This window comes from Elgaria multicarinata, chromosome 3 (assembly GCF_023053635.1).
Source record: "Elgaria multicarinata webbii isolate HBS135686 ecotype San Diego chromosome 3, rElgMul1.1.pri, whole genome shotgun sequence".
In the NCBI taxonomy this organism is placed as follows: Eukaryota; Metazoa; Chordata; class Lepidosauria; order Squamata; family Anguidae; genus Elgaria; species Elgaria multicarinata.
Genome location: NC_086173.1, coordinates 153,544,419 through 153,649,548, shown reverse-complemented (window position 1 = coordinate 153,649,548; position 105,130 = coordinate 153,544,419). Strand labels below are relative to the sequence as shown.

The 105,130-nt window shown below is 47.1% G+C and overlaps 3 protein-coding genes and 1 pseudogene across 3 annotated transcripts; all 4 read right to left on the bottom strand.

The window, feature by feature from the left end:
- Positions 1–6,690: 6,690 nt before the first annotated feature.
- LOC134396079 (zinc finger protein RFP-like) lies at positions 6,691–18,440 on the bottom strand. The gene is made up of 7 exons (XM_063122431.1): positions 18,000–18,440; positions 17,295–17,390; positions 15,246–15,476; positions 13,026–13,048; positions 12,538–12,653; positions 10,622–10,654; positions 6,691–7,854 (listed from the first exon to the last, which is right to left on the bottom strand). The coding sequence occupies exons 1-7, from the start codon at positions 18,423–18,425 to the stop codon at positions 7,337–7,339; spliced, it is 1,443 nt and encodes a 480-aa protein (XP_062978501.1). The 5' UTR covers positions 18,426–18,440; the 3' UTR covers positions 6,691–7,336.
- Positions 18,441–26,588: 8,148 nt separating this feature from the next.
- LOC134396066 (zinc finger protein RFP-like) lies at positions 26,589–38,820 on the bottom strand. The gene is made up of 7 exons (XM_063122417.1): positions 38,395–38,820; positions 37,812–37,907; positions 34,732–34,962; positions 32,373–32,395; positions 31,734–31,849; positions 29,366–29,398; positions 26,589–27,914 (listed from the first exon to the last, which is right to left on the bottom strand). The coding sequence occupies exons 1-7, from the start codon at positions 38,818–38,820 to the stop codon at positions 27,397–27,399; spliced, it is 1,443 nt and encodes a 480-aa protein (XP_062978487.1). The 3' UTR covers positions 26,589–27,396.
- A 9,566-nt stretch (positions 38,821–48,386) lies between these two features.
- Positions 48,387–82,038, bottom strand: LOC134395571 (zinc finger protein RFP-like). Its single transcript, XM_063121732.1, has 6 exons — positions 81,613–82,038; positions 80,920–81,015; positions 76,995–77,225; positions 55,488–55,510; positions 54,849–54,964; positions 48,387–48,451 (listed from the first exon to the last, which is right to left on the bottom strand). The coding sequence occupies exons 1-6, from the start codon at positions 82,036–82,038 to the stop codon at positions 48,387–48,389; spliced, it is 957 nt and encodes a 318-aa protein (XP_062977802.1).
- A 7,097-nt stretch (positions 82,039–89,135) lies between these two features.
- LOC134396075 (zinc finger protein RFP-like) lies at positions 89,136–102,859 on the bottom strand (annotated as a pseudogene).
- Positions 102,860–105,130: the final 2,271 nt, after the last annotated feature.

Sequence of the window (105,130 nt, the reverse complement as noted above, 5' to 3'; positions counted from 1 at the left end):
AAAGTGCCACTCATTCTGATATTGACAGTGATGTAAAAGTCCTCAGTCCATTGCATTATGGGAAGGGGGAAGTGTTTATCCTTCCACTGTTGTAATATCAGTCTTTTAGCTGTCAAAAGGGTGCAGAGAATCCATTCACGGTGAGCATTTATTAATTTCGATGAAGCAGGTAAATAATTAAAAAGAGCGTGGACATCAATGAATATACAGACTGTTCCAGTACAAAATTTAACTGTGTGATGACCTCCTTCCCAATAGAAGCAACTTCTGGACATTGCCAAAACATATGAACTCCATCATGAGTGCAGGAATGGAATGGAGTGGGGCTTCTGCTGCCCTGATTTCAAACACGTTGATTTGGCAATACAGGTTCAGATCATTTTGTTTCCAGAAAAGGACTTTATTCCCCCTAGAAAGTGTTTCTAATAACATGGATGCTGCAGGAAGCAGTATCAAACCTGGTGGGCCTGGCTTGCCTCTGCCAGCCACGGTGCTGAGGCTGAGCTTGTCTGCCTCTGCCCCGTCACCTGCCACTCTCTGGGTGGTCTCTTAGTGCCCCCCCACTAGGCTGCAGGGCCTTGGACTTTAGGCCCCTATGTCCAGGCTTAGGTGCCCCACTGACTCTCCTGAAGATGGGGGAGGAGCTGAATAGTTGTGTTGGGGTTGAAGTTTTGGTGGGGGATTCTTGCTATTAGGGGAGGTAGGCAGAAGGTCTCCCTTTTTGTGTGTGTGTGAAATAATATTAAATCTAGTACAGCTTCCCTTCCACATATTCTAAACCTGCATCTTGGGAACAACAGAATATGAAGACATACCATCATTCCCATGGTTGTCATTTATTTTATTTTATTTTAAGAAAATAAAAAAGGTGGAGCTCTCAGCTCTTTATCATAGCATTCCCCCTGGACTTGCTGACTCCAAGCCCACCCACAGGCCATTCCCAATGGAAATCACATGGGAGATGCATTTGTGTCTTGTGAAATAGGAGAATGAGAATCCTCTTTGAATACAGGGATTTTGGCAAGAATGTCACATCAGGGGCTGTCTAAATGCCTTCTTTGCCCTGTGGTGTCTGACGCACAGCCACCGCAGGGCTACTCCCGGAAGCTCCACCATAAAAGTGTCAGGGACTCACCCTGACTTTTCCCTTTGAAGCGAGGTCACCATGGTCCATCCGCCATGCTGAGCTCGCTCTGGTGCGAGCCGGGGGTGGTCCAGGGATAATGGTGACCACTGATTAGTTGCCGGGAGCTGGGAAGAGGACAGGGGGGTTGAGCTCCAGTACCCGGATGACCACCGGGAAACCACGTGCTCCCTCCAGATGTGGAGATTTCCTGCCCCCATCCTGCAACTGTGACTCCAGGGGGAAGCAGCAGGGAAGCAGCGCCATGAAGACAGGCCCTGGATCTCTGACAAGCAGCAGGAGTGAGAGAGACTATAAGCCCCATCACATTTAGGTCGAACCGCACAGCTCCTGTCCCTTCGCTGTCGTCGTCGCTCCGATGTCGCTCCCTGAAAACAGGAAGTAATTAGGCCCATTCCGTCCAGCAGGAGAGCGCAGCAACCAGACGTTTTCTGGGGGGTTTTGTGGCGCAACGAAGGCCAGAAGGGGTGGAAGATGCGTGAGAGGCAGACAGCGTCATGTGAGCAATCCGTGAGTGCCCAGGAATGAGGGTGCAGTAAACCGCTAGTTGGATGGAGCTTTATTTTGGGGGTGGAGTTTCCGTCTTAGCAGTTAATGGAAATCTTGTGAGGAGGGGGAGAAGGTAAATAGAAAGTGAAACAAGGACTGAAGGTCAGGGAAGCCATTCATTTTACTAAAAAAAAATAGATCTGGGGACTGTGTTCATGGTGCCGCTTTAGCGCCACTTTCCCCTCAAACCCTGGAGCGAGATCAGAGGGAGGAAAAGCCGTACTGACCTCGCTCCCACCGAAAAAGTCAGGATAAGTCCCTGATTTTTTCGAAGCACAGTTTTGTGGGAAAGCCTTGCGGTGGCTGTGAATCACACAACTGAGCTGCATCCGATAACTGAGGCAGCAGAGATGCGCAGCCACCACGGGGCTTTAGCCACGTATGGACACCGCCTGGATTATTCATGTGCTTCTGTCTCTTTAAGAAGTTAGAGATGAGGGACGTCTGGGGAAAGGGAGGGAGGAAATCAGGCACCATTTTAGTCCATGGAGTTCTGGTGTCTGTGACTGGAGGCCTCTCAGGGGGCCTTTGCAGAAGGGGAAAAGGGGCCCTTGACAAAGGGAGGTTTGATGCTTAGAGACTAACCAGTCTGGTGTGGAGAGGCGGGAGAGTGAGGAAGGCTCTGATCTGCCTTAAGTAGGGTGACCATATTTGGGAAACCAAAAAAGAGGACACCTAGTGTGTGTGTGGGGAAGCAGCTTTCTGAGTCCTGCAGAAAGTACGTTATTCCCCAGCCACCTTAAAGAACCCGATTGGAGTGGAGGAGGGGAAAGGATTTCCTTCTACACCACCACCATCCACTCCAATTGGGGCCTTTTCTATAATGTCCACGAATGACCCACTTTCCCCTTTAAGACCTCAATTGGAGCTCGGGGTGGGGGAATGATGTGCCTCAAGAAAGCATGTCATTCCTTCCTGCCATGCTAATGGCAGCCTTAAAGGGGAAGGTGTGTCATTCCAGGACATTATTGAAAATTATAGAAAATCCCCCCTGACACCATGGAAAGAACAAAAACCAGGACAAATCCGGGGAAATCCTCACAGTTGGTCACCCTACCTTAAGGGGAGATGCTAAGGTGGCCTTTTCCCCATACATGAAAGAAGGGCATGATTGTCTCTCCTGCAAAGGAGGCTCTAGAGAAGGTGTAGAGGAGGGTCCCCCTGTCAGCATCGTAAAAGGACACCTGCCCCTCACTGCAGTTCAGAAACACTCGGATCCTCTTCAGCTTCCCACTCAGGGACAGATGAGGGGAAAGAGGGGGGTTGAAAGCCCTATATACACCTCCAACATACTCCATAAACCACATCCCTTCCTCAGGACCAAGTCCAATCTGCCCTTTTCTCCTCACAGACTCTCTGGCGACCCCCACAGCCCAGTCTCCCTCACTTCCCACACTGACTTCCCAGAAATGTCTGCCTGCTGTGAATCCCTCACGTCCCAGGACAAAAGCAAGGTGCTCAAATCTCTCAGGATTGTTGGGCAGATCTTGCCGTTTCTCTCCCCTTCTCACGCTTTTATGACCATCGGACAGGATGAGGCTGGGATGAGCTGTGTCTGGATCCAGAGTGACATTTGCTGCTGGGGGTGGAGAGAGAGGAGGACAGCAGAATCCTCTGGGACAACGGCGGAGGTCTTAAGTGTTAACACCCCACAGGGGATTTCCTATAAAATCAGGGAATGTGAAAACAACTCAGTATGATAACAGGAACATGAATACCTCAAATTCTCATAGCAGAACCAACATGAAAGCTCCCCCAAACCTCTCCTCCCTTTCCCTCCCTCTGTCCTTCCAGCCCACCCTGAGTGGCCAAACTCCCCCCCCCCCTGTTGTTGTTTATTCGTTCAGTCATTTCGAACTCTTCGTGACTTCATGGACCAGCCCACGCCAGAGCTTTCTGTCGGCTGTCGCCACCCCTAGCTCCCCCAAGGTCAAGTCTGTCACCTCCAGAATATCATCCATCCATCTTGACCTTGGTCGGCCCCACTTCCTTTTGCCTTCCACTTTCCCTAGCATCAGCCTCTTCTCCAGGGTATCCTGTCTTCTCATTATGTGGCCAAAGTACTTCAGTTTTGCCTTTAATACCATTCCCTCAAGTGAGCAGTCTGGCTTTATTTCCTGGAGTATGGACTGGTTTGATCTTCTTGCAGTCCAAGGCACTCTCAGAATTTTCCTCCAACACCACAGTTCAAAAGCATCTTTCTTCCTTCGCTCAGCTTTCCTTATGGTCCAGCTCTCGCAGCCATAGGTTACTACGGGGAATACCATTGCTTTAACTATGCGGACCTTTGTTGTCAGTTTGGTGTCTCTGCTCTTAACTATTTTATCAAGATTTGTCATTGCTCTCCTCCCAAGAAGTAAACGTCTTCTGATTTCCTGGCTGCAGTCAGCGTCTGCAGTAATCTTTGCGCCCAGAAATACAAAGTCGGTCACTGCCTCCACATTTTCTCCCTCTATTTGCCTGTTATCAATCAAGCTAGTTGCCATAATCTTGGTTTTTTTGAGATTTAACTGCAACCCGGCTTTTGCACTTTCTTCTTTCACCTTTGTCATAAGGCTCCTCAGCTCCTCCTCGCTTTCAGCCATCAAAGTGGTGTCATCTGCATGTCTGAGATTGTTAATGTTTCTTCCTGTGATTTTAACTCCAGCCTTGGATTCGTCAAGCCCAGCACGTCGCATGATGTGTTCTGCATACAAGTTGAATTGGTAAGGTGAGAGTATACAACCCTGCCGTACTCCTTTCCCAATCTTAAAACAGTCCGTTGTTCCGTGGTCTGTTCTTACCGTTGCTACTTGTTCGTTATACAGATTCCCGGCAAAGCCGATTAGAGCCTCAAAAGAAACTCGCCGCCTCCATGGCCGCCAAGCTCCGCCCTCCCACACACATCCGGTTTAACTCTGCTCCCCGTGAGCCGATGCCTAACTGGCCCATTGGGCCCTTCCCAAATAGAAACCTTTTCTTTATGTATTTTGCCACGGTCAGCCCAGGAAGAAACAGAGGGCGGCCTTTGATCAGGTGTTTAAGAAACAACAGAGGAAAGGGAATTGGCGTAGCTGGCGGGCGGCTCGATTGGTTCCAGCCATGGCCTACGGTCAGCCAAAACAAATGTAAACACCACATAACTAACCCTGATTTTAAAAAGAAAATCCTGATCATGTGAATTCTAAATCAGAGCTTCCGTCATGACCAGAGGAATGGAACGGAGTGGGCTTCTGCTGCCCGGAGGCCAAACACTTTGACTTGGCAATACAGGATCATATCATTTGGTTTCTAGGAAAGGACATTCTTAAACGTAAACAGAAGAAAATGAGCTTCTGTAATCAGGTAAATGCCCTCCTTGTTGCCCCCGGACTCTAAAGTGCTTTTAACAACTGCTGCAGGGAGCAGCGTCAACCCTGGTGGGCCTGGCTTGCCTCTGCCAGCCCTGGTTCTGAGGCTGAGTTCGTCTGCCTCTGCCCCCATCACCTGCGTCTCTCAAGGTGATCTCTTGGTGCCCCCCCACTAGGCTGCAGGGCCTTGGACTTCAGCCCCCATGTCCAGCCTTAGGTGCCCCATTGTTGTGCTGGGGGTGAAGTTTCGGTGGGGGATTCTCGCTATTAGGGGAAGAGGCCAGGAGGTCTGTCTTTTTAATTTAATTTTTGAAAAAAATATATTAAATCCACATGTAATAATGCCTTTCCAGATATTTCAAACTGTATCCTGGGAACAAGAGAACTAGGATGACCCTATGAAGAGGAGGACAGGGCTCCTGCATCTTTAACAGTTGCCTAGAAAAGGGAAAGTACAGCAAGTGTCATTTGTAAACATGCAGCACCTGGGGAAATTCCCTCTTCATCACAACAGTGAAAGCGGCAGGAGTCCTGCCCTCCTTTTCATAGGGTCATCCTAAACCTAACATGATTTGGGGGACCAAATGCCCAGATTCGCCCAGACACGTCCGGAAATCCCACCCCAAAGCAGCATCTGGGGGGAGATTTCAAAATCCCCCCAAATGTCTGGGAAAATCGCAGTCCTGCCACTCCCTCCCATGGCCCAGGCCTGCGTCGCTGGGGGGGAGGAACTGGGAGACTCGTCCTCTGAGAACGTCTCTCCTTGCCCCCACTGATGCTCTACCCTTCTCCTGGGTGCTCAGGAGAAGGCCTGCGTCCCAGGAGGTAAGGGGTGTGGGGGGTCTGTTTTTGCTCCCCTTACCTCTGAGCTGCTGTGGGAGGGCTGCGTTTTTCACTCCCCATCCTGGGAGCGAACACAGACCCCCGCCCCTTACCTCTCGTTATCAAAAAGAAAAAGAAAAAAGAGATTCTACGTTTGTTGGGTAAACAAATTCGGATGACGATACAGCTCCTGAGGAAGGACCTAAGGGCCCAACCCGTCGAGCTAGTGCACGCGTCAATCTGTCTTATTTGAATTCACGTATAGTTTTTGATTGAAGAAACCATTATTAAATATTTTAAACCTTAGTTAGCACCAGAGCACACACCTCCTTTTTTCTTGCTTGTTCATTGTGCCAGATTTTTCTGCACTTGTCAACTGCTTCATTTGTTCAGCGGTAGCGGTTTGATGAAACAATGAATATGGAAATAAGAAAGGTGATGGGGAAGGAGTGTTAAATGTTAGGAAAGGTTAGACTGTGGTCATCCAGTGAAGGATTTGCAGTCAGAAAAGATATTTGAGGGAAGGGGAGACTGTATCACACGGAATATAGCAAAAGATTCAAAGTGCAGCAAAAGCTACAAAAGTAGGAATGACTGAAGTTCATTTCAGATACCTTGAATGTCTCACTTGTTCTTTATTCCAGTGATTTTAACATTAAGATGTTATGTAGAACAGGTTTGTCTTAATTGTGTGCTGTGAAGTCAGACGTGTGACCAAGCGCATGTTTGGGTGGGAACTCCCCCTTGGGGGCTCGGCACGTTTGTGGGCACGCCCCATAGAGCGGCCATGTTGTCTTCCTTTTCGGTTCCTGAAATATGGTCACCCTAAGCATGATGAGAGAACCCTTGTTCCCAAGGCTGTAACTTATTTTATTTAATGAAAATAACTAAGGGGGACATATTAGCTCACTATAATAGCAATTTCCCTGGACTTGCTGAATCCAAGCCCACCGACAGGCCATTCTCAGTGGAAATCACATGGAAGATGCATTTGTCTTCGTGAAACAGCAGAATGAGAGGCCTTTTGGGATATGGAGACTTTGGCAAGAATGTCACATCAGGATCTCTGACAAGGTACAATGCACCCGTGTGTGTGTGTGTGTGTGTGTGTTTGTGCAAAAAGAGAGAGAGAGAGAGAATTTTGTGGTGGGTTTTCCATCTAAGGATATAATGAAAATATTGTGGAGAGGGAAACAAGGAAAAAGAAACATAGACTGAAGATCATGGAAGCAGTGTAGTTAAAAAAATGTTGGTCTGGATTATTCATGTGCTTCTGTCTCTTTAAGAAGTAAGAGATGAGAGAAGTCTGGGAAAAGGGAGGGAGGAAATCAGGCACCATTTTAGCCCATGGAGTTCTGGTGTCTGTGACTGGAGGCCTCTCAGGGAGTCTTTGCAGAAGTTGAAAAGGGGCCCTTGACAAAGGAAGGTTTGGTGCTTAGACTAACCAGTCTAGTGTGGAGAGGAGGGAGAGTGAGGAAGGCTCTGAGCTGCCTTAAGGAGAGATGCTGAGGTGGGATTTCAGCACTACACAAAAGAAGGGCAGAAGAGTCTCTCCTGCAAAAGAGGCTCCAGAGAAGGCGTAGAGGAGGGTTCCCCTGTCAGCATCGTAAAAGGACACCTGCCCCTCATTGCAGTTCAGAGACACTCGGATATTCTTCAACTTCCCACTCAGGGACAGAGGAGTGGAAAAAGTGGGTATGGAAGCCCTATATACTCCTCCATAACACCCCAAGACCCAGATTCCTTCCTTAGGACTAAAATCAATCTGCCCTTTTCTCCTCACAGACTTTCTGGCGACCCCCACACCCCATATTCCCTCACTTCCCACACTGACTTCCCAGAAATGTCTGCCTGCCGTGAATCCCTCACGTCCCAGGACAAAAGCACGTTGGTCAAATCTCTCAGGATTGTTGGGCAGATCTTGCTGCTTGTCTCCCAATCTCACGCTTTTATGGTCCTCAGACAGGATGAGGATGGGATGAGCTGTGTCTGGATCCAGAGTGACGTTTGCTGTTGGGGATGGAGACAGAGGAGGAAAAGAGAAGGTCAGCAGAATCCTCTGGGACAATGGCGGAGGTCTTAAGTGTTAACACCCCACAGGGATCATCGATTTCCTCTAAAATCAGGGAATGTGAAAACAACTCAGTATGATAACAGGAACATGAATACCTCCAATGCTCAGAGCATTACCAACATGAAAGCTCCCCCAAACCACTTTCCCCAGACCTCTCCTCCCTTCCCCTCCCTCTGTCCTTCCGGCCCACCCTGAGTGGCCAAACTCCCCCTCCCCTGTATTCCCCTCCATTTCCCTGGGAAGCCCCCACAGCCCCTCCCATTCCATGCCCAATTTGCCCCTCCCAGCTAAGGGCTCCTCCCACATTTTACAAGTAAGAAAAAAACCCCACTCTCAAAACACTCAACTCTGCTGCTTCCAGATCAGGGCTTTAGTGCAGCCTGGCCCTGCCTCATTCCAGGAATGTCATGTTGTCTTCCCCTCCTCTCCCTCCTGAGCTTCTTCTCTTAAGAAGGAACAGATGGAAAAGCTCCAGGATGCCTTCTCATTGGCAGTGCTCTGTGTGTGTGTGTGTGTGTGTGAGTGTGTGTGTGTGTGTGTGTGTGTGTGTGTGTGCTGGGTGAGGAGGGTGGAGGGAGGCAGGAGAGCAGAAAATTCACCACCACCCCTTGATGCTGCCTCTGAATGGGCCAACTGAGACTTCCAGGGGGAAGGAGGAGTCTCCATTCTTCTGAGCAGAGAGCAGCCAGCCGGTTCTGCCCTCCCTCTTGGCAACAGATAACTGGGTTGTCAATAGAACTATGAAAATCTAGTATCTCGTTCGCTTTTGCAGCAGTTGGAGGCTCCACCTTGGGTGCAAGATACAAACATGCAAAGGAGCCCTTTCTCTTGCCAGTGTTTTGGGTGGCCCATTTTGTTTTATACAATGCTAATATGAGACTTTTGTGGCATAATGACTGCACTTGCGCTAATTCTTGGGAATTAGGGGAGACAGACCTGATTCCGAAATGAAACCTTAGAGGTACAGCTGGGTGTCATCCCTATATTGGAGGACGGGTGCATCTTATAGAGACCCCATAACACCGGTCTGAAAGGAACTCAACAAGCCCAAGCCACCGGGGCTTATTAGCCGCCCTGGAGTCATGCAAACTGGTCCAGTAAGTCCCATCATGTTCAGTGCATCTTAACCTCAACGAAGCATATCTAGCACTAAAACCGAAATAATAAAAAAGCAAAACTTAAGAAAATCCTCTGTAGAACATAGAAAATGAGAAGCAGAAGGCAGAACTAGGATAGAGGGCTAGACGTGGCTCCATCTGCTGCCCTCAGGGACCCAAGCGGATGTTTGCGCCATCCCTAATGAGGGCCAACAAAAAAGACTCAATCCAGACAAGATGGAGATACTGTTACTGGGTGGTTCATCTGCATTGGGCTTTTCACCCGGAAACTGTGCTTTTTTGAATGTGTCCATTTACTGCGACTTCTCCCTTTGCCCCAAGATCACAACGTTGTGTCTTTGTGTGTCAGTGACAGGCAGAGCTCTGGGCGGATCGGGAATGCAAGACCCAGGCTCGGCTTGACAAACAGAATGGCCGCCGGCGTTGTGGTTTTTCTGGCCAGATAACCTGCGCACCCTTCTGCTGTCTGAATTGATTGTTTTCCTCACGCAGCAGTGACACTGCGGATTTTTGAGGGAATCAAACACCAAAGTGGCGTCATGTAGACCCACACACACAAACACCCAGCCCTAGTAATGGGTTTCCTTGTCTCACCGATATTTCAAATTTGTATGTTTTTCTTGAAAGCATCAAGCCGTTATGTGCATATTTGCAGTTCAGATGCAGGTTGAAGTCTTTCACAGAGATATGATTTTGACGGTGCCAGAGGCTCTTCTCTCAGGGGAAAGTCAACTGTGACGGGCACCTGTGGGCTCGTGCTAATAACTTCATCCGCGTATTTTCTTCTCCAATACCCCCTTCACAGTTTTTCAACTCTTCCAAAATGTTTTGTCACTTTTTGCTTTGGTTAATTAAGGATAAAGCTATATAGTATAATGCTGAACATCTGTCAGACAGGTTCGTCCTGGAATCCCTCTTTTATAAGCATATCATTTGCTACAGCCTTTGACTTATTAATAACTGCAGTGATATGTTGACATGAAAAGTAAAAATTTGGAGGGGTCTGGAGGAGTCTCTCCAGTGATCTGTGAACTTCAGAACTGTCTACTGGAGCATCTAAGCTGTGCCTCTGCCTATGTTCAGCCTGTATGTTTATCAATAAATTCTGGCGTTTTAAAATACCAATGACCAGGCCCAATGCTGGTCAGACCATCCCGTCTCTTTGAATGGTCCTCAGTGAGATACCTCTGCCTGCTCTAGTGTGCATGGATGGCCAGAGCTCCACACGACTGGGAGCTTTGCTTTCTCACATGTCCTGATTGTATGGAGCCCTCCCTAGGCGCAGTCACCTCTATTATACATGGACACGTTTTGCAAAAGTGCACTTGAATGCATGGGGGAAGTATGGAGGGGAGGAGCCCATAGTTATACCCCCCTGTCTGTGCCTGCTTTGTTGATATGGAGAACCCAACATCACTACAGAGTTGCTGATTACTCATAATTAACCTGTTTATAGTTCTGAAGGTTGCAGGACAGAACGGTTGAAGCACAGTGAAATGAAGCCAGTGAAATGTCTGACCAGTCCAGACAGCTTCCGCTATTGGATGGTACAGAAATGTAATAAATAAATAAACTGGAAAGGTACCTTTCATCAGAGGTAGTCCAGGTAGCAGCACATCTGGGGAAGGAAATGATAGAAACTTTAAGAGGCCCATTATGAATCAAGTAGAAACCAATCCGGTAAAAGGGAGATCCTCTTCGTAACTTTAAACTGATTCCAAGTAACAGTACAATTCTATGCGTGTTTCTCAGTGTTTCGTTTCATCCGAAGCCAGTGGGGGAGGCTCATGGGGAAGGTTAGCAAGTCAACCCACAACCGCACCACAGGCCATGGGTCTGGAGTGGCTTCTTAACCACCTCAACAAGCCACCCTCCCTAGATTCAGACAACACGAGAAGCCTTTGCCCAGCCAGAACAACTATGCAAACCAGGCCAGCACTCAACAAGCCCAAGCCACCGGGGCTTAGTAGCCACCCTGGAGTCATGCAAACTGGCCCAGTAAGTACAGCCCATGTTCAGTACAGCTTAACCTCAACGAAGCATATCTAGGACTGCAACCAAAATAATAAAAAAACAAAACTGAAGAAAATCCTCTGTAGAACATAGAAAATGAGAAGCAGAAGGCAGAACTAGGATAGAGGTTGTATTTCATTCCCCTTCCTATGGGTAGAACATCCTTCTTGGGCTACAATTTAGCCTTGTAAATCTTATATACCTGAAGATCCAAAAAGATGTTTTTAAAATTCCTTCCCCTGTTCCTGTGTTTGCTTCGTTGTCATTCAATACTCATGAATTCGTAGCCATTTAAACCAGGGGTCTAGTCCTAATCCAACCTATGGGGCACCACAATCCGGCCTGCACAGCCTCTTGGTCTTCTCCCAGGGGAATGAGTTTAGTCTCCAAGCCCCCCCTCTGGAGGAATCCCCTTGGAGGGCCCCCCCACAGCTGTCTCTGATCAGGGATAGTGGTGGGCATGTGGGCAGCCTGAGCAAGGGCACTCACCTGGGCTAGATTGAGTGACCACATTAGGGGGGACCACATTACACCAGTTTTAAAATCTCTTCACTGGCTGCCAATTAGTTTCTGGGCGAAGTATAAAGTGTTGGTTATCAACTTTAAAGCCCTACATGGTTTGGGTCCAGGCTACCTGCGGGATCGCCTTCTCCCATACAATCCGCCCCGCACACTCAGGTCCTATGGGAAGAATTTACTCCAGACAACAAAAACAAGGCTGACAACTAGTACCCAGCGGACCTTTTCCTCTGCCGCTCCCAGCTAATGGAATGACCTGCCAGGAGAGATTCGTCAACTTCAGTCTTCCAGATTTTAAGAAAGCTATAAAGACTGATCTCTTCCGGCAGGCCTACGCAGTTGAATTTTAAGATGCCTTTCAATAATGTGCTGCTTTTAATGATGTATTAGTTTTGAATGTTTTAATTATATGTATTTTATGGCGTTTACATTTGTGTTGTACCCCGCCTCGATCCAAAGGGAGAGGCGGGTAACAAATAAATAAAATTATTATTATTATTATTATTATTATTATTATTATTATTATTATTATTATTTCCATCACAAGGAGCAGTCCCAATGCGCACCCCCTCTCATCCCCATGGCTATCTCCAATCTCAGAACAGAGACAGGAGCATGGATGAGAGGTGGCCTGGAAGTGGGAAAGGGAACTCATTCCTTATCCCTTTCCTGCAGTTTAGATTCATGAGTGGGGGATATGGAGTCAAGAGTAAACAGGGAGGTTGACACACTACATTATTCTGGATGGTGAAAACCCAAAGCAGAATTGGTGAACTTTCAAGAAACCTTCTCCCGTCTGAGCGGATGGGCAACAAAATGCACTCTGGGTATTCCTGGAGGAAAAGGAAATGGTGACCAGGCTGCCAAAATGGAAGCCTGCTGTTTACTGCTGTTGCCACCGTTTGTAGCACCAACAAAATAAAATAAATTAATGCCCAGCACTGCATCCCTGCAGCCGTGCTTCCTTACCTTTGAATTGCTTCATGACTCTCTCCAGAAAGGGATTTATTTCACGGAAGTCCCAGATCCTCCACTTCAGCTCTGGAGGGAAAGCTGCTGGATTCTCAAATGTCTCCTTCTCACTCCTGGAGGCGAGGGAAAAAAGGTAACCCACATCCATTCAATCCAAATGGAAATTGCAGAAAGCTCAGAACAGAGAATGGGCAACTTTGGTTGGGGGAGGGAGCATCAGCCACACTGGCCCATACAGAACCCTTTGGGAGCCACACCAGCGAGCATGGCTGGGGGCGGGGGCGGTGAGCGGGGCAGATGGGATGCTTGTGTTTGTGTCTAGTTAGGGTTAGTGGTTAGATGTTGGAGTCCATGAGGGTTAGATGTTGGAGTCCATGAGATGTTGGAGACCAATGTCCTCTGCCCAGGAGCATGGAGGGAGCCATGTGCTTCCCATGTGATCCAGACCCTTCCCACCATCATGCAAATGAGTGGGATCCACTAACCTTTGCAAGGTGTTTCTCACGTCCTGCAAAGAAAGGAGAGACAGAAGAGGGAACTCAGTGCCTGCCAGTCACCCATCTATGGTAGCCTGGTCCTTCTAATGCTCAAGTGCTGATGCTTCCACATAGCACCCGCACACACACACTCAAGGACTATGAGGAATAGATAAAATATCCTACAATGGGGGTTCAAGAGTCAAACTCTCAGGCTTTCACAAGAGACAGACAGTGATCTGTATTTTAAGGCAGTGGTCTTCCACAGGTCCAGATCCAAGAACCACGATGGACTCTGATTTGCAGTGACCCATCTGGACTGATCCTGTGACCCACTTTTGGGTCACAGCCAACCCTGTTGGCCTATTTCCCTGTGCAGAGTCAGTGACAATTTAGAGTCTCTCTTTTAGGACAAGAAAGTACTCCAAGATGGGAGCATTTACCTTGACAAAAAAGAGGAATGCCAGCAGCAACAGTGCTTCAAGCTCTGGTTTCTTCAAATAATGGGAATTTCCACAAACCCACAAGAATCTCAGGGATACACTCATTTATTGGAGAAATGCGATGCTAGGGCATTCTTCATAAGCGTGCAAAATCAAAACAATCTGTTATGCAAATAGTACTTAACAGTGCTGGGGGTGGGAAGGAGATTAGAGTGAACTTTCCCGATTGGGGGGGAGAGAAAGGTTCCACGGGTGGGGGTTTCTCTTAGAACAGGGCAGTGAGACATGGGGCTTCTCTAAATAAGTGACTTATAGCATGCTCCTGACTGGCCTCTCACGGAAGTTTGGGGTCTTTCTGACGATGTCTCCTGCACCTTCCCCCATTTATTCCGTTAAAAGAAAACCCCTGGATATCCCGATTCTTCAACTACATCTCAAGACTTCCCACCATGTGCAGCCAAAGTTGCACTTCAAAACCTCCACTAGAGGGCGCTGTCCCCTTCATTCTTACTATGAGCACCGGGAGGAGGGAGAAGTTTCCAATTCCAGGCCACCTGGTCGTCCCTCTCCTGCCATGTAATGCAAAGGCCCTGGTCACAATACACACACAGAATAGAAAGAGGGTGCAGGCAAGGAGGCCACTATTGGTCCAAGAACCTCCTGAAACAGGGTGGAATTTCAGGGGGGCCTCTGGGACCCATTCCTGAAGCTGAATTTGGGGGGCATTGATACTCCTGAGTCTCAGCAGGGGAAGGAAAAATGTCTCTGTTTAAAAGGGAGGTTGCAACGGATCTCCGCTTGTGGCAAGGTGAGAACCTGAGCAGCCAGACTGGCATTGGGAGGGAGAAAGCTTCTACACCTGAGCCAGGCAGGCTCTTCATTTCAGTTAAACTATTACTCTTATTGGCTGGCTGGGCTTCCGGTGCAGGGGGTGCTCCTCCTCCTCCTCCTCTTCCTCCTCCAACTCCTCCTTCTCCGCCTGCTCCTCCTCCTGCAAGCCTCCTGTCCTCTCTGAGGATGATGGGCAAGCTGTGTGCTGCTGTTGTGACATTCATGCATTTCTATTTACTCATTTATTATTGCTCTAAGCGCTTTTCTCCTGCTGCTTTGTTTCCCTCTCTCTCGGCATACAGATCAAGGCATGAGAGTTGCCTGAGAGGACATTTGAGTTCAGCTTTTAAAAAAATCACTATAAATCACTGCATGCATGGATCTGATCCAAACTTTGCCTGCCTAAAGTCCTCTTTAAAAGCTGCCACAGTGCCAATTTTCATGTGTTTATCTTTACAACTGAGTGAGGTGTAAGCATGTCTGTTAATTCCCATGTAGCAGTCACCCGACAACGGAGCGATTTTTCACCAAACCCTCTTGTGGTGCAGAGAGAGGGACCCACTCTGGAAATTGGGGTGGAGAACCGCCTCAACATAGCTCCGTCCTAAATTCTGGGGCAGAGAACACCCACTCTGCACGCCCCTAATGCACACAGGTCTATTTTGAGCGCCTGGCCTGGCCTTTCCAATGGCAGACTTCTCCCTGTGCTTTCCCAGGCAGGAATGAAGTCTTCCTTTCCATATCAAAAGCAGGAGGTGATCGGGGTTATAATTTTCCTAACTTTGCTTTGGCAAGAATTCTCTTAGAGGTATCACCTTACGGTTGCCAAGTGTCTAAAGGGTCTGCAGTGCCTGCCTTGGGCCTTTTCCTTCTGCAGGTGATGGAGGCAGGAAGGTCTTGAAGTCAGCTTTACCCTTGGGAGGAAGTTCCTGGGCTGTTCCTGCCACCGTCTTACCTGCAGGAGTTCACTCGCTGGCTGCTGACACTTCTGCTCCAACTCCTGGATGAGGCTTTCAAGAGAGGAGAGTTCTTCAGAGAGTTTGGCCTGGTGCTCGTCCCTTCTCCTGGCAATCTGCTCCTCTAAGCCTTCTATCTGGGTCAGCAGAAGCTTCTCTTGTTCCTCCAGAAGCTGCCGTAGTTGTCTGAACTGAGCCACTGCCTTTTCCCTCTCTGCTTTGGTTTCCTTCTGCAAGAAGTGGATGGAAAGGGGAGAAAGGGGAGCCAGAGTCAGAAATAGGACCAAGCTTCACAGCATCAAGAGGCTTAAAGGAATTTTATAGGAAAGTTATTTTAAGTTTTCAGAGATCTTAAATCCATGTTCAGTACAGAAAAAGATTCCTATAAGATCATAGAGTCATGGAATAGCAGAGTTGGAAGGGGCCTACAAGGCCATTGAGTCCAACCCCCTGCTCAATGCAGGAATCCACCCTAAAGCATCCCTGACAGATGGTTGTCCACCAACTCCCTAGGTCACTGATTCCATTGTCGTACTGCTCTAACAGTCAGGAAGTTTTTCCTGATGTCCAGCTGTAATCTGGCTTCCTTTAACTTGAGCCCGTTATTCCGTGTCCTGCACTCTGGGAGGATCGAGAAGAGGTACCAGGGCCCACTCTCAGCCTGGCCTTTCATTAGCCACCGTTCTGGGAGGTTTGGCCATTCCAGGCAAGAGCTGTTCTGCAGAGCCAGGCTGCCTGGGGGCTTTGGATTCCTCTGCATTTTACGTCACATTTTGACTCATATTGGCTGAAGCCCTTGTTCCCTTCCTAGGGGCTGCCTTGATAGCACCTCATTGAGGCCGCATTCCCCCCAAACCCTGTGGTTTCCTTCCTGTGGGTTTGGACTTGCTAATCTCCAGGCCAAGGAGGGAGCAGGGGGTTTCCAGCAATCATCCAGGTACTGGAGCCGCCCCCTTCTGCCCTCTTCCTGGCTTCCGGTGACCAATTGCCAGTCGCCATCTGCCAGGACCGCACCCCGGATCAGCCACGGAGCAAGGTCAGAGAGCAGAAGACCTCGCTCAGGGAGAAACAGTCAGGGTAAGTCCCTGTATGTTCAGCTGCGCATCTCCGCCTATTTGCCCCGAATCAGCCACTGCGTCATCTAACCAACACAGCTGAGATTTGGAGCCACCCTGGGGCAAAGACAAAGTGCTTGAGTGTGTGGTAGTTGGACAGCTTCAGGCGTTCTTGGGGGAAATGGATCATCCAGACCCATTTCAGTCTGGTTTCAGGCCAGGGCACAGCACTGAAACAGCCTTGGCTGCTCTGACCTACTCCGGGTGAAAGACAGGGGGAGTGCTGCCCTGTTGATCTAACTGGACGCCTCAGCAGTTTTTGATACCATTGATCATGGAATCCTACTGGGCCAATTGCAGAAAGTGGTATTGGGGGATTCCTGTTCTACCCCATGGATATGAAGCCACAGGGCTCTATTCTATCCCCCATGCTGTTCAACATCTATATGAAGCCACTGGGGGAGGTCATTAGGGGTTTGGTGCTATCTGTATGCTGGTGATACTCAGCTCTACTTCTCCTTGTCATCGGAGACAGCTGGGGCTGTGAAGGCTCCACTACCAAAAAGGTTGGGGTAAAAGCCCTACTTTTGGGAATCGGATTTTCCAGGGTTTGCCTCTGGATGGCTTCGTATTTGTGGCTGCGTCATCTGTGCGAAAATGGAAAGATGTAAACAGCTGTATGGAAAAGCCCCAGGTTAAAACATGGCTTTTTATCAAACTCTTTGAAGGCTATATTCTCCATGGTTGCACATAGTTTTAATTGTTTTCAATTGTTTCTAGTGCTTGTTAAAAATTTCTGCTCACCTTAATTTGTAGGTGATTTAATATGTTTCTCGTTGTTTATATTCTGTACTGTCTACATTGTTCTGTTTTATCTGTATGCTGCCCTGAGATCTCAGTGATATAGGGCAAGATACCAATCATTTAATAAAGAAATAAACAAAGAAATAAACGATATCATATAGACAGACCCCAAGTAAAACTGACACTTACAAGAAGTTCTTTATTCTCCTTTTCTGTTTCTGCCTTATATGCCAGAATTCTTTCTCTCTCTTCCCTGAGAATCTCCAGGCGACGACGGATCAGATCCTGAAGGAAAAACAAAAGTTCATGTTTGGTTTAGTGAGACAAAAAGAGGAAGTGAACAATATTCCTGTTCTCTGACATCCATCTTTGTACTGGGGAGCGGGGAGGTTCTCAGCGGACTTTTTCATACCATTAAAGCCTAAAGAACAAGTCCCTCCATCCACTGGGAGTCTGAGTTTCACATGCACTGAGATGGGGATTGGGGCTGGGGGTCACACCACCACCACCACCACCACCACCTTTGGCCGACACAGTAAACACTGCGGGACACACAAACCCACCCAGTTTGCTGCTGGAGCAAAGAGAGAGAGAGAGAGAGAGAGAGAAGGAAAGGTTTGAGAGGAGCACCTGCAGCATCTTGCCCCTGCTCCCCTACTGCTGCCACTGCGGAGAGAGCCCCCACCCTCCACCCTCCCGAATCTTTTCAGGCTTCCCGTGGCTGCTATTTGTAGAACAAAGAACGTGCATGTTCACTGCATCCAGGCTATAGCAATGTAATAAAGAAATAGTTTAGTCCCAATATCTTCTTATTGCAGGGACTTTACAGAGAACTTCCCAAGAAGAACCCAGAGTTCTTCCCCCTCCCCACCAAGGTCTACAATGTTCTCCTACCTTGTACTCCTGGGAAGCCTCCTCCAGAGGAAGCACCTCATGTTCTTTGTGCTCCTTGGATCTGTCACACACCACACAGAGGGGGGTTTCATGGTCTTTGCAGAAGAGCTTCAGGGGCTCCTGGTGTTTTTCACAGAACTGGCCCTTCTCTTCTGCCCGCTTTACCCCCTCATCTCTGCATTTCTTAACAATTTCAGTCATCTTAGCTAGCGGCTTATTTGGTCTGAGGTTCCCCTTCTGGAAGGTTCCTCTACACTCGGGGCAGGAGGCCTCTGTGTCCTTCTCCCCACAGCACTGGTTCAGGCAGGCTTGGCAGAAATTGTGTCCACACTCTGTAACCATCACTGGATCCCTGAAATACTCCAGGCAGATGGGACAAGTGGCTTCTTCACAGAGATCCTGGACGGCACTCCCAGCAGCAGCCATGGCTTTCGTACACAGCAGACAGAATAAGTTTCATTTTCCTCCCTTTCAGGAAGTGGTCGTTTGCTTGCTTGTAAATGACTCACTATCATCAGCATGTAAGAAACAAAGAGACCGACATAAAAGCTGAAACAGAACAGGCCAAAACAACCGCTTTATATTAAGAAATAGCACCTCGCCAGAAATAATGGCATGAGGTAGCAATACTCCAAAACAATATTTAGGACTAAAACCATTACAATATTATATTAGTATTAATCCCATAACTTCCAGAATGACACCTGGAACAGAATGGGATGGCCCGAAACGGCCACTTCGAAACAAGGGATATCAACCAAACTCACCAGTCACACATCGCTCCGAGGCAGGGATGCCATAAGCCACGAAACATCTGAAGAAACTGCATTCTGATACCCGTTCCAGGCCATTGTCTGTATTGTGTAAAATGGTTTCATGATCTTTGCAGAAGAGCTTCAAGGGCTCCTGGTGTTTCTCACAGACTCCCCCCTTCTCCTCTGCCCCCTTGGCCCCCTGATCCCTGAATTTCTTGGCAATTTCAGCAATCTTAGCCAGCGGCCTATTTGGCCTGAGGTTCCCCTTCTGGAAGGTTCCTCTACACTCCGGGCAGGAGGCCTCTGTGTCCTTCTCCCCCAGATACTTGCTCAGGCAGGCTCGGCAGAAATTGTGGCCACACTCTGCAACGGTCACTGGATCCCTGAAATGATCCAGGCAGATGGGACAACTGACTTCTTCACAGAGATCCTGGACGGCACTCCCAGCAGCAGAGGATCAGTCTTTTGATAAAGATAAAATAATTTTAAAAGAATGGGCATGATTTTGAGCGGGGGACATTACATTTGTATATTTTGACCTGGTTTGCCCATCACAGTGGTAAATTATGGCTTATTTGAACTACCTCTGATCACCCCAAGATGCCTACAGATTGAGCACTTTATTACCTGCTCTAGAATCTCCTTAAGTATTGAGGTCAAACTGTCTGGTCTGTAATTCCCCAGATTTCCTTTTTTTTTTGGTAATAGGAATCCCATTCGCCGTTCTCCAGTCCTCCAGTAGTTCACCTGTTCTCCAGCATTTCTCAAAATTTAGGAATTGAAGTTCTTGGAGCCCATCTGGTAGCTCCTTCTATACTGTGAGGTGCAGTTCACCTGGACCTGGGAACTTGAACTCATTTAAGGTGCTGAGAGATACTCAGAACTAGGGCTGTGCACAGACCCCCCCAAGCCGCTTCGTGGCCCGATCCGGAACATCTGGATCAGGCCCGAACTGGTTCGGGCTGATCCGCCTGTCCCTGCTCCCCTCCCCCTTACCTGTGTCCGTTCTGAGCTTTAGCCTTCCTGACACTGGGGGTCTCTAGACGCCTTATTTACCACATCATGGCTGTGCAGTGGCGCTGCAGTGTTTATGTGATGCAGCCACCCACTTGCAGCCGCTTGAGGCTTTCCCCCCGAAACTGCGCTTATATGTGGTGTTGTTTTACTGAGACTTTTTTAGTTGCTTCAAGGTCACCACATTGCTTCACCGTCTGTCACTGGTGGCCTCAGGGGTTGCTGTTGTCGTATATAACGTACTGTCTGCAGTGAGCGCGGGTGGCAAGAGGGAAGTGTCTGTCAGCTGTTTCTAAGGTTCTGCAGGTCATTTGGGCACAAAGTACAAAAGTGATCTTCCTTCAGGGAGCTTTAAAGGATGCTTCTTTTTCAGTTTCCACTTTGATGTTAGCTGCGCTTGGCTAAAATCAGTGGAACACAGCTTGACTCTGAGGCAACATTACTGAGCTCTTTGCACTTCAAATACTGTAGCACTATAGGCACTAGATGGATATTATTAATAAAATAAATCTGTAAGCTGTTAAAAGGTAGCTGGATACATTTTTGAGGTATATGTAACTTTTCTTTATTTTTATAAAGATAAAAAATGGATAATCTAAAATATGCAACGCTTACCAAAAGACAGGAACTGTTAAAAGAAAAAACCCTTAGAAAGTAAAACGCTGTGATAATTCTGCTGTGTTGCAGCAATGAAAGAAGGCTGAAGGAGAAGCTGCAGCCTGGGAGACGGCAGAACAGGGGGTCCCAAATGTTGGTGGCTCTGGGCTCCGTGGCCCCGTAGGCATCTCCAATGGAGCCCATGAAGTCGTCCCCAAGGTGGCCCCTGCAGGCACCCACAGAAGAGCTTTTTTAAAAAATTAAAAAATTGTTTCCATTTCTTTAATATATGTCAGATATTTATTATCCAAAGTAATTAATACATATTATATACATACAACTTTCTAGCAATAATACATAGGCTTCAACAAAAGTAGATTAAATATTCACATAAGTATCCATTTGAAAGTGCCACTCATCCAAATATTGAAAGCGATGTAAGGTCCTCAATTCATAGCATGAGAGGGGGGAGTTTTTCTCCTTCCAATGTTGTAATATCAATCTTTTAGTGGTCAAAAGGGCTCAGAGAATCCACCTACACTGACCATTTATTCATTTCAATGAGACAGGCAAATAATTTTAAAGAGCATATACATCAGTGAACATACAGACTGTCCCAGTATAAAGTGTACCTGTGTAATAAACTCCTCCCCGAAAGAATCAGCTTGTGGACCGTACAAAACGTATGTCTAAGGCCGCAACTCTTTGGAGACCATCAGCAGCCTCCGAACTCGGAGGCCTCCGAGTATTCTAATGCAGGGCAGCCAGGGCAGGGAGGCCATTCTTGCACCTGAGCTCCAGCTGCCCTGCATTTTGGCTAGATGGGTGTTTTCTCCTGTCTAGCCAAGGCACTTAAGAGCGGGAGGGAAGGAGACCAGGGCACACATCCCACAGCTTTCCCAGTCTCTTCCCCTCCCCTCCCCTGGGACTGCAGGGTTCTCCCCATCTCCAGACAACATTTCTGAGTGCTGAGAACTGAGCTGTCTCTGAGCTGGAGGGAGAGCGCATTGGGAGCATGGTTTCTACATCCCAAGGTCACGAACAATGTTTCTGACCTCAAAGCCTAGAAACCTAACATGCCTATCACACACACGCGTACGCTGTCTAGGGGACAGAGGATCGCTCTCGAACAGAGAGCATTAGGTGTATTACACTGTAATCAATTAGTTGAGTTAGACAGTCCAGTATTAAAGAAATTTTGCAGTGTCCAATAGAAATGAAGTGGGGAAAAATACTGAATAAGACTTAGAGCTCCATCACACCTACTTTTTATTCCTGGTATGCACCTGCGATTTTAACCTCTGTTTCTTTAGCGCGTCAAGTGCTGGTCCCTTTCTTGATCATCGCCATACCGATGAACTCTCTTTTCACTTGTTTGCTCTCCCACTATTGTGGCCGCGCCCCGCCCCTCCTCCTCCCTTCTGGGTGGTGTCATTGGTCCTTGTCGCAAGGGAGCCAGGTGAGAATTTGGCTCATTCTCCTTGCATGCCTTGCCGGGCGCTGAGTTTTCAGAGTCCCTTTCTCCTGCAGCAGGTCACAGGAAAGGCGGCACCTTGGGAAAGGGGCGCTGCACCTTATGGAACTTCCCTTGAATGCTTCTAGTGTCAAACTCTGAATTACATATACACACACACACACACACACACACACCCCTCCGGTTTAACTCTGCTCCACGTGAGCTATTATTATTATTATTATTATTATTTATTTATATAGCACCATCAATGTACATGGTGCTGTACAGAGTAAAACAGTAAATAGCAAGACCCTGCCGCATAGGCTTACAATCTAATAAAATCATAGTAAAACAATAAGGAGGGGAAGAGAATGCCAACAGGTACAGGGAAGGGTAAGCAGGCACAGGGTAGGGAAAAACTAACAGTAGAAAGTAACAGTAGAAGTCTGCACAACATCAAGTTTTAAAAGCTTTAGGAAAAAGAAAAGTTTTTAGTTGAGCTTTAAAAGCTGTGGTTGAACTTGTAGTTCTCAAATGTTCTGGAAGAGCGTTCCAGGCGTAAGGGGCAGCAGACGAAAATGGACGAAGCCGAGCAAGGGAAGTAGAGGCCCTTGGGCAGGCGAGAAACATGGCATCAGAGGAGCGAAGAGCACGAGCGGGGCAATAGTGTGAGATGAGAGAGGAGAGATAGGAAGGAGCTAGACCGTGAAAAGCTTTGAAGGTTAACAGGAGAAGTTTATATTGGATTCTGAAGTGAATTGGAAGCCAATGAAGAGATTTCAGAAGCAGAGTAACATGGTCGGAGCGGCGTGCTAAGAAGATGATCTTTGCGGCAGAGTGGTGAACAGAAACCAACGGGCTGATGTGAGAAGAAGGAAGGCCAGAGAGAAGAAGGTTGCAGTAGTCCAACCGTTAAAGCGTCTTGGCAGAAGAGACAGACAAAAATGATCGAATCCTGGCAATATTATACAGGAAAAATCGACAAGATTTAGCTACTGCCTCAATATGAGGAATAAAGGAGAGCGAGGAGTCGAAGATAAAGCCAAGGCTACGAGCTTCCTTGACCGGAGTAAGTGTAACATCATTGACAGTAAGAGAGAATGAGAGATGAGGAGAAGGTTTAGGAGGAAAAACAAGCAATTCAGTCTTTGCCATGTTAAGCTTCAAGCGACGATGAAGCAGCCAAGCTAATGCCAATTAGCTAATGCTAATTAGCTAATGCTAATTAGCTAATGCTAATTAGCCAAGCTAATGCCTAACTGGGCCACTCCCAAATAGAAACCTTTTCTTTATGTATTTTGCCACGGTCAGCCCAGGAGGAAACAGAGGGCGGCCTTTGATCAGGTGTTTAAGAAACAACAGAGGAAAGGGAATTGGCGTAGCTGGCGGGCGGCTCGATTGGTTCCAGCCATGGCCTACAGTCAGCCAAAACAAATGTGAACACCACATAACTAACCCTGATTTTAAAAAGAAAATCCTGCTCATGTGAATTCTAAATCAGAGCTTCCGTCATGACCAGAGGAATGGAACGGAGTGGGCTTCTGCTGCCCGGAGGCCAAACACTTTGACTTGGCAATACAGGATCATATCATTTGGTTTCTAGGAAAGGACATTCTTAAAAGTAAACAGAAGAAAATGGGCTTCTGTAACCATGTAAATGCCCTCCTTGCTGCCCCCGGACTCTAAAGTGCTTTTAACAACTGCTGCAGGGAGCCGCGTCAACCCTGGTGGGCCTGGCTTGCCTCTGCCAGCCCCGGTTCTGAGGCTGAGTTCGTCTGCCTCTGCCCCCATCACCTGCGTCTCCCTGGGTGGTCTCTTGGTGCCCCCCCCCACTAGGCTGCAGGGCCTTGGACTTCAGCCCCCATGTCCAGCCTTAGGTGCCCCACCGTTGTGCTGGGGGTGAAGTTTCGGTGGGGGATTCTTGCTATTAGGGGAATTGGCCAGGAGGTCTGTCTTTTTAATTTTATTTTTGAAAAAAAAAATTAAATCCACATGTGATAATGCCTTTCCAGATATTTCAAACTGTATCCTGGGAACAAGAGAACTAGGATGACCCTATGAAGAGGAGGACAGGGCTCCTGCATCTTTAACAGTTGCCTAGAAAAGGGAAAGTACAGCAAGTGTCATTTGTAAACGTGCAGCACCTGGGGAAATTCCCTCTTCATCACAACAGTGAAAGCGGCAGGAGTCCTGCCCTCCTTTTCATAGGGTCATCCTAAACCTAATATGATTTGGGTGACCATATGCCCAGATTTGCCCAGACACGTCTGGAAATCCCACCACGAAACAGCATCCGGGGGGAGATTTCAAAATCCCCCCAAATGTCTGGGGAAATCGCAGTCCTGCCACTCCCTCCCATGACCCAGGCCTGCGTCGCTGGGGGGGAGGAACTGGGAGACTCGTCCTCTGAGAACGTCTCTCCCAGCCCCCACTGAGGCTCTACCCTTCTCCTCTGTGCAGGCGTAATCGCGCCAGCACACAGAAGAAGGCCTGCGTCCCAGGAGGTAAGGGGTGGGGGGTCTGTTTTTGCTCCCCTTACCTCTGAGCTGCTGTGGGAGGGCTGCGTTTTTCACTCCCCATCCTGGGAGCGAACACGGACCCCCGCCCCTTACCTCTCGTTACCAAAAAGAAAAAGAAAAAAGAGATTCTACGTTTGTTGGATAAACAAATTCGGATGACGATACAGCTCCTGGCCCGAAACGTTGAGCTAGTGTATTTATTTATTTATTTATTTATATTTATTTATTACATTTTTATACCGCCCAATAGCCGAAGCTCTCTGGGCGGTTCACAAAAATTAAAATCATCATAAAACAACCAACAAGTTAAAAATACAAATACAAAATACAATATAAAAAGCACAACCAGGATAAAACCACGCAGCAAAATTGATATAAGGTTAAAATACAGAGTTAAAACAGTATAATTTAAATTTAAGTTAAAATTAAGTGTTAAAATACTGAGAGAATAAAAAGGTCTTCAGCTGGCGACGAAAGGAGTACAGTGTAGGCGCCAGGCGGACCTCTCTGGGGAGCTCATTCCACAACCGGGGTGCCACAGCGGAGAAAGCCCTCCTCCTAGTAGCCACCTGCCTCACTTCCTTTGGCAGGGGCTCACGGAGAAGGGCCCCTGTAGATGATCTTAAGGTCCGGGTAGGTACATATGGGAGGAGGCGTTCCTTCAAATAACCTGGCCCCAAACCGTTTAGGGCTTTAAATGTCAATACCAGCACTTTGAATCGGGCCCGGACCTGGACTGGCAGCCAATGAAGTTGTAAAAGGACTGGCGTAATGTGATCTCGCCAGCCAGTCCCTGTTAGTAAACGGGCTGCCCTGTTTTGTACCAGCTGAAGCTTCCGGACCGTTTTCAAAGGCAGCCCCACGTATAACGCATTGCAGTAATCCAAACGAGAGGTTATCAGAGCATGGATAACTGTAGCTAGGCTATCACTGTCCAGATAAGGGCGCAGTTGGTATATCAGCCTAAGCTGATAAAAGGTGCTCTTTGCCACTGAGTTCACCTGTGCCTCAAGTGACAGTTCTGGATCGAAGAGCACCCCCAAACTACGGACCCGATCCTTTAGGGAGAGTGCAACCCCGTCCAGGACAGGGCAAACATCACCTCGCCGGACAAATGAACCACCCGCTAACAGTACCTCCGTCTTGTCTGGATTGAGTCTCAGTTTGTTAGCCCTCATCCAGTCCATTACCGTGCCCAGGCACTGGTTCAGAACAGTCACTGCCTCACCTGGGTTTGATGAAAAGGAAAGGTAGAGCTGGGTGTCATCCGCATATTGATGACACCTCAGTCCACATCTCCGGATAACCTCCCCCAGCGGCTTCATGTATATGTTAAACAGCATAGGGGATAAAATAGAGCCCTGCGGAACCCCATGGCTTAGGAGCCACGGCACAGAGCAATAATCCCCCAGCACCACCTTCTGGAATCGGCCATCCAAGTAGGAGCGGAACCACTGCAACGCAGTACCTCCAACTCCCAGTTCAGACAACCTATCCAGAAGGATACCATGGTCGATGGTATCGAAGGCCGCTGAGAGGTCCAGGAGAACCAACAGGGTCGCACTCCCCCTGTCTCTCTCCCGACAGAGGTCATCCCACAGGGCGACCAGGGCAGTTTCTGTTCCAAAACCAGGCCTGAAACCCGATTGAAATGGATCTAGATAATCCGTTTCATTCAAGAGTGCCTGGAGTTGTCCTGCAACCACCCGCTCAAGCACCTTGCCCAGGAAAGGGATATTAGCCACCGGCCTGTAGTTGTTTACATCTTCCGGGTCCAGATTAGGCTTCTTCAGGAGTGGTCTAATTACCGCCTCTTTTAAAGAGTCCGGCACCACTCCCTCTCTCAAGGAGGCATTTAGTGTACGCGTCAATCTGTCTTATTTGCATTCACGTATTGTTTTTTTATTGAAGAAATCATTATTAAATATTTTAAACCTTAGTTAGCACCAGAGTACACACCTCCTTTTTTCTTGCTTGTTCGTTGTGCCAGATTTTTCTGCACTTGTCAACTGCTTCATTTGTTCAGCGGTAGCGGTTTGGTGAAACGATGAATATGGAAATAAGAAAGGTGATGGGGAAAGAGTGTTAAATGTTAGGAAAGGTTAGACTGTGGTCATCCATTGAAGGATTTGCAGTCAGAAAAGATATTTGAGGGAAGGGGAGACTGCATCACACAGAATATAGCAAAAGATTCAAATTGCAGCAAAAGCTACAAAAGTAGGAATGACTGAAGTTAATTTCAGATACCTTGAATGTCTCACCTGTTCTTTATTCCAGTGATTTTAACATTAAGATGTTATGTAGAACAGGTTTGTCTTAATTGTGTCCTGTGAAGTCAGACATGTGACCAAGGGCACGTTTGGGTGGGAACTCCCCCTTGGGGGCTGGGCACGTTTGTGGGCACGCCCCATAGAGCGGCCATGTTGTCTTCCTTTTCGGTTTCCGAAATATGGTCACCCTAAGCATGATGAGATAACCCTTGTTCCCAAGGCTGTAACTTATTTTATTTAATGAAAATAAAGAAGGTGGACATATTAGACTCTCTATAATAGCAATTTCCCTGGACTTGCTGAATCCAAGCCCACCCACAGGCCATTCTCAGTGGAAATCACATGGAAGATGCATTTGTCTTCGTGAAACAGCAGAATGAGAGGCCTTTTGGGATATGGAGACTTTGGCAAGAATGTCACATCAGGATCAATGACAAGCTACAATGCACCCGTGTGTGCGTGTGTGTTTGTGCAGAGAGAGAGAGAGAGAGAGAGAGAGAATTTTTGTGGCCATGGAAGCAATGCAGTTAAAAAAAATGTTGGTCTGGATTATTCATGGGCTTCTGTCTCTTTAAGAAGTAAGAGATGAGAGAAGTCTGGGAAAGGCAGGAAGGAAATCAGGCACCATTTTAGCCCATGGAGTTCTGGTGTCTGCGACTGGAGGCCTCTCAGGGGGCCTTTGCAGAAGGGGAAAAGGGGCCCTTGACAAAGGGAGGTTTGATGCTTAGAGTAGACCAACCAGTCTGGTCTGCAGAGGAGGGTGAGCGAGGAAGGCTCTGAGCTGCCTTAAGGAGAGATGCTGAGGTGGGCTTTTTCCCATACATAAAAGAGGGGCATAATTGTCTCTCCTGCAAAGGAGGCTCCAGAGAAGGTGTAGAGGAGGGTCCCTCTGTCAGCATCGTAAAAGGACACCCGCCCCTCATCACAGTTCAGAGACACCCGGATCTTCTTGAGCTCCCCACTCAGGGACAGACGAGGGTAATGAGGGGGGTTGCAAGCCTTATATACACCTCCACAATACCACACAACCCAGATCCCATCCTCAGGACTAAAATCAATCCAGCCTTTTCTCCTCACAGACTCTCTGGCGACCCCCATAGCCCATATTCCCTCACTTCCCACACTGACTTCCCAGAAATGTCTGCCTGCCGTGAATCCCTCACGTCCCAGGACAAAAGCATGTTGGTCAAATCTCTCAGGATTGTTGGGCACATATTGCCATTTATCTCCCCTTCTCACGCTTTTATGGTCCTCAGACAGGATGAGGCTGGGATAAGCTGTGTCTGGATCCAGAGTGACATTTGCTGTTGGGGATGGAGAGAGAGGAGGAAAAGAGAAGGTCAGCAGAATCCTATGGGACAATGGCGGAGGCCTGAAGTGTTATAACACCCCACAGGGATCATCGATTTCCTCTAAAATCAGGGAATGTGAAAACAACTCAGTATGATAACAGGACCATGAATACCTCCAATGCTCACAGCAGAACCAACATGAAAGCTCCCCCAAACCACTTTCCCCAGACCTTTCCTCCCTTTCCCTCCCTCTGTCCTTCCGGCCCACCCTGAGTGGCCAAACTCCCCCTCCCCTGTATTCCCCTCCATTTCCCTGGGAAGCCCCCACAGCCCCTCCCATTCCATGCCCAATTTGCCCCTCCCAGCTAAGGGCTCCTCCCACATTTTACAAGTAAGGAAAAAAAAACACTCTCAAAGCACTCAGCTCTTTGCTGCTTCCAGATCAGGGCTTTATTGCAGCCTGGCCCTGCCTCATTCCAGGAATGTCATGTTGTCTTCCCCTCCTGTCCCTCCTGAGCTTCTTCTCTTAAGAAGAAACAGATGGAAAAGCTCCAGGATGCCTTCTCATTGGCAGTGCTCTGTGTGTGTGTGTGTGTGTGTGAGTGAGTGTGTGTGTGTGTGTGTGTGTGTGTGTGCTGGGTGAGGAGGGTGGAGGGAGGCAGGAGAGCAGAGAATTCACCACCACCCCTTGATGCTGCCTCTGTGAATGGGACAACTGAGACTTCCAGGGGGAAGGAGGAGTCTCCATTCTTCTGAGCAGAGAGCAGCCAGCCGGTTCTGCCCTCCCTCTTGGCAACAGATAACTGGGTTGTCAATAGAACTATGAAAATTTAGTATCTCGTTCGCTTTTGCAGCAGTTGGAGGCTCCACCTTGGGTGCAAGATACAAACATGCAAAGGAGCCCTTTCTCTTGCCAGTGTTTTGGGTGGCCCATTTCGTTTTATAAAATGCTAATATGAGACTTTTGTGTCTCATATTATGTCTCTTTTATGTCTCTTTGAATGTTCCTCAGTGAGATGCCTCTGCCTGCTCAAGTGTGCATGGATGGCCAGAGCTCCACACGACTGGGAGCTTTGCTTTCTCACATGTCCTGATTGTATGGAGCCCTCCCTAGGCACAGTCACCTCTATACATGGACACGTCTTGCAAAAGTGCACTTGAATGCATGGGGGAAGTATGGAGGGGAGGAGCCCATAGTTATACCCCCCTGTCTGTGCCTGCTTTGTTGATATGGAGAACCCAACATCACTACAGAGTTGCTGATGACTCATAATTAACCTATTTATAGTTCCGAAGGGCGCAGGACAGAACGGTTTAAGCACAGTGAAATGAAGCCAGTGAAATGTCTGACCAGTCCATATCTCTCCTGTGCATTTGGTTCACATTGGTTTTGTAAACCGCCCAGGGAGCTTCCGCTATTGGATGGTACAGAAATGTAATAAATAAATAAACTGGAAATGTACCTTTCATCACAGGTAGTCCAGTTAGCAGCGCATCTGGGGAAGGAAATGATAGAAACTTTAAGAGGCCCATTATGAATCAAGTAGAAACCAATCTGGTAAAAGGGAGATGCTCTTCGTAACTTTAAACTGATTCCAAATAACAGTACAATTCTATGCGTGTTTCTCAGTGTTTCGTTCCATCTGAAGCCAGTGGGGGAGGCTCGTGGGGAAGGTTACCAAGTCAACCCACAACCGCACCACAGGCCATGGGTCTGGAGTGGCTTCTTAACCACCCCAACAAGCCACCCTCACTAGATTCAGACGACACGAGAAGCCTTTGCCCAGCCAGAACAACTATGCAAACCAGGCCAGCACTCAACAAGCCCAAGCCACCGGGGCTTAGTAGCCACCCTGGAGTCATGCAAACTGGCCCAGTAAGTCCCATCATGTTCAGTGCAGCTTAACCTCAACGAAGCATATCTAGGACTGCAACCGAAATAATAAAAAAACAAAACTCTCTGTAGAACATAGAAAATGAGAAGCAGAAGGCAGAACTAGGATAGAGGTTGTATTTCATTCCCCTTCCTATGGCTAGAACAGCCCTCATGGGCTACAATTTAGCCTTGTAAATCTTATATACCTGAAGCTCCAAAAAGATTTTTTAAAATTCCTTCCCCTGTTCCTGTGTTTGCTTTGTTGTCATTCAATACTCATGAATTTGTAGCCATTTAAACCATGGGTCTAGTCCTAATCCAACCTATGGGGCACCACAATCTGGCCTGCACAGCCTCTTGGTCTTCCTCCAGGGGAATGAGCTTAGTCTCCAAGCCCCACCCTCTGGAGGAATCCCCTTGGAGGGCCCCCCCCCCCAGCTATCTCTGATCAGGGATAGTGGTGGGCTTGTGCAGCAGCCTGAGCAAGGGCACTCACCTGGGCTAGATTGAGTGACCACATTACACCAGTTTTAAAATCTCTTCACTGGCTGCCAATTAGTTTCTGGGTGAAGTATAAAGTGTTGGTTATCACCTTTAAAGCCCTACATAGTTTGGGTCCAGGCTACCTGCGGGATCGCCTTCTCCCATACAATCCGCCCCGCACACTCAGGTCCTCTGGGAAGAATTTTCTCCAGACAACAAAAACAAGGCTGACCACTAGTACCCAGAGGACCTTTTCCTCTGCCGCTCGCAGCTAATGGAATGACCTGCCAGGAGAGATTCGTCAACTTCAGTTTTCCGGATTTTAAGAAAGCTATAAAGACTGATCTCTTCCGGCAGGCCTACGCAGTTGAATTTTAAGATGCTTTTAAATAATGTGCTGCTTTTAATGATGTATTAGTTTAGAATGTTTCGATCTAAAGGGAGAGGCGGGTAACAAATAAATAAAATTATTATTATTATTATTATTATTATTATTATTATTATTATTATTTCTCACAGATGGAGCAGTCCCAATGCGCACCCCTCTCATCCCCATGGCTATCTCCAATCTTGGAACAGAGACAGGAGCATGGATGAGAGGTGGTTCGGAAGTGTGGCCGCTACCCACAGTGGGGGTGAGTCCCAATGCCTCCCAACCATCACCCCTACAGCTATCTCTGATCTGAGAGCAGAGATAATGGGGGCGATGGGAATGAGTGGCAGGACTGACCTTCCCTGTGCAGGGGATTCCCAGCACCCAGGCCGCATCACATCAGATCAGAGGGATGGATGCGGAGGGGGCTGGACCTCTTTCACTGTCAGGGGAGGAGGCACCGTTGCAGACCTCCTTCCAGCATCAGTGGGGGGAAAGGAATGGTGTCCCATCACCTGCCCCGTAGTGTGTGAGGTGGAGGGCAATCTGGACCCCACCCCAAAATAGCTCTGCAGCCTTGATTTAAAAAAAGGAAAGGGAGGGATAAATGGACAGTTCTCACAGTGGAGATCAGTGATGGGGACCCCGAAGGGTGAAGGAAGACCACGGCTATTGAATCCGTGAATAAAGAAGATGGTGTCAGGGGTAAGCAGCATGGAAGGAGAGGAATCAGTGGACAAAACTCCCAATCGAGAGAAGCAGTGGGGCCCCCAAAGGGAACTCATTCCTTATCTCTTTCCTGCAGTTTAGATTCATGAGTGAGGGATATGGAGTCAAGAGTAAACAGGGAGGTTGACACACTAAATTATTCTGGATGGTGAAAACCCAAAGCAGAATTGGAGAACCTTCAAGAAACTTTCGCCAGTGTGAGCGGATGGGCAACAAAATGCACTCTGGGTATTCCTGGAGGAAAAGGAAATGGTGGCCAGGCTGCCAAAACGGAAGCCTGCTGTTTACTGCTGTTGCCACTATTTGTAGCACCAACAAAATAAAATAAATTAATGCCCAGCACTGCATCCCAGCAGCCCTGCTTCCTTACCTTTGAATTGCTTCATGACTCTCTCCAGAAAGGGATTTATTTCACGGAAGTCCCAGATCCTCCACTTCAGCTCTGGAGGGAAAGCTGCTGGATTCTCAAATGCCCCCTTCTCACTCCTGGTGGCAAGGGAAAAAAGGTAACCCACATCCATTCAATCCAAATGGAAATTGCAGAAAGCTCAGAACAGAGAATGGGCAACGTTTGTTGGGGGAGGGAGCATCAGCCACACTGGCCCATACAGAACCCTTGGGGAGCCACACCAGTGAGCATGGCTGGGAGAGGGGGGTGAGCGGGGCAGATGGGATGCTTGTGTTTGTGTCTAGTTAGGGTTAGTGGTCTGTGTTTTGCCTGTGCTGGGGGGTTGCCTGCGATGTTGTTTTGGGGGAAGGTTTGGTCTGTGGAGTTGTTGTATGTGTGTTTTGGGGTGAGATGTTTTGTAGGCAGAGAGGAGCCTCCAACCATGTGTGATGGAGGGAAGGAAGGAAAGGAGTGCTGGTCCCCGTTTTAATCACTGAGATGTTGGAGTCCATGAGATGTTGGAGACCAATGTCCTCTGCCCAGGAGCATGGAGGGAGCCATGTGCTTCCCATGTGATCCAGACCCTTCCCACCATCATGGAAATGAGTGGGATCCACTTACCTCTGCAAGGTGTTTCTCACGTCCTGCAAAGAAAGGAGAGAGAGAAGAGGGAACTCAGTGCCTGCCAGTCACCCATCTATGGTACCCTGGTCCTTCTCCTGCTCAAGTGCTGATGCTTCCACATAGCACACCCACACCCACACCCACTCAAGGACTATGAGGAATAGATAAAACATCCTACAATGGGGGTTCAAGAGGCCTTGGTCAAACTCTCAGTCTTTCACAAGAGAGAGACATTGATCTGCATTTGAAGGCAGTGGTCTTCCACAGGTCCAGATCCAAGAACCACGATGGACCCCAACCTGCAACATGGGCCCCACTTTCAAAATTGCCCTTGCAGTGACCCATCTGGACTGATCTTGTGACCCGCTTTTTGGGTCACAGCCAACCCTGTTGGCCTATTTCCCTGTGCAGAGTCACTGACAATTTAGAGTCTCTCTTTTAGGACAAGAAAGTACTCCAAGATGGGAGCATTTCCCTTGACAAAAAAGAGGAATGCCAGCAGTGACAGTGCTTCAAGCCCTGGTTTCTTCAAATAATGGGCATTTCCACAAACCCACAAGAATCTCAGGGATACACTCATTCATTGGAGAAATGCGATGCTAGGGCATTCTCCATAAGCGTGCAGAATCAAAACAACCTGTTATGCAAATAGGAGTACTTAACAGTGCTGGGGTGGGAGGGAGTTTAGAGTGAACTTTCCAGATTGGGGGTGGGGGAGGAAGGTTCCACGGGTGGGGGTTTCTCTTAAAACAGGGCAGTGAGACATGGGGCTTCTCTAAATAAGTGACTTATAGCATGCTCCTGACTGGCCTCTCACGGAAATTTGGGGTCTTTCTGACGATGTCTCCTGCACCTTCCCCCATTTATTCCGTTAAAAGGAAACCCCTGGATATCCCGATTCTTCAACTACATCTCAAGACTTCCCACCATGTGCAGCCAAAGTTGCACTTCAAAACCTCCACTAGAGGGCGCTGTCCCCTTCATTCTTACTATGAGCACCGGGAGGAGGGAGAAGTTTCCAATTCCAGGCCACCTGGTCGTCCCTCTCCTGCCATGTAATGCAAAGCCCCTGGTCACAATACACACACAGAATAGAAAAAGGGTGCAGGCAAGGAGGCCACTATTGGTCCAAGAACCTCCTGAAACAGGGTGGAATTTCAGGGGTGCCTCTGGGACCCATTCCTGAAGCTGAATTTGGGGGGCATTGATACTCCTGAGTCTCAGCAGGGGAAGGAAAAATGTCTCTGTTTAAAAGAGGGAGGTTGCAACGGATCTCTGCTGGTGGCAAGGTGAGAACCTGAGCAGCCAGACTGGCATTGGGAGGGAGTAAGCTTCTACACCTGAGCCAGGCAGGCTCTTCATTTCAGTTAAACTATTACTCCTATTGGCTGGCTGGGCTTCCAGTGCAGGGGGTGCTCCTCCTCGTCCTCTTCCTCCTCCTCCAAGCCATGTAGCCTCCTACGGGGAAGCTGTTGTTGCCTTGACTCGACTTGCTCCAATGTGCCCGACAGACAGTGAGTGAGTGAGTGTGTGTGTGTGGTGCCGTCTCCTCCTCCTCCTCCTCCTGCAAGCCTCCTGTCCTCTCTGACGATGATGGGCAAGCTGTGTGCTGCTGTTGTGGCATTTATGCATTTATATTTACTCATTTATTATTGCTCTAAGCGCTTTTCTCCTGCTGCTTCGTTTCCCTCTCTCTCGGCATACAGATCAAGGCAGGAGAGGTGCCTGAGAGGACATTTGAGTTCAGATTTTAAAAATTCGCTATAAATCACTGCATGCAGGGATCTGATCCAAACTTGGCCTGCCTAAAGTCCTCTTTAAAAGCTGTCACAGTGCCAGTTTTCATGTGTTTATCTTTACAACTGAGTGAGGTGTAAGCATGTCTGTTAATTCCCATGTAGCAGTTACCCGACAATGGAGCGGTTTTTCACCAAACTCTCTTGTGGTGCGGAGAGGGACCCACTCTGGAAATTGGGGTGGAGAACCGCCTCAACATAGCTCCGTCCTAAATTCTGGGGCAGAGAACACCCACTCTGCACGCCCCTAATGCACACAGGTCTATTTTGAGCGCCTGGCCTGGCCTTTCCAATGGCAGACTTCTCCCTGTGCTTTCCCAGGCAGGAATGAAGTCTTCCTTTCCATGTCAAAAGCAGCAAGTGATCAGGGTTATAATTTTCCCAACTTGGCTTTGGCAAGAATTCTCTTCAAGGTATCACCTTACGGTTGCCAAGTGTCTAAGGGGCCTGCAGTGCCTGCCTTGGGCCTTTTCCTTCTGCAGGTGATGGAGGCAGGAAGGTCTTGAAGTCAGCTTTGCCCTTGGGAGGAAGTTCCTGGGCTGTTCCTGCCACCGTCTTACCTGCAGGAGTTCACTCGCTGGCTGCTGACTCTTCTCCTCCAACTCCTGGATGAGGCTTTCAAGAGAGGAGAGTTCTTCAGAGAGTTTGGCCTGGTGCTCGTCCCTTCTCCTGGCAATCTGCTCCTCTAAGCCTTCTATCTGGGTCAGCAGAAGCTTCTCTTGTTCCTCCAGAAGCTGCCGGAGTTGTCTGAACTGAGCCACTGCCTTTTCCCTCTCTGCTTTGGTTTCCTTCTGCAAGAAGTGGATGGAAAGGGGAGAAAGGGGAGCCAGAGTCAGAAATAGGACCAAGCTTCACAGCATCAAGAGGCTTAAAGGAATTTTATAGGAAAGTTATTTTAAGTTTTCAGAGATCTTAAATCCATGTTCAGTAGAGAAAAAGATTCCTATAAGAGCATAGAAGCATAGAATAGCAGAGTTGGAAGGGGCCTACAAGGCCATCAAGTCCAACCCCCTGCTCAATGCAGGAATCCACCCTAAAGCATCCCTGACAGATGGTTGTCCAGCTGCCCCTTGAAGGCCTCTTGTGTGGGAGAGCCCACCACCTCCCTATGTAACTGGTTCCATTGTCGTACTGCTCTAACAGTCAGGAAGTTTTTCCTGATGTCCAGCTGGAATCTGGCTTCCTTTAACTTGAGCCCGTTATTCCATGTCCTGCACTCTGGGAGGATCGAGAAGAGGTACCAGGGCCCACTCTCAGCCTGGTCTTCCATTAGCCACCGTTCTGGGTGGTTTGGCCATTCCAGGCAAGAGCTGTTCTGCAGAGCCAGGCTACCTGGGGGCTTTGGATTCCTCTGCATTCTACGTCACATTTTTACTTATATAGGTTGAAGCCCTTGTTCCCTGAATATAAGTCCCTGAATGTTCAGCTGCGCATCTCCGCCTATTTGCCCCGAATCAGCCGCTGCGTCATCTAACCAACACAGCATAGATTTGGGGCCACCCTGGGGCAAAGACCAAGTGCTTGAGCGTGTGGTGGTTGGACAGCTTCAGGCGTTCTTGGGGGAAACTGATCATCTAGACCCATTTCAGTCCTGTTTCAGGCCAGGGCACAGCACTGAAACAGCCTTGGCTGCTCTGACCGACCACCTACTTCAGGTGAAAGACAGGGGGAGTGCTGCCCTGTTGATCTAACTGGACGCCTCAGCAGCTTCTGATACCATTGATCATGGTATCCTGCTGGATTGGCTACGTGAGATGGGAGTAGGAGGCTCCGTGTTCCAGTGGTTCCGCTCCCACTTGCAGGGCCAATTGCAGAAAGTGGTATTGGGGGATTCCTGTTCTACCCCATGGATATGAAGCCACAGGGCTCTGTTCTATCCCCCATGCTGTTCAACATCTCTATGAAGACACTGGGGGAGGTCATTAGGGGTTTGGTGCCATCTGTATGCTGGTGATGCTCAGCTCTACTTCTCCTTGTCATCGGAGACAGCTGGGGCTGTGAAGGTGCTGGACCAGCGCCTGGAGGCTGTAATGGGCTGGATGAGGGCCAATTGACGGAAGCTGAATCCTGATAAGACGGAAGCTCTGTGGATTGGTGGTTCCCGAGTCCGGGAATTGGGTAAGCGACCTGTTCTGGATGGGGTTGTCCTCCCTCCGAAGGAGCAGGTGTGCAGCTTGGGAGTACTCCTAGATCCACCCTTGTCACTGGAGGCTCGGGTGGACTTCGTGGCCCACAGTACTTGGGTCAGCTTCGGCTGATCCGCCAGCTATGGCCTTTCCTGGACAGGGATAACCTAGCCACAGTAGTGCACGCACTGGAAACGTGCCGATTAGACTACTGCAATGCACTCTGCATGGGGCTGCCCCTGAAGACGACTCAGAAGTTGCAGCTAACGCAAAATGCAGCAGCTAGATTGAAGACGGGGACATCTCACAGAGACCATATAATACCCGTCTAAAAGGAATTGCATTGGCTGCCTGTATGCTTTGGGTCGGAATTCAAGGTGTTGGCAATGACATTTAAAACCCTAAGCAGCTTGGGACCTCGAAACTTGAGGGAGCGCCTCTGCCTATATATCTGCCCGCCTGAGATCTGCTGGAGGAGCCCTCGTCTGCGTCCCACCAAAGGGAGACATACGTTATAATGGGACAGGGGAGAGGGCTTTCTCTATTGTGGCACCCTGCCCGTTGTGAACTGCCTCCCCCTTGGAGACCCGACTGGTGACAATGCTGGCTTCATTTCAGCACCAGGCCCCCGGCTACATGGAAGTGCTTTGGCGCTGAGTGGCGCCTTGTACCTGCATTTGCCTTCCTCCCCAGTATCTGCATGGGAAGGAAGACAAGTGTAAATTTTCCTCCCCGGCGCCTCTGAAAAGGTTTAAAATAAAAAAAAAAACGGGGGGGAGGAGGGAAAAAATGGGGCCATTCATCCCCGGAGGGGGGGGGAGGAAAGGAACGTGGTTGTCCCTCCTTTTTTTAACTTAGAAGGCACAATATGTGGAGGTCCGCATATTCAGATTGGAGGTTGCCCGTTCCTCCGACAATTTGTTAATGCAGAGCTCTGCTTATTTAAATCATAAAATTATAAAAAGGGGGGAGGAACGGCACTGTTGCTCTCCTCTCCTCTCTCCCCCCTCCATTTTAATCTCCCCCCCCCCCCCGTTTAGAGCCACGGAGCTGGCTCCACTACCAGAATGGTTGGGTTAAATGCCCTACTTTTGGGGAGCGGATTTTCCAGGGTTTGCCTCTGGATGGCTTCGTATTTGTGGCTGCATCATCTGTCCGAAAATGGAAAGATGTGCATTTACGGAGGTGTAAACAGCCGTATGGAAAAGCCCCGGGTTAAAACATGGCTTTTTATCAAAGCCTTTGAAGGCTATATTCTCCATGGTTGCAGATAGTTTTAATTGTTTTCAATTGTTTCTAGTGTTTGTTAAAAAATTCTACTCATCTTAATTTGGAGGTGATTTAATATGTTTCTCGTTGTTTCTATTCTGTACTGTCTACATTGTTCTGTTTTTATCTATATGCCGCCCTTAGATCTCAGTGATATAGGGTAGGATACCAATCATTTAAGAAAGAAATAAACAAATAAATAAACGATACCATATAGACAGACCCCAAGTAAAACTGACACTTACAAGAAGTTCTTTATTCTCCTTTTCTGTTTCTGCCTTATATGCCAGAATTCTTTCTCTCTCTTCCCTGAGAATCTCCAGGCGACGACGGATCAGATCCTGAAGGAAAAAGAAAAGTTCATGTTTGGTTACTGAGACAGAAAGAGGAAGTGAACAATATTCCTGTTCCCTGACATCCGTCTTTGTACTGGGGAGCGGGGAGGTTCTCAGCTGACTTTTTCATACCATTAAAGCCTAAAGAACAAGTCCCTCCATCCACCGGGAGTCTGAGTTTCACATGCACTGAGATGGGGATTGGGGCTGGGGGTCACACCACCACCACCACCACCACCTTTGGCCTACACAGTAAACGCTGTGGGACACACAAACCCACCCAGTTTGCTGCTGGAGCCCGAACCTTCTCAGGCTTCCCATGGCTGCTATTTGCAGAACAAAGAACGTGCATGTTCACTGCATCCATGCTATAGGAACGTAATAAAGAAATAGTTTAGTCCCATTAATTTCTCATTGGAGTGACTCTACACAGAGAACTTCCCAAGAACCCACAGCTCTTCCACCCCTATGAAGATCTACATTGATTTTCTACCTTGTACTCTTGGGAAGCCTCCTCCAGAGGAATCACCTTGTGACCTTCGTGTTCCTTGGATCTGTCACACACCACGCAGATGGGGGTTTCATGGTCTTTGCAGAACTGCTTCAGGGGCTCCTGGTGCCTCTCACAGAGTCTCCCCTTCTCTTCTGCCCGCTTTACCCCCTCATCTCTGAATTTCTTGGCAATTTCAGCAATCTTAGCCAGCGGCCTATTTGGCAGGAGGTTCCCCTTCTGGAAGGTTCCTCTACATTCGGGGCACGAGGCCTCTGTGTCCTTCTCCCCCCAGCACTGGTTCAGGCAGGCTCGGCAGAAATTGTGGCCACACTCTGCAACGGTCACTGGATTCCTGAAATAATCCAGGCAGATGGGACAACTGACTTCTTCACAGAGATCCTGGACGGCACTCCCAGCAGCAGCCATGGCTTTCGTACACTGCAGACAGAATAAGTTTCACTTTCCTGGCTTTCTGGAAGTGGGCGTTTGCTTCCTTTTAAATGACTCACTATCATCAGCATGTAAGAAACAAAGGCCACAGCTAGACCTAAGCTTTATCCTGGGATCATCCAGGGTTCGCCCCTGCCTGAGCACTGGATCCCGTGTGTGTCACCTCGGTGAACAGGTTTGACCTCTGGATGATCCAGGGATAAACCTTAGGTCTAGCTATGGCCAAAGAGAACGACATAAAAGCTGAAATAGAACAGGCCAGAACAACCGCTTTATATTAAAAAATAGCGCCATGCCAGAAATAGTGGCATGAGGTAGCAATACTCCAAAACAATATTTAGGACTAAAACCATCACAATATTATATTACTATTAACCCCATAACTCCCAAAACAACATCTGGAACAGAATGGGATGGCCCGAAATGGCCACTTTGAAACAAGGGATATCAACCAAACTCACCAGTCACACATAGCTCCGAGGCAGGGATGCCATAAGCCACGAAACATCTGAAGAAACTGCATTCTGATACCCGTTCCGGGCCATTGTCGGTATTGTGCAAAATGGGCTGGAATGTTAGCTTCCTAGTGAGGTAAGTCAACCAAACTCACCAGCCACATATTACTAGCTGGTGTTATAAATATTGTGGATTACAACCCAATTAAATCAAATAAAAAGGCATCCGGATACAGTTTTGAAAGTAAAGTTTATTTTCCACCTCAGGTACCAACAATCTCTTTGTACAAAGGTCCCTTCCCTTGCCAATGTAAAGGAAAAGGCCTGGAACAGAAGTTTACATTTCATTTTATACAGGGGGGAAACATTGTACAAAAATAATTGGTTGCTAGCTCAAATCGTCACAGCTGATCTTCCTCCCTGTTTTCTTGACATGCCCAGATGGGGAGAGACCCTCTTGACCTTGCAAAACTCCATTATCACATAATTCCCTTAGTAATGAATCCTGGGACCTTCCTGTCACATATTTCATTGTCTTTAACTAATCCCTGTCCAACACTCCCTCCCTGTTCCCCCCCCCCTCTTCACAATGTTCCCTGGGACATTCCTGTCCCACCTTGCCTACGTGGCAGAAACCTTCCCGCTTTACCTTGAGCAGGGGGTTGGACTCAATGGCCTTGTAGGCCCCTTCCAACTCTGCTGTTCTATGAGTCTATGATTCCCTTGAAAAGCAGCCCTTGACAAAGGAAGGTTTGATGCTCAGATTAACCAGTCTGGTCTGGAGAGGAGTTTAACTGAGGAAGGCTCTGAGCTGCCATAAGGAGAGATGCTGAGGTGGACTTTCCCCCCTACATGAAAGAAGGGCACAATTGTCTCTCCTGCAAAGGAGGCTCCAGTGAAGGCGTAGAGGAGGGTCCCCCTGTCAGCATCGTAAAAGGACACCCGTCCCCCAGCACAGTTCAGAGATACTCGGATCCTCTTGAGCTCCCCACTCAGGGACAGACGAGGGAAAAGAGGGGGGTTGAAAGCCCAGTATACACCTCCATAATACCCCACAACCAAGATCCCTTCCTTAGGACGAAAGTAAATCTCGCCTTTTCTCCTCACAGAATCTCTGGCGACCCCCACAGCCCATATTCCCTCACTTCCCACACAGACATCCCAGAAATGTCTGCCTGCCATGAATCCCTCACGTCCCAGGACAAAAGGACGGTGGTCACATCTCTCAGGATCCTTGGGCAGGTCTTGCCATTTGTCTCCCTTTTTCACTGCGCTCAACATCTAAGGTCCTCCTCCGAGTGCCTACTCCAAGGGAAGCTCGGAGGATGGCAACAAGGGAGAGGGCCTTTTCAGTGGTGGCCCCCCGACTGTGGAATGATCTCCCCGATGAGGCTCGCCTGGCGCCAACATTGTTATCTTTTCGGCGCCAGGTCAAGACTTTTCTCTTCTCCCAGGCATTTTTAACAGCATTTTAACAGCATTTAACAACGTTAAGTTTGTTTTTAATGGACCCCACAATTGTTGTTTTTAAATGGACACTGTTGTTTTTATACTGTCTTTTATGTGTGTGTGTGTGTTGTTGTTTTTTAAATTGTATACTTTTAATGTTTACTATTTTAAAATGTTGTAAACCGCCCAGAGAGCTTCGGCTGTGGGGCGGTATATAAATGTAATTAAATAAATAAAAATAAATAAATTTATGATCCTCAGACAGGATGAGCCTGGGATGAGCTGTGTCTGGATCCAGAGTGACATTTGCTGCTGGGGATGGAGAGAGAGGAGGGAAAGAGAAGGTCAGCAGAATCCTCTGGGACAACGGCGGAAGTCTTAAGTTTTAACACCCCACAGGAATCACAGATTCCCTCTAAAATCAGAGGGAACAACTGAAGGGAACAACTCAGTGTGTATAACACAAATGCTCAAAGCCAAATCAACACTAACCCAAAACCAGTTTTCCCAGACCTCTCCTCCCTTTCCCTCCCTCTGACCTTCTTGCCCACCCTGAGTGGCCAAACTCCCCCTCCCCTGTATTCCCCTCATTTCCCTCAGAAGCCCCCACAGCCCCTCCCATTCCTCCCCCTCCCCCACATAAGGGTCACTGCGTGTTAGTGATTTATCCAAAATGTCTCGATCCTGCCCCTCCAGTGTTCAAACCATTTCCCAAGAACTAAAGGAATCCCGCAAAGCACTCTACTCTTTGGTCCTTCCAGATCAGGCTGTTATTGCAGCCTGGCCCTGCCTCATTCAAGGAATTTCATGTTGTCTTCTATCCCTCCTGTGCTTTCTCATGACGTCTCCCATCTTTTTCCTTAACACAGAAAATCTGTTGTTTAGAAGAAAGAGATGGAGAAGCTGCATGATGCTTTCTCATTGGCAGAGCTGAGAGCCCTCCCCCCCCCATGTGTCTGTGTGTGTCCGGGGGGACTGGAGGGAGGCAGGAGAGCAGAGAATCCACCCTCCCTTGATGCGGCCTCTGTGAATGGGACAACTGAGACTTCCAGGGGGAAGGAGGAGTCTCCGTTCTTCTGAGCAGAGAGCAGCCAGCTGGTTCTGCCCTCCCTCTTCACAACAGATATCTGGGTTGGCAGCAGATATCTGTGAAAACCTAGTATCTCGTTCACTTTTGCAACAGTTAGAGGCATCAGCTTGGGAGCAAGATGCAAACATGCAAAGGAGCCCTTTCGCTTGCAAGTGTCCTGGCCTCCCCCTTCCTTTTTATACAATGCTAACATGAGACTTCTGTGATGACTGCACTTGTGCTAATTCTTGGGAGTTAGGGGAGACGGACTTCATTTCCAACTGAGACAGCTGGTTGTCATCTGCATATTGTGGTCTGTGATGTCCTCAGTATGTGGATGGCCCCCAGCTGAACCTCTCTTTTTCATCAAATACAGGTGAGGCAGTGCCTGGACACAGTAACACAAACTGAGACTCAATCCAAGCAAGATGGAAGTACTGTTAATCAGTGGTTCATCTTCCCAGCTGTTTGATGTTCACCTTTTTCTGGAGGGGTTTCCCCCCCCCCTAAAGAATTTGGGTTTTAGTTTGGGAGAGATCTTGGATCCAGAACTGTCCCTTGAGGCACGGGTGGACTTGGTGGCACAGATATCATCTTAGGCTGATATCCCAACGACACCCTTATCTGAGCATAGATAGCCCAGGTACAGTTCTCCATGCTCTGATCACCTCTCCTCTAGATTACTGCAATGTGTTATACGTGGGCCTGCTTTTGAAAATGGCCTTGGAACTTCACTCGGTCCAAAACAAGGCAGCGAAATTGTTCATGGGGACTGGCCAACGGGATCATATCATGCCAGTATTTTTCCAGCTGCCCTGGCTGACAGTCCATGTCAAAATGCTGGTATTAAGATTCCAAGCCCTAAAAAGCTTGGGGACAGGTTATCCGAAGGATTGCCTCCTATATGGAGCTGCCCAGATCCTCAGATCAGCTTCAATGGTCCTTCCCAGGAAGCCCCAGCCAAAGAAGTGAGAGAGGTGGATACCATGAAAAGAGCCATTTCAGCTGTGGCCCCCCAGTGGTGGAATGAGCTTCCTAAAGAGGTTCGCCTGGCACCTATGTTGTGCTCTTTCCTTTAAATTTCTTCATTGCTGCTAGGTTTTACTCTGATTGTACTTTTATACTGTAGTTTTAAGCTATTATATTTTATGTGGCATTTTATGCTGTATTTTGTGATTTTTAATTTTTGTGAACTGCCCAGAGAGTTTCAGCTATTTTGCTGTATAGAAATGTAATAAATAAATAAATAAATCATAAATAAATAAATTAGGGTTACCAGTCTGGAGTGTATGAGCTGTACCTCTATGTAGGCTCAACCTGTATGTTTGTAATTCTAATATTATTAAACAACATTAAGTTCCCAATGACCAGGCTCAAGGTTGGTCAGACTATCCAGTCTCTTGGAATATTGCTCTGTGAGACACTTCTGCCTGCTCAGATGTGCCCGGATGGGCAGAGCTCCACACGACGGGCAGCTTTGCTTTCTCACATGTCCTGACTGTAGAGAGCCTTCCCTAGGCACAGTCACGTGTATACATGGACCCATGTTGCAAAAGTTCATTTGAATGCCTGGAAAGTGTGGAAGGGAGGAGTCGATCACCCACTATCTGGGCCTTCATTGTTCGTATGGAGAGCCCAAACATCACTACAGGGCTGCTGATTACTCACAGTAACCCTATTTATAGTTCCAAAGGGTGCCGGACCGAACTATTTAATCGCAATGAAGTACAGCCAGTAAAATGTCTGACCGTTCCACTTCCCTCCTGTGAACGTGGTTCTCATTGAAAGTTTACCTCTCTTCAGATGTAGTCCAGGTAGCAAAGCATCTGGGGAAGGGAAATTATAGAAACTTTAACAGACATGCCATCGCTAAATCAAGTGGAAACCAATCTGGCAAAAGGGGGATCCTCTTTGTAAGTTTAAACTGTTTCCGAAAAACAACCCGATCCTACGCATGATTTTCGCAGCAACCTGATTCGTGCCAGCTTGCTCATTCAAGTCCCAAATTGCAGCTTTTCATTTTGTCAGTCTGAAGCCAGTAGGGGTGGATCATTAGGAAGGTTAACAAGTCACCACACAACCACACAACAGGCCACGTGTTTGGAGTCGCTTGTTAACCACCTCAACAGGATAAGAACAACATCGGGGCCTGCTCCTGTTGGGCTCTTCCCCCACCCCCACAGGGCAAACTGCCATCTTGGCCCTGTGGGGAAGAAGAAGGACCGAGGGGACAGGAGCAGGCAGAAGTAACATCGGGGCCTGCTCCTGTTGGACTCTCTCTCTCTCTCTCTCTCTCCCTCCCTCCCTCCTGGACTCTTTTTCCTTGTGTGTCATGTCTTTATTAGACTGTAAGCCTGAGGGCAGGGACTGTCTTTTTTGCTAAGTGTAAGCTGCTCCAAGAGCCTTTTTTGGCTAAGGAGCGGGGTATAAGTATGATAAATAAATAAATAATAAATAAGAGGCGCTTTGCCCGGCGCAAGTAATTACGCAACTGATGCCAGTGCTCAACAAGTCCAAGCCAGGTTTGCAGCTTGGGGGTGATTCTGAATCCATTGCTCCAAATGACACCTCAGATAGATGCGACAGCCAGGAGTACCTACTATCAGCTTCGGCTGATACGCCAGCTGCACCCCTTCATAAGAACCTAAGAAGTGCCCTGCTGGATCAGACCAAGGGTCCATCTAGTCCAGCACTCTGTTCCCACAGTGGCCAACCAGCCATTGGCAGGGATGAACAAGCAGGACATGGTGCAACAGCACCCTCCCTGTGCACACAGGCTTACTGCCTCGAATACTGGAGATAGCACACAACCACCAGGGCTAGAAGCCATTGATAGTTTTCACCTCCAAGAATTTATATAACCCCCTTTTAAAGCCATCCAAATTGGTGGCCATCACTAATCTTGTGGTAGTGAGTTCCATCTTAAACCAGTCCGTTGTTCCGTGGTCTGTTCTTACCGTTGCTACTTGTTCGTTATACAGATTCCTCAGGAGGCAGACCAGATGACTTGGTATCCCCATACCATCAAGAACTTGCCACAGTTTGTTATGATCCACACAGTCAAAGGCTTTAGAGTAGTCAATAAAACAGAAATAGATGTTTTTCTGGAACTCCCTGGCTTTCTCCATTATCCAGCGGATATTGGCAATTTGGTCTCTAGTTCCTCTGCCTTTTCTAAACCCAGCTTGTACATCCGGCAATTCTCGCTCCATGAATTGCTGGAGTCTACCTTGCAGGATCTTGAGCATTACCTTGCTGGCATGTGAAATAAGTGCCACTGTCCGATAGTTTGAACATTCTTTAGTGTTTCCCTTTTTTGGTATAGGGATATAAGTTGATTTTTTCCAGTCTGATGGCCATTCTTGTGTTTTCCAAATTTGCTGGCATATGGCATGCATCACCTTGACAGCATCATCTTGCAATATTTTAAACAGTTCAGCTGGGATACCATCGTCTCCTGCTGCCTTGTTATTGGCAATGCTTCTTAAGGCCCATTCAACCTCACTCTTCAGGATGTCTGGCTCTAACTCACTGACCACACCGTCTGAGCTATCCCCGATATTATTATCCTTCCTATGCAGATCTTCCGTATATTCTTGCCACCTTTTCTTGATCTCTTCTGTTTCTGTTAGGTCCTTGCCATCTTTGTTTTTGATCATACCCATTTTTGCCTGGAATTTACCTCCGATGTTTCTAATTTTCTGGAAGAGGTCTCTTGTCCTTCCTATTCTATTGTCTTCTTCCACTTCCACACATTGCTTGTTTAAAAATAATTCCTTATCTCTTCTGGCTAACCTCTGGAATTTTGCATTTAATTGGGCATATCTCCCCCTATCACTGTTGCCTTTTGCTTTCCTTCTTTCTTGGGCTACTTCCAGTGTCTCAGCAGACAGCCATCTTGCCTTCTTGGTTTTCTTTTTCTTTGGGACGTTTTTTGTTGCCACCTCTTGGACAATGTTGCGAACTTCTGTCCATAGTTCTTCCGGGACCCTATCTACTAAATCTAGTCCCTTAAATCTGTTCTTCACTTCCACTGCATATTCATTAGGAATATTAGTGAGCTCATATCTAACTGATCTGTGGGTCTTCCCTATTCTCTTTAGTTTGATTCTAAATTGTGCAATAAGAAGTTCGTGATCTGAACTACAGTCAGCTCCAGGTCTTGTTTGTGGTGGTGGAGAAAAATTCTGAGAGTGCCTTGGACTGCAAGAAGATCAAACCAGTCCATACTCCAGGAAAAAATGCCAGACTGCTCACTTGAGGGAATGGTATTAAAGGCAAAACTGAAGTACTTTGGCCACATAATGAGAAGACAGGATACCCTGGAGAAGAGGCTGATGCTAGGGAAAGTGGAAGGCAAAAGGAAGAGGGGCCGACCAAGGGCAAGATGGATGGTTGATATTCTGGAGGTGACAGACTTGACCTTGGGGGAGCTAGGGGTGGCGACAGCCGACAGAAAGCTCTGGCGTGGGCTGGTCCATGAAGTCACGAAGAGTCGGAAACGACTGAACGAATAATCAACAAGTGAGTTCCATAATTGAACTATGTGCTGTGTGAAGAAGTCCTTCCTTTTATTTGTCCTGGATCTTCCACCAGGTTCTACTATTTTGAGAGAGGGAGAAAATGTCTCCCTATCCCCATTCTCCACACCATGCATAATTTTGTACACCTCTATCATGTCTCCCCTTAGGCTCCTTTTTTCCAAGCTAAACAATACCAGTTGTAACCTTCCCTCAGAGGGGAGATGCTCCAGCCCCTTACTCATTTTAGTTGCCCTTTTCTGCACTTTTTCCAGCTCTATAATATCATTTTTTAGGTGAGGTGACCAGAACTGTACACAGTATTCTAAGTGTGGTCGCACCATAGATTTGTACAAGGGCAGTACGATACTGGCCGTCTCATTCTCAATTCCTTTTCTTATAATGCCTAACATGGAGTTTGCCTTCTTTACAGCAGCCGCACACGGGGTGGACATTTTCACCGAGCTGTCCCCCACAACGATCCCAAGATCTCTTTCTTGTTTGGTCACCGCCAGCTCAGATCCCATTAGGTTATACTTGAAGTTGGGTGGTTTTTTTTTTGCCCCACCCTGCATCACCTTACACTTGCTGACATTGAACCGCATCTGCCATTTGGATGCTCACTCTCCCAGCCTGGAGAGATCCCTTTGGAGCTCTTCACAATCCCTTTGTGTTTTAACAACCTTAAATAATTTGGTGTCATCGACAAACTTGGCCACTTCACTGCTCACTCCTAATTCCAGATCATTTATGAATAAGTTGAAAAGAATTGGTCCCAATCCCAATCCCTGTGGGACCCCACTATTTACTTCCTTCCATCGGCAGAATTGATCATTTATTCCGACTGTCTGTTTTCTGTTCTCTAATCAGTTACTGATCCATAAGAGGACCTCTCCTCTTATTCAATGACTGCTAAATTTGTTCAGGAGTCTTTGGTGGGGGACTTTATCAAAAACCTTTTGGAAGTCCAAGTAAACAATGTCCATTAATCACCCCTGTCTACATGTAAGGTGACAATATGACAGGAAAAAAATGGATTTGTCAGTATTTTTGGTAACAAATCCAGGAAGGGCAGGATTATGAAATTTGAAGAAAAATCCAGATTTTTCCCATCCTCCCCAGCCAAAGGGCAGCTCTACTTTAATGGGAATTAACAAAACTGCTTATATCTCTGTTATTTCTAAAGATAAAGAGATGAAAACTAGCATAATAGCTTTTATGTAGGGCTTTAGCCACACCAAATTTGAAGCAGATCCATTCATCTGTTGATTTTTAGGATTTTTTTTAAAATGAGGTTTTAAAATTATTATTTTGAAAAAATTATTGTTATTATTGTTATTTTTAAAGATAAAGAGATGAAACTTGGCAACATAATTGCTCTTAAGGAGGGCTTTAGCCATGCCAAGTTTGAAACAGATCTGTTCATCCATTGGTTTTTAGGATTTTTTTAAAGTTCATGGTTTTAAAATTATTGTTTTAAAATACTGCTGAAGTCATATCCTTCAAGCCATATCCTTCAGCTGTATCGCTGTAAGTCCAAACTGTTTCCAAATCGCAGCAAAATTCTATGCATGTTTTTCAGCAACCTGCTTCATGCCAAGTTGCTGATTCAAGCCCAGAAGTGCGGCTTTTCATTTCATTTCACCTGAAGCCAGTGAGGGTGGCCCGTTGGAAAGGTTATCAAGTCAACCCACAGCTGCACAACAGGCCAGGGGTTCGGAGGAGCTTCTTAACCACCCCAACAAGCCACCCTCACCAGATTCGAATGACATGAGAAGCATCGCCAAGCAAGAATACTTAAGTCCTGCCTCATCATCCTTTTCAAATTAAGGGTATTAAGAAGCAAGTAGAGGCTGTCCAGGATCAAGCCCTGATCTCTCATGGGGTAAATCCAGACGCCCCTTCCCTGCACAGCGAGAAAAACAAACCACAAACAGCAGGGCAGCAATGCAGATGTGGCCCCTTCCAGGAGCTGGCAGAGGGTGAAATGCAGCCCTGTCATCTCGCAAGAAGCCACTGAGCTTTCGGGAGATTGTGATCGTTGCAGCACTATTGATGGCAGGTCTGGGAGGGAGGCTGAGCAGGAGGAACGGGCTGCTCATTCCCCTCCATTTCTGAGCGCAAAGGAAGGACAAAATAAGAGGGTCAAATGAGGAGCAAAAAGCAAAACCAGGATAGAGGTCGTATTTATTTCACCTTTCTATGGCTGAAACAGCCCATATGTGCTACAGAGGCAGCCTTGTAAATCTTATATACTTGGAGCTCCAAAAAGCTTTTTAAAAACTCCTTCACCAAGTGCTCCTGTGTGTGCTTACTTGTCATTCAATTCATTTATTGTTCAAGTCCTGTTTAAAACAGGCCGAATCCAACCCATAGGGCACCACAAACCAGACCACACAGCCTCTTGGCTTTCCTCCAGGGGACTGAGCTTAGTCCTCAAGCCCCATCCTCTGGAGGAATCCCCTCGGAGGGCCTCCCCATAGCTGATCTCTGATCAAGGATAGGAGCAGGGATCAGCGATGGCCTGAGCAATGAGATTCCCCTGTGCTAGGTTGGGAGTGACCCCTCTTCTCCTCATGTGGAGCAGTCCCAAGGACCACCCCCTCTCATCCCCACCTCCATCTCCAATTTCAGATCAGAGATCACAGCAGGGATGAGAGGCAGCTAGCCTCACCCACACAGGCCTACCATCATCTGAGATTGGAGATAGCGGAGGAGGGGGGGACGAGTGGCAGCACTGATCTTCCCTGTGCAGGAGATTCTCAACACCCAAGAACCCCCCACATCATGTCAGAGGCATGGATGTGGATTGGCCTGGGTCTCTTTCTCCGCCAGGCGAGGAGCCACAGTTGCATACCTCCTTCCAGCATGAGGGGCGGCGGCAAAGGAATGGCATCTCATCATCTGCCCCATAGTGGGTGAGGTGGGGGGCAATCTGTCCGCCACCCCAAAATAGCTCTGCAGCCCAGATTTTAATAAAAGGAAAGAGAGGACTGAACAGACAGTTCTCACATTGGAGATAAGTGATGGGGACCCCGAAAGATGAATGAGGACCATTGGTATTTAATCCATGAATGAATAAGATGGTGTCAGTGTTAAGTATATGAAAAGAAATACTTGCTTAGTCATTAAAATTGTGTGTGTATGGCTATCTCAGGGTTAAACAGAGAAAGTATCTGTGGGCAATTACCTTGAGATAGAGGCTGTTCTGGGAACCTTGCCAAGATTCTAAGTTAGCCTCATCACAGCTGTATGTAATGTAGATAAGAATTGTGTAGATCTGTATATAGTTTCTCACTTGTGTAAAATGGAACTGATCACTGCTTACTGATCACTGCTCTATGATCACTGCTCTCTGTGTATGTCTCAGTGTGCTGATCTGAACTGATCTGATCTGAATTGAACTGCACAGAAGCCTGAAGGAAATAAACCAGTTCTGCTGTGTAAGACCTGCATGATGTGTGTTTGTTTCTGAGCACAAACAGAGTTCCAGAAGGAGAAAAGTTCTGGCACAATAACCCAACAAAGGTTATGGGCCCAGCCCAGTCCAGTCCAGGCAAGTCTACGCCAGCCTAACCCAGGCAGAAGAACCAGAACTTGGTGGGAACGGTGCAGTATCAGAACCAGAACCAGGAGTCTGCTAAAAAAAGAAAACTGTTGATGAAGGAAGACATCAAGCTAAAGCCAGTGCTGCAAAGTGAGGAAAAATCTCAGTCGGCTGACTCTGAGGAGGACTCTGAGCAGGAGGACGGTGAGATACCAATTCCTAAAGCAGAGGGAATGGCAGGAGCTAATATGTCTGGTTTGCATCAATTGTTAGAAAAGCTGAATGACTCTAACTATGCATTATGGTCTTACAAAATGCAAATGTATCTGATTCAGGCTGAACTGTGGTATGTAGTCACAGAGGATCCACCAGATAGAGCAGATCCACAGAATGCTAAATGGTTTAAGGACGATGCAAAAGCAATGGCAGTTATTGCATTAGCTGTGGAAGACTCTCAAATTTCCTTCATTCAGTTTTTGAATACATCAAAAGAGTGCTGGAATGCGCTACAAGCTGTATATCAAAGAGAAACAGCGGGCAGTAAAGTAATTCTAACCCGGAAACTGTATGGAATGAAGCTGAAACCAGGGGAGTCTATGTCAAACCATTTGAAAAGCATGAGAGAAATCTTCAATCAACTCAGGGCACGAGGGATGGAGTTTACAACTATACACCAAGTCTATGTGATTTTGTCAAGTCTTGATTCATCGTACGACGCGGTTGTCACCATGATGGAAAGTCAAGAGGAGAAAAATTTAACCCTCGAGTATGTAGCTGGAAAACTACTGGAAACCTATGAAAGAAGACAAGCTTCAAAACAACAGAGCCTTAAACATCCTGTGGCTGAATTTCAACAAAGCCATAAAACTTCTGATGTGGTGGCTGCATTAAAGGCAAGGAAATGCTTTAATTGTGGTTCCACGGAACATTTACGGCGGGATTGCAACAACAAGAAGAAAAAGCAGTCAACAGCAAAGTGGAGAGAAGAAAACAACATGAATGAAGCTGAATCAACAAAGAAGTGTCTTCTAGCAAGAGTCAAAGAGACAATGAATCCTTGGTTTTTGGACTCTGGGGCTTCAATAAGTATGGCAAAAGACAAACTTTCATTTGTAACCTTGGAAACTTCTACTTCAGAGCAAAAGTGTGTTACCCTTGCAAATGGAACAAAAATCCAGATTTGTGGTGTGGGTAATGTATATTTTGATTGTCTGGGAGTTGAACTACAAAGTGTTTTATATGTACCAGAATTGGAAACAAACCTTCTAAGTGTGTTTCAGTTAACAGAAATGGGGTATGAGGTTTGTTTTACTGAAGAAAATTGTACTATAAAACAGGGAAACAAGGTGTGTGTGCAGGGAATAATGAAAGAATCTTTGTATGTGATTAATACTTGTACAGAAAATGAAGTTGTAGCCAGCAAAGTCACAACAAAAACAATAGCCAATTGCAAACCACACCAAGAGTGTATCCATTTAACTCATAAAAGGTTTGGTCACGCTAACTATAAAACAATTTCTAAGATTCCAGAATTGTGTGAAGGGGTGAAAATCAAACCATGTTCTAACTATGTAGAATGTAATGTATGCAGTGAAACCAAGTGTCATAAGTCAAACATTCCAAAACATAGTGAGAGAACAACAAAAAGAATTTTTGAATTAATTCATGCAGATCTTGCAGGTCCTTTTGAGACAAGTCAAGGAGGAAACAGATTTTTCTTGTCTATTGTTGATGATTACAGTAGATTTGGATTTGTGTATGTGTTAAAACAGAAGAGTGAAACTTTTGGAAAGTTTAAAGCCTTTGTTAAGTGGAGTAAAAATAGATTTAAAGAACCTATAGCTAATCTAAGAACGGACCGGGGAGGTGAATTTCTTAGCAACCAATTTAAAAAATTCCTCAGTGATGAGGGTATACAACATGACCTTACTGCTCCATATTCACCATTTCAAAATGGAGTTGCAGAAAGGAAAAACAGAACCTTGCAGAACATGTTAAGAGCTCTATTGAAAGAGTCAGGATTGTCTAACCTGTTCTGGGCAGAAGCTTTGTCCACCTCAAATTATTTGTTAAACAGGCTTTACCACTCTGTACATGAAAAAACTCCATATGAAATGTTTTACAAAAGAAAACCTAGAGTGTCACATATAAGAGTTTTTGGAAGTAAATGTTTTGCTCATATTCAGAAAGAAAACAGACCAGGAAAGCTAGCTCAAAGAGGTTTGGAATGTAAACTGTTGGGATATGATACACAAACAAAAGGCTATCGTTTGTGGTCTCCATATCACAAAAGTGTAATTGTGAGCAGAGATGTAGTTTTTCATGAACAAATGCAGGAAACAAAACAGTATGTAAGTTTGCCTGTAGAACAGAAAGCTGTAGAAACAGAAGAAATTCCTGAACAATCTCAGCAAGAGAGGGAGGGGGAAGAAACTGTGGAGGAGGAAACTATGCCTGTAACTATGCCAAGACGATCAGAAAGGGAACGCAAAGCTCCAATTCGTTATTCAGATGAATACCAAAGCAAACAGGTTTCTCATAGAGCTTTACTAATAGCCTATGAACCTACTTCATTTGAGGAAATTCAGGAAATGGAACCTACAGAAGCTCAGGGCTGGCATGAAGCAATGTCAGAGGAAATCAGAGCAATGGAAAAAAATGAAACGTGGGAGCTAGTACCTTTACCTGAAGGTCGTAAAGCCATTACCTGTAAATGGGTATTCAAAGTAAAACAAAATGAGAAAGGACAGGTGGAACGTTACAGAGCAAGATTGGTAGCAAGAGGATTTGCTCAAAAATATCTAATAGATTTTGAAGAAGTTTATGCACCTACAACAAAATACTCAAGTGTAAAACTTTTGTTAAAAATTGCAGCAGAAAAACAATTGAATGTATTTCATTTTGACATCAAAACAGCTTTCTTATATGGAGATTTAACTGAGGAAATTTACATGACTCAACCAAAAGGTTTTGTTAAAAATCCAGGGTTAGTTTGTAAATTGAAAAAATCCATATATGGTTTGAGGCAAGCAGCAAGGTGTTGGAATAAGAAACTGGACAATGTATTGATCAAAATGGGTTTTAAACAAAGCAAAGCTGATCATTGTTTGTACACAAAACAGGATGGTTCAAATGTAGTGTATTTGCTGATTTATGTAGATGATTTGTTACTGGTTTTTAATGAAGAAGAACAGAAAAACACATTTGTAAACCAGCTGCAAAGACATTTTGAGTTAAAAGACCTTGGTTCAGTGAAAAGTTATTTGGGAATGCAAATTTCAAAAGATTCTAACACAGGGTCATTTCTGATTGAACAAAGTGGCAAAATTAAAAAATTGCTGGAAGAACACAGCATGGAGAATTGTAAAATTGTTGCCACTCCTATGGTCACTGATTTTCAAAATCAGACAGACAGTACTGAAATGGAAGACATACAGAAATATCAGAGTGTGATTGGAAGTTTACTTTATCTAGCAAACCTAAGTAGACCAGATATTACATTTGCTGTAAATCTTTTAAGCAGAAAAATGACAAAACCTTCTGTAACTGATTGGACAGCTGTAAAACGTGTATTGAGATATCTAAAAGGTACAATCAATCACAAATTGGAAATATCTACACACAAAGATGGAAATTTCTGTGTTTATGCAGATGCTGACTGGGCTAACGCAATTGACAGAAAGTCTACCAGTGGAGCAGCATTCTTTTACAATCGATCTTTGATTGATTGGTATACAAGAAAACAAAATTGTGTAGCAACCTCTAGTGCAGAAGCAGAATATATCAGTTTATCTCTGGCTTGTAATGAGATTGAGTGGTATAAACAATTATTTGCTGATCTAAGGTTGGAAATTGAGACACCAGTAACCATATTTGAGGATAATCAGGCATGTATTAGTATGGCTACATCTGAAAAGTGTAAACCAAGAACTAAACATGTGGATGTTCGTTATTCTCATGTGAAAGATATAATTCAGAAGGGCTGGATTAAGCTTGAATATTGTCCATCTGAAATGATGTTGGCTGATTTATTCACAAAACCAGTATCAATGGTAAAACACAAAGAGATGCTTTTAAAGCTGGGTCTCAGATTGTAACACAATTTAAACAACATGCGCAAGAGGAGGACTGTTAAGTATATGAAAAGAAATACTTGCTTAGTCATTAAAATTGTGTGTGTATGGCTATCTCAGGGTTAAACAGAGAAAGTATCTGTGGGCAATTACCTTGAGATAGAGGCTGTTCTGGGAACCTTGCCAAGATTCTAAGTTAGCCTCATCACAGCTGTATGTAATGTAGATAAGAATTGTGTAGATCTGTATATAGTTTCTCACTTGTGTAAAATGGAACTGATCACTGCTTACTGATCACTGCTCTATGATCACTGCTCTCTGTGTATGTCTCAGTGTGCTGATCTGAACTGATCTGATCTGAATTGAACTGCACAGAAGCCTGAAGGAAATAAACCAGTTCTGCTGTGTAAGACCTGCATGATGTGTGTTTGTTTCTGAGCACAAACAGAGTTCCAGAAGGAGAAAAGTTCTGGCACAATAACCCAACAGTCAGGGGCGAGCAGCATAGAAGGAGAGGAATAAATGGACTAAACTCCCAATCGAGGTCAGCAGTGGGGTCCCCAAAGGGAACTCATTACTTATCTCTTCCCTGAGGTTGAGATTCATGAGTGACTGAAATGGAGCCAACAGTAAGCAGGGAGGTTGCCAAGTTTGTAGATGATACCAACTTATTCTGGATGGTGGAAGCCCAAAGCAGAACTTAAGAACCTCCCAAAAAAACTTCTCCATTTTATGGGCAACAAAATGCACACAAGGTTTCCCTTGAGGAAAACAAAATGGTGGCCGTTATGCCAAAATGGAAGACTGCTGTTTACTCCTGCTACTACCACTTGTAGCAAGATAAAGTAAATTAATGCCCAGCACTGCATCCCTGCAGCTGTGCTTCCTTACCTTTGAATTGCTTCATGACTCCCTCAAGAAAGGGATTTATTTCATGGAAGTCCCAGATCTTCTCCTTCAGCTCTGGAGGGAAAGCTACTGGATTCTCAAATATCTCCTTCTCACTCCTGTTGGAGAAAAAAACAAGAGTAACCCACCACCCATCCAATCCAGGATTCCCAAATGGATCAAAAAGAAACTGCAGAAAACCTAGAGCAGGGGTGGGCAACTTTTGTTGGGGAGGGGGGCGTGAGGCCACATTGGCCCATACAGAACCCTTCGACAGCCCCACAAATGAATATGACTGGGGGTAAGTGGGGCAGAAGGGGTGTTTCAGTTTGCGTATGGTTAGGAGTAGTGGTCTGTGCTTTGCCTGCGTTTTGGGAGTGGCCTGTGAGTTTTGCCTGAATTGGCGTTTGGGGGGATGTTTGGCCTGTGGGTTTTTTGTACGTGTGTTTTGGGGTAGATGTGTGTTTTTAGACAGGGAACAGCCATCAGCCATGTGCACTCAAGGGGAGGAAGAATGAGAGCGCTTGTCCCTTTTTTTATCTGTGAGATGTGGGAGACCTACGTCCTCTGCCCAGGAACATGGAGAGAGCCACATTCTTCCCATGCGGTCCAGACCCTTGGAAATGAGTGGGATCCACTTACCTCCGCAAGGTGCTTCTCACGTCCTGCAGGGAAGGAGAGAGAGAAGAGGGAACTCAGGGCCTGCCAGTCACCAATCTCTGGTACCCTGGTCCCTCTCATGCTCAAGTGCTGATGCTTCCACATAGCACCCTCCGCTCAAGGACTATGAGGAATGGTAAAACATCTACAGCATGCCACCATGGGAAAAGTGGGGTTAAAGAGGCCTCCATTTCTATACAAGGATAAATGCCCCCCGCCCCCCAGTCCCTTGGATGCTCTTGTATGGAACAGCTCTGGTTGTCAGTGCTGTTACTAAGTTTGTCCCTCTCAAAATGTGCACAAATTTGTGTGTATTCTCAGGACAGGCATTCGTTTTTAAAGTACCTTAAAGGGAACCTAATGACTCTCACACACAAATAATGTGGAATTTCACAAACTCACAAGAATTTCAGGTATATGATCATTGACTGAGGATATTATTATTATTATTATTATTATTATTATTATTATCATTATTATTATTATAATAATAATATCCCACCTTTTTCTCAGTACTGGGACTCAAGGTGGTTTACATGATTAAAACATATAAATATAAATTTACAAACGTTAAAATAGAATTAAACCTATAATAAAATTAAAATCATTTTAAAGTTTTTCAAAACAGTAACAGATGAAAACGGGGGGAGGGGGGGAGGGATCCAATACATTAACAGAAGTCCAGTGTAGTTCCAAAAGCCTGCTGAAACAAAAAAGCTTTTGCCTGCCTTCGAAAGTGTAGCACAGAGGGAGCCAGTCTAGCTTCCTGGGGAAGGGAGTTCCAGAGCCTTGGAGCAGCCACCAAGAAGGCCCTCTCCTGCATACCCAGTTAATGATTCTGTACTTCATACGCATGCAAAATCAAAACAATGTGTTACGTAAAAAGGAGCACTTAACACTACTAGGAGTGTGTTAGAAATATGGCAGGTTCTTGTCCCTGACCTTAGGTACAAAAGACGAGCGTAGAAAAAGCACTGCAGAGGACACCACGTATCAGTATACTGAGGTGCGACTCGAACCGGGTCGGACCCTGATCGGAGCTTGCACACCACTTTTATTCACATAGGGTCAGCTGACAATGGAAAAAGGGGAGTGGAATGAAGGGGGTGGGATGCACAAAGAAAAAGGGGAGTGGAATACATTTACACAACCTGTGTGAGAGGAGTGGGCTACATTTACACAACCTGTGTGAGAGGAGTGGGATACAGAGTGGAATACATTTACACAACCTGTGTGAGAGGAGTGGGCTAAACAGGATACCTTTACCTAATCCCATCCCCCTTCCCTGCCATTCCACATCTCTCTGGAATGTGTGAGTCAGCTACTTCCTCTAGCAGGGTCTACAGAGAAAACACAAAGGGCAACTTAGAGTTCAATTAACCCCTTCATTTCTTACAATCCCCCCTTTGAGACTCACTTCCTCTTTAAAATGATGTGAAGTCTCACTTATTTCTTCTACTCTCACGGGGTATCACGGGGTATTTTCTTCTCGAGTCTCGATCTTGCTGGCTTAGGGCCATGTAGGTAACTCTTATTTGCTTTTGAGTGACTGACTCAGACACATTACGAATCAAAACAGTAAGGCAGGGAATACAACATGGCAATGAAAGAAACAGTAATGACACCATAAGCACTATGGGAACTAGACTGCGAAGCCATCTAATATCAGGCAACCATGACCATAACTAAGAAAAGATAGAATCACTTCTCTCATTCTTCTAAGGGCCTTCTTGAATCAGCGTTTCCATATGATGGATAGTGCGGTCAATACTTGGTGCATAATCAGAAATATACATACAACAATGGGACTTGATCAAAACACACACACTTCTTTTCGCGGCTAAAATAAAATCGAGGGCTTGGCGATTTTGTAAGGCCACATTCTTAATTTCACTTTGTTCTTTGGCCAACATCTTAACACTAGAAGTTGTATCATTGAACAAACTCTCCGTCCAATTGGATAATAGGTGTAAGTCTCTATAATTAAAGGCAACTCCCACTCCTGGAATTATTCTTCTAGCAACCTCCGTCCCTCAATTAAATCTTAAGGGAGAGTTAACTTCCCTTCGATTACGAAGCCTTCTTTTGATTGTGACCTATGATGAATAATTAAAGGGGATAGCATGCACTACCAATCTTTTACTCCCCCCCTTCCCGGTGGAACATGCGGACACATCCAACAATCAGATACATTTAGGGTTTTTGACAATTGCTTAATATCCTGAAAATATGCATTTTTCTCTCATAGATGTTTTTCTTCATATTCAAGAGCATATACCTGGGAAGGAATGGTAAGGAACAACACAATTTTTGCCCACATTCTCATGATTTCGCAATTGCAAACCCCAATAGATTTTCTTGTGTGCTACTGTTCATAGGTACAGATTTTAAGCTTAGCCTTCCCAAGGTGCTTTGACGTGTATGTCTTTTCCTTGCTGGCTTCTTGTGTGGGACCTCTGTCAGCTTCCGGTACTGTGGCAGAGGGACCTACGTTGGTGTCCTCAGGGATGTATGGCTTTAACTTACAACAATGTGTCTATTTAGCCGATCCTAGCAATTTTACACAGGCATGCGTCACCAGTCCAACCACATATGGCCCTTCCCAAGACTCCCCCAAAGTCACTTTATTCCACTTGTTCAGCCACACTCGGTCTCCTGGCTTGTATTGATGCAAGGGGGCGTCCAAGGGAAGTGTCTGGGTCGTCACTGCATATTCTCGAAGCTGTAAGAGATATAACTGAAGGCCAGTTAAATGTTCTCGTAATTGGCTGTCTCCTATCTCCCATGTAACTCCAAATGAATGTGGCCGGGGAATGGGGGGTGGAAATCCAAAAAGCATCTCAAAGGGAGACACCCCCAACCCCTTTCTGGGCATGATTCGAGCTTTTGTCAGGGCTATTGGTAACGCCTCTACCCAAGACATCTGAAGTTCTATTTGTAATTTTTGCAACGTGCTCTTCAGAGTCCTATTCATTCTCTCAACCTGCCCTGAGGCCTGAGGCCTCCAGGGTGCATGCTGCTTCCACTCAATTTGCAAAGCTTGTGCAAAAGCCTGTGTTACTTTTGAAGTAAAATGAGACCTTAAGTCCCTCTCTAAACATTCAGGTACTCTATACCTGGGGACAATCTCATTGTAGTTTAACAACTACAATGCGAGCTGTACAGTTTTTACAAGGAAACGCTTCTACCCACCCCGTAAGCTGGCAAACAATAACCATAAGATATTTATATCCCTTGGAGGGCGGGAGCTCAGCAAAATCAATTTGCACTCGTTGGAAAGGGTAATATGCAAGCGGCCGACCACTTGGTGGAACTTCTTTTGCAGAAGGTCCAGCCTTCTGACATACTTGACAACTCTGGGTGACCCGCTTCGCTGCCATGGTGATCCCTGGGCAAAACATTTGCCTTTTAATATATTCAATCAGGGCTGTCATTCCCGGGTGCCCCAACTGGGCATGAATCATTACAGCAAGGGGGTGTACTAAGGCCTCTGGGATACAAATTCTTCTATCTGGGAGGTCCGTCACGGTCAGCTCTTTTTCTAGCGGCCTTTTGCGCTGCCTCATCTGCTAGCTGGTTTCCTCTTCGAAGGTATGGATCAGTGCTCTTCTCGTGTGCCCGCACATGCATTATGGAGACTTTTTCTGGAAGCTTGACAGCCAAAAGCAGTTGTTCTAGCAAACTCTGGTGTTGTACAGGCTGTCCATTTGAAGACACAAACCCCCGAGTGGATCAAAGTCTAGCATGGGTGTGGCAAACCCCAAATGCATACAAACTGTCTGTATAAATGTTCACTTCTTGCCCCTTTCCAAGTTCAAGGGCTCTCATTAATGCCACTAACTCAGCTGCTTGAGCTGAATATTTACTGGGCAATTTCTCCAGGTACTTTTGAGCGGGTTTAATCATGATTACAGCACATCCGGTATATCTCTGTCCATCTTTAACAAAGCTGGATCCATCTACAAACATCTCAAGGTCTGGCTTCACAATTCACCTGGTCCCTTCTTCTGCCCCTCTCCTTCCTTCTAAAATGCTGCTATCATCTTCACAGTTCTCTTTTCTTTCGCCCTTTCTTCTTCTTCATCTCTTCTCTCAAACACCCCCCTTGCTATCTCTAGTAAGGCCAGCAGGGGCAATCTCAGAGCTCCCGGAGTCTTTTGGAGCTTTCTCCAAATATCTGGGGCAGCCTGCCCGATAAATTGCATAGTCATTAAATGCAAATTCTCTGGTAGGCTCATATCAAGGTCCGTATATTCCTCGAACCCTGTCTTCAGCCTTTCCAAAAAGGCAGCTGGAGTCTCATTCTTCTGCTGCCTGATATCAAGGGCCTTACTGAGATTCAGGGCTTTCCTGGCTGACTTTCGCATTCCTTATAGTAGCAGAGAAAAATATCTCTGGTGCCTTTCTCTTCTTGCATCACTATTCACGTCCCAACCAGGGTCCTGTGTAGGGAGGGCAGCTGTAATTTCATTTTCAGTGGCCCCAGGCTTCCCGGACAGAAACTGCACTCTTGCTCTTGCCAATATCGTGGACTTAATCTCCGGCAGGCAAGAATTAAGGAGCGTTTGGGAGTCATGCCATGTGGGGCAGTGGGTACTAGCGAGAGATTCACTCTCCTGACGCAGATGCCATGGGGGCCGTGGGCATGGTATATGGAGGAGGCACAAGATCATCATCTTCTTGCTGAAACACTTCCTTTTTTTTTTTTTTTTTTACAGAATGTTTCAATGATTCTTCTTGAGGTTTTATTCTACGGATCACCATGACAGGGTTTCAGGCAAACACCCATTTGGGTGGTAGCTTAGAGGTGACCACAGTCTGCCAAGGAATCGATATAGGGAAATTGATCTAGTCTCCCTGCGTCTGTCACTATAACATGAACAGCGCTAACAAGTGCCGGGGAGAAAGAACCCCCTTTTGGCCAAGAAGGACAGAGAACAGGCCATTCTTTTTCACATAAGTGCTGCAACCTATCCCTCTTCATCTTAACACCATAATCACCACAAAAAGCCTTAAAATTCTTTAAACAACATCCTAGGGGCGTTGCCCCTCCTGAACGGGACTGTGCACCACCCATCGTGACGGGGTCCTAGGGTCTGCTCCCAAACACTCTTGCCAATCGCTTTGCTCCTCGCCGGCCCTGATCCGCCTTTCAGCTTGCAATCAGAGAACCGCGGCTAAGAGCTCCACACTCGCTCGGACCGTCAGACCCTGCTCGGAAGGTCTCCTTAGTGTCCTTCAATCAACTCCACACAAACAGACCCTGCCCTCCCTCTATGTGTCTGGCGTTTCACAGATCACACTCACCTTCCGTTCTCTCGGTGCACTCCTTCCGTTCTCTCGGCCGACCCTTTAGGCGCGTCTGCAGTGGCTCGAGCCTAGCCCGTCTCCGACCAGCGGGTTCTACGGAGCTCCAAAGCGCGGTCCCACGTTGGAGAGACAGCTGAACTCAGCCGGTCGCGACTTCTCTTCCACCGTGCCTTCGCAGCTTTGGACTACCGCAGCCCACTCAGGGACGGATCCGAGTCACGGCACCAGAAATTGTTAGAAATATGGCAGGTTCTTGTCCCTGACCTTAGGTACAAAAGACGAGCGTAGAAAAAGCACTGCAGAGGACACCACGTATCAGTATACTGAGGTGCGACTCGAACCGGGTCGGACCCTGATCGGAGCTTGCACACCACTTTTATTCACATAGGGTCAGCTGACAATGGAAAAAGGGGAGTGGAATGAAGGGGGTGGGATGCACAAAGAAAAAGGGGAGTGGAATACATTTACACAACCTGTGTGAGAGGAGTGGGATACAGAGTGGAATACATTTACACAACCTGTGTGAGAGGAGTGGGATACAGAGTGGAATACATTTACACAACCTGTGTGAGAGGAGTGGGCTAAACAGGATACCTTTACCTAATCCCATCCCCCTTCCCTGCCATTCCACATCTCTCTGGAATGTGTGAGTCAGCTACTTCCTCTAGCAGGGTCTACAGAAAACACAAAGGGCAGCTTAGAGTTCAATTAACCCCTTCATTTCTTACAGAGTGGAAAAGAAAAGGGTGGAGTGAACTTTCCAGATTTTGTGGGGGAGAAAGGTACCAAGGGGGTTTCTCCTAGCGCAGACCCTGAGACATGGGGCTTTTCTTAACAAGTGACTTATAGCTTGCTCACGACTGGCCTCTGACGGAAGTTCACAGGTCCTTTTGATGACATCTTCCATGCCATTCCCCAGTTATTGCATTAAAAGAAAAACCCTGGATATCCTGACTCTTCTAATATATCTGAAATTTCCCACCATGTGAAGTTGCACTACAAAGCCTCCACTAGAGGGCGGTGTCCCCATCATTACTACGGCCGTTTCTACACCAGGGAGAAAACCTGGGCTGGTCACCTGGGGGCAAGGAAGGACGAGCACGATTCTTCCCACAGACTCGGGATGATCCCGAGACCATGTGGGCGCTCATTCCGGCTTCTTCCCCCCCTCCCTATGAGTAGCAGTAGAGGGAAGGAGTCGGGCTGGGAGGAATCAGGGGTGGGCATGAGAGTGCTCCAGCTCCTTGCCCCCTTTTTTAAAACAAATGCCCACAGCAACTCGCAGGAGGCCTTTATTTATTTATTTATTTATTTAGAATATTTATATACTGCTCCTCATTGAAAAATTTTCGGAGCGGTGTACAAGATAAAATGAGAATAAAACCAGAATAAAACCTAATGACTCTCACACACAAATAATGTGGAATTTCACAAACTCACAAGAATTTCAGGTATATGATCATTGACTGAGGATATTATTATTATTATTATTATTATTATTATTATTATTATCATTATTATTATTATAATAATAATATCCCACCTTTTTCTCAGTACTGGGACTCAAGGTGGTTTACATGATTAAAACATATAAATATAAATTTACAAACGTTAAAATAGAATTAAACCTATAATAAAATTAAAATCATTTTAAAGTTTTTCAAAACAGTAACAGATGAAAACGGGGGGAGGGGGGGAGGGATCCAATACATTAACAGAAGTCCAGTGTAGTTCCAAAAGCCTGCTGAAACAAAAAAGCTTTTGCCTGCCTTCGAAAGTGTAGCACAGAGGGAGCCAGTCTAGCTTCCTGGGGAAGGGAGTTCCAGAGCCTTGGAGCAGCCACCAAGAAGGCCCTCTCCTGCATACCCAGTTAATGATTCTGTACTTCATACGCATGCAAAATCAAAACAATGTGTTACGTAAAAAGGAGCACTTAACACTACTAGGAGTGTGTTAGAAATATGGCAGGTTCTTGTCCCTGACCTTAGGTACAAAAGACGAGCGTAGAAAAAGCACTGCAGAGGACACCACGTATCAGTATACTGAGGTGCGACTCGAACCGGGTCGGACCCTGATCGGAGCTTGCACACCACTTTTATTCACATAGGGTCAGCTGACAATGGAAAAAGGGGAGTGGAATGAAGGGGGTGGGATGCACAAAGAAAAAGGGGAGTGGAATACATTTACACAACCTGTGTGAGAGGAGTGGGCTACATTTACACAACCTGTGTGAGAGGAGTGGGATACAGAGTGGAATACATTTACACAACCTGTGTGAGAGGAGTGGGCTAAACAGGATACCTTTACCTAATCCCATCCCCCTTCCCTGCCATTCCACATCTCTCTGGAATGTGTGAGTCAGCTACTTCCTCTAGCAGGGTCTACAGAGAAAACACAAAGGGCAACTTAGAGTTCAATTAACCCCTTCATTTCTTACAATCCCCCCTTTGAGACTCACTTCCTCTTTAAAATGATGTGAAGTCTCACTTATTTCTTCTACTCTCACGGGGTATCACGGGGTATTTTCTTCTCGAGTCTCGATCTTGCTGGCTTAGGGCCATGTAGGTAACTCTTATTTGCTTTTGAGTGACTGACTCAGACACATTACGAATCAAAACAGTAAGGCAGGGAATACAACATGGCAATGAAAGAAACAGTAATGACACCATAAGCACTATGGGAACTAGACTGCGAAGCCATCTAATATCAGGCAACCATGACCATAACTAAGAAAAGATAGAATCACTTCTCTCATTCTTCTAAGGGCCTTCTTGAATCAGCGTTTCCATATGATGGATAGTGCGGTCAATACTTGGTGCATAATCAGAAATATACATACAACAATGGGACTTGATCAAAACACACACACTTCTTTTCGCGGCTAAAATAAAATCGAGGGCTTGGCGATTTTGTAAGGCCACATTCTTAATTTCACTTTGTTCTTTGGCCAACATCTTAACACTAGAAGTTGTATCATTGAACAAACTCTCCGTCCAATTGGATAATAGGTGTAAGTCTCTATAATTAAAGGCAACTCCCACTCCTGGAATTATTCTTCTAGCAACCTCCGTCCCTCAATTAAATCTTAAGGGAGAGTTAACTTCCCTTCGATTACGAAGCCTTCTTTTGATTGTGACCTATGATGAATAATTAAAGGGGATAGCATGCACTACCAATCTTTTACTCCCCCCCTTCCCGGTGGAACATGCGGACACATCCAACAATCAGATACATTTAGGGTTTTTGACAATTGCTTAATATCCTGAAAATATGCATTTTTCTCTCATAGATGTTTTTCTTCATATTCAAGAGCATATACCTGGGAAGGAATGGTAAGGAACAACACAATTTTTGCCCACATTCTCATGATTTCGCAATTGCAAACCCCAATAGATTTTCTTGTGTGCTACTGTTCATAGGTACAGATTTTAAGCTTAGCCTTCCCAAGGTGCTTTGACGTGTATGTCTTTTCCTTGCTGGCTTCTTGTGTGGGACCTCTGTCAGCTTCCGGTACTGTGGCAGAGGGACCTACGTTGGTGTCCTCAGGGATGTATGGCTTTAACTTACAACAATGTGTCTATTTAGCCGATCCTAGCAATTTTACACAGGCATGCGTCACCAGTCCAACCACATATGGCCCTTCCCAAGACTCCCCCAAAGTCACTTTATTCCACTTGTTCAGCCACACTCGGTCTCCTGGCTTGTATTGATGCAAGGGGGCGTCCAAGGGAAGTGTCTGGGTCGTCACTGCATATTCTCGAAGCTGTAAGAGATATAACTGAAGGCCAGTTAAATGTTCTCGTAATTGGCTGTCTCCTATCTCCCATGTAACTCCAAATGAATGTGGCCGGGGAATGGGGGGTGGAAATCCAAAAAGCATCTCAAAGGGAGACACCCCCAACCCCTTTCTGGGCATGATTCGAGCTTTTGTCAGGGCTATTGGTAACGCCTCTACCCAAGACATCTGAAGTTCTATTTGTAATTTTTGCAACGTGCTCTTCAGAGTCCTATTCATTCTCTCAACCTGCCCTGAGGCCTGAGGCCTCCAGGGTGCATGCTGCTTCCACTCAATTTGCAAAGCTTGTGCAAAAGCCTGTGTTACTTTTGAAGTAAAATGAGACCTTAAGTCCCTCTCTAAACATTCAGGTACTCTATACCTGGGGACAATCTCATTGTAGTTTAACAACTACAATGCGAGCTGTACAGTTTTTACAAGGAAACGCTTCTACCCACCCCGTAAGCTGGCAAACAATAACCATAAGATATTTATATCCCTTGGAGGGCGGGAGCTCAGCAAAATCAATTTGCACTCGTTGGAAAGGGTAATATGCAAGCGGCCGACCACTTGGTGGAACTTCTTTTGCAGAAGGTCCAGCCTTCTGACATACTTGACAACTCTGGGTGACCCGCTTCGCTGCCATGGTGATCCCTGGGCAAAACATTTGCCTTTTAATATATTCAATCAGGGCTGTCATTCCCGGGTGCCCCAACTGGGCATGAATCATTACAGCAAGGGGGTGTACTAAGGCCTCTGGGATACAAATTCTTCTATCTGGGAGGTCCGTCACGGTCAGCTCTTTTTCTAGCGGCCTTTTGCGCTGCCTCATCTGCTAGCTGGTTTCCTCTTCGAAGGTATGGATCAGTGCTCTTCTCGTGTGCCCGCACATGCATTATGGAGACTTTTTCTGGAAGCTTGACAGCCAAAAGCAGTTGTTCTAGCAAACTCTGGTGTTGTACAGGCTGTCCATTTGAAGACACAAACCCCCGAGTGGATCAAAGTCTAGCATGGGTGTGGCAAACCCCAAATGCATACAAACTGTCTGTATAAATGTTCACTTCTTGCCCCTTTCCAAGTTCAAGGGCTCTCATTAATGCCACTAACTCAGCTGCTTGAGCTGAATATTTACTGGGCAATTTCTCCAGGTACTTTTGAGCGGGTTTAATCATGATTACAGCACATCCGGTATATCTCTGTCCATCTTTAACAAAGCTGGATCCATCTACAAACATCTCAAGGTCTGGCTTCACAATTCACCTGGTCCCTTCTTCTGCCCCTCTCCTTCCTTCTAAAATGCTGCTATCATCTTCACAGTTCTCTTTTCTTTCGCCCTTTCTTCTTCTTCATCTCTTCTCTCAAACACCCCCCTTGCTATCTCTAGTAAGGCCAGCAGGGGCAATCTCAGAGCTCCCGGAGTCTTTTGGAGCTTTCTCCAAATATCTGGGGCAGCCTGCCCGATAAATTGCATAGTCATTAAATGCAAATTCTCTGGTAGGCTCATATCAAGGTCCGTATATTCCTCGAACCCTGTCTTCAGCCTTTCCAAAAAGGCAGCTGGAGTCTCATTCTTCTGCTGCCTGATATCAAGGGCCTTACTGAGATTCAGGGCTTTCCTGGCTGACTTTCGCATTCCTTATAGTAGCAGAGAAAAATATCTCTGGTGCCTTTCTCTTCTTGCATCACTATTCACGTCCCAACCAGGGTCCTGTGTAGGGAGGGCAGCTGTAATTTCATTTTCAGTGGCCCCAGGCTTCCCGGACAGAAACTGCACTCTTGCTCTTGCCAATATCGTGGACTTAATCTCCGGCAGGCAAGAATTAAGGAGCGTTTGGGAGTCATGCCATGTGGGGCAGTGGGTACTAGCGAGAGATTCACTCTCCTGACGCAGATGCCATGGGGGCCGTGGGCATGGTATATGGAGGAGGCACAAGATCATCATCTTCTTGCTGAAACACTTCCTTTTTTTTTTTTTTTTTTACAGAATGTTTCAATGATTCTTCTTGAGGTTTTATTCTACGGATCACCATGACAGGGTTTCAGGCAAACACCCATTTGGGTGGTAGCTTAGAGGTGACCACAGTCTGCCAAGGAATCGATATAGGGAAATTGATCTAGTCTCCCTGCGTCTGTCACTATAACATGAACAGCGCTAACAAGTGCCGGGGAGAAAGAACCCCCTTTTGGCCAAGAAGGACAGAGAACAGGCCATTCTTTTTCACATAAGTGCTGCAACCTATCCCTCTTCATCTTAACACCATAATCACCACAAAAAGCCTTAAAATTCTTTAAACAACATCCTAGGGGCGTTGCCCCTCCTGAACGGGACTGTGCACCACCCATCGTGACGGGGTCCTAGGGTCTGCTCCCAAACACTCTTGCCAATCGCTTTGCTCCTCGCCGGCCCTGATCCGCCTTTCAGCTTGCAATCAGAGAACCGCGGCTAAGAGCTCCACACTCGCTCGGACCGTCAGACCCTGCTCGGAAGGTCTCCTTAGTGTCCTTCAATCAACTCCACACAAACAGACCCTGCCCTCCCTCTATGTGTCTGGCGTTTCACAGATCACACTCACCTTCCGTTCTCTCGGTGCACTCCTTCCGTTCTCTCGGCCGACCCTTTAGGCGCGTCTGCAGTGGCTCGAGCCTAGCCCGTCTCCGACCAGCGGGTTCTACGGAGCTCCAAAGCGCGGTCCCACGTTGGAGAGACAGCTGAACTCAGCCGGTCGCGACTTCTCTTCCACCGTGCCTTCGCAGCTTTGGACTACCGCAGCCCACTCAGGGACGGATCCGAGTCACGGCACCAGAAATTGTTAGAAATATGGCAGGTTCTTGTCCCTGACCTTAGGTACAAAAGACGAGCGTAGAAAAAGCACTGCAGAGGACACCACGTATCAGTATACTGAGGTGCGACTCGAACCGGGTCGGACCCTGATCGGAGCTTGCACACCACTTTTATTCACATAGGGTCAGCTGACAATGGAAAAAGGGGAGTGGAATGAAGGGGGTGGGATGCACAAAGAAAAAGGGGAGTGGAATACATTTACACAACCTGTGTGAGAGGAGTGGGATACAGAGTGGAATACATTTACACAACCTGTGTGAGAGGAGTGGGATACAGAGTGGAATACATTTACACAACCTGTGTGAGAGGAGTGGGCTAAACAGGATACCTTTACCTAATCCCATCCCCCTTCCCTGCCATTCCACATCTCTCTGGAATGTGTGAGTCAGCTACTTCCTCTAGCAGGGTCTACAGAAAACACAAAGGGCAGCTTAGAGTTCAATTAACCCCTTCATTTCTTACAGAGTGGAAAAGAAAAGGGTGGAGTGAACTTTCCAGATTTTGTGGGGGAGAAAGGTACCAAGGGGGTTTCTCCTAGCGCAGACCCTGAGACATGGGGCTTTTCTTAACAAGTGACTTATAGCTTGCTCACGACTGGCCTCTGACGGAAGTTCACAGGTCCTTTTGATGACATCTTCCATGCCATTCCCCAGTTATTGCATTAAAAGAAAAACCCTGGATATCCTGACTCTTCTAATATATCTGAAATTTCCCACCATGTGAAGTTGCACTACAAAGCCTCCACTAGAGGGCGGTGTCCCCATCATTACTACGGCCGTTTCTACACCAGGGAGAAAACCTGGGCTGGTCACCTGGGGGCAAGGAAGGACGAGCACGATTCTTCCCACAGACTCGGGATGATCCCGAGACCATGTGGGCGCTCATTCCGGCTTCTTCCCCCCCTCCCTATGAGTAGCAGTAGAGGGAAGGAGTCGGGCTGGGAGGAATCAGGGGTGGGCATGAGAGTGCTCCAGCTCCTTGCCCCCTTTTTTAAAACAAATGCCCACAGCAACTCGCAGGAGGCCTTTATTTATTTATTTATTTATTTAGAATATTTATATACTGCTCCTCATTGAAAAATTTTCGGAGCGGTGTACAAGATAAAATGAGAATAAAACCAGAATAAAACCTAATGACTCTCACACACAAATAATGTGGAATTTCACAAACTCACAAGAATTTCAGGTATATGATCATTGACTGAGGATATTATTATTATTATTATTATTATTATTATTATTATCATTATTATTATTATAATAATAATATCCCACCTTTTTCTCAGTACTGGGACTCAAGGTGGTTTACATGATTAAAACATATAAATATAAATTTACAAACGTTAAAATAGAATTAAACCTATAATAAAATTAAAATCATTTTAAAGTTTTTCAAAACAGTAACAGATGAAAACGGGGGGAGGGGGGGAGGGATCCAATACATTAACAGAAGTCCAGTGTAGTTCCAAAAGCCTGCTGAAACAAAAAAGCTTTTGCCTGCCTTCGAAAGTGTAGCACAGAGGGAGCCAGTCTAGCTTCCTGGGGAAGGGAGTTCCAGAGCCTTGGAGCAGCCACCAAGAAGGCCCTCTCCTGCATACCCAGTTAATGATTCTGTACTTCATACGCATGCAAAATCAAAACAATGTGTTACGTAAAAAGGAGCACTTAACACTACTAGGAGTGTGTTAGAAATATGGCAGGTTCTTGTCCCTGACCTTAGGTACAAAAGACGAGCGTAGAAAAAGCACTGCAGAGGACACCACGTATCAGTATACTGAGGTGCGACTCGAACCGGGTCGGACCCTGATCGGAGCTTGCACACCACTTTTATTCACATAGGGTCAGCTGACAATGGAAAAAGGGGAGTGGAATGAAGGGGGTGGGATGCACAAAGAAAAAGGGGAGTGGAATACATTTACACAACCTGTGTGAGAGGAGTGGGCTACATTTACACAACCTGTGTGAGAGGAGTGGGATACAGAGTGGAATACATTTACACAACCTGTGTGAGAGGAGTGGGCTAAACAGGATACCTTTACCTAATCCCATCCCCCTTCCCTGCCATTCCACATCTCTCTGGAATGTGTGAGTCAGCTACTTCCTCTAGCAGGGTCTACAGAGAAAACACAAAGGGCAACTTAGAGTTCAATTAACCCCTTCATTTCTTACAATCCCCCCTTTGAGACTCACTTCCTCTTTAAAATGATGTGAAGTCTCACTTATTTCTTCTACTCTCACGGGGTATCACGGGGTATTTTCTTCTCGAGTCTCGATCTTGCTGGCTTAGGGCCATGTAGGTAACTCTTATTTGCTTTTGAGTGACTGACTCAGACACATTACGAATCAAAACAGTAAGGCAGGGAATACAACATGGCAATGAAAGAAACAGTAATGACACCATAAGCACTATGGGAACTAGACTGCGAAGCCATCTAATATCAGGCAACCATGACCATAACTAAGAAAAGATAGAATCACTTCTCTCATTCTTCTAAGGGCCTTCTTGAATCAGCGTTTCCATATGATGGATAGTGCGGTCAATACTTGGTGCATAATCAGAAATATACATACAACAATGGGACTTGATCAAAACACACACACTTCTTTTCGCGGCTAAAATAAAATCGAGGGCTTGGCGATTTTGTAAGGCCACATTCTTAATTTCACTTTGTTCTTTGGCCAACATCTTAACACTAGAAGTTGTATCATTGAACAAACTCTCCGTCCAATTGGATAATAGGTGTAAGTCTCTATAATTAAAGGCAACTCCCACTCCTGGAATTATTCTTCTAGCAACCTCCGTCCCTCAATTAAATCTTAAGGGAGAGTTAACTTCCCTTCGATTACGAAGCCTTCTTTTGATTGTGACCTATGATGAATAATTAAAGGGGATAGCATGCACTACCAATCTTTTACTCCCCCCCTTCCCGGTGGAACATGCGGACACATCCAACAATCAGATACATTTAGGGTTTTTGACAATTGCTTAATATCCTGAAAATATGCATTTTTCTCTCATAGATGTTTTTCTTCATATTCAAGAGCATATACCTGGGAAGGAATGGTAAGGAACAACACAATTTTTGCCCACATTCTCATGATTTCGCAATTGCAAACCCCAATAGATTTTCTTGTGTGCTACTGTTCATAGGTACAGATTTTAAGCTTAGCCTTCCCAAGGTGCTTTGACGTGTATGTCTTTTCCTTGCTGGCTTCTTGTGTGGGACCTCTGTCAGCTTCCGGTACTGTGGCAGAGGGACCTACGTTGGTGTCCTCAGGGATGTATGGCTTTAACTTACAACAATGTGTCTATTTAGCCGATCCTAGCAATTTTACACAGGCATGCGTCACCAGTCCAACCACATATGGCCCTTCCCAAGACTCCCCCAAAGTCACTTTATTCCACTTGTTCAGCCACACTCGGTCTCCTGGCTTGTATTGATGCAAGGGGGCGTCCAAGGGAAGTGTCTGGGTCGTCACTGCATATTCTCGAAGCTGTAAGAGATATAACTGAAGGCCAGTTAAATGTTCTCGTAATTGGCTGTCTCCTATCTCCCATGTAACTCCAAATGAATGTGGCCGGGGAATGGGGGGTGGAAATCCAAAAAGCATCTCAAAGGGAGACACCCCCAACCCCTTTCTGGGCATGATTCGAGCTTTTGTCAGGGCTATTGGTAACGCCTCTACCCAAGACATCTGAAGTTCTATTTGTAATTTTTGCAACGTGCTCTTCAGAGTCCTATTCATTCTCTCAACCTGCCCTGAGGCCTGAGGCCTCCAGGGTGCATGCTGCTTCCACTCAATTTGCAAAGCTTGTGCAAAAGCCTGTGTTACTTTTGAAGTAAAATGAGACCTTAAGTCCCTCTCTAAACATTCAGGTACTCTATACCTGGGGACAATCTCATTGTAGTTTAACAACTACAATGCGAGCTGTACAGTTTTTACAAGGAAACGCTTCTACCCACCCCGTAAGCTGGCAAACAATAACCATAAGATATTTATATCCCTTGGAGGGCGGGAGCTCAGCAAAATCAATTTGCACTCGTTGGAAAGGGTAATATGCAAGCGGCCGACCACTTGGTGGAACTTCTTTTGCAGAAGGTCCAGCCTTCTGACATACTTGACAACTCTGGGTGACCCGCTTCGCTGCCATGGTGATCCCTGGGCAAAACATTTGCCTTTTAATATATTCAATCAGGGCTGTCATTCCCGGGTGCCCCAACTGGGCATGAATCATTACAGCAAGGGGGTGTACTAAGGCCTCTGGGATACAAATTCTTCTATCTGGGAGGTCCGTCACGGTCAGCTCTTTTTCTAGCGGCCTTTTGCGCTGCCTCATCTGCTAGCTGGTTTCCTCTTCGAAGGTATGGATCAGTGCTCTTCTCGTGTGCCCGCACATGCATTATGGAGACTTTTTCTGGAAGCTTGACAGCCAAAAGCAGTTGTTCTAGCAAACTCTGGTGTTGTACAGGCTGTCCATTTGAAGACACAAACCCCCGAGTGGATCAAAGTCTAGCATGGGTGTGGCAAACCCCAAATGCATACAAACTGTCTGTATAAATGTTCACTTCTTGCCCCTTTCCAAGTTCAAGGGCTCTCATTAATGCCACTAACTCAGCTGCTTGAGCTGAATATTTACTGGGCAATTTCTCCAGGTACTTTTGAGCGGGTTTAATCATGATTACAGCACATCCGGTATATCTCTGTCCATCTTTAACAAAGCTGGATCCATCTACAAACATCTCAAGGTCTGGCTTCACAATTCACCTGGTCCCTTCTTCTGCCCCTCTCCTTCCTTCTAAAATGCTGCTATCATCTTCACAGTTCTCTTTTCTTTCGCCCTTTCTTCTTCTTCATCTCTTCTCTCAAACACCCCCCTTGCTATCTCTAGTAAGGCCAGCAGGGGCAATCTCAGAGCTCCCGGAGTCTTTTGGAGCTTTCTCCAAATATCTGGGGCAGCCTGCCCGATAAATTGCATAGTCATTAAATGCAAATTCTCTGGTAGGCTCATATCAAGGTCCGTATATTCCTCGAACCCTGTCTTCAGCCTTTCCAAAAAGGCAGCTGGAGTCTCATTCTTCTGCTGCCTGATATCAAGGGCCTTACTGAGATTCAGGGCTTTCCTGGCTGACTTTCGCATTCCTTATAGTAGCAGAGAAAAATATCTCTGGTGCCTTTCTCTTCTTGCATCACTATTCACGTCCCAACCAGGGTCCTGTGTAGGGAGGGCAGCTGTAATTTCATTTTCAGTGGCCCCAGGCTTCCCGGACAGAAACTGCACTCTTGCTCTTGCCAATATCGTGGACTTAATCTCCGGCAGGCAAGAATTAAGGAGCGTTTGGGAGTCATGCCATGTGGGGCAGTGGGTACTAGCGAGAGATTCACTCTCCTGACGCAGATGCCATGGGGGCCGTGGGCATGGTATATGGAGGAGGCACAAGATCATCATCTTCTTGCTGAAACACTTCCTTTTTTTTTTTTTTTTTTTACAGAATGTTTCAATGATTCTTCTTGAGGTTTTATTCTACGGATCACCATGACAGGGTTTCAGGCAAACACCCATTTGGGTGGTAGCTTAGAGGTGACCACAGTCTGCCAAGGAATCGATATAGGGAAATTGATCTAGTCTCCCTGCGTCTGTCACTATAACATGAACAGCGCTAACAAGTGCCGGGGAGAAAGAACCCCCTTTTGGCCAAGAAGGACAGAGAACAGGCCATTCTTTTTCACATAAGTGCTGCAACCTATCCCTCTTCATCTTAACACCATAATCACCACAAAAAGCCTTAAAATTCTTTAAACAACATCCTAGGGGCGTTGCCCCTCCTGAACGGGACTGTGCACCACCCATCGTGACGGGGTCCTAGGGTCTGCTCCCAAACACTCTTGCCAATCGCTTTGCTCCTCGCCGGCCCTGATCCGCCTTTCAGCTTGCAATCAGAGAACCGCGGCTAAGAGCTCCACACTCGCTCGGACCGTCAGACCCTGCTCGGAAGGTCTCCTTAGTGTCCTTCAATCAACTCCACACAAACAGACCCTGCCCTCCCTCTATGTGTCTGGCGTTTCACAGATCACACTCACCTTCCGTTCTCTCGGTGCACTCCTTCCGTTCTCTCGGCCGACCCTTTAGGCGCGTCTGCAGTGGCTCGAGCCTAGCCCGTCTCCGACCAGCGGGTTCTACGGAGCTCCAAAGCGCGGTCCCACGTTGGAGAGACAGCTGAACTCAGCCGGTCGCGACTTCTCTTCCACCGTGCCTTCGCAGCTTTGGACTACCGCAGCCCACTCAGGGACGGATCCGAGTCACGGCACCAGAAATTGTTAGAAATATGGCAGGTTCTTGTCCCTGACCTTAGGTACAAAAGACGAGCGTAGAAAAAGCACTGCAGAGGACACCACGTATCAGTATACTGAGGTGCGACTCGAACCGGGTCGGACCCTGATCGGAGCTTGCACACCACTTTTATTCACATAGGGTCAGCTGACAATGGAAAAAGGGGAGTGGAATGAAGGGGGTGGGATGCACAAAGAAAAAGGGGAGTGGAATACATTTACACAACCTGTGTGAGAGGAGTGGGATACAGAGTGGAATACATTTACACAACCTGTGTGAGAGGAGTGGGATACAGAGTGGAATACATTTACACAACCTGTGTGAGAGGAGTGGGCTAAACAGGATACCTTTACCTAATCCCATCCCCCTTCCCTGCCATTCCACATCTCTCTGGAATGTGTGAGTCAGCTACTTCCTCTAGCAGGGTCTACAGAAAACACAAAGGGCAGCTTAGAGTTCAATTAACCCCTTCATTTCTTACAGAGTGGAAAAGAAAAGGGTGGAGTGAACTTTCCAGATTTTGTGGGGGAGAAAGGTACCAAGGGGGTTTCTCCTAGCGCAGACCCTGAGACATGGGGCTTTTCTTAACAAGTGACTTATAGCTTGCTCACGACTGGCCTCTGACGGAAGTTCACAGGTCCTTTTGATGACATCTTCCATGCCATTCCCCAGTTATTGCATTAAAAGAAAAACCCTGGATATCCTGACTCTTCTAATATATCTGAAATTTCCCACCATGTGAAGTTGCACTACAAAGCCTCCACTAGAGGGCGGTGTCCCCATCATTACTACGGCCGTTTCTACACCAGGGAGAAAACCTGGGCTGGTCACCTGGGGGCAAGGAAGGACGAGCACGATTCTTCCCACAGACTCGGGATGATCCCGAGACCATGTGGGCGCTCATTCCGGCTTCTTCCCCCCCTCCCTATGAGTAGCAGTAGAGGGAAGGAGTCGGGCTGGGAGGAATCAGGGGTGGGCATGAGAGTGCTCCAGCTCCTTGCCCCCTTTTTTAAAACAAATGCCCACAGCAACTCGCAGGAGGCCTTTATTTATTTATTTATTTATTTAGAATATTTATATACTGCTCCTCATTGAAAAATTTTCGGAGCGGTGTACAAGATAAAATGAGAATAAAACCAGAATAAAACACTTAAAACAAATTTTAAAAGAAGCAAATACAGAGACTCAAGGCTGCATGTTAAGGAAAGGCTTCCTGGAATAAAGATGTTTTCAGGAGGCGTCGAAAGGAGTACAAAGTTGGCGCCTGCCTGACCTCCAGAGGCAGGGAATTCCATAGGAGGGTGGCCACCATGCTGAAGGCTCTTCCCCTGGTGGACTCTAATCAGAGGATGGCTCTATGTGGAACCACCAGGAGCAGACCATCGGATGACCTCAGGGACCAGGCAGGTTGGTAGGGGAGAAGGCGCTCTCTCAGGTATCCTGGTATTTGTATAAGAACCTCCTGAAACAGGGTGGAATTTCAGAGAAGCTGAAATTTGGGGTGCATTGGAAGTCCTGTGTCTCAGCGGGGGAAGGAGAAATATGTCAGTTTAAAAGGGAGGTTGCAATGGATCTCTGTTTGTGGCAAGGCGAGAACCAGAGCGGTCCCAAGATGGTACTGGTCCGACAGGTATGAATGGAACTTACTTGTGGACCAGAACCATCTTGGGACCACACAACTGAAACTGCCGTGGTCTCCTGGCCATCCCACAATTGGCAAGAGTTCCATTCGATTCTCCAGAGTCCGCTGAGACTCAGGACTTCCAATGCACCCCAAATTTCAGCTTCTCTGAAATTCTACCCTGTTTCAGGAGGTTCCTGCATCCAGGTCTGTGTTTGACCCAGCAGGTGCAAACTGGGTAAATACTGATCAAACCTACTGAAATGAATTTCTCATCGATCCTGATGCTCAGTTCAAACTGCTCCTATTGTGTAAATACTGGTCCTAGCCGAGGTGTGGCTTCACCCTATTGTCCACAGCCCAGAACGGCTGTTGCGACCATCAGAGAAGCCATCAGAGAAGCCTTCGTAAGGCCCTTCACATTTTTGTCAAACCAGGCCTGACACTCTCTTGTTCCGCAGAAACAAATACTCTTTACTCAATGGGAGAAGAATGCATACTCTTCAATGATGTGCACAATTGATGCACACCTTTAGAAAAATACCCACAGCTTTTCATTTGATATATATATATATATATATATATATATATATATATATATATATATGTATGTATGTATATGTATATATATATCTCAAAGGACATACTCTGATATGGATCCAAGTCAGAACAAGCTTTGAGATGGATTTCGGAGAAATTTGCAGGCTTCAAGTTTTGCTGATTCGCAAGGAGCAGGGAAAAGCTGAGTGGATTCATCAGAAAAGTGAAGGTCATGAAGGGAGGGGAAGGAGGGGGTCTGGCAGGCTAATGAGCTCACAGGGAAGAAGTTAAAGGGGGGCTGTTACTTCTCCATCTCTGCCCACATTTTTGGGGCGCAGTGAAGTTGGGGGCAGTGGGGTGCCACTTCATCAACAAAGAGAGATGGGGAGGGGGTTTCATCCTACATTCCCCTTGTGTGAGAATGGGAGGCTTCCTTGGGCCAAAGAGTCCTAGCTATGGGGCTGCCCCAAATTTGTCTAATCATTAAAACTCCACCCTGCCTTTCCCGCAAATAATCCTGTTTCTGCTGGCTCCGCAAAACTACCATCTCTACTAGTTCAAGAGTAAACTCACTGGCGGTCTTTCCTCCCAGCTTAGACAGACAGAAATTAATAGGCTGCTTGGTAGTTTTCTCTGGGCTGGCATTAGGAGCCTCGACATAGTTAATTCCAGATTTCTGAAGTGAATTTCAGGGAGGGGAAAATGTCAAAGGAGTAAATTCAGGGACATAATGATCACGCCAGAGAGGGTGATGGATTTATATCATGGACACTGGTCTACTTTGAGCGCCAGGCCTGGCTTTCAGAATTGAAGACTACTCCTGTGCTTTCTCAGGCAGGACTGAAGCCTTCCTTTCCATGTCAAAAACAGCAGGATATTGGGGTGACAATTTCCCCACCTTTGCTTTGGCAAGAATCCTCTTCAAGGTACCACCTCACGTTTGTCAACTATCCAGTGGCTCTGCAGTGCCTTCCTTGGGCCCCTTTATTCTGTAGATGAAGGAGGCATGAGGGTTTTGAAGTTAGCTTCTCCCTTGGGGAGGATCCTGGGCTGTTTCTGCCACCATCTTACCTGCAGGAGTTCACCCACTGGCTGTTGACATTTCTTCTCCATCTCCTGGATGAGACTTTCAAGAGAAGAGAGTTCTTCGGAGAGTTTGGCCTGGTGCACATCCGTTCTCCTGGCAATCTCTTTCTCCACCTCTTCCAACTGAGCCAGCAGAAGCTCCTCTTGTTCTTCCAGAAACTGGTGTAATTCTCTGAACTGAGACACCGTCTTTTTCCTCTCTGCTCTTGTTTGCTTCTGCAAGAAGTGGATGGGAAGGGAAGAAATGGGAGCCAGAGTCAGAAATAGGTCCTCTCGTCACAGCCTCAAGAATGTCATTGGATTTTATAAAAACGGTCCTTGTAAGTTTTCAGAGATATTAAATCCACATTCAATTGGCAAAAATATTCCTAAAGATGTTCAAGGGCCCACTCTCAGCCTGGCCTTTCATTAGCCACCGTTCTGGGAGGTTTGGCCATTCCAGGCAAGAGCTGTTCTGCAGAGCCAGGCTGCCTGGCGGCTTTGGATTCCTCTGCATTCTACGTCACATTTTTACTCATATTGGTTGAAGCCCTTGTTCCCTTCCTAGGGGCTGCCTTGATAGCACCTCATTGAGGCCGCATTCCCCCCAAACCCTGTGGTTTCCTTCCTGTGGGTTTGGACTTGCTAATCTCCAGGCCAAGGAGGGAGCAGGGGGGTTTCCAGCAATCATCCAGGTACTGGAGCCGCCCCCTTCTGCCCTCTTCCTGGCTTCCGGTGACCAATTGCCAGTCGCCATCTGCCAGGACCGCACCCCGGATCAGCCACGGAGCAAGGTCAGAGAGCAGAAGACGTCGCTCAGGGAGGAACAGTCAGGGTAAGTCCCTGAATGTTCAGCTGCGGATCTCCACCTATTTGCCCCTAATCAGCCGTTGCGTCATCTAACCAACACAGCATAGATTTGGAGCCACCCTGGGGCAAAGACCAAGTGCTTGAGCGTGTGGTGGTTGGACAGCTTCAGACGCTCTTGGGGGAAACTGATCATCTAGACCCATTTCAGTGTTGTTTCAGGCCAGGGCACAGCACTGAAACAGCCTTGGCTGCTCTGACCGACCACCTACTCCGGGTGAAAGACAGGGGGAGTGCTGCCCTGGTGATCTGACTGGACGCCTCAGCAGCTTCTGATACCATTGATCATGGTATCCTGCTGGATTGGCTATGTGAGATGGGAGTAGGAGGCTCCGTGTTCCAGTGGTTCCGCTCCCACTTGCAGGGCCAATTGCAGAAAGTGGTATTGGGGGATTCCTGTTCTACCCCATGGATATGAAGCCACAGGGCTCTATTCCATCCCCCATGCTGTTCAACATCTCCATGAAGCCACTGGGGGAGGTCATTGGGGGTTTGGTGCCATCTGTATGCTGGTGATGCTCAGCTCTACTTCTCCTTGTCATCGGAGACAGCTGGAGCTGTGAAGGTGCTGGACCAGCGCCTGGAGGCTGTAATGGGCTGGAGGCTTGTCACTGGAGGCTCGGGTGGACTTCGTGGCCCAGAGTACTTGGGTCAGCTTCGGCTGATCCGCCAGCTGTGGCCTTTCCTGGATAGGGATAACCTAGCCACAGACATTTAAAACCCTAAACAGCTTGGGACCTCGAAACTTGAGGGAGCGCCTCTGCCTATATATCTGTCCGCCTGAGATCTGCTGGAGGAGCCCTCGTCTGTGTCCCACCAAAGGGAGACATACGTTATAATGGGACAGGGGAGAGGGCTTTCTCTATTGTGGCACCCTGCCCGTTGTGAACTGCCTTCCCCTTGGAGACCCGACTGGTGACAATGCTGGCTTCATTCCAGCGCCAGGCCCCCGGCTATATGGAAGTGCTTTGGCGCTGAGTGGCGCCTTGTACCTGCATTTGCCTTCCTTCCCGGTATCTGCATGGGAAGGAAGACAAGTGCAAATTTTCCTCCCCGGCGCCTCTGAAAAGTTTTTTTAAAAAAATGGGGGGAAGGAGGAAAGAAATGGGGCCATTCATCCCCGGGGGGGGGGGGGGGAAGGAAAGGAATGTGGTTGTCCCTCCTTTTTTTAACTTAGAAGGCACAATATGCGGAGGTCCGCATATTCAGATTGGAGGTTGCCCGGTCCTCCAAAAATTTGTTAATGCAGAGCTCTGTATATTTAAATCATAAAATTATAAAAAGGGGGGAGGAACGGCACTGTTGCTCTCCTCTCTCCCCCCTCCATTTTAATCCCCATCCCCCCTGTTTAGAGCCACGGAGCTGGCTCCACTACAAAAAGGTTGGGGTAAATGACCTACTTTTGGGGAGCGGAGTTTCCAGGGTTTGCCTCTGGATGGCTTCGTATTTGTGGCTACGTCATCTGTCCGAAAATGGAAAGATGTGCATTTACAGAGGTGTAAACAGCCGTATGGAAAAGCCCCAGGTTAAAACATGGCTTTTTCTCAAAGCCTTTGAAGGCTATATTCTCCATGGTTGCACATAGTTTTAATTGTTTTCAATTGTTTCTAGTGCTTGTTAAAAATTTCTGCTCATCTTAATTTGTAGGTGATTTAATATATTTCTCGTTGTTTATATTCTGTACTGTCTACATTGTTGTTTTTATCTGTATTAGGGTGACCATATTTTGGAAAACAAAAAGGAGGACAACATGGACGCCCCCAAGGGGGCGTGTCCAGCACCAAGGGGGCGTGCCCACCCAAACATAGCCTTGGTTACATGTCTGATTTTACAGCACACATTTAAGACAAATCTGTTCTACGTAACATCTTAATGTTAAAATCACTGAAATAAAGAACAAGTGAGAGATTCAATGTATCTGAAATTAACTTCACTCACTCCTACTTTTGTAGGTTTTGCTGTACTTTGAAGCTTTTGCTATACTCTTTGTGTTATTTTATTTATTTATTTATTTATTTATTTATTTATTTATTTATTTTATTACATTTATATACCGCCCCACAGCTGAAGCTCTCTGGGCGGTTTACAACAATTAAAAATAGTAAACATTAAAAGTATACAAAAATTTAAAAAACATAAAAACAGTATAAAAACAACAGTATAAAAAGTGTTACATTCTCCCCTTCCCTCAAATATTTTTTCTGACTGTATCTTCACTCATTGCAAGCTGCTGTTGTTGTTAACAGGGTTTGCTACTAGCCCCAGATCTGTTTCAAATTTGGTATGGCTAAAGCTCTACCTAAAAGCTATCATGGTGTCAACTTTCAGCTCTTTATCTTTAAAAATGACAGTTTAAAAAATAATAATTTTAAAACCTCATTTTTTAAAAAAATCCTAAAAATCAATGGATGAACGGATCTCTTTCAAATTTGGTGTGGCTAAAGCTCTACCTAAATCCTATCATGGTACAAAGTTTCATCGCTTTATCTTTAAAAATGACAATTTTAAAAATAATAATTTTAAAACCTCAATTTTTAAAAAATTCCTAAAAAATCAATGGATGAACGGATCTGTTTCAAATTTGGTGTGGTTAAAGCTCTACCTAAGTCCTTTCATGGTGCAAAGTTTCATCTCTTTATCTTTAAAAATGACGATTTAAAAAATAATAATTTTAAAACCTTAATTTTTAAAAAAATTCCTAAAAAATCAGTGGATGAACAGATCTGTTTCAAATTTGGTATGACTAAAGCCCTTCCTAAGAGCTACCATTGTGCCAAGTTTCATGTCTTTATCTTAAAAAATGACGGAGTTATAAGCATTTTTGTTAATTCCCATTAGAGCAGCACTTTGCAAAAAATCCGGATTACCCCTCCCCCTCCCGGGTTTGCCGGTTTACAAAAAAATCCGGACAAATCCGGGCAAATCCAGCCATATGGTCACCCTAATCTGTATGCCACCCTTAGATCTCAGTGATATAGGGCAGGATACCAATCATTTAAGAAAGAAAGAAACAAATAAATAAACGATATCATCTAGACAGACCCCAAGTAAAACTGACACTTACAAGAAGTTCTTTATTCTTCTTTTCTGTTTCTGCCTTATATGCCAGAATTCTTTCTCTCTCTTCCCTGAGAATCTCCAGGCGACGACGGATCAGATCCTGAAGGAAGAACAAAAGTTCATGTTTGGTTTAGAGAGACAGAAAGAGGAAGTGAACAATATTCCTGTTCTCTGACACCCGTCTTTGTACTGGGGAGTGGGGAGGTTCTCAGCGGACTTTTTCATACCATTAAAGCCTAAAAAACAAGTCCCTCCATCCACTGGGAGTCTGAGTTTCACATGCACTGAGATGGGGATTGGGGCTGGGGGTCACACCACCACCACCACCACCACCACCACCTTTGGCTGACACAGTAAACACTGCAGGTCACACAAACCCACCCAGTTTGCTGCTGGAGCAAAGAGAGAGAGAGAGAGAGAAGGAAAGGTGTGAGAGGAGAAGCTGCAGCGTCTTGCCCCTGCTCCCCTACTGCTGCCCCGGTGGGGAGAGAGCCCCCACCCTCCACCCTCCCGAACCTTTTCAGGCTTCCCCTGGCTGCTATTTGCAGAACAAAGAAGGTGCATGTTCACTGCATCCAGGCTAGAGGAACATAGTTTAGTCCCAGTATTTTCTTATTGCAGGGACTTTACAGAGAACTTCCCAAGAAGAACCCAGAGTTCTTCCCCCTCCCCACCAAGGTCTGCAATGTTTTCCTACCTTGTACTCCCGGGAAGCCTCCTCCAGAGGAACCACCTTGTGATGTTCATGCTCCTTGGATCTGTCACACACCACAAAGATGAGGGTTTCATGATCTTTGCAGAAGAGCTTCAGGGGCTCCTGGTGCCTCTCACAGACTCCCCCCTTCTCTTCTGCCCGCTTTACCTCCTCATCTCTGCATTTCTTGGCAATTTCAGCAATCTTAGCCAGCTGCCTATTTGGCCTGAGGTTCCCCTTCTGGAAGGTTCCTCTACACTCGGGGCAGGAGGCCTCTGTGTCCTTCTCCCCCAGATACTTGCTCAGGCAGGCTCGGCAGAAATTGTGGCCACACTCTGCAACGGTCACTGGATCCCTGAAATGATCCAGGCAGATGGGACAACTGACTTCTTCACATAGATCCTGGACGGCACTCCCGGCAGCAGCCATGGCTTCCAAACACTGCAGACAGACTACGTTTCCTTTCCTGGCTTTCAGGAAGTGGGCGTTTGCTTGCTCGTAAATGACTCACTATCATCAGCATGTAAGAAACAAAGAGACCGACATAAAACCTGAAACAGAACAGGCCAGAACAACCGCTTTATATTAAGAAATACCGCCTTATGAGGCTCCGCCGCTATCGCCGCATGGACATCGCTGCTGCTGGCGCCAGGGAAGCCAACCCCCCCATTACCTGTTTCCGTCGCGGGCTTCAATTGAGGCCCTCGCTTGAAGCTGGAAGAGGCCACGGCCTTCTCTTCTGGCTTCAAGCCAGGGCTACAATTGAAGCCCCTGACAGACACAGGTAAGCCCCCCTCCCCCCTTACCTGGCTCCTCCGCTGCCGCTGCATGGACTGCGGCGGCAGCAGAGCTATGTAAGCAAAACTCCCCCCACCCCCTTACCATCTTCCGGCGCAGGCTTGAACTGAGGGCCAGGCCTGAAAGTGGAAGCAGGCTGCAGCCTGCTTCCCCTTTGAGGCCTGGACCTCAGTTCAAGCCTGTGATGCAAGCAGGTAAGCCCCCCGCCCCCTTACCTGGCTCCATCGCCATCGCTGCACGAACTGTGGCGGCACCACTGTCAGGTGAGTCTCCCTCCCCCCCTTTCCTGTGTCCGGAGCCCCCCCCCGACCCGATTCGTCTCCACCTTTTTCGGAGGCGAATCAGAGCGCTCCGCTATCGCTTCTCCGAACTGAAGTGAAGAGGAGCACAGCCCTACTCAGCACATCTCTCCGACAACTTCAAACTGCACTTCAGCCTGTTTGCCACAGATATCAGATGGGTCACAGATCCTCGTTGGGGAGAAGACTGAGCCAAAATAGGAGTTGAGCAGTTCTGTCTCTTCTACCAGCATCTTGTCATCTTTGTTGCGCAGCTGGTTTACTATTACTTTTGTCCTCTTTTTAGTGTTAACAGATCTGAAGAAGCCCTTCTTGTTGCGATTACCATCCCTCACCCGCCTCAGCTCATTCTGAGCTTTAGCCTTCCTGACACGGGGGTTCTCTAGACGCCTCCTTTACCATGTCACGGCTGCGCAGTGGCGCTGCAGTGTTTATATGATGCAGCCACCCACTTGCAGCCGCATGAGGCTTTCCCCCCGAAACTGCACTTATATGTGGTGTTGTTTTACTGAGACTTTTTTAGTTGCTTCAAGGTCACCACATTGCTTCACCGTCTGTCACTGGTGGCCTCAGGGGTTGCTGTTGTTGTGGTTGTATATAACGTACTGTCTGCAGTGAGCTCGGATGGCAAGAGGAGAGTGCCTGTCAGCTGTTTCTAAGGTTCTGCAGGACATTTGGGCACAAACTACAAAAGTGATCTTCCTTCAGGGAGCTTTAAAGGATGCTTCTTTTTCAGTTTCCACTTTGATGTTAGCTGCGCTAGGTTAAAATCAGTGGAACACAGCTTGACTCTGAGGCAACATTACTGAGCTCTTTGCACTTGAAATACTGCAGAACTATAGGCACTAGATGGATATTATTAATAAAATAAATCCGTAAGCTGGTAAAAGGTAGCTGGATACATTTTTTAATGTATATATAACTTTTCTTTATTTTTATAAAGATAAAAAAGGGGTAATCTAAAATATGCAATGCTTACCAAAAGACAGGAACTGTTAAAAGAAAAAACCCTTAGAAAGTAAAAAGCTGTGATAATTCTGCTGTGTTGCAGCAAGGAAAGAAGGCTGAAGGAGGAGCTGCAGCCTGGGAGATGGCAGAACAGGGGGGCCCAATGTTGGTGGCTCTGGGCCCCGTGGCCCCATAGGCATCTCCAATCGAGCCCATGAAGTCGTCCCCAAGGTGGCCCCTGCAGGCACCCACAGAAGATTTTTTAAAAAATTAAAATTGTTTCCATTTCTTTAATATTCGTCAGATATTCATTATCCCAAGTAATTAAAACATATCATATACATACAACTTTCTAGCAATAATACATAGGCTTCAACAAAAGTAGATCAAATATTCACATAAGTATCCATTTGAAAGTGCCACTCATCCGAATATTGAAAGCGATGTAAGGTCCTCATTTCATAGCATGAGAGGGGGGAGTTTTTCTCCTTCCAGTGTTGTAATATCAATCTTTTAGTTGTCAAAAGGAGAGAGAATCCACTTACATTGACCATTTATTAATTTCAATGAGGCAGGCATATAATGTTAAAGAGCATATACATCAGTGAATATACAGACTGATATACAAATATACAAATTGATAACAGACGACAAAGAAAAGGCTGAAGTGCTCAATTCCTACTTTGCCTCGGTCTTCTCCCAAAAGCGGGTCTATGACCCCCCTGGAAAAAGTGAAGCAGAAGTTGAGGGGGCAGGATTGCAGTTTGAGATTGATAAACAAATGGTCAAAGAACACCTAATTTCCTTGAATGAGTTCAAATCTCCAGGGCCCGATGAACTGCATCCTACAGTAATGAAGGAGCTAGCGGAAGACCTCTCAGAACCTTTGTCTATTATCTTTGCAAAATCATGGAAGACGGGTGAGGTGCCGGACGACTGGAGGAGGGCTAACGTTGTCCCTATCTTCAAAAAGGGCAAAAAGGAGGAACCTGGGAACTACAGACCAGTCAGTCTGACATCCATCCCTGGGAAAATTCTGGAGCAGATTATAAAGAAATCAATCTGTAAACACCTTGAAATCAATGCAGTGATCACTAGAAGCCAACATGGATTTGTCAGGAACAAATCCTGTCAGACTAATTTGATCTCATTTTTTGATAGCATAACCTCCCTTGTGGACTGTGGGAATACTGTGGACATCATATATCTTGACTTCAGCAAAGCTTTTGACAAAGTACCACATGACATTCTGACTAACAAACTAGCTAAAAGTGGGCTAGATGGAACAACTATTAGGTGGATCCACAGTTGGCTACAGAATCGGACTCAAAGAGTACTTATCAATGGAACCGTCTCAAACTGGGGAGAGGCAACGAGTGGGGTGCCGCAGGGCTCAGTGTTGGGCCCAGTGCTCTTCAACATTTTTATTAATGATTTGGACGAGGAGGTGCAGGGAACGCTGATCAAATTTGCAGATGCCACAAAATTGGGTGGGATAGCTAATACCCTGGAAGACAGAAACAAACTTCAAAGTGATCTTGATAGGCTGGAGTGCTGGGCTGAAAACAACAGAATGAAATTTAATAGGGATAAATGCCAAGTTCTACATTTAGGGAATAGAAACCAAATGCACAGTTACAAGATGGGGGACACTTGGCTCAGCAATACTACAAACGAGAAAGATCTTGGAATTGTTGTAGATCACAAGCTGAATATGAGCCAACACTGCGATATGGCTGCAAGAAAGGCAAATGCTATTTTGGGCTGCATTAATAGAAGTATAGCTTCCAAATCACGTGAGGTACTGGTTCCTCTCTATTCGGCCCTGGTTAGGCCTCATCTAGAGTATTGTGTCCAGTTCTGGGCTCCACAATTCAAGAAAGACGCAGACAAGCTGGAGTGTGTTCAGAAGAGGGCAACCAGGATGATCAGAGGTCTAGAAACAAAGCCCTATGAAGAGAGACTGAAAGAACTGGGCATGTTTAGCCTGGAGAAGAGAAGATTGGGGGGAGACATGATAGCACTCTTTAAATACTTAAAAGGTTGTCACACAGAGGAGGGCCAGGATCTCTTCTCGATCCTCCCAGAGTGCAGGACACGGAATAACGGGCTCAAGTTAAAGGAAGCCAGATTCCGGCTGGACATCAGGAAAAACTTCCTAACTGTTAGAGCAGTGCGACGGTGGAATCAGTTCCCTAGGGAGGTTGTGGGCTCTCCCACACTAGAGGCATTCAAGAGGCAGCTGGACAAGCATCTGTCAGGGATGCTTTAGGGTGGATTCCTGCATTGAGCAGGTGGTTGGACTCAATGGCCTTGTAGGCCCCTTCCAACTCTGCTATTCTATGATTCTATGACTGTCCCAGTATAAAGTGTATCTGTGTAATAAACTCCTCCCCAAAAGAATCAACTTCTGGACCATACAAAACGTATGTCTAAGACTTAGAGCTCCATCACACCTTTTTATTCCTGGTATGCATCTGCGATTTTAACCTGCTTCTTTAGCGCGTCAAGTGCTGGTCCCTTTCACGATCGTCGCCATACCGATGAACTCCCTTTTCACTTGTTTGCTCTCCCACTATTGTGGCTGCCCCCCGCCCCTCCCCCCTCCAGTTCATTGGTCCTTGTTGCAAGGGAGGCGGGTGAGAATTTGGCTCATTCTCCTTGCATGCCTTGCCGGGCGCTGAGTTTTCAGAGTCCCTTTCTCCTGCAGCAGGTCACAGGAAAGGCGGCACCTTGTGAAAGGGGCTCTGCGCCTTATGGAACTTCCCTTGAATGCTTCTAGTGTCAAACTCTGAATTACACACACATCCGGTTTAACTCTGCTCCCCGTGAGCCGATGCCTAACTGGCCCACTGGGCCCTTCCCAAATAGAAACCTTTTCTTTATGTATTTTGCCACGGTCAGCCCAGGAAGAAACAGAGGGTGGCCTTTGATTGGGTGTTTAAGAAACAACAGAGGAAAGGGAATTGGTGTAGCTGGCGGGCGGCTCGATTGGTTCCAGCCATGGCCTACATTCAGCCAAAACAAATGTAAACACCACATAACTTAACTTACCCTGATTTTAAAAAGAAAATCCTGATCATGTGAATTCTAAATCAGAGCTTCTGTCATGACCAGAGGAATGGAACGGAGTGGGCTTCTGCTGCCCGGAGGCCAAAAACTTTGACTTGGCAATACAGGATCATATCATTTGGTTTCTAGGAAAGGACATTCTTAAAAGTGAACTGAAGAAAACGGGCTTCTGTAACCAGGTAAATGCCCTCCTTGCTGCCCCCGGACTCTAAAGTGCTTTTAACAACTGCTGCAGGGAGCAGCGTCAACCCTGGTGGGCCTGGCTTGCCTCTGCCAGCCCCGGTTCTAAGGCTGAGTTCTTCTGCCTCTGCCCCCATCACCTGCGTCTCTCTGGGTGGTCTCTTGGTGCCCCCCCACTAGGCTGCAGGGGAAGAGGCCAGGAGGTCTGTCTTTTTAATTTTATTGTTGAAAAAATATATATTAAATCGACATGTAATAATGCCTTTCCAGATATTTCAAACTGTATCCTGGGAACAAGAGAACTAGGATGACCCTATGAAGAGGAGGACAGGGCTCCTGCATCTTTAACAGTTGCCTAGAAAAGGGAAAGTACAGCAAGTGTCATTTGTATACATGCAGCACCTGGGGAAATTCCCTCTTCATCACAACAGTGAAAGCGGCAGGAGTCCTGCCCTCCTTTTCATAGGGTCATCCTAAACCTAACATGATTTGGGGGACCATATGCCCAGATTTGCCCAGACACGTCTGGAAATCCCACCCCGAAGCAGCATCCGGGGGGAGATTTCCAAATCCCCCCAAATGCCCGGGAAAATCGCAGTCCTGCCACTCCCTCCCATGGCCCAGGCCTGCGTCGCTGGGGGGGAGGAACTGGGAGACTCGTCCTCTGAGAACGTCTCTCCCAGCCACCACTGATGCTCTACCCTTCTCCTGGGTGCTCAGGAGAAGGCCTGCATCCCAGGAGGTAAGGGGTGGGGGTGGCGTCTGTTTTTGCTCCCCTTACCTCTGAGCTGTTGTGGGAGGGCTGCGTTTTTCACTCCCCATCCTGGGAGCGAACACGGACCCCACCCCTTACCTCTTGTTATCAAAAAGAAAAAGAAAAAAGAGATTCTACGTTTGTTGGGTGAACAAATTCGGATGACGATACAGCTCCTGAGGAAGGACCTAAGGGCCCGAAACGTCGAGCTAGTGTACACGTCAATCTGTCTTATTTGCATTCACGTATTGTTTTTGATTGAAGAAACCATTATTAAATATTTTAAACCTTACTTAGCACCAGAGTACACACCTCCTTTTTTCTTGCTTGTTCATTGTGCCAGATTTTTCTGCACTTGTCAACTGCTTCATTTGTTCAGCGGTAGCGGTTTGATGAAACGATGAATATGGAAATAAGAAAGTTGATGGGGAACGAGTGTTAAATGTTAGGAAAGGTTAGACTATGGTCATCCAGTGAAGGATTTGCAGTCAGAAAAGATATTTGAGGGAAGGGGAGACTGTATCACACGGAATATAGCAAAAGATTCAAAGTGCAGCAAAAGATACAAAAGTAGCAATGACTGAAGTTCATTTCAGATACATTGAATGTCTCACTTGTTCTTTATTCCAGTGATTTTAACATTAAGATGTTATGTAGAACAGGTTTGTCTTAATTGTGTGCTGTGAAGTCAGACATGTGACCAAGGGCATGTTTGGGTGGGAACTCCCCCTTGGGGGCTGGGCACGTTTGTGGGCACGCCCCTTGGAGCGGCCATGTTGCCTTCCTTTTCGGTTTCCGAAATATGGTCACCCTTAGCATGATGAGAGAACCCTTGTTCCCAAGGCTGTAACTTATTTTATTTAATGAAAATAACTAAGGGGGACATATTAGTTCTCTATAATAGCAATTTCCCTGGACTTGCTGAATCCAAGCCCACCCACAGGCCATTCTCAATGGAAATCACATGGAAGATGCATTTGTCTTCGTGAAACAGCAGAATGAGAGGCCTTTTGGGATATGGAAACTTTGGCAAGAATGTCACATCAGGATCTCTGACGAGGTACAATGCACCCGTGTGTGTGTGTTTGTGCAAAAAGAGAGAGAGAGAGAGAGAATTTTTGTGGTGGGTTTTCCATCTAGGGATATAATGAAAATATTGTGGCGAGGGAAACAAGGAAAATGAAACATAGACTGAAGGTCATGGAAGCAGTGCAGTTAAAAAAAGTGTTGGTCTGGATTATTCATGTGCTTCTGTCTCTTTAAGAAGTAAGAGATGAGAGAAGTCTGGGAAAAGGGAGGGAGGAAATCAGGCACCATTTTAGTCCATGTAGTTCTGGTGTCTGTGACTGGAGGCCTCTCAGGGGGTCTTTGCAGAAGGGGAAAAGGGGGCCTTGACAAAGGAAGGTTTGATGCTTAGAGTAGACTAACCAGTCTGGTCTGGAGAGGAGGGAGAGTGAGGAAGGCTCCGAGCTGCCTTAAGGAGAGATGCTGAGGAGGGCTTTTCCCAATAAGGGCATAATTGTCTCTCCTGCAAAGGAGGCTCCAGAGAAGGCGTGGAGGAGGGTCCCCCTGTCAGCATCGTAAAAGGACACCCGCCCCTCATTGCAGTTCAGAGACACTCGGATCTTCTTCAGCTCCCCATTCAGGGACAGAGGAGGGTAATGAGGGGGGTCGGAAGCTATATACTATATACACCTTCATAATACCTCACAACCCAGATCCCTTCCTTAGGACTAAAATCAATCTTGCCTTTTCTCCTCACAGACTTTCTGGCGACCCCCACAGCCCATTCATCCTCACTTCCCACACTGACTTCCCAGAAATGTCTGCCTGTCGTGAATCCCTCACGTCCCAGCACGAAAGCACGTTGGTTAAATCTCTCAGGATTGTCGGGCAGATCATGCAGTTTGTATCCCCATCTCACGCTTTTATGACCATCGGACAGGATGAGCCTGGGATTCGCTGTGTCTGGATCCAGAGTGACATTTGCTGTTGGGGATGGAGAGAGAGGAGGAAAAGAGAAGGTCAGCAGAATCCTCTGGGACAACGGCGGAGGTCTTAAGTGTTAACACCCCACAGGGATCATCGATTTCCTATAAAATCAGGGAATGTGAAAACAACTCAGTATGATAACAGGACCATGAATACCTCCAATGCTCAGAGCAGAACCAACATGAAAGCTCCCCCAAACCAGTTTCCCCAGACCTCTCCTCCCTTTCCCTCCCTCTGTCCTTCCGGCCCACCCTGAGTGGCCAAACTCCCCCTCCCCTGTATTCCCCTCCATTTCCCTGGGAAGCCCCCACAGCCCCTCCCACTCCATGCCCAATTTGCCCCCCCCATTTAAGGGCTCCTCCCACATTTTACAAGTAAAACTCAGCTCTTTGCTGCTTCCAGATCAGGGTTTTAGTGCAGCCTGGCCCTGCCTCATTCCAGGAATTCCATGTTGTCTTCCCCTCCTGTCCCCACTGAGCTTCTTCTCTTAAGAAGAAACAGACGGAAAAACTCCAGGATGCCTTCTCATTGGCAGTGCTCTGTGTGTGTGTGTGTGTGTGTGTGTGTGTGTGTGTGTGTGTGTGCTGGGTGAAGGGGGGTGGAGGGAGGCAGGAGAGCAGAGAATTCACCACCACCCCTTGATGCTGCCTCTGTGAATGGGCCAACTGAGACTTCCAGGGGGAAGGAGGAGTCTCCATTCTTCTGAGCAGAGAGCACCCAGCTGGTTCTGCCCTCCCTCTTGGCAACAGATAACTGGGTTGTCAATAGAACTATGAAAATCTAGTATCTCGTTCGCTTTTGCAGCAGTTGGAGGCTCCACCTTGGGTGCAAGATACAAACGTGCAAAGGAGCCCTTTCTCTTGCCAGTGTTTTGGGTGGCCCATTTCGTTTTATACAATGCTAATATGAGACTTTTGTGTCTCATATTATGTCTCTTTTATGTCTCTTTGAATGTTCCTCTGCCTGCTCAAGTGTGCATGGATGGCCAGAGCTCCACACGACTGGGAGCTTTGCTTTCTCACATGTCCTGATTGCATGGAGCCCTCCCTAGGCGCAGTCACCTCTATAAATGGACACGTCTTGCAAAAGGGCATTTGAATGCAAGGGGGAAGTATGGAGGGGAGGAGCCCATAGTTATACCCCCCTGTCTGTGCCTGCTTTGTTGATATGGAGAACCCAACATCACTACAGAGTTGCTGATGACTCATAATTAACCTATTTATCGTTCCGAAGGGCGCAGGACAGAACGGTTTAAGCACAGTGAAATGAAGCCAGTGAAATATCGGACCAGTCCATATCTCTCCTGTGCATTTGGTTCACATTGGTTTTGTGAACCGCCCAGACAGCTTCCGCTATTGGATGGTACAGAAATGTAATAAATAAATAAACTGGAAACGTAACTTTCATCACAGGTAGTCCAGTTAGCAGCGCATCTGGGGAAGGAAATGATAGAAACTTTAAGAGGCCCATTATGAATCAAGTAGAAACCAATCCGGTAAAAGGGAGATCCTCTTCGTAACTTTAAACTGATTCCAAATAACAATACAATTCTATGCGTGTTTCTCAGTGTTTCGTTCCATCTGAAGCCAGTGGGGGAGGCTCGTGGGGAAGGTTACCAAGTCAACCCACAACCGCACCACAGGCCATGGGTCTGGAGTGGCTTCTTAACCACCCCAACAAGCCACCCTCCCTAGATTCAGACGACACGAGAAGCCTTTGCCCAGTCAGAATAACTATGCAAACCAGGCCAGCACTCAACAAGCCCAAGTCACCGGGGCTGATTAGCCACCCTGGAGTCATGCAAACTGGCCCAGTAAGTCCCATCATGTTCAGTGCAGCTTAACCTCAACGAAGCACATCTAGGACTGCAACCGAAATAATAAAAAAAAAAACTTCAGAAAATCCTCTGTAGAACATAGAAAATGAGAAGCAGAAGGCAGAACTAGGATAGAGGTTGTATTTCATTCCCCTTCCTATGGCTAGAACAGCCCTCATGGGCTACAATTTAGCCTTGTAAATCCTATATATACCTGAAGCTCCAAAAAGGGTTTTTTAAATTCCTTCCACTTTTCCTGTGTTTGCTTCGTTGTCATTCAATACTCATGAATTCGTAGCCATTTAAACCAGGGCTCTAGTCCTAATCCAACCTATGGGGCACCACAATCTGGCCTGCACAGCCTCTTGGTCTTCCTCCAGGGGAATGAGCTTAGTCTCCAAGCCCCACCCTCTGGAGGAATCCCCTTGGAGGGCTCCCACACACACAGCTGTCTCTGATCAGGGATAGTGGTGGGCTTGTGCGGCAGGCTGAGCAAGGGCACTCACCGGGGCTAGATTGAGTGACCACATTAGGGGTGACCACATTACACCAGTTTTAAAATCTCTTCACTGGCTGCCAATTAGTTTCCGGGCAAAGTATAAAGTGTTGGTTATCACCTTTAAAGCCCTACATGGTTTGGGTCCAGGCTACCTGTGGGATCGCCTCCTCCCATACAATCCACCCCGCACACTCAGGTCCTCTGGGAAGAATTTACTCCAGACAACAAAAACAAGGCTAACAACTAGTACCCAGCGGACCTTTTCCTCTGCCGCTCCCAGCTAATGGAATGACCTGCCAGGAGAGATTCGTCAACTTCAGTCTTCCGGATTTTAAGAAAGCTATAAAGACTGATATCTTCCGTCAGGCCTACGCAGTTGAATTTTAATATGCCTTTTAATAATGTGCTGCTTTTAATGGTGTATTAGTTTTGAATGTTTTAATTATATTATTTTATGGCGTTTGCATTTATGCTGTACTCTGCCTCGATCCAAAGGGAGAGGTGGGTAACAAACAAATAAAATTATTATTATTATTATTATTATTATTATTATTATTATTATTATTTATTAATATTTATTATACTTATATACCGCTCCCATAGCCAGGGCTCTCTGGGCGGTTTACAGAAATTCTAAAATTGAGATAAAAACAAGTATACAAAATTTAAAACTCTAAAACACAGAACATACACACGTCGGGAGAGGCGTTCCGTCAGGTATTGTGGTCCCAAGCCGTGTAAGGCTTTATAGGTCAAAACCAGCACCTAGAATTGGGCTCGGAAACATACAAGCAGCCAGTGGAAGAGGACCAGAGCAGGTGTTATATGGTCAAACCTTCTGGTTCCTGTAATCAATCTGGCCGCTGCATTTTGCACAAGCTGCAGCTTCCGAACCGTCTTCAAAGGCAGCCCTATGTAGCGTGCATTGTAGTAATCTAACTTGGAGGTTCCCAGAGCATGGACAACTGAAGCCAGGTTATCCCTGTCTAGATAGGGTCGTAGCTGGGCCACCAACCGGAGTTTGTAGAAGGTACTCCGTGCCACTGAGGTCACCTGAGCCTCAAGTGACAAAGAACCCCCAAGCTACGAACCTGCTCCTTCAGGGTGAGTGCAATCCCATCCAGAACCGGTAGAACAAACCCCATCCTGTCAGTGGAATCACCTACTAACAGCATCTCAGTCTTGTCTGGATTGAGTCTCAGTTTATTAGCCCTCATCCAGTCCATTGTCTCAGCCAGGCACCGGTTCAACACATCCACAGCCTCTCCTGCTGAAGATGAAAAGGAGAAATAGAGCTGCATGTCATCAGCATACGGATGACAGCACACTCCAAAGCTCCGGATGACCATATTATTATTATTATTATTATTATTATGGAGCAGTCCCAATGCGCACCCCCTCTCATCCCCATGGCTATCTCCAATCTCGGAACAGAGACAGGAGCATGGATGAGAGGTGGTTCGGAAGTGTGGCCGCTACCCACGGTGGGGGTGAGTCCCAATGCCTGCCAACCATCATCCCTACAGCTATCTCTGATTTTAGAGCAGAGAAAATGGGGATGATGGGAATGAGTGGCAGGACTGACCTTCCCTGTGCAGGGGATTCCCAGCACCTAGGCCACATCACATCAGATCAGAGGGATGGATGCGGAGGGCTGGACCTCTTTCTCTGTCAGGGGAGGAGGCACCATTGCAGACCACCTTCCAGCATCAGTGGGGGGAAAGGAATGGTGTCCCATGATCTTCCCCGTAGTGTGTGTGGTGGAGGGCAATCTGGGCCCCACCCCAAAATAGCTCTGCAGCCTTGATTTTAAAAAAGGAAAGGGAGGACTAAACAGACAGTTCTCACAGTGGAGATCAGTGATGGGGACCCCGAATGGTGAAGGGAGACCACGGCTATTGAATCTGTGAATAAAGAAGATGGTGTCAGGGGTAAGGAGCATGGAAGGAGAGGAATCAGTGGACAAAATTCCCAATCGAGATAAGCAGTGGGACCCCCAAAGGGAACTCATTCCTTATCTCTTTCCTGCAGTTTAGATTCATGAGTGAGGGATATGGAGTCAAGAGTAAACAGGGAGGTTGATACACTAAATTATTCTGGATGGTGAAAACCCAAAGCAGAATTGGAGAACCTTCAAGAAACCTTCTCCAGTCTGAGCGGATGGGCAACAAAATGCACTCTGGGTATTCCTGGAGGAAAAGGAATTATTATTATTATTATTATTATTATTATTATTATTATTATTTATTTATTTATTTATTTATATAGCACCATCAATGTACATGGTGCTGTACAAAGTAAAACAGTAAATAGCAATACTTAAAAGGTTGTCACACAGAGGAGGGCCAGGATCTCTTCTCGATTCTCCCAGAGTGCAGGACACGGAATAACGGGCTCAAGTTAAAGGAAGCCAGATTCCGGCTGGACATCAGGAAAAACTTCCTGACTGTTAGAGCAGTGCGACAGTGGAATCAGCTACCTAGGGAGGTTGTGGGCTCTCCCACACTAGAGGCCTTCAAGAGGCAGCTGGACAAGCATCTGTCAGGGATGCTTTAGGGTGGATTCCTGCATTGAGCAGGGGGTTGGACTCGATGGCCTTGTAGGCCCCTTCCAACTCTGCTATTCTATGATTCTAAGACCCTGCCGCATAGGCTTACAATCTAATAAAATCATAGTAAAACAATAAGGAGGGGAAGAGAATGCAAACAGGTACAGGGTAGGGTGGCCAGGCTGCCAAAATGGAAGCCTGCTGTTTACTGATGTTGCCACCATTTGTAGCACCAACAAAATAAAATAAATTAATGCCCAGCACTGCACCCTGCAGCCATGCTTCCTTACCTTTGAATTGCTTCACGACTCTCTCCAGAAAGGGATTTATTTCACGGAAGTCCCAGATCCTCCACTTCAGCTCTGGAGGGAAAGCTGCTGGATTCTCAAATGTCTCCTTCTCACTCCTGGAGGCGAGGGGAAAAGGCAACCCACATCCATTCAATCCAAATGGAAATGGCAGAAAGCTCAGAACAGAGAATGGGCAACTTTTGTTGGGGGAGGGAGCATCAGCCACACTGGCCCATACAGACCCCTTTGGGAGCCACACCAGTGAGCATGGCTGGGGGAGGGGGTGAGCGGGGCAGATGGGATGCTTGTGTTTGTGTCTAGTTAGGGTTAGTGGTCTGTGTTTTGCCTGTGCTAGGAGGTTGCCTGTGTTGTTTTGGGAGAAGGTTTGGTCTGTGGAGTTTTTGTATGTGTGTTTTCGGGTGAGATGTTTTGTAGGCAGAGAGGAGCCTTCAACCATGTGTGATGGAGGGAAGGAAGAAAAGGAGTGCTAGTCCCTGTTTTAATCACTGAGATGTTGGTCCATGAGATGTTGGAGACCAATGTCCTCTGCCCAGGAGCATGGAGGGAGCCATGTGCTTCCCATGTGATCCAGACCCTTCCCACCATCATGGAAATGAGTGGGATCCACTAACCTCTGCAAGGTGTTTCTCACGTCCTGCAAAGAAAGGAGAGAGAGAAGAGGGAACTCAGTGCCTGCCAGTCACCCATCTATGGTACCCTGGTCCTTCTCCTGCTCAAGTGCTGATGCTTCCACATAGCACCCCCCCCACTCAAGGACTATGAGGAATAGATAAAACATCCTACAATGGGTCAAACTCTCAGGCTTTCACAAGAGACAGACACTGACCTGCATTTTAAGGCAGTGGTCTTCCACAGGTGCAGATCCAAGAACCACGATGGACCCCAACCTGCAACATGGGCCCCACTTTCAAAATTGCCCTTGCAGTGACCTATCTGGACTGATCCTGTGACCCACTTTTGGGTCACAGCCAACCCTGTTGGCCTATTTCCCTGTGCAGAGTCACTGACAATTTAGAGTCTCTCTTTTAGGACAAGAAAGTACTCCAAGATGGGGACATTTCCCTTGACAAAAAAGAGGAATGCCAGCAGTGACAGTGCTTCAAGCCCCCCCCCCCCCCTCAAGGACTAGCAGTGCTTCAAGCCCTGGTTTCTTCAAATAATGGGAATTTCCACAAACCCACAAGAATCTCAGGGATACACTCATTAATTGGAGAAATGCGATGCTAGGGCATTCTTCATAAGCGTGAAAAATCAAAACAACCTGTTATGCAATTAGGAGTACCTAACAGTGTTGGGGGTGGGAGGGAGTTTAGAGTGAACTTTCCAGATTGGGGTGGGGGAGGAAGGTTCCAAGGGGGGGGTTCTTAGAACAGGACAGTGAGACATGGGGCTTCTCTAAATAAGTGATTTATAGCATGCTCCTGACTGGCCTCTCACGGAAGTTTGGGGTCTGTCTGATGATGTCTCCTGCACCTTCCCCCATTTATTCCGTTAAAAGAAAACCCCTGGATATCCCGATTCTTCAAATACATCTCAAGACTTCCCACCATGTGCAGCCAAAGTTGCACTTCAAAACCTCCACTAGAGGGCGCTGTCCCCCTCACTCTTACTATGAGCACCGGGAGGAGGGAGAAGTTTCCAATTCCAGGCCACCTGGTTGTCCCTCTCCTGCTGTGTAACGCAAAGCCCTGGTCACAAAACACACACAGAATAGAAAGAGGGTGCAGGCAAGGAGGCCACTATTGGTCCGAGAACCTCCTGAAACAGGGTGGAATTTCAGGGGGGCCTCTGGGACCCATTCCTGAAGCTGAATTTGGGGTGCACTGAAACTCCTGAGTCTCAGCAGGGGAAGGAAAAACATCTCTGTTTAAAAGAGGGAGGTTGCAACGGATCTCTGCTGGTGGCAAGGTGAGAACCTGAGCAGCCAGACTGGCATTGGGAGGGAGAAAGCTTCTGCACCTGAGTTGGGCAGGCTCTTGATTTCAGTTAAACTATTGCTCCTATTGGCTGGCTGAGCTTCCAGTGCAGGGGGTGCTCCTCCTCCTCTTCCTCCTCTTCCTCCTCCTCCTCCTCCTCCTCCGCCTCCGCCTCCTCCTCCTCCTGCAAGCCTCCTGTCCTCTCTGAGGAGGATAGGCAAGCTGTGTGCTGCTGTTGTGGCATTTATGCATTTCTATTTACTCATTTATTATTGCTCTAAGCGCTTTTCTCCTGCTGCTTTGTTTCCCTCTCTCTCAGCACACAGATCAACACATGAGAGGTGCCTGAGAGGACATTTGAGTTCAGATTTTAAAAATTCGCTATAAATCACTGCATGCAGGGATCTGATCCAAACTTGGCCTGCCTAAAGTCCTCTTTAAAAGCTGCCACAGTGCCAATTGTCATGTGTTTATCTTTACAACTGAGCGAGGTGTAAGCATGTCTGTTACTTCCCATGTAGCAGTTACCCGACAACGGAGCGGTTTTTCACCAAACTCTCTTGTGGTGCGGAGAGAGGGACCCACTCTGGAAATTGGGGCGGAGAACCGCCTCAACATAGCTCCATCCTAAATTCTGGGGCAGAGAATACCCACTCTGCACGCCCCTAATGCACACAGGTCTATTTTGAGCGCCTCGCTTGGCCTTACCAATTGCGAAAGCAAGGAAAACCCCGTGGGGGAGTAAAAAATAGCCAAAAGGCAAGGGTGGAACCAACTAATCTTCAACAATGATATTAGCAAAAGTTTTATTGAAGTGCCAGGTGCCTACACGTTTCGAACGCGGTTGCGTTCTTCCTCAGGGCTTCATAACATTCGTGAAGTTATCTGCAGATGACAGATAACTTTTGCTAATACCATTGTGGAAGACTAGTTGGTTCCACCCTTGCCTTTTGTTTTGTTTTTTACTGGCCTTACCAATGGCGAGCTGAAACTCTCCCCAGGGCCTGAGTTCGATCCCAGCGGAAGCTGGTTTCAGGCAGCCGGCTTGGGTCGACTCAGCCTTCCATCCTCCCGAAGTCGGTAAGATGAGTACCCAGTTAGCTGGGGGAAAGGGAGTAACGGCCGGGGAAGGCAATGGCAAACCACCCCTTTATAAGGCCTGCCAAGAAAACGTCAGTGAAAGCTGGCGTCCCTCCAAGAGTCAGCAATGACTCAGTGCTTGCACAAGAGGTTCCTTTCCTTTTTCCTTTCCTTTCCAATGGCAGACTTCTCCTTGTGCTTTCCCAGGCAGGAATGAAGCCTTCCTTTCCATGTCAAAAGCAGCAGGTGATCAGGGTTATAATTTTCCCAACTTTGCTTTGGCAAGAATTCTCTTAAAGGTATCACCTTGCGGTTGCCAAGTGTCTAAGGGGTCTGCAGTGCCTGCCTTGGGCCTTTTCCTTCTGTAGATGATGGAGGCAGGGAGGTCTTGAAGTCCGCTTTACCCTTGGGAGGAAGTTCCTGGGCTGTTCCTGCCACCGTCTTACCTGCAGGAGTTCACTCGCTGGCTGCTGACACTTCTCCTCCAACTCCTGGATGAGGCTTTCAAGAGAGGAGAGTTCTTCAGAGAGTTTGGCCTGGTGCTCGTCCCTTCTCCTGGCAATCTCCTCCTCTAAGCCTTCTATCTGGGTCAGCAGAAGCTTCTCTTGTTCCTCCAGAAGCTGCCGTAGTTGTCTGAACTGAGCCACTGTCTTTTCCCTCTCTGCTTTGGTTTCCTTCTGCAAGAAGTGGATGGAAAGGGGAGAAAGGGGAGCCAGAGTCAGAAATAGGACCAAGCTTCACAGCATCAAGAGGCTTAAAGGAATTTCATAGGAAAGTTATTTTAAGTTTTCAGAGATCTTAAATCCATGTTCAGTAGAGAAAAAGATTCCGATAAGATCATAGAATCATAGAATAGCAGAGTTGGAAGGGGCCTACAAGGCCATCGAGTCCAACCCCCTGCTCAATGCAGGAATCCACCCTAAAGCATCCCTGACAGATGGTTGTCCAGCTGCCTCTTGAAGGCCTCTAGTGTGGGAGAGCCCACAACCTCCCTAAGTAACTGATTCCACCGTCACACTGCTCTAACAGTCAGGAAGTTTTTCCTGATGTCCAGCTGGAATCTGGCTTCCTTTAACTTGAGCCCGTTATTCCGTGTCCTGCACTCTGGGTGGATCGAGAAGAGGTACCAGGGCCCACTCTCAGCCTGGCCTTTCCTTAGCCACCGTTCTGGGAGGTTTGGCCATTCCAGACAAGAGCTGTTCTGCAGAGCCAGGCTGCCTGGGGGCTTTGGATTCCTCTGCATTTTACGTCACATTTTGACTCATATTGGTTGAAGCCCTTGTTCCCTTCCTAGGGGCTGCCTTGATAGCACCTCATGGGGGCCGCATTCCCCCCAAACCCTGTGGTTTCCTTCCTGTGGGTTTGGACTTGCTAATCTCCAGGCCAAGGAGGGAGCAGGGGGGGTTCCAGCAATCATCCAGGTACTGGAGCCGCCCCCTTCGGCCCTCTTCCTGGCTTCCGGTGACCAATTGCCAGGCGCCATCTGCCAGGACCGCACCCCGGATCAGCCACGGAGCAAGGTCAGAGAGCAGAAGACCTCGCTCAGGGAGGAACAGTCAGGGTAAATCCCTGAATGTTCAGCTGCGCATCTCCGCCTATTTGCCCCGAATCAGCCGCTGCGTCATCTAACCAACACAGCATAGATTTGGAGCCACCCTGGGCCAAAGACCAAGTGCTTGAGCGTGTGGTGGTTGACAGCTTCAGGCGTTCTTGGGGGAAACGGATCATCTAGACCCATTTCAGTCCTGTTTCAGGCCAGGGCACAGCACTGAAACAGCCTTGGCTGCTCTGACCTACTCCGGGTGAAAGACAGGGGGAGTGCTGCCCTGGTGATCTAACTGGACGCCTCAGCAGCTTCTGATACCATTGATCATGGTATCCTGCTGGATTGGCTATGTGAGATGGGAGTAGGAGGCTCCGTGTTCCAGTGGTTCCGCTCCCACTTGCAGGGCCAATTGCAGAAAGTGGTATTGGGGGATTCCTGTTCTACCCCATGGATATGAAGCCACAGGGCTCTGTTCTATCCCCCATGCTGTTCAACATCTCTATGAAGCCACTGGGGGAGGTCATTAGGGGTTTGGTGCCATCTGTATGCTGGTGATACTCAGCTCTACTTCTCCTTGTCATCGGAGACAGCTGGGGCTGTGAAGGTGCTGGACCAGCGCCTGGAGGCTGTAATGGGCTGGATGAGGGCCAATTGACGGAAGCTGAATCCTGATAAGACGGAAGCTCTGTGGATTGGTGGTTCCCGAGTCCGGGAATTGGGTAAGCGACCTGTTCTGGATGGGGTTGTCCTCCCTCTGAAGGAGCAGGTGTGTAGTTTGGGAGTACTCCTAGATCCACCCTTGTCACTGGAGGCTCGGGTGGACTTCGTGGCCCAGAGTACATGGGTCAGCTTCGGCTGATCCGCCAGCTCTGGCCTTTCCTGGACGGGGATAACCTAGCCACAGACATTTAAAACCCTAAACAGCTTGGTGTGTAGCTTGGGAGTACTCCTAGATCCATCCTTGTCACTGGAGGCTCGGGTGGACTTCGTGGCCCATAGTACTTGGGTCAGCTTCGGCTGATCCGCCAGCTATGACCTTTCCTGGACAGGGATAACCTAGCCACAGTAGTGCACGCACTGGTAACATCCCGATTAGACTACTGCAATGCACTCTGCATCTCACAGAGACCATATAATACCTGTCTAAAAGGAATTGCATTGGCTTCCTATATGCTTTGGGTCGGAATTCAAGGTGTTGCCAATGTCATTTAAAACCCTAAACAGCTTGGGACCTTGAAACTTGAGGGAGCGCCTCTGCCTATATATCTGCCCGCCTGAGATCTGCTGGAGGAGCCCTCGTCTGCGTCCCACCAAAGGGAGACATACGGTATAATGGGACAGGGGAGAGGGCTTTCTCTATTGTGGCACCCTGCCCGTTGTGAACTGCCTTCCCCTTGGAGACCCAACTGGAGACAATGCTGGCTTCATTCCAGCACCAGGCCCCCGGCTATATGGAAGTGCTTTGGCGCTGAGTGGCGCTTTGTACCTGCATTTGCCTTCCTTCCCGGTATCTGCACAGGAAGGAAGACAAGTGCGAATTTTCCTCCCCGGTGCCTCTGAAATGTTTTTTTAAAAATGGGGTGGGGAGGAAAGAAATGGGGCCATTCATCCCGGGGGGGGGGGCGGGGAAGGAAAAGAACGTGGCTGTCCCTCCTTTTTTTAACTTAGAAGGCACAATATGTGGAGGTCCGCATATTCAGATTGGAGGTTGCCCGGTCCTCCGAAAATTTGTTAATGCAGAGCTCTGCATATTTAAATCATAAAATTATAAAAAAGGGGGGAGGAACGGCACTGTCGCTCTCCTCTCTCCCCCTCTCCATTTTAATCTCCCCCCCCCCCGTTTAGAGCCACGGAGCTGGCTCCACTACAAAAAAGGTTGGGGTAAATGACCTACTTTTGGGGAGCGGAGTTTCCAGGGTTTGCCTCTGAATGGCTTCGTTTTTGTGGCTACGTCATCTGTCCGAAAATGGAAAGATGTGCATTCACGGAGGTGTAAACAGCCGTATGGAGAAGCCCCAGGTTAAAACATGGCTTTTTATCAAAGACTTTGAAGGCTATATTCTCCATGGACGCACATAGTTTTAATTGTTTTCAATTGTTTCTAGTGCTTGTTAAAAATTTCTACTCATCTTAATTTGTAGGCGATTTTATATGTTTCTAGTTGTTTATATTCTGTACTGTCTACATTGTTCTGTTTTTATCTGTATGCCGCCCTTAGATCTCAGTGATATAGGGCAGGATACCAATCATTTAATAAATAAATAAACAAATAAATAAACTATACCATCTAGACAGACCCCAAGTAAAACTGACACTTACAAGAAGTTCTTTATTCTCCTTTTCTGTTTCTGCCTTATATGTCAGAATTCTTTCTCTCTCTTCCCTGAGAATCTCCAGGCGACGACGGATCAGATCCTGAAGCAAAAAGAAAAGTTCATGTTTCGTTTAGTGAGACAGAAAGAGGAAGTGAACAATATCGTTGTTCCCTGAGATCCACCTTTGTACTTGGGAGTGGGGAGGTTCTCAACGGACTTTTTTATACCATTAAAGCCTAAAAAACAAGTCCCTCCATCCACTGGGAGTCTGAGTTTCACATGCACTGAGATGGGGATTGGGGCTGGGGGTCACACCACCACCACCACCACCACCACCTTTGGCCGACACAGTAAACACTGCGGGACACACAAACCCACCCAGTTTGCTGCTGGAGCAAAGAGAGAGAGAGAGAGAGAGAGACGGGGGGGGGGGGGGAGAGGAGCAGCTGCAGCATCTTGCCTCTGCTCCCCTACTGCTGCCCCGGTGTGGAGAGAGCCCCCACCCTCCACCATCCCGAACCTTTTCAGGCTTCCCGTGGCTGCTATTTGCAGAACAAAGAACGTGCATGTTCACTGCATCCAGGCTATAGCAATGTAATAAAGAAATAGTTCAGTCCCAATATTTTCTTATTGCCAGGACTTTACAGAGAACTTCCCAAGAAGAACCCAGAGTTCTTCCCCCTTCCCACCAAGGTCTACAATGTTCTCCTACCTTGTACTCCTGGGAAGCCTCCTCCAGAGGTACCACCTCATGTTCTTTGTGCTCTTTGGATCTGTCACACACCACACAGATGGGGGTTTCATGGACTTTGCAGAAGAGCTTCAAGGGCTCCTGGTGTTTCTCACAGACTCTCCCCTTCTCTTCTGCCCCCTTGGCCCCCTGATCACCGAATTTCTTGGCAATTTCGACAAAGTTACCCAGCTGCCTATTTGGCTTGAGGTTTTCCTTCTGGAAGGTTCCTTTACACTGGGGGCAGGAGGCCTCTGTGTCCTTCTCCCCCAGATACTTGCTCAGGCAGGCTTGGCAGAAATTGTGGCCACACTCTGCAACGGTCACTGGATCCCTGAAATAATCCAGGCAGATGGAACAAGTGGCTTCTTCACAGAGATCCTGGACAGGACTCCAAGCAGCAGCCATGGCTTTCGTACGCTGCAGACAGAATTAGTTTCACTTTCTTGGCTTTCAGGAAGTGGGCGTTTGCTTGCTTGGAAATGACTCACCAGGAAATCATTGGCATATAAAAAATGAAGTTAAACAGAGGATCAGTCTTTTGATAAAGATAAAATAATTTTAAAAGAATGGGCATGATGAGCGGGGGACATATAATTTGTATAGTTTGACCTGGTATGCCCATCACAGTGGTAAATTATAGCTTATTTAAACTACCTCTGATCACCCCAAGATGCCTACAGATTGAGCACTTTATTACTTGCTTTAGAATCTCCTTAAGTATTGATGTCAAACTGTCTGGTCTGTAATTCCCCAGATCTGCCATTTTTTTTATAATAGGGATCCCATTCGCCCTTCCCCAGTCCTCCGGTAGTTCACCTGTTCTCCAGCATTTCTCAAAATTAAGGAATTGAAGTTCCTGGAGCCCATCTGGTAGCTCCTTCTACACTGTGTAGTGCAGTTCACCTGGACCTGGGAACTTGAACTCATTTAAGGTGCTGAGAGATACTCGGAACTAGGGCTGTGCACAGACACACACCCCTGAACCGCTTCGTGGCCCGATCCGGAACTTCTGGATCAGGCCCGAACCAGTTCGGGCCGATCCGCCTGTCCCCTGCTCCACGGAGTGAGCTCCGGCTCTGCTGCCGTCGCCGCATGGACGGTGCCGGTGCCAGGTAAGCCAACCCTCCCACCCCCTTACCTGCATCCGTCATGATCTGTCGCGGGCTTCACTTGAGGCCCCGGTTGAAGCCGGAAGAGAAGGCCGTGGCCTCCTCCAGCTTCAAGCTGGGGCCTCAGTTGAAGCCCACCACGGACCGTGACGGAGGCAGGTAAGCCCCCTCCCCCCTGCCCCCTTATGTGGCTCCGCCACTGTCACCGCATGGACATCGCTGCCGCTGGCGCCAAGGAGGCCAACCCCCCTGCCCCCTTACCTGTGTCCATCGCGGGCTTCAATTGAGGCCCTGGCTTGAGGCCCTGGCTTGAGGCCTTCTCTTCTGGCTTCAAGCTGGGGCTACAATTGAAGCCCCTGACAGACACAGGTAAGCCCCCGTCCCCGCTGACCTGGCTACGCCGCTGTATGGACTGCAGCGGCAGTTGAGCCATGTAAGCAAAACTCCCCCCACCCCCTTACCTAGAGTGACCATATTTTGGAAACCAAAAAGGAGGAGAACATGGTTGCCCCCAAAGGGGCGTGTCCAGCCCCAAGGGGGCGTGTCCACCTGACCATAGCCTTGGTCACATGTCTGATTTTATAGCACACATTTAAGACAAATCTGTTCTATATAACATCTTAATGTTAAAATCACTGAAATAAAGAACAAGTGAGAGATTCAATGTATCTTACGGTGACCAAATGACCGGATTTGCCCGGACATGTCAGGATATCCCGCCCCCAAACAGGATCCGGCGGGAGATTTCAAAATCCCCCCAAATGCCCGGGAAAATCACGGTCTCGTGGTTTATCCAGGCCTTCTCTTGGCCGGCGCAATCGCCGTGCTGGGAGGGGCAGGGGCCCAGAACACCAAGCCCCTCCCCTCTCCTCTCATCATGCTGCGACGAGGGCAAGGGGCAGGGCTCACTTTGCTCTTCGTCCCTCCTGGATAAGGCCTGGTGCAGCCGCTGGAGAAGGGGAACAAACACTGAGCCCCTCCCCTTCCCACTTGTCATGCTGCAACGAGGACAAGGGGCGGGGCCTCACTTCGTTCCCCATCCCACGTGGCTAAGGCCTGGTGCAGCCGCTGGAAATGTGGATTGAACAAGGAGCCCCGCCCCTTGCCCTCATTTCAGCGTCCTGTATCCTCAGCGAGGTGGCCACTTGTTCTCTTTCTAAAATCCCTTCGGGGGGGGGAAACATTCTACTAGGTGAGTGGTCCCTCTCTTCTTCTGTTCCTGTTTGTTTTGCTTATTTGTTTGTTTTCCCTTTGCTCCCAGCCTTTTACTAATTAATTAGACGGTGTGTTGCTGCGTTTAGGGTTTGGGGTGTGTGAGGAATGCTTGCAAGGGACTGTGTTGTGTTTGTAGGTTGTGCAGAACGGAGGCAGCGCGCAGTATGGCCCTTTAAGGGTTACAGTTTTATACTGTGTGTGAGATGAGAGTAGAGCACATGGCAGAGGAAGAACTGAGGAAGACACTTTGCTTCCTTCTTTTTTCCTCTCACCCCTCCCAAGTTTGTTGCTGCCTCCGCTGCTGCCCCCGTCATGCAGGAGCTTATCACCACGTGAATCACATCAACAAGATCTCGGTGGAGCAACAGCTCAGGGTGCGGCTGCTGCCCT

Coding starts and splice junctions, on each gene's coding strand:
- LOC134396079 (XM_063122431.1), bottom strand. CDS start 18,425: ATGGCTGCTGCTGGGAGTGCCGTCCAGGATCTCTGTGAAGAAGCCACT. Junction 12,654..13,025: donor GTGAGAAACACCTTGCAAAG/GTTAGTGGATCC, acceptor CCTCGCCTCCAG/GAGTGAGAAGGAGACATTTG. Junction 10,655..12,537: donor AGTCATGAAGCAATTCAAAG/GTAAGGAAGCAC, acceptor TTCCTTCCCCAG/ATGTGCTGCTACCTGGACTA.
- LOC134396066 (XM_063122417.1), bottom strand. CDS start 38,820: ATGGCTGCTGCTGGGAGTGCCGTCCAGGATCTCTGTGAAGAAGTCAGT. Junction 31,850..32,372: donor GTGAGAAACACCTTGCAGAG/GTAAGTGGATCC, acceptor CCTTGCCACCAG/GAGTGAGAAGGGGGCATTTG. Junction 29,399..31,733: donor AGTCATGAAGCAATTCAAAG/GTAAGGAAGCAG, acceptor TTCCTTCCCCAG/ATGCGCTGCTAACTGGACTA.
- LOC134395571 (XM_063121732.1), bottom strand. CDS start 82,038: ATGGCTGCTGCCGGGAGTGCCGTCCAGGATCTATGTGAAGAAGTCAGT. Junction 54,965..55,487: donor GTGAGAAGCACCTTGCGGAG/GTAAGTGGATCC, acceptor TTTCTCCAACAG/GAGTGAGAAGGAGATATTTG. Junction 48,452..54,848: donor AGTCATGAAGCAATTCAAAG/GTAAGGAAGCAC, acceptor CTTTGCGCTCAG/AAATGGAGGGGAATGAGCAG.